At 45.3% G+C, this 142847-nt stretch overlaps 4 protein-coding genes across 11 annotated transcripts; 3 read left to right on the top strand and 1 right to left on the bottom strand.

The window, feature by feature from the left end:
* Positions 1-17060: 17060 nt before the first annotated feature.
* Positions 17061-22671, top strand: CITED1 (Cbp/p300 interacting transactivator with Glu/Asp rich carboxy-terminal domain 1). Of its 5 annotated transcripts, none has more exons than XM_034950038.3 (4): positions 17334-17841; positions 18890-19010; positions 21377-21501; positions 22067-22671. In XM_034950038.3, the coding sequence occupies exons 2-4, from the start codon at positions 18998-19000 to the stop codon at positions 22586-22588; spliced, it is 660 nt and encodes a 219-aa protein (XP_034805929.1). In that variant the 5' UTR covers positions 17334-17841; positions 18890-18997; the 3' UTR covers positions 22589-22671. The 5 variants fall into 5 exon arrangements, with proteins under 5 accessions (XP_008967440.1, XP_034805929.1, XP_034805932.1 ...); XM_063601905.1 differs by lacking the exon at positions 17334-17841 and adding an exon at positions 18400-18487; XM_008969192.4 differs by lacking the exons at positions 17334-17841; positions 18890-19010 and adding an exon at positions 17061-17293.
* Positions 22672-46909: 24238 nt separating this feature from the next.
* RPS4X (ribosomal protein S4 X-linked) lies at positions 46910-51671 on the top strand. The gene is made up of 7 exons (XM_008969202.3): positions 46910-47075; positions 48034-48111; positions 48543-48723; positions 49120-49217; positions 50298-50469; positions 50884-51041; positions 51502-51671. The coding sequence occupies exons 1-7, from the start codon at positions 47073-47075 to the stop codon at positions 51601-51603; spliced, it is 792 nt and encodes a 263-aa protein (XP_008967450.1). The 5' UTR covers positions 46910-47072; the 3' UTR covers positions 51604-51671.
* An 8306-nt stretch (positions 51672-59977) lies between these two features.
* Positions 59978-142408, bottom strand: PIN4 (peptidylprolyl cis/trans isomerase, NIMA-interacting 4). 3 transcript variants are annotated; one of them, XM_057301076.2, is made up of 4 exons: positions 142230-142408; positions 137412-137485; positions 127033-127152; positions 59978-61236 (listed from the first exon to the last, which is right to left on the bottom strand). In XM_057301076.2, the coding sequence occupies exons 1-4, from the start codon at positions 142345-142347 to the stop codon at positions 61147-61149; spliced, it is 402 nt and encodes a 133-aa protein (XP_057157059.1). In that variant the 5' UTR covers positions 142348-142408; the 3' UTR covers positions 59978-61146. The 3 variants fall into 3 exon arrangements, with proteins under 3 accessions (XP_057157059.1, XP_003805308.1, XP_063457941.1); XM_003805260.5 differs by lacking the exon at positions 59978-61236 and adding an exon at positions 126389-126569; XM_063601871.1 differs by lacking the exon at positions 59978-61236 and adding an exon at positions 126389-126569 and having other exon boundaries at positions 142133-142287.
* On the top strand, positions 83458-119277 carry ERCC6L (ERCC excision repair 6 like, spindle assembly checkpoint helicase). Of its 2 annotated transcripts, none has more exons than XM_003805256.5 (2): positions 83458-85123; positions 115235-119277. In XM_003805256.5, the coding sequence occupies exons 1-2, from the start codon at positions 85056-85058 to the stop codon at positions 118917-118919; spliced, it is 3753 nt and encodes a 1250-aa protein (XP_003805304.2). In that variant the 5' UTR covers positions 83458-85055; the 3' UTR covers positions 118920-119277. The 2 variants fall into 2 exon arrangements, with proteins under 2 accessions (XP_003805304.2, XP_054962280.2); XM_055106305.2 differs by lacking the exon at positions 83458-85123 and adding an exon at positions 85918-86133.
* Positions 142409-142847: the final 439 nt, after the last annotated feature.

The raw sequence follows: 142847 nt of genomic DNA, 5'->3' as shown, positions 1-142847 counted from the left end.
GCCTGGTAAGGCCCAGCTCCAAAGTGACTGCCTGTGAGAAGCCTCTATTTACCTCAGATGGAGTCCTGGCACCTTCCTCCTTTGGCCCACTATGCCTTTCTCCTAACCACTTACTTGGTAAGAGAATGTGTGTGTGTGTTTGTGTGTGTGTGTGTGTGTGTGTGTGTAATGAAATATTTCCCCTCAATATATGCTTCAGGTAAAAACTTTCAGATAATACAGATAATGGTTCCCTCATATCCCTATACTTCAGTAATAACCACTATTGGCAATTTAGTGTTTTTCTTTCCAGACTTTTTTTCATTTGCTCCATAAATATTATTGAGCACCTACTATGTGCCATGCAGTGTGCCAGGCACTAGGGTTACATCTGTGTACAAACAGACAACGATCTCTGTCTCAATGGAGCTGGCATTATGCATATATGACCATTTGACTTTTATGTAAATGAAATGAAACTGTTCTGCAACCTGATTTTTCTTTCACTTAATTATACACCGTGGACAGCTTTCCATATCAATCTAGAAACAGCTACTTTATTCATCTTCCATTATAACATATGCCAGACATACCAAAAAGGAAGGCACACCTGATGCTTGAAATGATCCTATTATATGGATGCTTCAAAATTTGTTTAACCTGTCCCCTATTGCTCAACATACAGAATTTTCTCAATTTTCCTTACAAATAAAAACACTGCACAACAACAACCACTAGAGCTAATAAATGAATTCAGCAAAGTAGCAGGGTACAAGGTTAACAAAAAAAATCCATTGTGTTTCTATACATCAACAATGAATAATCCGAAAAGGAAATTTAAAAAACGGTTCTGGCCAGGCGCGGTGGCTCACGCCTATAATCCCAGCACTTTGGGAGGCTGAGGTGGGCAGATCACGAGGTCAGGAGATCAAGACCATCCTGGCTAACACGGTGAAACCCCGTCTCTACTAAAAATACAAAAAATTAGCCAGGCGTGGTGGCATGCACCTGTAGTCCCAGCTACTCGGGAGGCTGACGCAGGAGAATCACTTGAACTCAGGAGGCAGAGGTTGCAGTGAGCCAAGATCACACCACTGCACTCCAGCCTGGGCAACAGAGTGAGACTCCATCTCAAAAAAAAAAAAAAAAAGAAAGAAAGAAAAAGAAAACAGTTATATTTACAATAACATCCAAAAGAATAAAATATTTAGGAATAAACTTAGCCAAGGAGGCAAAAAACTTGCACACTGAAACTATAAAATGTTGTTGAGAGAAATTAAACAAAGCACAGATAAATGGAAAAACGTGTTCATAGATTGAAAGACTTAATGTTGTATGGTGTCAATACTACTCAAAACGATCTACAGGTTGAAAGCAATTCCTATGAAAATCCCAAAGACTTTTTTGCAGACATAGAAAAATCCATCCTGAAATTCATATGGAGTTTCCAGAGACCCCAAATAGTAAAAACATCTCGAAAAAGAAGAACAAAGTTGGAGGACTCATGATTCCCTATTTCAAAACTTACCACAAAGCTATAGTAATCAAAACATTGTGTTACTGGCATAAGTACAGACATATAGGTACAATGGAACAGAATTGAAAGTACAGAAATACACCTATGGTCAATTGATTTTGGACAGAGATGCCAAGTCCATTCAATGGGGAAAAAGAAGTCTCTTTAACAAATTTTGCTGAGACAACTGGATTTCAACATGCAAAAGAATGAAGTTACCCGGGCTTGGTGGCATGCACCTGTAATCCCAGCTACTCGTGAGGCTGAGGCAGGAGAATCACTTGAATCTGGGAGGGGGAGGTTGCAGTGAGCCAAGATCGTGCCACTGCATTCCAGCCTGGGCGACAGAGCGAGACTCCATCTAGGAAAAATAAAAAAAAAGAATGAAGTTGAAACTCTATCTCATACTATACACAAAAATGAGTTCAAAATGGATCAAAGACCTAAATGTATGAGATAAACTATGAAATGCTTAGAAGAAAACATGGGGGTAGATCACGACCTTGGATTTGGTAATGGATTCTTAGCTATGACATCAACAGCACGAGCAACAAAAGGAGAAATAGATAAATTAGCCTTCCAGGTGTGGTGGCTCACGCCTGTAATCCCAGCATTTTTGGTGGCTGAGGTAGGCAGATCACCAGAGGTCAGGAGTTCAAGACCAGCCTGTCCAACCTGGTGAGACCCCCCCCATCTCTACTAAAAATACAAAAAATTAGCCAGGCGTGGTAGTGCACGCCTGTAATCCCAGCTACTCAGGAGGCTGAGTCAGGAGAATCGCTTGAACCTGGGAAGCAGAGGTTGTAGTGAGCCGAGATTGTGTCACTGCACTCCAGCCTGGGCAACAGAATGAGACTCTGTCTCAAAAGAAAAAAATAGATAAATTAGACTTCATCAAAGTTAAAAACTTTTTTGCTGCAGCGAACATTATCAAGAAAGTGAAAGAGGCCAGCACTTCTGGAGTCCAAGGCAGGAGGATCTCTTGAGTCCAGGATTTCAAGATCAGCCTGGTCAACATAGCAAGACCCTGTCTCTACAAAAAAATTAAAAAATAAAATTAGCCAGGCTTGGTGGCCTGCGTCTGTAGTCCCAGCCGCTCAGGAGGCTGAGGCAGGAGGATCGCTTGAGCCCAGGAGGTCGAGGCTGTACTGAGCCATGATCACGCCACTGCACTCCAGAGCCCGGGCAACAGAGTAAGACACTGTCTTAAAAAAAAAAAAAAGGCAAAGAACTTGATTAGACATTTCTGCAAAGAAGATATTCAAATGGGCAAGAAGCACACGAAAAGATGCTCAACATCATTAGTCATTTGGGAACTGCAAATCAAAACCGCAATCACTTGTCAGTTTATACCTATTTGGATCACTATAATCAAAGATAGAAAATAACAAGTGTTGATGAGCATGTACAAAAACTGGAATCCTTGTACCTTGGTGTGGGAATGTAAAATGGTGCAGCCGCAGTGGGAAACAGTTTGGTGGCTACTCAACAAGTGAAACATGGAATTACCATATGACCCAGCAATTACACTCCTAGCTATATATCCAAAAGAATTGAAAACAGGTATTCAAAGAAATATTTGTATATGAATGTTTATCACAGCACTATTCACAATAGCCAAAAGGTAGTGAAATAAATGCCACAATATTCTAATAAATGCCCATCAGTGGATGAATGGATAAACCAATTGTGACATGTGCATACAAGGGATATTATTCAGCCTTAAAAGGGAATGAAGCACTGATACTTGATACAATACTTAGAAACATTACGCTAAGTGAAAGAAACCAGACATAAAAGGTCACGTATTGTATGGTTCTATTTACTTGAAACCCCCGGAATAAGCAAATTCATAAAGACAGCAGATTGGTTGTTACCAGGGCCTGGGCAGAGGGGAAAATTGGGAGTAACTGCTTAAAGGGTACAGGTTTTGTTTTGGAGTAATGAAAATGTTTTGGAACCAGATAGCAATGGTGATTACACAACATTGTGAATGTACCAAATGCCACTGAATTTTCACTTCAAAATGGTTAATTTACTTTTTTATGTTTTAATTGATATATAAAAGTTGTACATATTTTGGAGGTACGTGTGATATTTTGATAGCTGTATACAATGTGTAATGATCAAATTAGGGGAACTGGAACATCCATCACCTCAAACATTTATTTTTTGTCTATATTGGGTAAAACTGTTAAATTTCCATTGTGCGCAATTCACCTCAAAAAAATTGCAACGAAGATCCTCTTACCTATACCCTTGCACATTTGTTGCATTATTTCCTCATGATAAATTTGTAGAAGTGAAACTGCTGGATCAAAGGGCATGTAACATAAAACAAACAAAAGAGATTATAGGTTTTGATTCCCAGAGGTGTTGTCCCAATTCACAGTCCCACTAAAGCTGTGTGAATGTGGCTGCCCCCACACCCTCCCTACAACTTCATCTTTTCCCACCTAAAAAGTAAAACTATCTCATTGTTTGAATTTTCATTTTTTTTGTTTTATTAGTGAGATTGGGCATGTTTCAGATGCTTAATAGTAAGTTATTATTTAGTTACCTGTCTCTTTGACAACACTCATTGACTTTTCCCATCTCTTCAGGTCCAGCACTCATGACAGGCATGTAGTAGGACCTCAGTAAATGCTGGGAGGAATTAAAGGGAATAGCAGTGACTATGAGCCCATCTTAATTTTCCCAGAGGCTCAGGCTAGCGCTAGACATACAGTGCAATCCTAACGTATCTTCCCCCAAAAGCTACCTAAATACCTTTTGAAATTCCCTGTGGGGGCTGGGTGTGGTGGCTCAGGCCTGTAATCCCAGTACTTTGGGAGGCCGAGGCGGGCGGATCATGAGGTCAAGAGTTCGAGACCAGCCTGGCCTACACAGTGAAACCCCATCTCTACTAAAAATACAAAAAATTAGCCAGGCATGGTGGCAGGTACCTGTAATCCCAGCTACTCAGGAGGCTGAGGCAGGAGAGTGGTGTGAACCTGGGAGGCGGAGGCTACAGTGAGCCGAGATCACACCATTGCACTCCAGCTCGGGCGACAGTGCAAGACTCCATCTCAAAAACAAAACAACAACAAAAAAAAATTCCCTGTTGGGAGTCACACTGTGGGCAGCATGGAGGGCATGGGTTTGCACAACCTGAAAGTGAAGATAAAGGTAGAATAAGGGTGGGAATGAGGGGTGAGGTGGGGATTGGTACTAATGTGCACATATGTATGTGAAAGGAGACAGGCTGAAGAGAAACCACAAAATCACAGCTGTAGACTGGTGGGGACAGTGGATGGGTACTGCCATTTCTTAGGCCTACTAATGCCCTGTATTCAGCACTTTTCATCTGCCCTTCCTCCCCTCCACACTGTGGCCATCCTTTCTGGGCCACTCCACTCCCAGGCTGGTAGGCACCGCTCACTACTCTGCAGCTTTCCTGCCAGACTGGAATGCTTCCTCCAAAGGCGCCCACCAGTTAGCCCCATAGCACGGTCCTGGGGTTACCAGAGACTTAAAAGGATAGGGGGTATAGTAGCTCATTCCTATAATCCCAGCACTTTGGGAGACCGACACGGGAGAATTGTTTGAGCCCAGGAATTCAAGACCAGCCTGGGCAACATAGCAAGACCCATCTCTACAAAAAAAAAATTAAAATATATTAGCCAGGTATGGTGGCACATGCTTGTAGTCCCAGCTACTCGAGAGGCTGAGGTGGGAGAATCCTTTTGCCCAGGAGGTCAGGCTGTGGTGAGCCATGATCACAACACTACACTCCAGCCTGGGCGATGGAGCGAGACCGTGTCTCAAAAAACAAAATGCCTGCTCTCATGGAGTGTTTACTCTAGTTGGAGAGACAGAGAATAAATACAATATGGCAAGCAGTGGTAAGTACTATGGAGAAAATCAAACAAGATAAAAGTTGAGTGGGACAGGGCTATTTTAGAAAGGGTGCCCAGGGAAGGCCCATTTGAGGAGGTGACAGTGAGCAAAAACCTGAACAGCTAGCCAGGTGGCCATCAGGGAAAGAGTGTCCCAGCCAGAGGGAACAGCAAATGCAAAGAGCCTGAGACAGGAACTGTCTTGTCATATCCAAGAAATGGCAAGGCCAATGTGCATGAAGCTGAGGGAATGAGGGTAGAGTAGGAGAAAATGAGTGTAGAGAAGCAGGAAGGATCAAGTGACATGGGCCACTGTAAGAACTTTGGCTTTTACCCTGTATGGGATGGAGAGCCATTCGAGGCTCCTGAGCAGAGGGGACAGGACCCCTCTGGCTGCTGTGTGAGGAATAGGGGCCTGAGGCTAGAGAGCTGGTCAGAGGGTGACTGCAGGGAAGAGATGAGAGTGACTCAGCCCAGGGTTGTGGCTATAGAAGTGGTGAGGAGTGGTTTGGATTTTGGCTGCATTTAAAAAAATTTTTTAGAGACAGGGTCTCGCTCTGTCACCCAGGCTGGGGTGCAGTGGTGTGATCATAGCTCACTGTAACCTTGAACTCTTGGGCTCAAGTGTTTCTTTTTCCTCAGCCCCTTGAGTAGCTAGGACTACAGGCAAGAGCCACTGTGCCTTGCTGATTCTTTTATTTTTATTTTTTACAACCCAGGTCTTGCTACATTGCCCAGGCTGGTCTCCAACTCCTGGCCTTGAGCAATCCTCCTGCCTCAGCCTCCCTAAGTATTAGGATTACAGAAGTAAGCCACTGCACCTGGCCTCTGGCTGTATTTCAGAAACAGCCGACAGAATTTGTTCATCAGTTGGATCTAGGGGGAGAGAGAAAGAAAAAGATGAAAGCAAGGTTTTGGGCCTGAGAAACTGGGTGAACAGAGGTGCCGTTTACTGAGTTTGGGAAAATGTGCAGGGAAACAGGGGGCTCAAGAGCCCTTATGGGGCCATGTTCAGGGCAGAGACCTGGGAGCCCTCCAGGAAGCCTAGGGCTGGCTCGCTTGCTCACTGGTGGAGATGGAAGATGGAGAGAGAAAGTCAAGGCAATGAGCATGCTTTACTGAGTAACTGTCTGTACCAGACTCCACGCTTATCTGCCCACATCATCTTTAGTGACCACAATATAAAGGCTGAATTTCTTAACGTGGCATCCAAGTCTGGCTCCTGCAACCTCACAGATCCCATCCTGTGCTGTTTCCCAGCTCCCATCAGCACCTTTGCCCATGCTGTCCCCAATACCTGGAGAATGCTGATCCTCAGCTCAGATGTCACCTATCTCCCACTTCATTTTAAGGTCTGCTTTTCTATCTCCCCCACTATATTGGGAACTCCTTGAGGGTTGAGGTGGTGCCTTGGTCCCTCTGAGGCCTCGGTGACTGAAGAAGGGCCATGTAGGGGCTCAGCTTACATTTGTGGCCTGAATGAAAAACTGTGTGGGAAGAAGAGCCAGCCCTGATCCCACCCCAGTGGGTCAGAGAGGCCTGACTTCCCACACAGTTATATGTGACAATGAGGAAAACAGGGCCAAAGAGGTGAAGTCAGGCTTGGAACTGGACTCAGATTGAAAAGCTGACTCCATCCCCCAAGCAGCAGGGAAGAGGGGTCAGGGAAGAGTAATTACTTACATGTGTACAGCACTTGAGAGTTTATAGCCATAGACGTTATGTCATTCAACCCTGGCACAGCCTCATGACGTAGGCATTCTTATTTTCCCCTACCTGACACGTAAGGAAACTGAGGCCCAAAGAGCCAAAGTCACTTGCCCAAAGACAAAGCTAGGAAGTGGTAGCCTCAGGACTTGAACCAGGGACAGTTTGATGGTGGAGCCCTGTGCTCTCACTATCAGACTAGGCCACAGCTGGAGCTGAGAGGGAGAGTGGCCAGTTGGGTCTGGCAGCCCTTTTCCCCTCCTTACCTATTCCTGTTGGGTTTCAGCTGTTGGTAGCACGAATTGGCATTTACTAATCCCCTCGGACCATTCAAGGCCAGGACAAGGCAGCCTGAGATACAAACATAGCAGAGCATTATCCATATTCCAGACTCCAAAGGTCACACTTGGGAGAGGCTTGAAAAAAAATGCAAGAGAAGTGCAAAGATAGGCCATGGGAACCTTCCTCCCCTGGAACCCCAGGAGCTCTTCAGAGGCAAGCCTCCCCACCTTGGACCTGCTGAGGGTCTACTCTGCCTCTAGAAGAAGGCAGTTTCCTCCCCATATTCCTGCAGCCAAAATCACCCTTGAGAAGTCTCTTGCGGGGGCCATGCCTTCTTTCCGGTTGGGCGCTGGGCCTGGAGAGTTCCTGGCTGGCTGCAGCTGGGCCCTCGCACCTGTCGGTCCAGCTCCCCTGCTTCACAAACACACGCCCCCGCCGAGCTCAGTGCTGCTTCCAGATGGCTGGTCACTTATGCCTTCACCCCACTTTGGGCCTTTTTCTTTCTCATTTGATTTCTTTTCCTTACCTTGTTTTCTTCCCAGGCATCTGCGTATTCTTTCCCTCCACCCCACCCCATCCCCCCACCCATTGTTATCTTTCTCTTCCTCTCATTGGTTCTCCTTTCTCTCTGCATTGAATACATTTCTTTCTGCTCAGGTCTGTCTTTTTTACCCTGACTCCAGTCCAACCAGGTATCAATAGAGCGCTAACTTTCTATTCTGTAACACTGAGTGACAAGTCGGATAAGGTCATCTCTCCAGTCCTTACCAGCTCGGACATTCAGTTTTGAGGAAAGGTGAGAACCTGAGGGCAGGGAGATGGGGTACACAGTCAGAGAGTGGGGAAAGAAAGATTGAACCTGGAAGAACAGATTCAAATGGTAGCATCCTCACTTGCTGGCTGTCTGACCTCAGCAAGGCCATCTCACCTCTCCAAGCCTCCTCCCTTCATCTGTAAGATGTGATCAGTAGCTGGGCGCGGTGGCTCATGCCTGTCATCCCAGCACTTTGGGAGGCCGAGGTGGGCGGATCACTTGAGGTCAGGAGTTCAAGACCAGTCAGGCTAACATGGTGAAACTCCATCTCTACTAAAAATATAAAAAATTAGCTGGGTATTGGTGGTGCGCACCTGTGATCCCAGCTACTCGGGAGGCGGAGCAGGAGAATTGCTTGAACCCAGGAGGCGGAGTTGCAGTGAGCCGAGATGGTGCCACTGCACTCCAGCCTGGGCGACAGAGCGAGACTCTGTCTCCACAAAAAAAAAAAAAAAAAAAAAGTCATCAGGGAAGACCTGATAGTAACAGTGACAACATTCCAAGGAGTGAGGAAGCTGTGTGAGAATTGACTTTACTCATGGATGGGAAAGGCCTTTATGAACTACAAGGGGCAGGTCCCTACTGGCAACGGGCGTTACTTAGGGGACAGTGAGGCCCAGTGGTCACCAGCAGAGGCTCTGGGGCCAGTCAGCCTGGTTAAGATTCTCGGCCCAAAACATACAAAGTGTATAACCTTGTCAAGCTGCCTAATATCTCTGTGCCTCAATTTCCCTATCAGTAAAATACGGATGAGGTAATAATAGTACTGACCTAACACCTAAGGTTATTGGGGGATTTAATGAGAGAATAAGCACAGAGCACTAGGAACAGAGAGGATCTGTCTCCTAATGAGTGTTCAGTGACCATTCCCACTGATGTTATTATTTAGAGCTAGTAGGAAGAATTCTCCCTTGAGGTGGTATATTCAGGGGTGCCAGGCCACTGCAGGAACCTAAGCAAGCCATGTGGTGACCCAGACTCATCTCTTTGCAAGGCCTCAAAGTCTGTGCAGGTTGTGCCCTGAAATTCAGCTTGTGTTCCTCTTGCAAAGCCGTGGGCCCAGGGGTGAGGGTTGTGCAAAGCCCAGAGGAAGCAGCACCTGGTTCTAATTGCTCCTCCCAGAGGAGGTGCCTTTTGGTAATTAGTACAAGCAGACTGTATGTGCTAGCTGAGGCACTCTCCCTGCATCTAGGCAGGAAAGTTTTACCTTGTATAACCAGGCCTGTGGTCCTCTCTGCTTGCCTGGCGGCAGTCTGCACCTTGACCCCCTGAGATACCCCAGATCCTCAATCCATCTCCAGCACTGATCTTGTCCTCAAGCATGCCAGGCCTTCCTGGTTTCACTTTAGCTTCTAGAGCACAGGCCTTTCCGGGGAACACAGGGGGACAAGTCTCTGTGGCTGTGGGGATCCGTGGAAATCTTTCCAGTCTCCCAGTTTGTGCATGTGAAATGACTCCTAACCATGTTCACTCAGCCATGTTTGTCCAGGCCAGCCTCCCAGCCCCAAAGTTAAGGGCCAAGAGAGGCAATAGGGGCCAGTGGTCCAAGCTGGGAGACTTCTCCATGCCAGTGGAGACTCTTACTAAGGGCAAAGTGGGATCCATGGATGAATGGAAGTGTGAGGCCTCAGCTGAGATGGGATTGGGAGACTAGGAGGGCTGGGCCCCAAGAAAGGGGAGTCCAGGGAAATCCCCATAGCGTGGAGATGAGACTCAGGGCAAAGGGTTGCAAAATCTCTCAGGTCTTAGGCCAAGGGAGCAGTTTCAGCCTGCTGTTGCAGGGAGCAGGGCCAGACTGAAGTGGCCTCACCTTTTTAAGGACAAAGTAAGCTGGGAGACACTGTGCTGACCTGACAATGGCATGTGGCCAAAAAAGGAGAGCAAACAAGACCCCAAAGGCCTGTGTTCTAGAAGCTAAAGTGAAACCAGGGAAGGCCTGGCATGCTTGAGGCCTAGCCAAATGTATTTAGCAACGTGAGATGAGGCCCCTATCACTCCCTGGCATGGGGAAATTTATGGACTGAGATCCTCTCACACTGCCCTTTAGAGATTTGAAGCACGTGTCCATGATTGTGCTGAGCTGGAGGGGCTGGAGAGGGGAGAGGGATGGCTGCAGTGAAAAGCCAGTGTCCCCCAGGCCCCTCGAGGAGAAAGCCCCTCTCTGTGCCATGGAGAGAAGCAGGGGAAAGTTCCCCACAGTTTGGCCGAAAGTCATCCTGCCGATTGCTCTTTTTGACACAACCTCACTTTCTTTCCAGTCCTATATTCCTGGCTGTGTGTGAGCTATTTCCACTTGGATGTTCTGCCAACAGCTTAAACTAAACATGCTTAAAGCAGAGTTTCTCTTCCCCCACAAAGCCTCACACCTTCCCAAGGCCTCCAGCCTCACTGCTGACACCCGAACAGCCCAGGGCCAGGCCTGCTTGCTGCTTCTCTTTGTCCTCTACACCAGCACCTCTCTCCCTCCCTGCCTTTGAACCCTGGGCTTCTCCCTGGGTAAAGTTTTCAGAGTCATCTTTGCTGCTGCCCTCTCCCACCTGCACCTCATCCCTGGAGATTGCTGCCCCAGCCCCTAACTGGACTCCTCCCTCAAGAGTTCTCCCTAGATCTGGGCCACACATCCATTCTGGCCATACGTGTTGACTATTTACTGCAATGAGTGTGGTGAACCATCCATTCTAGAAGAAAGAAAAGCATAGACACCAATAACAGGGGAGCACCGATAACAAGGTAGCCTAGCGGGGGGTGTTTGGCCTCAGGAGTGAGCCGGACCCGGCTGTGAATCCCAGCTCTGCCACTTAACCCTTTGTGTCATCTTAGGCTTGTTTCCCCTCTCTGTGCCTCGATGCCCTTCTTCCTAAAATGGGGATGATAGCGTTGACTGGCTAGGGTTCTTATGAAGTTGAATGCCAGAAGGGGGCACAGAGAAGGGACATACACTGGAATGACATCCCTGAAGGCTGGAGTGGACAGAGCTGTGAAGATGGCCCCTAAGGATTCAAGAGGCCGGGTGGCCTGAGCTGTTTGTATATTTGCGGTTTTCCCATTATGCATAAATAACAGGAAATCAAGTAGGGAATCAATTCAACTAGACCCAATTCTTGGCCCTTTCCAAACTTCCCCCACCCCATGTGTAAACAGGAAACCAGGGCTAGAATCTACGAAGCTGATTGGGGTGCCCAAGGATGCCCTGTGATCGCTCTGCTCTCTTCTCAATTTTCTATTTCTCCAGGCCCATTCCCCTAGTAACTGATCTTGTTTCCCTTCTTCTTCAATTCATCTTCTCTTCTCTTCTTTTCTTCTTCTTCCCTTTTTTTTAAACACAGAAGCAAAAGTGAGTGCCTGTCCAAGCCTGTTGGCCTGGGTCAGAGGAATGCGGCCACTCCCTCCACGCAGAGCGGCCAGGCCCAGGCGCTCACTCAGGCTGGCAGGGGCAGGCGCAGAGCCGCCCAGGCGCTCACTCAGGCTGGCAGGGGCAGGCGCAGAGCCGGGAAGGATCCAGCACCTTGCTCCGAGGGGCTGGAAAGCACTACAGACGTTAGCTCATCACTCCCTGGCAGAGGCTGACCCATCTGCTATTCTCACTAGCATCTTCCAGATGGGTAAATGGAGGCACAGGCATATTCACAGTGGTTGCAAACTCACAGGATCCTAAGGGGGCTTCTGGGCAGAGTCTCCACATGGAGCAAGAGGAAAAGGGCCACCAGGACTTCCCCTAAAACCGTGGTCCTGGCTGAAGTATCTAAAGGGGACAGTGGGAAATAACGGGGGTCGGGGGGGCAGTTAGGACCCACCATCTCCCGGGAACCCACACGTGACAGGGGCCCCAAAGAGTTGCAGCTTCACTCGGTGGCCCATCAGGAAAGACTAGCCACTCTTACTGAGAAGAATTTGCAGCACACAATACCTCTGGAGTAAGAGGCAACTGAGATGAAGTTTGCACCGCCAGACACCAGAGGGTTAACTAGGATGCAGTTGGGTTGATTATTATGTTTTCCTCCTAGTGCTTTTCTGTTACCTGCAAATTCTGTGCAGTGAACAATTACATTTATGGTCAGACAAAGTGTTAATTATTTTTAATTATTTTAAAGAGCAGCAGCAACTGGGATATGTAGAAGAGCCCTGGGCTCTTGGAATTGGAACTGGAGTATGGAGACCCAGTCTCGCCTCCCAGTTGTGTTACAGGTCCAGTGACTTCACCTCTTTGAATCTCAATTTTCTATAAAATGGAGATAACTGACCCCACAGGGGTAGCATAAGATTAAAAGAGATAATGTATATGAAAAATAGTTGTAAAAAATTTATTATGGAAATTAAAAAACATATACATGAGTAAAGAACACATTATAGGCCAGCGCGGTGGCTCACACTTGTAATCGCAGCACTTTGGGCAGCCGAGGCAGACTGATCACTGGAGCTCAGGAGTTCAAGAACTGCGCAACAGTTCTCTACCAAAAAAAATACAAAAAATGCAAAAACACAAACAATTAGCTGGGCATGGTGGCACGCGCATGTAGTCCCAGCTAATCTGGAGGCTAAGGTGGGAGAATTGTTTGAGCCCAGGAGGTGGAGGTGGCAGTGAGCCAAGATCGCGCCTCTACACTCCAGCCTGGGTGCCAGAGTGAGACCCTGTCTCAAAACAAACAAACAAATAAACAAAAACACATTATAATGAAGCCATCTTCAACAGTTATCATCTTATTTAATCTATATCCCCTGTCCACTTTCTCCCCACCCTCAACTGGAATATTTTAAAGCAAATCCCAGACATGCTCTTTTTTCCATAAAAACTTCATTACCGAAGTACTTTACACTTTTTTAAAAAATTAATACATGATGACTGTAGAAAATTTGGCATATGAAGAAATCATGTATGAAAGAGAAAACAAAAATCACTAATAAACTCACCACCCAGAGACTACTACATTTTGGAGTAGTTTATTATTTTTTTCTATATACATATTCGTTTTTAACAAAAGTGGGATCATATTGTATATGTTATTTTTAGGTACATTTTATTTTAATTGTAAAAATAATAAAAGCAGATTACAGAAAATAGAGAGGAAATGAACCATAATTCCTTACCACCTAATATAAAACTCTTAATATTTTAGTATTCTTCCTTCTCATTTTTTTCAATTTACATTCATACTCTTAACCCAAGTGGGATCCCTCTGATTATGTACTTTTCAAATTATGAATCTGTTTTAATTGTAAGAAAGTAATATAATCATATTGCAGAAAAATAAAGAAAAGCAAAATAAAAATATTATCCATAATCCCACTACTCAATTATAATCACTGTTAACAATTTTTGGTGTTAACAGTGATTATAATTGAGTAGTGAGATTATGGATATTTTTTCTATGCACATATATTTTTTAAAAAGTGGGAACATAATATTTATGGAGTTTATTAACTATAAACTCATATTTACTTATAAGAATAATATTGCATAATATGGGGAAAAGAGAAGAAAATCACTCATAATCCTACCACTCTACTGGCACTGTTATCGTTTTGGTATTTTCCAGACTGTCGCTTTCTGTACATATTCATACATGATTGGAAACATAGTGAGTATTTAATTTTGTTCCCTTTGTGCCCTTTGCAGCTTGGCATCATATTTATGCAACTTTGTACCCAGCATTTTTTATTTCATATTTTGTTATGAATATTTTCCTATGAATAAGAGTTTTCAAAATCAGGATTGTGTGTGTGTGTGTGTGTGTGTGTGTGTCAAGGTACCAAAGGACACACCCTTACCATAGACATTTAGGTTCCTTTTCATTTTTCACTATTATCAACAATTCTGCTGTAAATATTCTTGAATAAAAACTTGTGCTTTTAAAGTTTTTTCTACACACGTATTGAGTATATGTTTCTGGAGACCACTCTGTAAGTTTATAGGCTGACCTGTAAAAAGTGGTCACCTTTTTTTGGTCCCAAATTTACTCCTGTCATATGGCTCAGGCAGTCCTTGGTTCTGGAGGGTGGGATTTTAAGAAGAAATCTGCATTTTTCTCTCTCTCTCTCCTCCCTGAGTTTATAGACCTCCTTCATCCCCTCTCAGTCTGGTTTTAAAATTAATCATTCAGCAAGTATTACTGAATCTGAAGTGTGTGAGCTGAGGCAGGGACGGGAGGCAAAAGGAAAATAATCAGAAGGTCCAGTACGATAACAGCATTTATTGGCCATTTACTACACTGCGGGCACCAATCAGGCTAAGCAACCCCCACAGATTAGGTACCATTGTTATCCCCATTTAACAGATGGGAAGATTGAAGACCAAAGCATGAAGCCATTGGCCTAAGACTTCACCGCTAACAAATGGCAAAGTAGGAATTTAAACCCAGGCCTACTGACCCCTGAACCTGCACTCTAGACAGCCTCCTTACCCTCCTAGGCAGCGGGGATTAGGGCTGAGGGTAAAAACTTTGCAGCCAGCCTGACCCAGATTCAAACACTCAGCCACGTGGCTATGTGAACTTGGGCAATTCCCCGAGGCTCTGTTTCACCTTTGGTAAACCCTACCTCAAAGGGCTGTCCTGGGAATTAAATGAGATGATGGATGGGGAACATGCCAGGCCCAGCGCTGGCGCACAGAGGTTCTCGGTAGGTGACCATCCCTGTCCTCTCCTTGCTTCGCAAGCTCGCGGTCTAGTTGCCAAGTTGGAGATAAGAGTTCAGCGGAGAGCTCTGAGCTCTGCTGGAGCCAACGGGGAAGTCAGTGATCAGAGCATTTTTGCCGAGAAATGCAAATGTCTCCTTTGCTCCCTCTCAGCCTCTGCAACTAACCTCCTCTCCCATGTCCCCAAAAAGGAAAGGGGTGGCTTTTGTGCTTCAAAGCTGAGTGCTTGAAGCCCCTCTCGTTCCTGCTCCCCAGGAGGTAAGCAGTGGAGATGACAGGAAGTCACCAGGGGGGAGACCCTTTCTGGCATGTGGGCACAGAGAAATGTGGTGGAGGGCGCTCCTTTTTCTGCCCTTCAATGGTCCGGATGGGGGAGGGGGCTGGCTGTTGAGCAACTGCTCCGGAGACACTCCAGAAGCCGAGATGAACATATGCCTCTTTCTAACAATTGGCCTGGGAGCCATCCAATAGATGGAGGGCGGATCCACACCTCCCGGATCCGGAGCCTGCAGCGGAGAAGCTGCCGCTGTTGCCAGACCTGCTCCCGAGCCAAGCCGGGGCTGACGGGGAGGGTGGGTCAGGGGTTCAAATTAGTAACATGCAATTCGAAAGCCTAGAGTCGCTCATTCTCCACCACTTAGTTTTCGCAGAAACATTTTTTTTCATCCCAGGCAAACACCAAGAGAACTTGAGGGTGTATTTCACACGCGGTTTGCAGTAAGGCTTTAGGGTGCCGACAGATCCCGCCTTTTATCAGAGGGAGACTAGGCAGGGCCCACAATCTGGCAAGCAAAGTGAGAAAGTGCAGCGAAGATGTGTGGGGTGTGGATGCTACCGGGGTTTGTGTTGGGACAGGGTAGGTGAAAAGACTGGAGCTGTGCAAGGCAGCCTTGAGGGCTGGAGAATGGGTTTACCTGGCGACCAAGGCACTCGCCCAAGCTTCCTCCAGATGCCGAGGAAGGGCCTTGATCCGTCTCTCCATTTGCTTCCCATCTTTGTGTCAGTAAGCCGGTCAGTCCGTCAACAAACAGAACTTTGTTAGAAGAGCAAATGCAGGGCACTTGGGGCTACTAAAAAAAGAAAAAGAAAAGAAAAAGAGAACTTCAGGTCTTCAAATCCAATTAAGAAGACAGAACACATACATAGTGAAAATGACTTCGTGACATTCCCTCCCCCCTTTTTTAACATCAGGACCTTTTCTTAAAGAGTATGTTTTATAAACAGTGTAAACTGAGTAGCTGTTGCTGAAAGGCAGCAAAAAAAGAGCGGCGGGGCCGGGGCGGGGGGTGGGGGTGACAGAGGGGTAATCCCGATGGCCTCCCTGTAAGTGGTAAGGTGGGAATTTCTTGGCCACAAAGAATCCGAATTGAGGTGAAGGAGAAGACCCAGACCTCTTTCCAGTAAGGATTTGTAAGACAACATCTCTACCTAAGAAAGACGAACTCCAAATGCAAAACGTTATTCTTGCTAGACGGGAATGATTATGTAGTTACAATAAAACAACCTGACATCGTGGGAAGGCAGGAGGAATCTCCGCGAACCCTGGGGCAAGCTCTTCGTACCCCGTTGCCTACTGTTGGCTTTTCGGCGAGCCTAGTGAGCTGTACCTGGCCCCACGGTCCGGGAGAGTAGCATTTCTCCGGGTCGCATCCTGCCAGCCTCCTGCCCTGGATGACCACAGAACAGAAACCCTCGAACCCAACCCCAGCTCAGAACTTCTAGAAGAGCCACCGCTGCCATATAGGCCCTCCATGCGACTCTGCCCAGAATCTGGCGACTTTAAGAGGAAAGGGAGCCCCCAGCCTCAGCTCTTCAACGAATGAAATAGTACAGCCCCCCAAAAGGCAGACAGGCTCCAAGACAGCCCTGCAGAAAACTAATGACCATTCCCCCGTCTCGTGTGCGCCCCTCTCTTCCAGGTCACTCCTTGAGCCCACAGCTCTCTCCCAAAACCCCTGAAGCCCGTTTTGGCCCCCGACTAGATTTAGGTCAGAAAACAGACACTAACGGCTCTCCTTTGCCTCAGTGAAATTACTAAGTGGAATTTATTGGGCAAGCCCACGCAGGGCGGTGGGGAGAGCCGGTGTCCCGGGCCCTGGCCCCCGACAGCTTTAGAAGCCGGGCACTGGCCAGGGCTCCGGGCGAGGGCTGCCCATAGCCCGGACTCGCCAGCCCCACCCCGGGAGCCTTGGCCGGTCCACAGGGCTGCCGGACTCGCGTGGCCGCGTGGACTCCGTTCCCCAGCCGGCCCTTTGCTTTCACACGATCCGCGGTGACTGCACCAGCTCGAGCGCCTTTAAAGGGCCACAGACGCCAGCCGCTGCTATAAAAATGTGCCCGGCGGCACAGCTGCAGAAGGGGCACCGCTGAGCTGCCGAGAGGAAGCTCGCTCTGCCCGGCTGCCCTCTTGTAGTCCGCCGGCGAGGGGCAGTTCTCGGTGAGGAGGAAGAGAGCAGCGGACGGCACAGCACCCGCGCGGGCCCTCCGTGAGTATCCAGTTCAGATTTTGCCACCAACTCGCCCACGAGCCAGGACATGTGCTAATAATGCCCTAAGCCGGTTATAAAGACGTGGAAATTGAGGGGAGAAAAAAAAAGGGAAAAAAAGGGTCTGTCCTTCCTGGGATTCCTAGCCGAGGCCAGTCTGCTGCCGTGTGCGTGTGCGTCAGGGCTCTCCGGGCGGCAATGGGGGCTTGAGAGCCGGGTCCCCAGCGCCGGGAAGGGAGCGCGGTGGCCGCCACCGCCACCGCCCCGGAGTCCGGCGCCGAAGCTGCGGGCGGGCGGGAGGGCACCAGCTGGGTCAGGGGCTGCTTGGCGCGGCACTGTGCGGTGCAGCGGCGGCGCGGCGTGGTGCGGGCTTTTCCCAGGCGCCCCGGGGTCGGGTGGCCAACGGCGCGGCCGCGGGCGCTGAGCGCGACCGGTTCGCGGTAGCGGTGGCGGCGGCGTGCGTGCCAGGGGCTGGGGGCTCCGCCGCCTCTCTTGCGGCTCACCGAGCTCCGCGCTTCCCTCTCTCCAGGGCAGGCGGCTTCTCAGAGGTAAGCCGGGCCGCCGGGCTGGGCGCCGGGCTGGGCGGCGGGGCCGAGGACTCCCGTGGAGCGGGTAGGGGAGTGGGCGGCCGCCAGGCGGGCCGGAGGGTTCTGGGGAGACTTGCTTTCTGTTGGAAAGCGCTCTGCTGGGGGCGAGGGGCCGCCCGCCCGCCCGCCAGCGCTCGGGTTCGCTCGCCAGCGCGCCCCCCTGCCGGCCAGCGGGGCCGGGTGCCCGCTTCTCCCGGGGAGACGGCAGCACCTTTTCTCCCTGCGCCCGCGCTTTCTCCAGCTTGGCTTCCACCGACTTTGCTAATCTCCCGGACCGCATCTGGACGCTCTGGCTCCGGAGCTGCACAAAGCTCAGATTTACTTCGGGGAATTGAGGCAAGAGGGGGCTTTTCGGGCCGAGTTCAGCGGAATTGCGGGATGGAAGTTAGCGAATTTGGGCAACTTGCCTCTACTGCCCAGTCGACCTCAGCCCTCCCCTCCCCCGACACACGCCCACACACACACACCCACGCGCACACCCCTCTCCCTATAAACGCGGGCTGGCGAGCCGCGCGCCGAGTCCCTGCTTCGCAGAGCACCGGACTTGGAGTCAGAGAGACCTGGCTGCGAATCCCGGCTCCGCCACTTTCTAGCGCTGTGACCTTGGGCAAGTTACCGCACCTCTCCGAGCCTCTCTCACTCTTCTCCTAGCGAGGTTTTAGCACTGACCGCAGGCGGCTTGGCTAGGGGGTAGGCTCAGCCTGCTGCCGCGTCGGATGCTCAGCGGGCGCTCAGTAAGTGTTGATCAGGCGCGGGAGTGGCAGCAGCCGGCGCCGGAGTGCGGACTCGCCGCGGAGGCCGACACCCCGTGCCCCTTCCTGCCTGTCCATCCTGTCTCTAAGATCAGTTCCTGATACAGCACTTGCGGGAACGGACGCTCAGGGCCTCGGTGGCCTGGGTGCACGCGCCCGCCGTGCAAGGGATGCTCCCGGCCGCCCCCGGTTCCGCGGCTCCATCTGGGATGCGGCGAGGAGGGCAGCCGAGCTGTCCGCAAACAACGGGCCTTTAGTTTTCAGGTGGCGAAACTGACTGGTCTGGTTAGAGCGCGTCCAAGCCAAGCCGCAGTGCTGTTTGGATTTTTAAATTTCTCCTTCTGAGTGAGAAAATAGCAATCGAGATGGAACCATCCGGTTGGTGCCATTTTAACTTTTGGTCCCCCAACAGGTTAAAGATGAGGCCCCCACCTGCCTCTCCCTTCTCTTTTCCCTCTCCCCTTCCCACCCCTGTCTAGGCGGGAGGGGGCTGCTCGCCCAAGGGAAGGCCTGAAGCGAAGAGCGGGCAGCGGGACTGGGAACTGGTGGCCGGGGGGCCGCCAGGCATCAGCCGGCGAGGAGGCACTTGTTGCTCTAGGTTTCCCAGCCGCCTGTCGCAGCCGTTTCGCAGTGGTCAGCTCGCGGCTTGGAGAGCGGGCTGGGACGTTTCCGCATTGCCAAGTTTTGCCCACGAACGGGCTAGAGGGTGGTGGAGGAGGGCAGAAAGCCGGGGAAGCAGAGCCAGGGATGCCGATGGAAATACGATTGCTTCTTCAGACGCATTCAACAACACTTACTGAGCGCCTATTGAGCGCAGACCCAGGCTGGGGTCAGGGTGGGTGGTGGGTCAGTAATGGAAGGCAGAAGATCTGAATGGACATAGGGCCTCTTCTGGGGGAGCTCCCAGATTGAAGAGGGAGGCGCGGTAAAATGGTCTTCCCCCACGAACTGGTATCAGAATAGAGAGAGTTTTTTTGCTCGTTCTCTCTTTTGATTTTTCTAATGTTTCTCTTTTGGTTTTGCTGTTGTTGCTGCTGCTCCTGTTGTTTTTTCTTCGTTTTGTACATTCGGGTACCAAGCGGCAAAAAGGAGAGGGAAGGCTGGATAGGAACAGGAAAAGGTGGACAGGGCCCCCAGACATTTTTCTTAGGACAGGAAAATTGTCTGATACTGATTGTGCTAGGGCTCTTGAAGACGACATGTGTTAGACTTCTTGTCTGGTGATCACTTGCTTTTGAAATATTTTTCTACGGTTGCCTCAGAGAAGGAGCAGGGCTTCAATCAAGCAATGATGCGGGACCCAACAGCTGATATTTTTTCCTCATGTTTTTAAAAAAATGTTTACCCCTTTCTCTATTTTTTCCCTCCCCTACCCCCATCCACCCAAGTAAGCAATGCAAAGATGATACAGAGAGGTAGTAAGTGGCCACTTTCTAGAAGTGTCTGAGCAGATTCTTAATGACCGCTGCGGAGTGGAGAGTGTCATGGAGAATTCTAGCCTCCTTGGAAAGATTAGAGACTCTTTTTAAGGTCCTCAAGATTCTTTGGACCAAGAGGTATTTATAAATATGAAATTCTACATCTCTAATTGATCATGAAAGCTAGAATATATGGGGCTTTTTTTTTTAAAGAGATAGGGTCCCGCTATGTTGCCCAGCCTGGTATCAAACTCCAGGGCTCAGGTGATCCTCCCACCTCAGCTTCCTGAGTAGCTGAGACTACAGGAGGGTGCTACTGTGCCTAGCTATGGGACATTTTTTTCTTCTTTGTAAACAGGCCTCCAGGAAAATAAGTTGAGATTTTCAGAGGTTTGTTTATTTTCTGGTTTGGAGGTATTCTTTTGCCTTCATTCCCTTATCCTTTGGCACTTGAGCCAGGGAATCACTTCTTTGGAAGCCTTTTGAATCCAGCTAGGTATGATGACTTAGCCAGTGGTCAGGTGAGGCATGTGGCCATAGGGGTGCTAGATTCTGCTCCCAGAACCGCTGCTACCTGACTAAAAAGGCATTGAATCTCTGTGCCTCACTTGTCACTATAGATGGGAATGGCTGGACTCAGGTTTCTGGGGTAGGCATCCTAGGAAAGCCCAATGCTGGGGCTGTCTTGGAGGGGGCTTGAGACATGGAGGAAAGTGACACATTCCTAGCTTCTCTGGCTCCAGCTGCCTCAGAACCCCCAGACCACCCTAATCAGCCTGGCTTCTCACAGGCATGCCCAAGGTCATGCTTTGGAGCTCCATGACATTTGCGCTAGAGACTTGTTATTTCCCTGTGCTGCAGCCTCTAGCTTTCTAGGTCTTCCTTGCCCTGACTTCTTCTCACATTCTCCCAGTCCCAGTGGAGGCCCCAACTCTCCAGCCTGGATGCTAGTAGCCCATTGAGACAATATGTTGCTTACTCAGGGACATTCCTGTCCTCTGAACCAGGAACAGTGCCACCCTCACCCCCACACATACACCTTGGGACTGTGAAGTCACTTGCATGAGGAAGCAGTATGTCCCATCTTGGTGATATGGGTAGGTGGCTGCCTGGGCAGTACCTGGCCAAATCAAGCACCTTTCCTGCCTCAGGCAAAAGTTCCAGCTTGATCTCCTCCCTGTGCTCGGGTGATCTCTGGTCTTGATTCTAACTCAGTCACCATCCTTGCCTCATAGCTGCGTGGCATTGCCCTGCTTCGGGCTTTGCTAGTGCTTTGTTGGTCAGTGAAGCCTTTTGCCCTTACCACTGCTTCTTCCTCACTTGCAGCACAACAGCTCCAGCTGGCAGCATCACTTCCCGCCAATTTATCCAACTTCTGCCAAGGCTCTGAAATGCCAACAACGTCGAGGCCTGCACTTGATGTCAAGGGTGGCACCTCACCTGCGAAGGAGGTAATTTTTGCCATTTTACAGATGAGGCAGGGAAAGACAAATTTTCCGGGGTCATGGGCCAGGCCCTCCTAGGTGCATTACCCAGTGTCCTTGAGCAGAGAGGAGACAACAGGACTATCTCTGGGGAGAATGAGAACAGCTTCTGCCTAAATTGTGGTCAGATTGAACCCACTAGGGGTGTTGAAAGATGGCAGGGAAGGGAGCAGAGAAATTGAGTAGGAGCAAAACCACTCTGTTGAAGAGACTAAAGTGAGGCTGAGAAGAGGGACAGGAGGTGCCCTTTTTAGGATGGTGAGGTGGAGGCTATGGGGAAGGAGCTGAAAGCAGTGAACCCACTTAGGATGGCAGGTGCTCCAGCACTGTAACTGGGCTCTGGCCTCAGTGCTCAGAGCCATGGCAGCAAAAGGATGCTTGAGGTGGGAGCCTAATTTTCAAGGGGGTCGTCTTGCTACCTCTCCACCTCTAGTCCCAAATGAAGTGCAGGTAGGAACCTTCTAAATCTGCTGAATGGTGAAGGACAAGCCAGGAGCAGGGTTACTATGGTGTGCTTTTCTCTGTCTTCTAGGATGCCAACCAAGAGATGAGCTCCGTGGCCTACTCCAACCTTGCGGTGAAAGATCGCAAAGCAGTGGCCATTCTGCACTACCCTGGGGTAGCCTCAAATGGAACCAAGGCCAGTGGGGCTCCCACTAGTTCCTCGGGATCTCCAATAGGTTCTCCTACCACCACCCCTCCCACTAAACCCCCATCCTTCAACCTGCACCCCGCCCCTCACTTGCTGGCTAGTATGCAGCTGCAGAAACTTAATAGCCAGTATCAGGGGATGGCTGCTGCCACTCCAGGCCAACCCGGGGAGGCAGGGCCCCTGCAAAACTGGGACTTTGGGGCCCAGGCGGGAGGGGCAGAATCACTCTCTCCTTCTGCTGGTGCCCAGAGCCCTGCTATCATCGATTCGGACCCAGTGGATGAGGAAGTGCTGATGTCGCTGGTGGTGGAACTGGGGTTGGACCGAGCCAATGAGCTTCCGGAGCTGTGGCTGGGGCAGAATGAGTTTGACTTCACTGCGGACTTTCCATCTAGCTGCTAATGCCAAGTGTCCCTAAAGATGGAGGAATAAAGCCACCAATTCTGTTGTAAATAAAAATAAAGTTACTTACAAAGAGACGGGCCAACTAGAGGTGTTCTTCATTGAGATCTAATGATGTGTAGTATGGTCTGATGTCCCTTTAGCAATTCTGAGGCCCATGGCGGGGTTGTGAGTGGCTAGCTGGGAAGGAGCTGGATGGGATGGAAGGAGAAGGGAGGGTGAAGGGGGCTGTTCACTGAATTCCTGCTGCCAGCACCACTGTGGCTATCTCCTCAGGAGTACCTGGTCTCATTGCCCTAAGACTCCAGGAACACCATGGCATACAGGGGCTGGTTGGGGGCTTTCTTGGAAGAGAGACTGATCAGACCTTTGTGCAGCCTCCTTGCTACATGCACATCCAAGTCTAAAGGCACATCCCTGGCCACGTGGCACACACTTCACCAACTGTAAAAGCCACCCCCACCCACTCTCTAGCCCCAATCCAACTGACCCATTAAGGCCTTTCCTTTGCCCTCTTGCCCATGTGCAATAGATAGATAGGGCTGAAGAAGGATCCTGTGACCTGGGAGCTCAGATTTCTCTGGAAAATTGCAAAAGCAACAGACTCCCATCATTAAACTGGGGTTTGAGGTGCCTTCTCCAGGTTCCTCACATAGCTGCTCAGTCCTCCCAGCCTGGGACACTCTGAGCTGGTCTTGAGTGTCCCTAACTCCTACCTTCCTGGCCCACCCTGTTTGAGCTGGCCTCTCCATCTTAGAGATACAGATCAGAACTAGGCTTGACAAGTTCAACATTTGGCGATCTATCCCTTGCCTTTCAATTAACTGCTGAGGAAGCAGTGGCTTCAGAAGCATGCCAAGTGGCAAGGCAGTGGCACTGCACTGGATCCTGGCCTTGTGATACACTGATAAAGCCTTGTCCTCATGTTGATACAACCCAATGTCCTGGACACTCTGTCCATGTTTCGGACTCCCAGACAGCCTTCTTCCTTGAATGCTGAAAACGACTCTAATCAGCCTCTCAGGACTAGCATCAGGCCTGCCCCCTAGCAAGCACTTTCAAAAGAGTGTGCTAGCAGGGGCGTTGATTGGATTCAGCACTCCCTGAGCACCTGCTCTGGGCCAGGCACTTTGCTAGACATTGGGAGCATGAATTAGATGAAGTTTACCTTTGAGGGAGTTCCTCATCTCAGAAGGAGAAAGACAGGCACAAACAAATTATAATAAAACAGCATTTCCTAGAACAGAGGGGGAAGGTGCTATTCAATCCCAGAAAAGGAAACAGCTCCATCTGCCTGGGAAGTCTGGGGAAGGCTCCTTGTATTGAACTGCTTTATTTGTTTTCATATTTCACAAGCAATAAATCCATTATCCAATCTCCTTGTAAAAAGTAGAAGCTTTGCAGATAAGGCTAAAGTACCCTTTGACCAAATCTCCCCCTCAATCCTGATCGCCTCCGGTTCTCCACGGAGGTAGCAACTGTTTATCTGTTTGTGGTGCATCCTTGCTGGCCTTGCTCTCTGTCCTTACATAAAGGTAGATCCACCCGAAGAAAGTTTTGGCTTTCGAAATAAGACTTGAATCAGCCAAGGGAAGAATGAGTGAGGGGAACAGCTGTTAAACAGGCACAGGTGCATGAGAGGGGTGACAGTGGCTGAAAACCAGGAGTTCAGCATGCAGGCTATGTCACAGGGCTGGGAGAGGGGACGGGAGGAGATGAGGTTGGAGAAGTTCACAAAAGGCAGAGTCCATAGGGCCTTCTGGAAACAAGCCTTCGCCTTAGTGCCACCAGTCCTGTGGCTCTGGAAGAATCTCTGGAGGTTTGTAGGGAAGCAAATAATTAACCAACTTTTAACATCTTGTTTTTAAGATGATTTCAATAAAGGTAGATGGTTAGATTCATCTAACGCTGGGAACAGGGAGACATGGGGTTTTGAGGGGGCTGATGAGGCAAGGGTAGGAAAACGGAAAAGGAAGAAACGAAGGCTGGAAGAAGGTGGGGAGAGCAGAGCAGGCTTGAGGGCCTTGGGTCTCTGAGGAGAACACAGGAACTGGATTGGGGGAGCTAGGAAGGGAGAGGAAGGAGGGACCTGACTTCCCAGGTCATAGGATCCTTCTTCGGCCCTATCTATCTATTGCACATGGGCAAGATTGGGGGAGCTAGGAAGGGAGGTGAAGGAGGGTCTCAGAATCTGCACAGCTCCTAGCAACACAAGGGCAGTGTGGACACAGGCATGGCAGCTAAAGCAGAATGACAGGATGTGGATGCAGCCAAACTCTGAAAGGCTAGAGGATCCCAGGGTCCCTCCCCTGCTGGGGCCTTCAAAAAACGCACTTCTGGCCAAACTAAACAGGTCAGCAGGCTGCATTCAACGCCTGATCCCCAGCTTGCCACCCCTAATCTCTATGAGTATAAGCTCTGGGACCCCCAGGATGGCAGTAGCCCTTGGGGTGGAGAGAAGCTTGAGCCAGGGGCCAGTGCCTTCAGGAGGGGGATGGGCTGCTTTGGAATCATGGGAGTGACAGGAGTGTGGCTGGGAGGCAGGTGATGGTGGGGAATGGCCTGAGCATCTCTAGTATATTAACCAGAGTCTACAGAGAAACAGAACAAATAGGATAGAGATATACAGATATACATATGTTGGCTCACAAGATTATAGAGGCTGAGAAGTCCCACAGTCTTCTGTCTGCAAGCTGGAGAACCAGGCAAGCCAGTGGTGTAATTCATCGGAGTCTGAAGGCCTGAAAAGGTGGAGGATAGTAATGGTGTAAGCCTTGGTCTGAGTCTGAAGCTTGAGAAACAGGAGCACAGAGGTCCAACGACAGGAGAAAATGATGTCCCAGCTTAGACAGAAACAAATTCACCCTTATTCTGTCTTTTTGTTCTACTTGGGCCCTCAACAGATCAGATGATGCCTACCCACATTGCTGAGGGTGATCTTCTGTCCTCAGTCTACCCATTCACATGCTCATCTCTTCTAGAAACACCCTCTCAGACACACACAGAAATGTTTGATCAGCAATCAATGTCCTTAGCCCAGTCAAATTGACATACAAAATTACCCATCAAACCTAGAGAAGGTGCTTCTGAATGGGGAGGGAGAGCAGGAACTTTGGCATGGCAACCCTGCCTCCTGGTGCCAGTGGCCAGAAATGTGGCCAACGGAGCAGCCTCCTCTCCAGAGAGCTTGGAGGGAAAAGGCATGGGACATCCTGAAGGGAGAGTCAAGGCCCTGCACAGGGGCAGATGAGGAGGGCTTGGGTCAGTAACTTTATTGCTAGAGAAGGAGAGGGAGTAAGGGAACCCACAAGGCACAGTGGAGGAAAGGCAGGCAAGTCTCAGTCCTTGCCATAGAGGTCATATTCACACCAGACGCAGTCATTCATTAGGTTACTAGAAGATTCCTGAAGCCAACTCCAAATCCCGGCCTGGAATAGGCCCTGGGGGCTAGGAGGCAAGGTACCCAGATGTACACAAGTAAAGAACACTACCTACCCGCAAGGAGCTTGCTGCTCAGAACAAATGTGTAGCCAAGAGCACCTCCTAGAGCCCAGGAGCAGTGCTCCTCCCTAGGGACAAACCAGAGAGAACCCCGTTCCTGCATTCCAGGAACTCATAGCTCAGTGGTGGAGATAGCCATAGCCTTGAAAGATGAACTGTATTTCCATCAAGCAGCAATGCTGGTGGGGGCTTGAGTGGATGGCATGGCCTCCAGGATGAGGGGGCAATTGGAGCACAAATACAAAGATAAAATCAGGGCATGATGTAAACCAGAACAAAATGTTAGAAAACCCAAGCCTCTCTCAAGGAAGTCCCACAGCTTGACTTCCTCAAAGAGCAGAGGACCGAGAGGAGGTAGGGTAAAATCAGATCCTGCAGTTGTTAATACTTTATTCCACAGGTAAGGGACAATCTCTCCACAAATAAGGACTGAGCACCTACTTTGTGCCAGGAACAATGCTAAGCACTGGGAATATGTGGTAAGCACATTGTCCTTGCTCTCGTGAAACTTCAAGTTTAGCAAGGAGATAGCCAGTAGTCAAGTGATCATGCAGATAATTAAAATTACAAATCATGAGAAGTGATAGGAAGAAAAGGTACAGGGCACAATGAAAGGGTATAATGGGGGTTTAATCTCAATTGCAGTGTCAGAGAGGGCCTCTGAAGGTTTTAAATGAAGAAGAGTTGTGGTCAGAGCTTGCATGAGGAAAATTAATCAGGCAATGGTGTGCATGACAAATTGGAATTATGGTGATTCTAGAAAGCTGTGACAGTGGTCCAGGAAGAATAAAGAAGATGGGAAATTAGTTTATGATAAAATGGTAACATTTCAATGGAGAGTTGTTGTTTAATGGGTATAGAGTTTCAGTTCTGCAAGATGAAAGAGTTCTAGAAATCTGTTGCACAGCAATGTGAATATACTTAACACTACTAAATTGTACACAAAAATGGTTAAGATGGTAAATTTTATGTTGTGGTTTTAACCACAATTAAAAATAAAAAAAAACAAGAATTAGCATTCCAAAGCAGTGAGGAAATAATGGATTACTCAATAAACGCTTTGGGACAACTGGATACACTAACCCAAACTTACACCAAAATGAATTCCAGATAAGCCAAAGATTTAAAAATAAAAATTAAAATCATGAAAGTAGTAGAAGACAAAAATGGAGATTTTTAAAAATAAAATTTTGAAATAGGGAGGCCATTCTAAGAATGACACAAAACCCAGAAGCTATGGAAGAGGCTGATATATTTAACTGCATTTAAAAAAATAGGCCAGGCATGGTGGCTTACAACTGTAATCCCAACACTTTGGGAGGCCAAGGTGAAAGGATTGCTTGAGCCTGGGAGTTCAAGGCCAACCTAAGCAACATAGGGAGATCCTGTCTCTACAAAAAATTTAAAATTTGCTGGGCATGGTGGCGCACACCTGTGGTACCAACTACTTGGGAGGCTGAGGCAAGAGGATCACTTGGACCTAGGAAGTTGAGGCTGCAGTGAGTCATGACCATGCCACTGCACTCCAGCCTGGGCAACAGAGTGAGACTTTGTCTCAAAAAAAAAATAAACAAACAAACAAAAAAACCTGCAAAGCAAAAATCATACCATAAACAAAGTCAAAGTCAAAGTCAAAAGATAAACTGAGATAAAAAGAGAAAATATCTGCAATTCCTAGTGAATACGAAAACAACTCTTACAAATCAATACATCAAAGACCCCCAGCCCAATGTGAAAATAGGCAAATGATATTAACAGTTCACAGAAAATGAAATAGAGAAAAAGAAATTAAAATGATTTAAAAACTTATCAAAAGATGCTCAACCTCACTCACACTACAAGAAATGTAATTTAAAACTACACTAGGGGCTTCTGATTCTGGAACAAAATGACTGCTCCTCTCCTTCAAATGCAACTCTATACCCTAGAAATTATTCAATAAGCAATGATAAAAGGACACTGAAAGCAGGAAAGAAGACAGACTGGCCAGGAACTTCAGGACATGGTGAGCTTCCTCAGTTTTCTTTTTATCTCCTGTATACTCCTAGACTGGGTGCCAAAGAGGCATGCAACCTAAAACCAACAGTCATACACACACACACACACATGCATGCACGCACACACACGTGCAAGCATGCACGCATGCACACACAAAGGACTGGGAAAGATGAAGCCAGACACACACCTAGTGGGGAGATCTAAGCCCTGCTCCACAACTAAAGCTCCCAGAAAGTGGTCCAATCTACTTGTAGCAGCAAGCAAAGTCCTGGGCTGTCTCAGTGCTCCCTCCAGAACTGGGGTACCAGCAGGCAACCCAATTTGCCTGCATAGGTAGCAGGAACAAAGCCCTGTGTCTCCTTTCCCTCCACCCAATGGCATAAGGAGACTCACACACAGTGGCTTCAGCAACTCTCTCCCCTGGAAGATCACCCACCAAAAATATGCAGCTCAAAGAAGGAAGGACCTTCTGCCCCTGTAGACAGAACCAGCAAGGATTGAGCAGAAACCCCAGGAATAGCAGAAAAATCAAGCCGACCAAAGTAACATTGCATGGGCTCAGAAAACTAAACTGTCATTGGCCAATGACTAAACTGTCACTGGCCCACTAAAGTAGACCAGAACCTACATGCTAAGTAGGGTAACTACCTGCTAATACCAAAATGTTCAGGATACTAATCGAAAATCACTCATCATAACAAGAGCCAGGAAAACCACAGTTTGAATGAGAAAAGACAGTCAACTGATACCAACATCAAGATGAATCAAATGCTGGAATTATCTGACAAGGGCCTTTAAGCTTCTCAACAATCAATTACAAATTCATTTGAAATAAATGAAAAATTGAAAATCTCAGCAAAGAAATAGATACTTTAAAATAGAACTCAGCCTGGACAACATGGTGAAGCCCTGTCTCTACAAAAAAATACAAAATGCAACTCTACAACATTTATATACAAAATTAATTAAATTTATATACAAAATTAATACAAAATGCAGCTACAAAAATTAATACAAAATGCAACTACAAAGAAATACAAAATGCAACTCTATAAAATTTATATACAAAATTAATACAAAAATTAGCCAAACATAGTGGTGCATGCCTGTGGTCCCAGCTACTCAGGAGGCTGAGGTGGGAGGAGTCCAGGAGGTGGAGGTTGCAATGAACCGATATCACCCCACTGCACTCCAGCCTGGGCGACAGAGACCCTCTCTCTCTCAAAAAAAAAAAAAAAAAAAAAAAAAAACTAAAAGGAATAATGGAATGAAAAAAATAACTGAAATTTTAAAACTCACTGGATGGACTCAATAATAGAGTGGAGATGACAGAGGACAGATTCTGTAAACTTGAAGACAGATCAGTAGAATTTACTCAATCTGAACTCATTTGAACACCACTTGGCTATGATAAATTATGTGTGTGTGTGTGTGTACATATATATATACACACGCATATATATATATGGTAATACCTATAGCAACCACTAGGAAAACTATACGAAGTAATATATTCAGAATCAGTATAAATAAATCCAAATGAAATTCTAAAATATATTACAGGAAGGCAAGCAAAAATAAGCAGAATGAAAAAAAGAACAAACAAAAAACAAATAATAAAATGGCAGACTGAATCCCTGACATAATAAAAATTACCTTCAATGTTAATGGACTAAATATACCAATTAAAAGAAAGAGATAAGCAGAGTGCATTTTTTTTTTTTTTTTTTTGAGTTGGAATCACATTCTGTCGCCCAGGCTGGAGTGCAGTGGCATGATATCGGCTCACTGCAACCTCTGCCTCCCGGGTTCAAGCAATTCTCCTGTCTCAGCCTCCCTAGTAGCTGGGACTACAGGTACATGCCATCATGCCCGGCTAATTTTTGTTCTTTGTTTTTTGTTTTGAGACGGAGTCTCGCTCTGTCACCCAGGCTGGAGTGCAGTGGCGCGATCTCGGCTCACTGCAAGCTCCGCCTCCCGGGTTCATGCCATTCTCCTGCCTCAGCCTCCGGAGTAGCTGGGACTACAGGCGCCCGCCACCACGACCGGCTAATTTTTTGTATTTTTAGTAGAGACGGGGTTTCCCCATATTGGTCAGGCTTGTCTTGAACCCCTGACCTCAGGTGATCCACCCACCTCAGCCTCCCAAAGTGCTGGGATTATAGGCATGAGCCACCGCACCTGGTGCAGAGTGAATTTAAAAAGAGCACAACCCTGGCCGGGCATGGTGGCTCACACCTGTAATCTCAGCACTTTGGGAGGTCGACGGGGGTGGATCACATGAGGCCAGGAGTTTGAGACCAGCCTGCCCAACATGGCAAAACCCCATCTCTACTAAAAATACAAAAATTATCTGGGCATGGTTGCACACACCTGTAATCCCAGCTACTCGGGTGGCTGAGGCAGGAGAATCACTTGAACCCAGAAGGCTGAGGTTGCAGTGAGCCAAGACCGCACCACTGCACTCCAGCCTGGGTGGCAAAGTGAGAGTGTCTCCCAAAAAAAAAAAAGCCCGACCCAGCTGGGTGTGGTCGTGCGCATCTGTAATTCCAGCTGAGGAAGGAGGAGTTCAAGCCTAGCCTAGGCAACATAGCGAGACACCATCTCTGAAAAAAAAAAAGAAAAAAGTCTAAAAAGCACAACTCAACTATACGCTGTCTACAGAAAACTCACTTCAAACATGCCAACATAGGTAGGTTGAAAGCACAAGGATGGAAAAATGATATATCATACAAACATTAATTTTAAAAAGCAAAAATGATTATATTAATATCAGATAAAATAGACTTCAGAGCAAAGAAAGTTACTAAGGACAAAAGAGACGTGTTTAAAGGATCAATCCACCAAAAAGACGTAGCAATCCTAAGTGTGTTTGCATCAAACAACAGAGCTTCAAAATACATGAAGCAAAAACCAAGAGAGCTGAACAACAAAATAGATAGATCCCCAGTTAGAGTTGGAGGGCTCAACTCCCTCTCTCAGCAATTGGTAAAATGACTAGACAAATTCAGCAAGGATATAGAAGAACTCAACAAAACCATCAACCAAGAGGATCTAATTGACATTTATAGAATACTTTATCCAGCAACAGAAAATACACGTTCTTTCCAAGTATTCATGGAGCACTGACCAAGATGGATCATATGCGGGTTCAGAAACAAACCTTAATACATTTAAAAGAAGTGAAATCATACAGAATGTATTCTCTGGCTATAATGGAATCAAGCTAGAAATCAATAACAAAGATAACAAAAAAGTCTTTTAAAACTTGAAAACTGAACAGCATATTTCTAAATAATCCATGGGTCAAAAAGGAAGTCTCAAAGGAAATTTCTAAAAAATATATTGAACTGAATGACAATGAAAATATGACATATCAAAACTTGTGGAATGCAGGTAAAGCAGAGAAGTTTATAGCACCAAATGCTTACATTTCGAAAACAGAAAAGGGACCAGGAGCAATGGCTCACCCCTGTAATCCCAGCACTTTGGGACTCAAAGACAGGAGGATCACTTGAGCCCAGGAGTTTGACACAAGCCTAGGCAACATAAAGAGACCCCATCTCTACAAAAAACAAAAAGAAAACAAAACCCAGAAAAGTCCAGTCAATAATCTAAATTCTTATGTCAAAAAACAAGAAAAAAAGTGCAAAATAAACCAAAACCAACTAGAAAAGGGGGAAACAATAAAGATAAGAGCAGAAATAAATGAAATTGAAAGTAGGAAAACAGTAAAGAAAATCAATGAAGCAAAAAGCTGGTTCTTCAGAAAAAAAGTCAATAAAACTGACAAACTTCTAGCAAGACTGACAGAAATAAAAAGAGAAAACACAAATTACCAACATCAGAAATGAAAGAGAGGCTATCACTACAGATCCTACAGCTATTAAAGGAATCATAAGGAAATACCACAAACACTCCTGTGCTAATAAATTCAACAACTTAAAAGAAATGAATCAATTCTTCAAAACCCAAAACTCTACCGAGATGAAATAGATAATCTGAATAATTCTACAACCATTAAATAAATTGGATTTGTATAATTAAAGAGCTTTCAGAAAAGAAATCTCTAGGCCAAAATTTTTTCACTGGGGAATTTTATGAAATATTCTAAGAAGGATTAGGACCAATTTTACACAAAAGAAGAGGGAATGCTTCCCAAGTATTATCCTGATATCAAAACCAGACAAAAACAACATACAAAACAATATAACTACAGACCACTCTCTCTCCTGAATTTAGATGCAAAAATTCTAAACAAAATTTGATCAAATCCAATCCAACAATATATAAAAAGAATAATGTACCATGACCAAGTGGGGTTTATTCTAGATATGCAGGGTTGGTTCAACATTCAAAACGAGGCCAGGCATGGTAGCTCATGCCTGTAATCCCAGCATTTTAGGAGGCTAAGGCCAGAAGATCACTTGAGGCCAGGAGTTCAAGACCAGCCTGGGCAACATGGTGAGACCTCGTCTCTATAACAAATCAGAAAAATTAGCCAGGCGTGATGGTCTGGTGCCTGTAGTCCCAGCTACTTGGGAGGCTGAGACGGGAGGATCACTTGAGCCCAAGATTTTGAGGCTGCAGTAAGCTGTGGTTGCATCATTGCACTCCAGCCTGGGTACCAGAGGTCTCAAAAAACAAAAAACACCCGTGTCTCAAAATACAAAAAAAATTCAAAACTTAATGGAAATAATTTACTATATCAACAGGCTAAAGAAGAAAAACCACATGATTATATCAATTAATGCAGAAAAAGCATTTGACAAAATTCAACACCAGATCATGATTAAAAGTCTCAATAGGCGGGGTGTGGTGGCTCACACCTGTAATCCCAGCACTTTGGAAGGCTGAGGTGGGCGGATAACTTGAGGTCAGGAGTTTGAGACCAGTCTGGCCAACATGGTGAAACCCCATCTCTACTAAAAATACAAAAATTAGCTGGGAGTGGTGGCATGCACACCTATAATCCCAGCTACTCGGGAGGCAGAGGCAGGAGAATCACTTGAACCCAGGAGGTGGAGGTTGCGGTGAGCTGAGATCGAGCCACACACTGCACTCCAGATGGAGCAAGACTCCACCTCAAAAAAAAAAAAAAAAAAAAAAAAGCTCTCAATACAGGCCAGTCACAGTGGCTCTTGCCTATAATCCCAGCACTTTGGGAGGCCAAGGTGGGCGGATCTCTTGAGGTTCAGAGTTTGAGACCAGCCTGGCCAACATAGTGAAACCCCGTCTCTACTAAAAATATAAAAATTAGCCAGGCATGGTGGCGGGTGCCTGTAATCCCTGCTACTCAGGTGGCTGAGGCAGGAGAATCACTTGAACCTGGGAGGCGGAGGTTGCAATGAACTGAAATTGCACCACTGCACTCTAGCCTGGGCGACAACATGAGACTCTGTCTCAAAAAAAAAAAAAAAAAAAAACCAAAACACCTAACAATACACCAGCAATAGAGGGGAATTTCTTCAGTCTCATAAAAACCATCTCCAAAAACTAACAAACAAACAAACAAAAAAACCCCACAGGCAGCATCATACTCAATGAAGAAAAACAAAATGTTTTTCCTCCAAGATTGGGAACAAGATAAGAACATACACTCTCATCATTCTTATTCAGCCTAGTACTAGAAGTCCCAGCTGCTGCGGTAAGGTAAAAAAAGGAAATAAAAGTTAAACAGATCAGAAAGAAAACTTTCTCTATTTGCAGATAGACATGATGCTCTATGTAGAAAATCCCAAGGAATCTACAAAAACACTGTTAGAACTAATAAGTGAGTTCAGCAAGGTCAAAAGATACAAGATCAACACACAAAAAGCAATCACATTTCTATATTCCTGTACTATCAATGAACACATAAAAAACAAAATAAAAATATGATACCATTCACCATCACTAAAAATGTATGTATACTTATGTATAAAACCTGGTCAGGGTCTGTTTGCTGAAAATTATAAAATGCCGAAGAAAAAAAATCAAAGAACACCTGAAATGATCCATAGGTTTAATGCAATTTCTATCAAACTCTCAGCAAGGTTCTTTGTAGACATACACAAGCTTATTCTAAAATTTCTATGGAAAGGCAAAGGAACTAGAGTGGCTAAGACAATTTTGTTAGAGAAGAATAAAGTGGGAGGAATCACTCTAGTCGATGCTCAGGCTTACTATGTAGCTACAATAAATGTGATACTGGTGGAAGGAGAGACATAGTTCAATGGAACAGAATAGAGATCCCAGAAATAGACTCGCATAAGTATAACTAAATGATTTTTTACGAAGATGCGAAATAAATTTAAAGGAGGAGGGGGCCGGAAATGCCTGTAATCCTAGCACTTTGGGAGGTCAAGGTAGGAGGATTGCTTGAGGCCAGGAGCTCAAGACCAGCCTGCGCAACATAGCAAGACTCTGTCTCTACAAATTTTTTTTTAAATAAAAATAATTAGCCAGGCATGGTGGTGCACACCTGTAGTTCTAGCTGAGATGGGAGGACTGATTGAGTCCAGGAGTTTGAGACTGCAGTGAGCCATAATTGTGCCACTGCACTCCAGCCTGGGGAACAGAGCAAGACCCTGTCTCAAAAAAAAAAAAAATCCATTTAGAAAATGGGCAAAACACATGCACAGACATTTCACTGAAGAGGATATATAGATAGCAAATAAGTATATGAAAAGGTGTTCAACACCACGTAGCTATTAGGGAGATAAAACCACAAAAATATATCACTACACACTTATCAGAATGGCTAAAATAAAAAGTACTGACAACACCAGATGCTGGCAAGGATGCAGAGAAATTGGATGACCTGTACATTACCAGTAGGAATGTGAAATGGTACAGCCACTGTGGCATAGAATTTGGCAGTTATTTATAAAACTAAACATGCACTTACCATACAATCCAGAAATTACACTCTTGGACACTGACCTCAGTGAAATAAAAACTTATGTCTACACAAAAACCTGTACACAAATGTTCCTAGCATCTTTATTCCTAAGAGTCCCAAACTGGAGACCACCCAGATATGCTTCCATGGGTCACACAAATGGTGGTACAGCCATACCATAGAATACTATTCAGCGATAAAAAAGAATTAACATAAAGGAAATTATCCTGAGTAAAAACCAGCCAAAATCTAAAGGAGACATATTTTATGACTTTGTTTATATAACATTCATGAAATAGCGTAATTATAGGAGTGGAAAACAGATCACAGGTGTATTAGTTCAGTTCCTTTTTTTTTTTTTTTTTTTTTTTTTTTTGAGACAGAGACTTACTGTGTTGCCCAGGCTGGTGTGCAGTGGCGTGATCTCGGGTCACTGCAAGCTCTGCCTCCTGGGTTCACGCCATTCTCCTGCCTCTGCCTCCTGAGTAGCTGGGACTACAGGCACCCGCCACCACGCCCGGCTAATTCTTTGTATTTTTAGTAGAGACAGGGTTTCACCGTGTTAGCCAGGATGGTCTCGATCTCCTGACCTCGTGATCCGCCCGTCTCGGCCTCCCAAAGTGCTGGGATTACAGGCGTGAGCCACCGCGCCCGGCCTATTAGATCGTTTTCACGCTGCTAATAAAGGCATACCCAAGACTGGGAAGAAAAAGAGGTTTAATTGGACTTACAGTTACACATGGCTTGGGAGGCCTCAGATTCATGGCAGAAGGCAAAAGGCACTTCTTAGATGGCAGCAGCAAGAGAAAATGAGGAAGAAGCAAAAGCAGAAACCCCTGATAAACCCATTGGATCTCCTGAAACTTACCCACTATCACGAGAATAGCACGGGAAAGACTGGCCCCCATGATTCAGTTACCTCCCCCGGGTCCCTCCCACAACATGTGAGAATTCTGGAAGATACAATTAAAGTTGAGATTTGGGTGGTGACACAGCCAAACCATATCAACGGGAGACTAAATGGTTAAGAGCACAAATAATCCCTGGAACTACATTGGCTTCTAAACTCAGCTCCACCATGTGCTAGTGTGACTTTGGGTGAGTTGCTTAATCTCTGAGCCTTGATTTCCTCATGTGTAAAATGGTTTTCAAATTCATTTATTCAGTTAGTCAATAAACATTTAGTTCCAGGTGCCGAGGATAGCAGTGAACAAGACAAACAAAATCTTTTTTTTTTTTTTTTTTTTTTTTTGAGATAGGGTCTTGCTCTGTCACCCAGGCTGGAGCAATCATGGCTCACTGCAGCCTCAACCTCACAGGCTCAAGGGATCCTCTCACTTCAGCCTCCAATGTAGCGGGGACTACAGGCACACACTGCCATGCCTGGTTAATTTTTTGTATTTTTAGTGTAGATGAGGTTTCACCATGTTGCCAAGGCTGGTCTTGAACTCCTGAACTCAAACAATCCTCCTGCCTCAGCCTCCCAAAGTGCTGGATTACAGATGTGAGCCCTCGTGCCTGGCCCAAAATCTTTGCTCTTATAGAGCTGACATTCTAATGGGTAAGAGAGGCAATAAACAAAGATAGAAATTAATATATATCAGCAGATTGTAGTATGAGGAAAAGTAAAGCAAAGTGAGATGAAAGAGAAAGCATAGAAACTTTAGCTAGGATGTAGTAAGAGTTCAAAAATATTAGTGTATCACTTCTCAGCCTTTTGGTTAAGATCAAGTGCAAAAATATTAGTGTCATTACACATTGTTATTAATAACCACAAAAAATGCTATTTTAAAAGATTAAATTGTTGGAGAGGGTGAAGGGAAATTAATACTCTCATACACTGCTCGTGAGAGTGCAACTTATTACAGCCTCTTTAGAGGTCAATTTGGCAGGTCCTTTAAAATTAAAAATGCTAGCCGGGCGCGGTGGCTCACGCCTGTAATCCCAGCACTTTGGGAAGAGAGACAGGTGGATCACTTGCAGTCAGGAGTTCGAGATCAGTCTGGCCAACATGGCAAAACCCGGTCTATACTAAAAATACAAAAATTAGCCAGGCATGGGGTGCATGCCTGTAATCCTAACTACTCAGGAGACTGAGGCACGAGAATTGCTTGAACCTGGGAGGTGGAGGTTGCAGTGATCTGAGATCACGCCACTGCACTCCAGCCTGGGCAACAGAGCAATATGCTGTCTCAAAAAAAAAAAAAAATTAAAATGCCTATGCCCTATAACCCAGCAGACTTCACTCTAGAGCCTGTCTATCTGGGTTCAAATCCTGACCTTGCTATTGACTAGCTGTGTGACCTCTGACAAGTTGCTTCTCTGCGCCTTAGTTTCCTCATCTGTCCTCAAGGACAAAACCATGAGGTTGCTGTGAAGATTAAATGAATGAACATACGTAAAACATTTAAAAACAGCACTTAGCATTAAAATGTTATAAATGTGTTTGCTGCATAAATCTCACTTTTCAGTATCTACCTAGAGAAACACTTGCACATGTGCACCAAAAGTAGACTCAGAGATGTTCAGCATTGTTTATAATAGTAGGAAAAAAAGGGCCGGGCGCGGTGGCTCACGCCTGTAATCCCAGCACTTTGGGAGGCCGAGACGGGCGGATCACGAGGTCAGGAGATCGAGACCATCCTGGCTAACACAGTGAAACCCCGTCTCTACTAAAAATACAAAAAATTAGCCGGGCGAGGTAGCGGGCGCCTGTAGTCCCAGCTACTCGGGAGGCTGAGGCAGGAGAATGGCGTGAACCCCGGGGGGCGGAGCCTGCAGTGAGCCGAGATCGCGCCACTGCACTCCAGGTTGGGCGACAGGGAGACTCCGTCTCAAAAAAAAAAAAAAAAAAAAGGAAATAACCTAGATATCCATCAATAAGGAGATGGGGCCAGGTGCGGTGGCTCACGCCTGTAATCCTAACACTGGGAGTCCAAGGCAGGTGGGTTGCCTGAATTCAGGAGTTCGAGACCAGCCTGGGCAACATGGTGAAACCCTGTCTCTACTAAAACACAAAAATTAGCCAGGAGCTACTGGGGAGGCTGAGGCAGGAGAATCGCTTGAACCCAGGAGGCAGAGGTTGCTGTGAGCCAAGATCCCGCCACTGCACTCCAGCCTAGGTGACAGAACAAGACTCCATCTCAAAAAAAATAAAAATGTTTTTAAAAAGGAGACGGTAAAACAAAGTAAGATATAGTGGTACTATGGAATACAGTACTACGAAACAGCTAAACAGAATTAAGTAGATCTCTATGTTTTGACAAGGAAAGATCTCTGAGAGGTGTTATTATGTAACAAAAACATAGTTGCAGAATAATACATATGGGGTGATCCTATCTAAACAAAATAAAATGTACAATATTATATATATGGATACATATATCCGTGCATAGAAAAAAATCCGGAAAGATTCACTTCATAGGGATGTTGTTAGAGTTGTTACCTGATAGGACGTGCAGGAGAAAGCACGATCGGCTGTGAAAGTGGTCAAAAATGATTTTATATTTTACAAGAACATATTCATCTCCAACTTATGTGATTAAAATGAATTTTTCCTATAATAAGGAAGTATCATTAAATGGTCAGAAGTGAACTGTCTTTTCAACAATGATTCTAAAACAATTATCCATAAATAATAAAATGAACCTCTATCCACACCTATCATTATATACAAAAGTTAACACAAAAATGGATTGTAGACCTAAATGTACAATCTAGAATTATTAAATTTCCAGAAGAAATTATAGGAGATCTCTGTGACTTTAGATTAGACAAAGATTTCTTACATACCATGCCAAAAGCAAAATCAATATGAGAAAAAAATGGATAAATTGGACTTCATCATAATTAAGTACTTCTGCTCTTTGAAAGACACTTCAGGCTGGGTGCGGTGGCTCATGCCTGTAATCCCAGCACTTTGGGAGGCTGAGGCAGGCAGATCACCTGAGGTCAGGAGTTCAAGACCAGCCTGGCCAACATGGTGAAACCCCATCTCTACGAAAAATACAAAAATTAGCCAGGTATGGTGGTGCACGCCTGTAATCCCAGCTACTTCGGAGGCTGAAGCAAAAGAATCACTTGAACCTGGGAAGTGGAGGTTGCAGTGAGCTGACATGGTGCCATTGCACTCCAGCCTGGGTGACAGAGTGAGACTCTGTCTCAAAAAAAAAAAAAAGACACTTTAAAAAATGAAAACAAACCACCACAGACTTGAAGAAAATACTTGCAAATCACATGATACAGGATTTGCTTCCATGGTAGTCCGAGTGCAGTGATATTCACAACTAATTGATCATAACCAGTTACAGATTCCTTTGTTCCTTCTCCACTCTTACTGCTTCACTTGACTAGCCTTTTAAAAAAAGGATTTGCATCCAGAATATATAAACAACTCTCAAATGCAATAAGAAGAAGATAAACAGCCCAGTTTTGAAAACTGGGCAAATCATTTAAACAGATATTTCACCAAAGAAGATACATGGGTGAAAAAAAAAAAAAGCACATGAAAATATTTTAAGCATTATTAGCCGTGAAGGAAATGCAAAGTATAACCACAATAAGATAGTACTACGTATGTGTTCAAATTGCCAAAGACTGACCTTCACAGACAACAAAAGAAAAAGATAAATGGGGCGTTATCAAAATGTAAAACTTTTGTGCATCAAAGGACTTGAGAGTGGAAGAAAAAAACCCACAGAATGGAAGAAAATATTTGCAAATCAAATATCTTGTATTAGTCCATTTTCACATTGCTGATAAAGACATACCTGAGACTGGGAAGAAAAAGAGGTTTAATTGGACTTAGAGTTCCACATGGCTGGGGAGGCCTCAGAATCATGGCGGGTGGCAAGGGAAAAATGAGAAAGATGCAAAAGCGGAAACCCCTGATAAAACCATCAGATCTCGTGAGACATATTCACTACCACGAGAACAGTATGGGGGAATCTGCCCCCATGATTCAAATTATCTCCCACTGAGTCCCTCCCACAACACATGGGAATGACGGGAGTATAATTCAAGATGAGATTTGGGTGGGGACGCAGAGCTAAACCATATCATATCTGATAAGGGATTAATGTCCAGAATATATAAAGAACTCCTAAAACTCAACAACACCAATTAAAAAAAAACAGTTTAAAGATGGGCAAAGCACTTTAATAGATATTTCTCCAAAGAAAGTATAATATAAATGGCCAATAAACACAAGAAAAGATGTTCAACATCATTCATTAGGGAAATACAAACCAAAACCACAATGCAATACCATTTCATACCCGTTAGTATGGCAATTATGAAAAACAAAAATGGAAAATAACAAGTGTTGGTGAGCACATGGAGAAATTCGGAACCCTGTGCATTGCTGGGGGAAATGTGAAATAATGCAGCCACTGAGTCTGGCAGTTCCTCAAAAACTTAAGCATACAATTACCATATGATCCAGCAATTCCACTTCTGGGTTTATATCCAAAAGAATTGAAAGCAGAAACTCAAATGGATACTTGTATACCAACATTCATAGCAGCATTATACACAGTAGCCAAAACATGGAAACAACCCAAGTGTACATCAACAGATCATGGATACACAAAATGTGGCATATGCATACAATGGAATATTAACAGGCATAAAAATGAAATTCTGATACATGCTACAATGTAGATGAACCTTGAAGATATTCTGATAAGTGAAACAACCCAGATACAAAAGGACAAATATTTATTATTCCTCCTATATGAGATACTTAGAATGAGAAGATTCATGGAGACAGAAAGTTGAATAGAGGTTACCAGGGGTTAAGGGTATGGGAAATGGGGAGTTATTTTTTAATGGGTACTGAGTTTCTGCTTGGGAAAATAAAAAAAATTCTGGAACTGGCTAGTGGTGATGATTGCACAGCATTGTGAATGTGCTTAATGCCAAGGAATTGTATATGTAAGAATGGCCAAAATGGTAAATAAATTTATTTATTTATTTATTTATTTATTTATTTGAGATGGGGTCTTGCTCTGTCGCCCAGGCTGGAGTGCGGTGGCATGATCTTGGCTCACTGCAACCTCCACCTCCTGGGTTCAAGTTATTCTCCTGCCTCAGCCTCCTGAGTAACTGGGATTACAGGCACACACCACCATGCCTGGCTAACGTTTGTATTTTTAGTAGAGACGGGGTTTCACCATGTTGGTCAAGTTGGTCTCGAACTCCTGACCTCATGATCTGCCTGCCTCGGCCTCCCAAAGTGCTGGAATTATAGGCATGAGCCACTGCACCAGGCCTCAAAAAAATGTTATGTATATTTCATCACAATAAAAATGTTTTCTAAAGATGGGCCTTAATATGCGTTGACAAGGATGTGGAGCGACTGAAATTCTCATACACTGCTGATGGGAGTGTAACATGACACAAGCCACTTTGAAAAACATTTTGGCAATTTTTATAAAAGTTAAATATGCACCTACCATATGACCTAGCCATTCCACTCTTAGTTATTTGCCCGAGAGAAATGAAAACATTGTCCATAAAAATACTCGTATGTGAACATTCATAGCAGCATTGTGGTAATTGCCCCAAACTGGAAACAACCCACATGTCTATCATGGGTAAATAATTAATGTTTATCCATACAATGGAGTACTAGTCAGCAATAAAAAGAAGAAGCTAAACTATTGATACATGCAACAACATAGATAAGCCTCAAAATAATTATGCCGAGTGAAAGACACTAGACCAAAATGAGTACATACTGTTTGATTTCTATTTATTTCTATTATTTAAAAATCTAAAAAATGCAAACTCATCAATAGTCAGAGAAAGCAGATCAGCAGTTGCCTGGGAATAGGAGTGGGGATGGGAGGGGCTGGAGTGAGGGATTACAAAGGCACATGAGGAAACTTTTGTTGGTGATAGATATGTTCACTATCATAGTTGTGATGGTTTCTTTGGGTGTATACATGCATCAGAATTGTCAAATTGTGTACTTTAAACACTTACTATTTATTGTATGTCAAGTATTTTTCAGTAAAGCTTGTGTTTTGGTTTGTTTGTTTTGTTTTTTGATCCTCTCACCTCAGCCTCCAGAGTAGCTGGGACTGCTGGTGCGGGCCACCATGCCTGGCTAATTTTGTTTATTTTTATTTGTAGACATGGGGTCTTGCTATGTTGCCCAGGCTGGTTTCAAACTCCTGGGCTCAAGCGATCTGCCCATCTCAGCCTCCCAAAGTTCTGAGATTACCGGCATGAGCCACCGCACCTGGCTGGTAAAGCTGTTTTAAAAATAAGTTTAAGGCTAGATGTAGTGGCATAGGCCTGTAATTCCAACACTACTACCATGAACTGCTCATACACGTCTATCCTCCTTAGTAATCTGGGACAGGATGCTGGGGACGTGTGTCTCAGTTCTCTCTTCAAAGACTCATCTCCCATTCCCACACTTACAGAACTAGAACCATGTACTCTGTGATTTCATTTATTATATGCTAAAGCGGTTTTTACAAAACAACAGAGGAAAGATCATTCAATATATTATAGTAAGAACGTCGGTTAGCTAACATTTAGGAGGAAATATAATTTTTTTCTATTTATTCTATTTATCTTTATCAACCCCAAGTTAATAAAAAATTAAATATATGTTATTAAATAGAATTGAGTATCTAATAGATCTTTGAACTGATAGCAGCTTTCTAAGCTTTGAAGGAACAAGAAGAGATTACAAGAGAAAAGATCAACAGATTTGGCTATATAAAATCCTGAAAGTTTGTACACTGAAAAGTACAACCAAAAAGAAAATAACCAATTGGTATGACAAAGGATTAATGTCTATATTTTATAAAGCATTCATGGAAATCTACCCAAAAAACATGTCCCCAAAGATAAATGGCCAGAGATACTTCACACAAGAGGAAATGGAATGAGTAAACAAGCATGTGGCAAAATATTCAACCTCACTAGTGGCTTTTTTTTTTTTTTTTTTGAGATGGAGTTTCATTCTGTCACCCAGGTTGGAGTGCAGTGGCACGATCTCAGCTCACTGCAACCTCTGCCTCCAGGGTTCAAGCAATTCTCCTGCCTCAGCCTCCCGAGTAGCTGGGATTACAGGTGCATGCCACCACGCCTTGCTAATGTTTTGTATTTTTAGTAGAGATGGGGTTTCACCATGTTGGCCAGGCTGGTCTCGAACTTTTGACCTCAAGTGATCCGCCTGCCTCGGCCTCCCAAAGTGCTGGGATTACAGTCATGAGCCACTGCACCCGGCCTAGTTGAGATTTTTTAGTGTAAATTAAAATAATTACATTAGCAAAAGTTAAAAATAGGTGATTACCAGGCTGGCACGAGTATAGTAAAATTGCAAGAATCCTCCGAGAAAGGCTTTTTGGCAATACACATATGCTACTACAAAAGGATTCAGACTCTTTGACACAGTGCTCTCTTTCTAAGGGTTACTGCCAACCACTCCCCTGAATTAATCACAGATGCACCACTTCTCCCACATCTGAGTCTCCAGCCCAGATCATGCGCCTGAGCTCAGGACTGGGTCTATAAGATATCTCCAGGCTGATGTTCCCCCGCACCCTCAGCCCTGTGTCTCAGACTCATCTCCTCATCTTCTCCTCAAGCACACTCCTCTGCCTCCTCCTTGTTCCGGTGAATGCGTCACTGAGTCACCAAGCCAGAAACCTGGGAGTCATCCTAATTACCTCGTTGTCCCTCACCCCTGCACATTCATCATTTCCCAGTCAGATCCTGCCAATACTCCATCTGCAATGTCTTTTGAGTCTTTGAGCCCCCTCCTCCTCAGCCCCAGAGTCACAAATCTAGGTCTCAGCAGCCTTCAGTTTCTTGCTTGTATTGTTGACAGAGACCTGACCCATGTCCTCCAAGCCACTCACATTTCCTTCAAACCATTCTACATGGAGGAGTTTGAGTTATCTTTTTAAAGCACAACACTGATTCTGTCCTCCTTAAAATCTTTCAACAGCTCTCCATTGTCTACCCACAGGCTAAAGTCCAAGATCCTAAAGATTTAGCTGCCCTCTGTATTACAACCTGCTTCACCACCATTTTTTTCTCCGATAAGCTTCTCCTAGCTTTCCCTCCCCACCCCCGCAGCCTGCTTCTCATATTATTATTTGTTCCTTGAGAGCAAGAACTAGATCTTAATCATCTCTGCATCCTCAGTTCATAATACAGAGCTTGACACAGAGTAAGCACTCAATAAGTGTTGGTTGAAGGAATAGATTTATTCTAAGGAAAATATTCAACTGAAGGAAAAAGCTGTTCACTGTAGCAACACGCATAATAGAGAAAAAGTACAGAAAACTAAATGTCCAACAACAGAGAACTTGTATTAATTGTGGGACATCCACTTAATGGAATATGATACAGCTGTTAAAGTAGTAATTATGAGGATTATGTAGCAACTTGGAAAGTGTTTCTAATATAATAAAAACAGAATACAAAATGGTCTGTATGCTAGGACTAAAATTATGTAAAAGTATGCATGCACACAAGCCGATCAGAAAGAGAACAGGAAGAGGAACAAATGAATACAGATGATGTGTTTAGGGTGTTTGGGGAGGTACTGTTTGCGATTTACTTAGCTCTTTCCAAATTTCCTTTATTGTTGTTAGAATGTCATTTGTGCATAAATACAAATTGAGAGAGAGAAATATACTGAAAAAGATGCTTTGATTTCCTCAAGTCCTTTGATAACCTACGGCATAAAAACAAACCACTCACCTGGGAGGCAAGAGACAAGCCCCCTCATCCCCAAACCGGCTGTGTGATCTTGATTAAGTGAGATCTGCAGCTCTAACTAGCCATTTCTCCTATCCTCTCTAGCTGGAAAGCACATGGTTATCCCCCCACTCCCACAGCAACTTCTCCACCATTTCTGTTAATTGTACCACCATCTTCCCAGTGCTCTCAGATTAAAAACCTCAGAACCAACTTCCATTATCTCATCACCTTCACCTTCTCTCTACTCCTCACCTCCAATTAATCGATCCTTTCCAATAATCACTTATAACATGCTTTATTGTGGATTGTATCCCAGTTTTAGACAAGGAGGAGTTCCTGCCCTCTTAGTTAATACTGTCTGCTTGGTTAATACTGTCTGCTTGAGAAGAGCCAACAATGTTTCCCTCTCTTGCTCCTCTGCAGACTGCTGAGGGGTAAAGTGGATGGTACAGATAGAGACTTGTGAAATGGAACCTCATGAGTTAGGAGCTTGATCTCATGGTGGGAAGAATTCAGGCACAGGCTGGATGCTCTCAGGGATAGTACAGTAGGACTTGGCACAATAAGTGGGATGCTGACTCCGTTTATTCATTCAACAAGTATTTACCAAGTGCTGGACACAGTGCCGAGCTCTCTGTTCAGTGGCAAGGGGCCTGCCCAGATGAATTAGGGCAGGCTCCATCCTGGAGGTGCTCAGTTTGGTGGAGGCCAGGTAACTAAATTTGTCCTTGCTACCTAATGTGCTGTGTGCCCTCACCAAGTTTGAACACAAGCCTCTGGGGCAAGAATGAGGGATTTACCCTGACTGAGGGGACCACGAGCCCACAGAACCAGAGGGACTTGAACTGTGCATTTCCAAGGCTGAGGTGTGGGATTAGGTGGTACCCAGGAAGGGGGTTTGGCTGTTTGTGGCAGTTCCAAGCTAAGGAATCGAGTCCACAAGCAGTCTTGAAAGAGCTGACTCTAGCCAGGCGCAGTGGCTCAGGCCTGTAATCCCAGCACTTTGGGAGGTCGAGGCGGGCGGATCGCTTGAGTCCAGGAGTTTGAGACCAGCCTAGGTAACATGGCGAAACCCCGTCTCTACAAAAAAATAAAACTACAAAAAATTAGTTGGGTGCGGTGGCGTGCGCCTGTTGTCCCAGCTACTCGTGGGGGCTGAAGTGAGAGGATCGCTTGAGCCCGGGCTGTCTGTCGAGGCTGCAGTGAGCCATGCACTACAGCCTGGGTGACAGAGTGAGACCCTGTCTCCCAAACAAACAAACAAAAAGAGCTGACTCCCTCGGAACAAACTAGCTTGGTGGGGCTTGAGCTTTGAAGTTTGGGATTGGGGAGAGAGAGCAATGGAGCCAGATAAAGTTCAGACCTGCTCCCTTAGGGCAGGAAACAGAGGGCCAAGGGCAGTTTCGAAGCAGGATCAGACCTACATTTTAGTTAGATATAACCAGACGATTTCTAATATCCTCTCTCCTCCCTGAGTCTCTGTAAGTGCCAAATGCGTTGTACAGGAAGCAAGGGGGAGGATGTCAGAGTTCAAGCAGAGAAGCAAGAGGGGGTTAAAAACGTTGTTGGGTCTTCCCAACTCAGTATGGGCTGCCTGGCTGGCTCAAGGGAACACAAAAAAGGGACAGACAAAATACGTTTAAGAAATAACATTAAATATTTATTAAAATGTATTCTATTGATTATATACAAGTTCTTTGTTTTGTTTTGTTTTGTTTTGTTTTTGAGACAGAGTCTCGCTCTGTCGCCCAGGCTGGAGTGCAGTGGCGCGATCTCGGCTCACTGCAAGCTCCACCTCCGGGGTTCACGCCATTCTCCTGCCTCAGCCTCCCGAGTAGCTGGGACTATAGGCGCCCGCCACTATGCCCGGCTAATTTTTTTGTATTTTTTTTTAGTATAGACGGGGTTTCACCGTGTTAGCCAGGATGGTCTCGATCTCCTGACCTCATGATCCGCCCGCCTCAGCCTCCCAAAGTGCTGGGATTACAGGCGTAGAATCATCTGTACGTGAGACTGGAAGTAAGCTCACTTTGAACTCTCCTTGAAGCCAGGGATGTTGTGTAGCTCATCTTTGTATTCCCAGCACCTAGCACAGAATAAGGCACACAAGAGGCGCTCAGCAAATATGGGAGGAGGAAGGGCGGAAAAGGGGGAGGGAGGAAATCGCCCTTAGGAGACACCCTCTTTCCGCGGCGGTTCCTCAACTCGGGACTTCTGACCTCCCACCAGCAGATGGCAAGAAAGAGTCCCGGCGCGCCAGCAAAGGGCTGAGCTGGGCGGAGCAGCTGAAAATCCGGCGCGCGCAGTCTCCAGCCCCAATTTCTACGCGCACCGGAAGACGGAGGTCCTCTTTCCTTGCCTAACGCAGCCATGGTAAGCCGTTTAGTTAGCGAGCTCTTAGGACGTATCCGCCTCCATCCTCCCCCGGCCGGGGCTGCCCGAGGTTTCGGGATTCCTACTGGGGATGGCCGGGCAGAGGCGAAGGGATCACGGCCTCCGTGGTAGGCCGGGACGGGCTCCAGGGCGAAGGGCGAACGCTGGCCTAGGGTTGGGGAGGCGCAGATCTGGTGCTGCTGTTGGGAAGGCCTCGGTCTCTGACCCGGCCATACGTCCTGATCCCGGGAGAAGCTGCTTTTCCTCCCGGGCCGGAGCCGCGGCTGGGCCAGGAGCTCAGACTGCGAGCCCGAGGTTGGTGGGCGCTGGGGGTGCCCGGCGGAGAAAGGCTTTCTTTGTCATTGCCTTTTTGGCACGGCCTGATTTTACCATACGTGGCCGGTAAGCATCTGGACACAGCATTAAAAAGTCTTCCTTACTCTTTTTAAAGTAAAATTGGTGTCAGCTTTTGGCTTTAGTGTACGAAGGAGCAGCACATGTGTTTGTGCGGATGTCAGAATCTTGTTCCATAAGTGTCAAAAACAGACGGTAACAAATTGTGAAAACTTTAGAAACACAGGTAGACTCCTGGCTCATTTCTGTTGCTGTGCGTTTCACTAGTATGGTGTTCTTGAAAGACCCTAACCTCTAAGCAGATACAGTTTCAAACAGTAACATGGAAACACTTTAGCAAGGTTCTGAAAGATAGTAATCAGTAAACGTTCTGAAACATAGTGACCAAGAATATTCTCTGTTACAATAAGAAGGCTTGTTGCAGCTTATGGATCTCACGGTGTTTGTTAAATAACTGTGTTTGTTTCTGTTTTATCGGAACACTATACTTTAATATTGTCCACATTTTGCTGAAGATGAAACTAAACTAAGAGTTTAGTTTCACACTAGGTTTTGTAAGCTGTTCTGAAACCTGATTAACAGCATTGCAATCTAAAACTTTCAGGCTCGTGGTCCCAAGAAGCATCTGAAGCGGGTGGCAGCTCCAAAGCATTGGATGCTGGATAAATTGACCGGTGTGTTTGTAAGTATCTTATATAAATATTTCCGTGGCCACTGTTTTTAAGTGCCTCCCAGGACTCATTTGGGGACCAGGCTAGGGGAGGAATATCTATTCTTGGCTTCCTCTGCTCTTGAAGGAGCTATACTATCTAGCTGTCCCCCACTTCCAATCGATTTAATATTTTTGTGCCTCATTTATTCCACATACCACATAGTACATTTACATGGACTCAGGATTCATGTTCTTAATGATCCTGGTCCTCTGACAGGGAAGATGCTATAAAACTTTAAGGTATGAAATAGTTTTGGAAGCTTTTTACACCTCCTGTGTAAAAGTCCAAGTTGGGTGTAATATGGACGGTCTTGGTGTTCAGTTAGTGGATCTGGTGGACTAGGAGGTAGGTTTGAGTGCTTTAGTGATCCCAACAGTGATTATCATTTTTAACGTTACAGGCTCCTCGTCCATCCACCGGTCCCCACAAGTTGAGAGAGTGTCTACCCCTCATCATTTTCCTAAGGAACAGACTTAAGTATGCCCTGACAGGAGATGAAGTAAAGAAGATTTGCATGCAGCGGTTCATTAAAATCGATGGCAAGGTCCGAACTGATATAACCTACCCTGCTGGATTCATGGGTAAGTGGAAGTTTTAAATACTCTGGAGACGCATATTGATGGCAGCCCTATGGTATCCAAATACTGTCTTGATCATTTTTCTAACCTTTGTAATCTGTCAAGTCTCAGAAACAAAGCCTGACCTTCCCTCTGTTTTTTACTTAAATAAAAAACATGCAAATAATCATGAAACGCTTTTCAAAACTAAATTTCGATTCACTTTTAAATTTTACATGCAGTCATGGGGTTTTGAAATATTGAAGATCCGGCCGTGATCTTTAATCTTCAGAATCCTTGTTGGATTAGAACTGGGAGGCACATGGGGGTTCTTTTTGTTTCGTAGAGAGCTATGGTTGTTGCTCGGCATGAGGTAGTGGGGATCACTGTATGTAGTAACCGGTTACTGCTTGATTTCAGATGTCATCAGCATTGACAAGACGGGAGAGAATTTCCGTCTGATCTATGACACCAAGGGTCGCTTTGCTGTACATCGTATTACACCTGAGGAGGCCAAGGTGAGTGTGGCAAGGAAGCTGGGTCTTTACTCAGTATAGTTACTTTGTTCTAAGGGCCTGCATTGAGTACGAGTGCTGCTCGCAATGAGGTGGGTATTGATTACTTAAAATCTCATACCTGGAAATATCTAGCTAACAATTTGATGAGATTCTGTCTTACATGTAACTTTTTGTCGTGTTATTAAAAGTCTGGCTGATAGCTGTAGGGCATTGATGGATACCTAAAATTGACCCCCATTTGAAGTTAACTTCCTCAGCAGATTTTCTTTTTTTGTGGTAGAAATGAATTCCAGTTGAACCGCGACTTCCTGGTGTCTCTTAAGAGTCGAGGAGAATGATTTCTGGGAACTTGTATATTGGGTACCTGACGTAGGAGCCCTTTGCCATGTCTCCATTTGTGGGAGTAGCTTTACTTTGGGGAGGGGAAGGTGTCGATGGAGGAAACAGACAGTCTTTGAGGCACTAGTTTGAGGTTTAAAAAAAGATTACAGTCTTTGATTATTTAATCCAGTTTGTTTTGATGGTTTTACACAAAAGTGTAGGGCTGTTTGGATTATTGGCTGTAAATGAAGGTTAATTTAATTGACTGATGTGGCTCCTAATTTCCTTTTGCACAGCCTTGTTAACAGCAGGCTGGAGGGCACGTCCAGTGGGATCTGTGATTATTTGATTTACTTCAAGGATATCAGGGAGTAGAAATCCAAAATTGAAATGCTATGTGAAGTATTTGTTGATTGGATGAACTGGTAATGTAATTGCTGTTAGTGAGACAAAACTCAGTCGTGATGTACAGGGAGCCATTAAGATAAAGTTGAGTTGAAGGGAAGAATTCCCAGGGCCCCATAAGGCTTAAAGAGCCTGGGAAACTGGAGTGGCATTTACATTGGAGGAGTGGAGGGCAATGGTGGATGTTAGGAGGACGAGCCTAGAGAAGGGCTTTATGCAACATACACTTGAGGGTGGAAAGAACGATCAGCGTCACAATTAATCTGCAGCAGTTAGGGAACCCATGGTTCCTGTATAGGGTTAAAAAGTACATGTGAGATGGATTCAATGTGGCTAACCCTTGTATTTTTCTAGTACAAGTTGTGCAAAGTGAGAAAGATCTTTGTGGGCACAAAAGGAATCCCTCATCTGGTGACTCATGATGCCCGCACCATCCGCTACCCCGATCCCCTCATCAAGGTGAATGATACCATTCAGATTGATTTGGAGACTGGCAAGATTACTGATTTCATCAAGTTCGACACTGGTAAGCATCCTCTGTGCTACCTGGGCACCGTCTTTAAGGCCTAGATCATTATGAATTGCACAGGGTCTGGGTATCTTTTTATTGAAAACCATCTGCTCCAATCGCCCAGGTTTGTTTATAGCCAGAGGCACAAATGCTCAGAATATTCATTTCTTTTCTTTAAATTGTTTGTTTTTTATAGAGGAGGGTCTTACTGTGTTGCCCAGACTGTTCTCGAACTGATTATAGGTGTGAGCCACCAAGCCTGGCCACAAAATTTCTTACGAGAGTCCCAGGAGTCCTAGCATAGGTAGCAGTTCCATATGAGGAAATTCAAATGGGGGGAAAGGAGGAATAAAATTTGTTTTGGACCTATCTCTGAGCTGCTTGTCATTTGTTATATTGAGTTGAAGCAGATTATTTCTTCCTGCCTAGGTAACCTGTGTATGGTGACTGGAGGTGCTAATCTAGGAAGAATTGGTGTGATCACCAACAGAGAGAGGCACCCTGGATCTTTTGACGTGGTTCACGTGAAAGATGCCAATGGCAACAGCTTTGCCACTCGACTTTCCAACATTTTTGTTATTGGCAAGGTAAGTCTGGGTTTTCCTTCTCTCTAGTCTGAGGAAATATGTAAATGCAGGTGGCTACTGGGATTGTAGCATCCAGGCTCCTGGCTGGCTCTGCTGAACCTAGTGCAAAGCCTCTTCTGGATAGGACTCAACGCAGAGCTGGGCTGAGTCATAATGATTAGCCTTAGGTACTACTAAACTTTGACTCACTTGAATAAATGGTAGGTGCCTGCTATGCACAATAAACTTCTAAGACATTAATTCTGAAGGGCATACGGTGAGTTTCATAGGACAGCCCCAGAAACCCAAGCAGTGGGTGCTTTTGGTAACCAGCATCTGTGTCTTGCAACTGCCTAGCTGATGCCAAGCACTCTCACAAACAGGCTTCAGTTCTGTTAAGTGAGGTGACAAATGTAGCATGTGCCAAGCCACTATGAGTTGGTGTGTGGTGGGTTTTGATTCTGCTTGTTTTCTCTTCCAGGGCAACAAACCATGGATTTCTCTTCCCCGAGGAAAGGGTATCCGCCTCACCATTGCTGAAGAGAGAGACAAAAGACTGGCGGCCAAACAGAGCAGTGGGTGAAATGGGTCCCTGGGTGACATGTCAGATCTTTGTACGTAATTAAAAATACTGTGGCAGGATTAATAGCATTTTGGTTTTGTGGGTTGTTTTTTTTTTAAATTCAGTTTCCTGCTATTTTACTGTATAACATGAACAGTGATTAAGTTCTCAGGCAGGCTTAGGCAGTCTGTTATTGGCTGGGCTTAGTTAGTGGTGGGAAGTAGAAGATACCAGACTTGGGAAAGGAACAGCAACTAACCAAGGAGTAGAAAGAGCCAAGAAATCCCAGAGTATTGATCTCCCCCGCCTTGACTTGGCCAAGAACTTCTCTACACAGTGGACCCCTCTGCCCTGTTAAGTTCCCTTGGCTTTTTAAAAATCTGCCCTCATTTTCTTCTCCAGTCTGTATTGCACTAGCCCATCCACAAGCCTGGCTCATCTGTTTTTCCCACTCCTGTGCCCATCTTGCCAAACACAGGATGAAAATCTCCAGTTGCCATTAAAGGTGGTCATAAATGGGCTGTTGATGTTGCAAAGCAGTGCACTTCCTTGGACTTAGTGCCCTTATTCTCCAGCTGCCGCTGCAGTCCTCAACTCTGTTTTTCAGAGGACAGAGATGTAGAACATAAACTTGTTCTTGCTTGTCCAAATGTGTCGGGTCATGTCAGGCTTGCTTACCAGTCTCAGGAAGATGTGCCCCTGCTTCATGGGGCCTGCTGTTACACACCTGTTCCTCAATCCAGTCCCTCCAGTCTCAGTGTCAATTATCCTACCTTGTGATTTCAACCTTCTCTCAACCAACTCTCTTGTTCCTGTTACCCTATAAAGCATGTCTTCCTGTTAAAAGTGAAAACCTCCCTTGCCACCTATAGCAGGGCTTTTCAACTTTGATACTATTAACGTTTGGGGCTACATAATTTGTGGGCAGCTGTCCTGTTTATTGTGGAATGTTTAACAACATTCCTAGCCTCTATCCACTAGATATTCACCCCCCACCCCCTGAGTTGTAATACAAAAATTACTTCAGACACTGCCAAATGCCCTCTGAGAAGCAAAGTTGCCCTGTGTTGAGAGGTACTGCCTTGTAGATGCTGTATCTCAGGTCACCTTCATTTAGCACCTTGCATTTAACTTGCTGTAGACCACTCAGGCTTAATCATCCCACCATCACAGGTTTAGGGGAGAAAATCAGTTGCGTTTTGGACATCTTTAAGATAAACATGTGAAGTCACTTGGCATATTTAGCTGGGAATGTTAAATGGTCCCTGTTTCCCAGGCGTGTGGTTTAGCAGTGGATAAGAGGCCTGTAGAGGCACTGTGGCTTAGGGCAGTATCTCTACCCCTGGCAGCATCCTGGACTTTGAGTCAGCAGACTACTTGGTCTTGCCAGAGAAAATCAGCTAAAGGAGGCATGCCCAGGGGTCCCTGAAGCCCAGATTTGGTCCCATAGGGCTTCTCTGCCATTCATATTGCAGACGCCAAAGCATGACTGGCTGGGGTCCCATTCACTTTTTTTTTTTTTTTTTTAAAGACAGCGTCTTGCTCTGTCACCCAGGCTGGAGTGCAATGGTTCAGTCATAGCTCATTGCAGCTTCAAACTCCTGGGCTCAAGCGATCCTCCAGCCGCAGCCTCCTGAGTAACTGGGACTATGGGCACGCACTGTGATGCCAAATTAATTTAATTAATTTGTTTCTGTAGAGAAGGTCTTGCTACATTGCCCACGCCAGTCTTGAATTCCTGGGCTCAAGTGGTCCTCCCACTTTGGCCTCCCAAAGTGCTGGGATTACACATGTGAGCCACTGTACCTGGGCCAGAAAAGGAATTTCTGCAGGGACTGGGCCCCCCTGAATCAGGGATGGGAAAGTTGTGTAAGTGGGCTTGCCAGGTATCTTGCTTTAAGAATGGTTCTCTTGTCAAGAGAATGGAGCTCATCCTTGTTCTGTTGAGGCCAGGTCAGAAGTAACCTTATGGTGCCCTTCAGAAACAGGCAGGTGAGCCGGGCGTGGTGACTCACACCTATAATCCCAGCACTGAGAGAGGCCAAAGCAGGTGGATCGACTGAGCCCAGGAGTTTGAAACTAGCCTGCGTAACATGGCAAAACCCTGTCTACCAAAAATTAGCCGGGCATGGTGTCATGCATCTTTGGTCCCAGCTATTTGGGAGGCTGAGGTGGGAAGATCACTGGAGCCTGGGGAATGGAGGTTGCAGTGAGCCATTATCGTGCTACTGTACTCCAGCCTGGGTGAGAGTGAAACCCTGTCTTAAGACAGGCGAGACTATGAAAGGCCAGAGGGCAGGACTCCAGCCAGTCACCTGGATGCAGGATCCTGAATGCTGGTAGGCTGTTGGTGCTACACTACTCAACACATCCTTGGCTACACTTTGCTTCTTTCTAGGTACTAAAATCTCTGCTCAGCAGATGATAGAAATGTGAATTTTAGCTAAGGGACCAAAGCAAATATGGAAGAAAATGAGAAGCCTCAGAGTTCCTTTCACATATATGATGGTTTCCTAGATGTTAATTGGTGAGCCAGTCCGCACAACTGGAGAATTGGTGTGTTCAGCTGTGGTCTCGTATCATAGGGAGATGTGGGGTTTTGTTTATTTTATTTTATTTTTTATTTTATTTTATTTTATTTTATTTTTTGGAGACAGGATCTCACTTTGTCACCCAGGCTGGAGTGCAGTGGCAGGATATGACTCACTGCAGCCTTGACGTCCCAGGCTCAAGTGATCCTCCCACCTCAGCTCCCTGAGTAGATGGGACTACAGGAGCACACCACCATGCCTGGCTAATTTTTTGTTTTTTTGTAGAGATTGGGGTCTTGCTATATTGCCCAGCCTGGTCTCAAACTCCTGGGCTCAAGTAGTCCTCTCAAAGTGCTGGGATTACAAGCAAGAACCACTGAGCCTAGCCTGGGAGATTTCTTTTCAACATTTTAAACTTGGGATTTTTTAATTTATTTGTTAAACTAGCACAGGGATTTTTTTGTTTTGTTTATTTTGAGACAGAGTTTCGCTCTTGTTGCCCAGGCTGGAGTGCAATGGCGTGATCTCGGCCCAGGGTAGCCTCCGCCTCCCAGGTTTAAGCGTTTCTCCTGCCTCAGCCTCCTGAGTAGCTGGGATTACAGGCATGTGCCACCACGCCTGGCTAATTTTGTGTTTTTAGTAGAGACGGGGTTTCTCCATGTTGGTCCGGCTGGTCTTGAATACCCAACCTCAGGTGATCTGCCCACCTTGGCCTTCCAAAGTGCTGGGATTACAGGCATGAGCACGGCACTCGGCCGGGAATTTTTTTTTTTTTTTTACTAGCAACTTCCCATAGTGGGGAAGATTTCCATTCTAATACCAGGCAAGTGGACTTAGCGCAAGGGCCCTGAATCATCTAAATGAGCTGCAAATTTCCAAATAAAATGGCTTGTGTCTTTGTAAGGCTTTTTAAGCCTTCCAATTTGCTTCATATTCTTAGAGCTGAAGGAAACCTTTGAGATCATCTCAGCAGGGAGCCAAACAGAAGTCCTGAGATGAAACAGACTGAAGCTAGCAGAAATTCACCGGGTTTAGTTTACATCCCTGTGCCTCCAGCAGGCTAGGCCTCACATCTGAGTCAGAGCAGCACAATGCAGCACAGCTTTGAATAAGAAGAACAACAAATAGCTAGGACATATATAGTATTTGATAGTTTACAAAGCCATTTTGATTTTTTGATACCCAAATCCTGTATTCTTTTCCCTAAACCAGATAGAGAAGAGTGATACCTCCCTCTGGCCTGTCAGTCTGTTTATAGTGTCCCCATCAAGCTCCAGCCAAAAGCTTTGGACACATCCTTGATTCCTGTTCCTTTTATCAGAAAATCCTGGTGACTCCACCTTCAAAATATGTCCAGAATCCATATTTAGTGATACTTAGAAATAATTGCTCAATTTTGCACAATCATACAGCTTTTTACAGAGTCCTTATCTTTGAGGATACATACTGAAGGATTTGCAGAAGAAATGACAAGCAATCTGAAATTTGCTTCAAGTCTGGGTGCAATGGTTCATGCCTGTAATCCCAGCTCTTTGGGAGGCCAAGATGGGAGTTGAGGCCAGGAGTTCAAGACCAGTCTGGGCAATGTAGAGAGATACACCACCATCTCTACAAAAGTTTTGAAAATTAGCTGAACGTGTTGGTTCTCACCTGTAGTTGAAGCTACTTGGGAGGCTGAGGTGGGAGGATAGCTTGAGCCCAGGAATTTGAGACTACAGTGAACTATGGTTGCCACTGCACTCCAGCCTGGGTAACAGAGCAAGACCCTGACTCAAAAATAAATAAAAATGGCCATGTACTGATAACGTTGAAGGTGAACGATGGGTAGAGGGGATTCATTACGCTCTCTACTCCTATATATCTTTGAGATTTTTCATAATAAACATATAAAGGAACAAATAAATAGCACAGTGTATGCCCTCCTCCCAGATAATATCAGACCACTTATCACCTGCATCACTACCACCCTGGTCTGAGCCACCAACAACTCTTACCTGCACTCTAGATTATAGATAGCACCAACCCATAACGGGTCTCTTGGCTTCCATTCTTGACCCCTACAGTCTCAACCCAGCTGCCGAATGGGATCCTGTTTAAGACAGGTCAGGTCACTCCTCACTCATGCTCCTAAATGAGCTCCCATCTATCCCAACTCAGACTAAGAGCCACAGCCATAAGAACCTGCGAGGCCCTCACAGTCTGGCCTCACCTCATCTACCTGTTCCCTCTGAGTCAATCTGTTCCAGCCACACTGGCCTCCTTGATGTTTCTTGAACACAAGAGGCATTCTCTTGCCTCAGTACTTTGCACTGATTCTTACTGTAGTTTATATTATGAACATTCTCAAGTATACAGGAAAGTTGAAACAGCAGTACAGTGATTACCTATATAGACACCAGCTGGATTCAATAATGGTTAACATTTTGCCATATTTGCTTTATTTTCATTCCTGTATATGTACACAAACATCTTATTTTTCTGAACACTTTGAAAGTAAATTGCAGCCGGGCATGGATGGCTCACGCCTGAAATCCCAGCACTTTGGGAAGCCAAGGTGGGAGGATGTCTTGAGCCTAGGAGTTCAAGACGAGCCTGGGCAACATAGGGAGACCCCTCCAACTCTACAAGAAATACAAAAAATTAGCTGGGTGTGATGGCACTGGCCTCTAGTCACAGCTACACAGGAGGCTGAGGTGGGAGGATCACTTGAGCCAAGAAGGTGAAGGTTGTACTAAGCTAAGATTATGCCACTGCATTCCAGCCTGGGTGATAGAGTGAGACCGTCTCAGAATTTTTTGAGATGGACTTTCGCTCCCGTTTCCCAGGCTGGAGTGCAATGGCGCAATCTCTGCTCACTGCAACCTCCACCTCCCAGATTGAAGCAATTCTCCCGCCTCAGCCTCCCGAGTAGCTGGGATTACAGGCGTGAGCCACATGCCCGGCTAATTTTTGTAATTTTGTAGAGACGGTTTCACCATGTTGGCCAGGCTGTCTCGAACTCCTGACCTCAGGTGATCCGCCCTTCTCATCCTCCTGAAGTGCTCTGATTACAGGCATGAGCCACCACTCCTGGCCTCAAAAGTTTTTTAAAAAAAGAAAGGGGTGGCTGGGTGCGGTGTCTCACGCCTGTAATCCCAGCACTTTGGGAGGCCAAGGCGGGCAGATCGCGAGGTCAGCAGTTCGAGACCAGCCTGGCCAACGTGGTGAAACCTCGTCTCCACTAAAAATGCAAAACTTAGCCAGGTGTGGTGGCAGGCGCCTGTAATCCCAGCTACTCAGAAGGCTGAGGCAAGAGAATCGCTTGAAACCAGGAGGCGGAGGTTGCAGTGAACCGAGATCATGCCACCGTACTCCAGCCTGGGTGACAGAGCAAGACTCCATCTTGGGAGAAAAAAGGGAGGGTGGGGGGCCACATGTTCTCAGGACCTCCTGAGGGCTGTGTCATGGGAAAAAAAAAGTTTTTAAAGTACATTGCAGACATGACCTCGGGTTCCTGGTACCAAAAGTTGGCAAGTGCTGGGTCTGAGGGACTCCACCCAAGGAGTTAATTTCCATGTTCCCTTGAACATAAACTGGCTATCCAAGAGTGATGCTATCTTTTCAGGTAGGACTTTCCTCTCCCAAATTCGAAATCCACTCATCTGCTCCAGGTTGTTTAGCCTGGAAAATTGCCCAAACACAAAGATCAATTTTAAAGCCCAAAGGGGTCAGGCACAGTGGCTCACACCTGTAATTCCAGCACTTTGGGAGGTGGGCGGATCACCTGAGGTCGGGAGTTCGAGACCAGCCTGGCCAACAAGGCCATACCCCATCTCTACTAAAAATACAAAAATTAGCCGGGCATGGTGGCTGGCACCTGTGGTCCCAGCTACTTGGGAGGCTGAGGCACAAGAATCGCTTGAACCCAGGAAGCAAAGGTTGCAGTGAGCCAAGATCGTGCCACTGTACTCCAGCCTGGGTGACAAAGCAAGACTCTGTCTCAAAAATAAATAAAATATTATTAAATTTAAAAAAACTCTTTATTGTGAAGTCCATGTAGCCAGTTGATTCTCATAGAATGCTTTTATTGACTTTTGCCAAACTCATATCCATAGCCAACCTATGGTTATGGTTGCAATCGACAAAAGAATGTTAGCTCCCATGAGAGTATTGGTTGATATTTTTGTTTGCATTAACAAATAAGACAAAAGTGAAACAACAAAGACATATATGTTGGAACTTCAACTTATCTGTCAATGATGTGAGCAGCTTCTTTGCTGACTTGGAGAATAGTTCTTGAATACTGAAAGAATATTTCCTTAATTTTTAACTTTTTTTTTAATTTTTAGAGACAAGGTCTCACTCTGTTGCCCAGGTGGGAGTGCACCCTGCTACTCACAGGCACAATCACAACACCCTGCAGCCTTGAACTCCTGGGCTCAAGTGATACCCCTGGGACTACAGGCACATGCCATCACCCTTGGCAATTTTTTTGTACAATTCACAATGTAATGGCTACAGTGACAGCACACTTCTAAGTTTAACCTGCATTTTTAAACATTTTCTCCATCACTTCCTTAACACTAGACAATCACCAAAACAATTAGCCAAGTTCTGATTTGTAGTGTTTGCCCATTTCCATGGCTGATTTGAGGCTACCAACATGTCACTGAACAAGGAGTTGGGAGGAGATGAACGTAGCACACCATTACATAGCATTTCCACCATGCAGATACAGCAGGTGTGAATAACTTCAAGGGCATCATAGAGAGTAGTAAAATGTAGTAAAATAATGAGGAAGTGATGAGATTTTAGTATTTATTACCTTTTTTTTTTTTGAGACAGTCTCGCTCTGTCAAAACTTACATATATATGTTTTTTGTGGGTTTTTTTTTTTAATTTTTTGGCTGGGCATGGTGGCTTATCCCTGTAATTCCAGCACTTTGGAAAGGCCATGGCAGGAGGACCGCTTGAGCCCAGGAGTTCAAAACCAGCCTGGGTAAGATGGCAAGACCCCACCTGTACAAAAAAAAAAATTTTTTTTTCTTGAGACAGGGTCTCACTGCAGTGATTTCGGCTCACTGCAGCCTTGACCTCCTGGGCTCAAGCAATCCTCCCACCTCAGCCTCTTGAGTAGCTGGGACTACAGGCGCACGCCACCATGCCCAGCTAATTTTTTTTATTTTTATTTTTTGTAGAGACGGTGTTTTGCCATGTTGTGCAGGCTGGTCACAAACTCCTGAGTTTAAGCAATCTGCCCACCTCGGGCTCCCAAAATGTTGGGATTACAAGCATGCAACACCGCACCCAGCCAAAATGTTTTTTAAAAATTAGCCAGGCTGCTGGGCGTGGTGGCTCACGCCTGTAATCCCAGCACTTTGGGAGGCCGAGGTGGGCGGATCACAAGCTCAGGAGATCGAGACCATCCTGGCTAACACAGTGAAACCCTGTCTCTACTAAAAATACAAAAAATTAGCCGGGCGCAGTGGCAGGCGCCTGTAGTCCCAACTACTCGGGAGGCTGAGGCAGGAGAATGGCATGAACCCGGGAGGCGGAGTTTGCAGCGAGCTGAGATCGCGCCACTGCACTCCAGCCTGGGCGACAGAGCAAGACTCTGTCTCAAAAAAAAAAAAAAAATTAGCCAGGCAAGGTGGTATGTGCCTGTATTCCCAGCTATTTGGGAGGCTGAGGAAGGAGGATCCCTTGAGCTCAGGAGTTCAGGGTGGCAGTGAGCTATGATTGCACCACTGCACTCCAACCTGGGTGACAAAGCAAGACCCTGTCTCTAAAAACAAAACAAACAAAAAAGACAGGATTGTGCTATGTTGCCCAGGCTGGTCTTGAACTCCTAGCCTCAAGTGTTTCTCTTGCATCAACCTTCTGAGTAGCTGGGATTACAGGCCTGAGACACCATGTCCAGCAAAAATATTTTTAATATTGATACTTTTTTTCATTTTTAATGAATGCTGAGAAAATTCCTGAAAGTTTAACAATTGGCCCTTGGGAGCTGGTAGGAACTGGTTCCAGCTGGTATGAGACCAAGCAGGCTGCCCTGATTCTGGCAAGTGTGCCACCTCAGTACCCCTGACATGGGCACTCCTCCATTCCTTCTGCTACCTCTGCCGTGGGCTACTTTCTGTGCTCCTAGCCTAGTCCCTCTTCTGCAGGCTGCTGCCCACTCCCTAGAGCTCAGCTTGACGTGTGTCACGTTCTCTTCAAAACCTCTTGTTCAAAATCACTGCCTGTAGAATCAAGTTCAAATTCTTTGGGCTGTCCTTGCAAGGCCTCCCTAGTGTGGTGCTCAGCTATTTTTTCAATAGAAAGACAACAGTAGCTTGCAATCCCAAGTCTCTGTTTACCACCACGACTTCTTTCTTGGACATCAGGCCCACAAAGCCACCTGCTCCCTGGGCGTCTCCTGTTGAATGGTCTCCTGTTTTTCTTGTAGGGCCTCAAATTCACCCTGTTCCCTTTTCTCTTCAGACTCTTTGGACAGTTTCTTCTCACGGGAACATTTTTCTTCCACTCTGCAACCCTGCTTGTCCCCGCTCCACTAACTTTTTTCTGGTGGACTGTCATCCATCCTTCAGGTCTCAGCTGAAACGTTGCTTCCCCTGGGAAACCTCTGGGAAGGTGAGGGACTCACACACACCATTTCTCTCTTCTTCCCATCATAGAATTTGCCACATTGTATTAAAATTGTCTATTTGTCTGTCTCCCCCAGGAGACTGTGAGGTGCATAAGGCTCATCTTGTTCACCACTCTATCCCCAGCACCTAGCCCGTTCACTGGCACCCTGTGGGTGCTGAACAAATGAACAAATTAATGAGGTACATCCAGCAGTTCCCCTACAAACCCGCCCCCACATCTGTCTGGTTTCCTTGCTGTTCCCCAAGCACACCTTGTACTTTCTCTTTTCTGAAAACAAAAACAAAAATCCATAGTTTTTGTTTGTGCTTAAGGGGACAAAGTCAGAAAATGTCACCTTCTGAAATTGGAACTAATAGAATCAACATTGAATAGATGAGATCAGCCATCTGCAAAATAATCCACTTTAAGGGGTGGTTTGTAAATATGATACCAATGAGATGAGGGTGCTTCTCAGGTCTCTATGGTGACCAGCATGTTGCTGCAGGCTGGGAATCTGCCAAACATAAAGAAAGTGATAATGTCAATCAATTGTAACCTGATTGCTAGAGATAATGCTGTATAAACAGGAGGGCCCTTGTCTGCATGGGGTCTTGACAAGATTTGAGCCAAAGAGCAACACATTTATTGTGTCTGATCATCATTAAGTGCTACATGCAGCCCTTTGCAGTTTACAGAGCTCCTCCTTGCAGTGAATTTCCACGACCCTGAAAAATTGGGCTTATTTGCCATTTTACTGGTGAAGAAAAATGCCCACACCTTCACTAAGCCCACAGGAAGTGAGAAGGTTATGAACTGAAGGACAGAAATACTTCTAGGGCAGACACAGCAGCTTTTGGCTTTGAAGAGGTTTGGCTTGGGGCCTCAGACCCCCTTGAAGGGGGCAGATTGTCATGGGGTGGGGCGCTGAATGCTGCCAGGTTGATCTCTTGTTCATTCAGCAAACATTTATCGAACCACAACCACGTGCCCAGCAGAGCGCTAAGAACTTGGAATACAGTGGTAAGAGCTCTTTGTCAAACTGACGACCTAAGTCCAGGACTGTGACAAGTAAATAATCACAAATATGTTGTGATAGGTGGTCTGAGAAGGGAAGCACGAGGTGCTCTTGGAGGCCCATAGAAGAGACACCTATACAGATCTTGGGGGGAGGGTCTGGGAAGGCTTCACAGAGGAATTGGTGCCTTGAGCTGACTTAAGCATCTGAAGGGACTTAGAGAGATAAAAGGGGGCTGGAGGACTCAGAGGATGGGGAGAGAAGGACTTTCCAGGGAGAGATGGCAGAAAACAAGAACGCCTGGGAGTGAGGGTGTATGACAAGTAAAGGCAAGGGAAGAGGGGTGGGAGGAAGTTGTGAGAGGCGAGGCTGGAGAGATCATCACAAAATCCAAATTAATATCATCATAACCTCACAATAATAACTTATAATACAATATAACAAATCCATCATATTAATCACAATTAGTAATCGTTAGTTGATTAAATCAATAAATCATATTACTGGTACTGACAACTTTATAATAACCAGGTCTAATTGGCAGCAAGTGATTAAAGTGCTCTGGTGCAGGGCACCAAGTTGAGCAGGTTACATGCCCTCTCTCCTCTCTCACCCTCACAACAACGCTACCAGGGAGGTACTGTTCTCCCACTTTGCAAATGAGAAAGTTGAAGATTCAAGATGTTAAAAAGCATACCGAAAGTCGCATTCGCTATGAAATGGCTGGCCTGGCATTAGAATCGAGGCTTATAGGGACTCCAGAACCCATCCTGTAAAATGATTTGCCTAATAGCACTAGGTCTCATTACACATGTACAAAAATTTGGACTTAATCCAAACAGAAATAAAGTCATCCATGAGTTCTGGACAGGGGGGTCGACACCCAGATTTTGGTTTTGTTTTTTTTTTTTTTTCTGAGACGGAGTCTCCCTCTGTCACCCAAGCTGGAGTGCAATGGCACGTCTCGGCTCACTGCAACCTCCGCCTCCCGGGTTCAAGAAATTCTCCCTGCCTCAGCCTCCCGAGTAGCTGGGATTGCAGGTGCCTGCCACCATGCCCGGCTAATTTTTTTATTTTTAGTAGAGACAGGGTTTCACCATGTCCAGGCTAGTCTCGAACTCCTGACCTCAGGTGATCCACCCACCTCGGCCTCCCAAAGTGTTAGGATTACAGGCATGAGCCACCGCGCCCAGCTAAATTTTGCTTAATTTAAAAAGCTCTCTCTGGCTGCCCGGTGAAAGCAGCTCGTGGAAGCAGAGAATAGAGGCAGAGAGGGCTGCGGAAGGCTTTTGCCTTTTACTTCAGCTCTCAGGTAGTGTGGCTTGGCCTAGGGAGACAGCCATGGGGACGGAAAGAAGGGATTGGCTTCATGCAATTTGTAGGGGGTAAAATTGACAGGCCTTGGTGACTGATGGGATGTGGAGAGTGAGAGCAAGGAAAACTTGAGAATGACTGCCTGAATTCTGGCTTAAGCAAATGGATGAGTAGGTGGCAGAGCCAGTTGTAGAAAAGAACATGAAAAGAGGAAGAGGTCCGGGGAGAGACACCCACTGAGTTCACACTGCAGGTAGAGGGCGAGGTACATACGTGGGAGACACTAAGGAGGAGGGCCTTGGGAGGCAGTTGGAGAGATGGTTCTCAACCTCAGAGGAGAGGTCTGGACTAGGCATCAGGATAAAGAAGGTAACTGGAGCCCTGGAGGGATGAGGTCTCTCAGGCGTGCCATGCCTCCAAGTGAGAAAGGCAAGGGCCAAGGATACCCTGATGCACACCACTATTTGAGGGAGGACAGAGTGAAAGGGTCTGCAAAGGGCCTGCTTGCTCCCATAGGAGAAGATAGCTGGCAGGCCCAAGGGAAAGTTGGGCCTTCAGCTCCTTGAACTGAAAGGACCTTTGGAAAACATTTGATTCAAACGTCTCATTTATAGATGCCTCCCCTCGGAAGGACACCAGGCAGCACCACTGCCAATTTGAGCACTCTCATATCTTTGCAGCTAGGATGAAGACTTGGGGCTGGGTCTCCAGCTGTGGGGAGAGCTACCCAAACAACCAATCCCACTCTCTTAACCCAGCCCAGCCCCTTTGGAATACAAGGCTCTTATATGTGTGGCAGTAGTTTGATCTAACTGTTGAAGAGACACTACAGCATAGCGGTTAAGGATATGGCCTCTGGGCCAGGCGCGGTGGCTTCTGCCTGTAATCCCAGCACTTTGGGAGGCTGAGGCAAGCAGATCACTTCAGGTCGGGAGTTCAAGACCAGCCTGGCCAATATGGTGAAACCCCGTTTATACTAAAAAAAAAAGAAAAAAAATTAGCCAGGTGTGGTGGCAAGCACCTGTAATCCCAGCTACTCAGGAGGCTGAGGCAGGAGAATGGCTTGAACCCAGGAAGCGGAGGTTGCGGTGAGCCAAGATTGTACCACTGCACTCCAGCCTGGGCAATAGAGTGAGACTCTGTCTCAAAAAAAAAAAAAAAAAAAAAAAAGGATATGGCCTCTGTGCCAGAGTACCAGTGTTCAAAACCCCCACCAACATTCACTAGCTGTGATAGTGGGCAAGTCAATTCACACCCCTGATTCTCAGCTTTCCCATCTGTAAAAGGGGATAATAATTGTACCAACTTCATAGGGTTTGTTGTGAGGATAAACCGTATTAGAACACTCCCTGGCGACTATTAATAGTAAACTCTGGGCCAGGCATGGTGGCTCATGCCTGAAATCCCAGCACTTTGGGAGGCCGAGGCGGGTGGATCACCTGAGATGAGGAGTTCGAGACCAGTCTGACCAACATGGTGAAACCCTTTCTCTACTAAAAATATAAAAAATTAGCTGGGCATGGTGGTGGGCGCCTGTAATCCCAGCTACTTGGGAGGCTGAGGCAGGAGAATCACTTGAACCTGGGAGGCAGAGGTTGCAGTGAGCAAAGATCATGCCATTGCACTCTAGCCTGGGCAACAAGAGCGAAACTCCGTCTCAAAAAAAAAAAAAAAGTAGTAAACTCTATTGAGTGTTAGCTGATCCTGGCCAACAAGAATGTGTTGTTTCCAGTTACAGTTTCCAAGTCCATATTCTCTGGGGCCTAACTGCTCACTAAAAATGCTTAGGGCATTCATAAAGCAGGGATGACAACAAAAGTGTTTTGGAAAATAATATGATAATTGAGATTTCAAATAACTCCATCAAAGTAGTCATCACAGGAAAAAGCAGACCTTGGTTAGACTTTCTTACCCTTTTGTAAAAAATTTTTTTTTATTTTCTGGCGGGAACTTATAGAGCATTTCTTACCCTCTTTACAGTTTGGTATAATTTTTATTTTGAATCACGTAATGGTAGTGGGAGTATTGAGTAGGGGGTGCAGGGGACAAGGTAAAACCCAAATTTTTTAGAGCCCCTGAGTCTTAGTCTCAGATAATCCCATTTGAGCCTTGCATCAAGCCTGTGATGGAGGTATCATTTACATCCTTCTTCGCAGAGGTGGAAAATGAGGCTCAGAGAGGTCAAGAACCTGGTCCAAGTTCACACAATTAATAGGGATGGGCTGGATGGGAACCCAGGCAGTCTGATGTCAGAGCCCCTCATGAGGTGAGGGGTTAGTGTTTGTGGTTCTGGAGGTGGGGGTAGGGTTTCCTCAGTGTGGGTCTAACAGTCCCATATAAAGGGGATTCATGCTTTTGTACAAGGAGTAAGGGAGTAAGGGCTGGGGCGATTCAGGCCAGAATGCAAAGATGGTTCACGAGGCCTTTTGGAGAGTCTCTTCCTTGGGGGCCATATGTTTGCAATCAGTGTGCGTGTGGCTGTGGGGGGAGCCCTGTTCTGGCCAGTGGCCAAGACAGATGTTTGCTGTGTCAGTCACACAAACACAAACCTCAGTAACTCCTCGGCATGCTGGGAATTTTGTGTGCCATAGTTATGACCTGCTTCATCCGGTAACTCAGAAGGTTTCAAAGGTCCTCTGGGCCAGGGCCGATCCAAGGCAGAGCTGGGGAGGCAGGAGGTGGACCTCTCATCTCCTCACGCCTCTCTGTTGGGGTCCCTTTCCTTGCACAGGACTTCCTTTCCATCACACAGTCCACAGTCTCCACACCCTGTCCTCCTGCAGCCTTCCCCAACCCGAGACTTCCACTAAGGCCTGCCTGGCCATTGGCTTCATTTCCTCCTGCCTGTTGTGAAGGATGAGCCCCATGCACCTCTTTTCTGCCTAACAGAGCCCCACTCATCCTTCCCAGCTGCCTCCAACCTCAGCTCCGCTACGAGGCTTTTCCAGCTTCCTCAGAAAAGGAAGGTCAAGGGAGCAGCAAGTGCTCAGGAAGCACCTAGTCTGTGCCAGCCGTGGAACTGGGGTTTTACATAATCACCTCATTAAATCTTCACAACAGCCCTGTGTACTCCTACAGAAGAGGAATCTCAGGTTCAGAAATGGAAAGCAACTTGCCCAAGGTCACGCAGCTAAGAAGGGCAGGGGTATAGCCCAACTTAACTCCCGAGTCCCTATGAACTTGAACTCTCTGTTTCACACCACACTGCCTGCCCCAAGACACCTTCCTCCTTGATCATCTTCAACTCCTTTTGTTTTTCTTCCCACCCCATGTCCAATCCATCAGCAAATACTCTTGGCTCCACCTTCAAAATATATCCAGAATCCACCACTTCTCATCATCTCCCTAGCTGCCACCCTGGTCTAAGTTCCAATCAGCTTTCATCTGGGTTACAGCAATGGTACTCTACTGCTCCTTTGCTCCTAGCAGTGCTCCTAATGACTTTGCCCCTGCCCATCACGCCCTCCCCCCGGCCCCACACAGTCTATTCACCACACAGAAGCCAGAGGGATTCTGTTACAACACAAGTCAAATCATGTCACTTTTCTTTTCTTTTTTTTTTTTTTTTCGAGACAGAATCTCGCTCTGTCACTCAGGCTGGAGTACAGTGGCACGATCTCGGCTCACTGCAACCTCCGCTTCCTGGATTCAAACCATTCTCCTGCCTCAGCCTCCAGAGTAGCTGGGATTACAGGCACATGCCACCACGCCCGGCTAATTTTTTTGTATTTTTAGTAGAGACGGGGTTTCACCGTGTTAGCCAGGATGGTCTCGATCTCCTGACCTCGTGATCCACCCACCTCGGCCTCCCAAAGTGCTGGGATTACAGGTGTGAGCCACAACGCCCAGCTATCATGTCACTTTTCTACCTCAAAGTCCTTCAGTGACTCTTGTTTCATTTGTAGTCTAAGTCCTTAATGTCAGCCTATATAGCCTAGATGATCTGTTCCCAGCTCTTTCCTATTCTCTCCCTTGCTCTGTTCCAGCTACCCTGGACTAGTTGCTATTCCTCCAACATGCCAGAGCCTGAGGGCCTTTGTACCTACTGTTTCTTTTGCCTGGAACATTCTTGGAAGTCTGCATGGCTTGCTGCCCCACTTGTTTCAGGTCTTCATTCAAAACATACCTTCTCAGTGAAACTCTCCCCATCATCCTGTTTCAATCTGCAACACCTACTCCACCAACACTTGCTATTCCTGCTCTCCTGTTTTGTTTTTTTTCTCCCTTTTGACTGTGATGGTTAATTTTATGTGTCAACTTGACTAGACTGTGGGGTATTCAGATATTTGATTCAACATGATTTCTGGGTGGGTCGTGAGAGTGTCTCTGGTTGAGATTCACATTTGAATTGGTAAACTGAATAAAGCAGGGTGCCCTCGGGCTTCGTCCAATTCATTGAAGGCCTGAATACAATAAAAGGCTGAGTAAGGAAGAATTCTTTTTCTCTGCCGACTTTGAGCTGGGACATCCATCTTCAAATTGGAGCTATACCTTGGCTCTCCTGGGTCTCCAGCTTGCCAACTGCAGAACTTGTTCTCAGCCTGCATAATCATGTGAGCCAATTCCTTATAGTAAATATATACATGTATGTCACATATGTGTATAAATCTAGAGATCCTGTTGGTTTGATTTCTCTGGAACACACCAACTAACAGTACTTTGGCTATTTTTTAAAAATGTGTTGTCTGCCCCTACTCTAAGTTAAACTTCATGAGGGCAAGGATTTTTTGTGTGTTTTGCTCTCCGGTTTTTCCTCAACACAATACCTGACATATAGTAGGTGCTTAGTAAGTATTGGTTGAATGAATCATGGCCCTTTATGTTTCACTCTCCCAGGAGTCTGTGAGCCACTTCACTACAAGAACTTGGAGTCCTCGCCTTTGCATTCCCGGTGCCCGGCAAAGTGCCCACCTCCAAAGGTGCCCAGTAAATATCGAATGAAATGCCTTCATATGATCCGTCCAGAAGAACGTTGGAGTTTCCAGAACCAAATTAGGAGGACTGAGCCTTCTTCAGTCCCTAATTCAGGAGCACCACCTCTCTGCTTTCCCCCACCTCTCCCTGAAACCCCAGCCTTGCCGTGGCTGTTTGTTGTGCCCGGCCTCCTTCCCTGCCTCTCAGAGTCCTCTCTCCCTTCCCCCATCCGCCCCCTGCTCGCCCGCCTGAGTACAGGCTATTATCTGGGGGTGGTAATTATTGCGAGTAAATTGGAAGTTGTTTTGCACAGAGCTGTCTCACGCAGGTCGATTTGTATGCTTCCTGGGCACTTCTGACACTCCAGAAATGCCATAGCAACGGCCGGGCGCCGCCGGGCTCACTGATGGCAGGAGATCAGGCGGGGGAGCGGTGCGCCGTGGGCGGGAAGAGGGGCGGGAAGGCGGCAGGAAAGGCCGAGGGCACCACGCGGCAGGGAGGCCGCAGCCTTCTCAGCCGCCACCTGTCTGAGCCTTGATTTCCCTGTCGGTGACACGGGGATGAGAACCTGCAAGCAAGCTGTTGACAGGCATAACGAGATAATGGCTTGAAGAGTTTGTAAACTAAAACGGCGGCCAGCTGGCATTACAATGATTATTATTATTACTATTATTATTATTATTTTTTTTAGAGATGGGGTCTTGCTCTGTCGCCCAGGCTGGAGTTCAGTGGCGTGATCATGGCTCACTGCAGCCTCGACCTCCTGGGCTCAAGAGATCCGCCAATGAACTATTATTACCACGACTATTGTTTTTCCCGGTATTGTCTTCTTTTCCCCTTCTCCCTGCCTTTCTGCGGCTCTGCCCCCACCCGCCTCGCCGCCACCCCGACTCCTCCCACCTCCCCGGACCCCCGCCCTGAGCCGGTGCCTGCCTGAATCCCCCGCCAGAGCGGGGTTCCTGCTGGCCCTCCTTTATTCCGTGCAAAATCACAGCCCCTGGGACACCTTTTGGAGATGAGGCCCACAGAGACACCTCAAGCTCATCCTGCAGGGGCAGAGCCGCTGATTAAATTATATTCACTCTGCCTTTCAGTCATTCAGATTGGCTGGGATGAGGCCAGCTGGAATTAGTGAGAAATTTGAAGCAGAGAATATTGACAAAGAAAGGCTGTTTTATTGCCTGCAATGACACAGGATATTTCAAAGGCAGCTCAGCAGGTCAAGGAGAGCTTAGTTCATGAATAGATCAGACTTTTTGCTAATTATTTGGATAGACACAGATCTCAAGTTTTTAAAATCAGCTTTGTTTCCTTCAGGGACTTGAAAAACAACCCTTCCTCTCCCCAAATCTGAGATCCTTACCAGGTGAAGGCTTTGAAAACAAGAAAGTACTGTTAAACTATTCATTAATTCCAAATATTTTTTCAGCACCTACTACGTGCTAGGACGATTGCGGCTTTTGAAAATACAGACATGGAGCTGATATCTACAGGAGAAACAAACAACATGGAAGTAAACAGGGAAACAGATACTTTTAAATCGTGGTATGGGCTCTGAAATATATAAATAGGATTAGAGTGGTGGGGGTAGCTACTTTAAAGAAGGTGGGTCAGGGAAGGTCTCAGGAGAGATGGCTGATTTCTGAATGATAAGAAGGAGCCAGCCATGCTCAGATTTTAGGGGAAAGTGTTACTGGCCAAGGGGACAGCAAAAGCAAAGACCTGGTGGTGGAAATGGGCATGGTTGTTCAAAGAACAGAAAGAAGGCCAATGTGCCTGAAGAAACAGGGTGAGATTTGGAAATCACATAGGGACCTGTAGGCTTCAGTGGGGAGTTTCGATAGTATTTCCAGTGTGTTGTGAACTCAATGAAAGGTCTTAAGCAAAGGAGTGAACTGATCTGCTTTATGTGTTTCTTGAAAGGATTATTGGGTACTGTTTGAGGAATGGATTTTCTTTTCTTTTCTTTTCTTTTCTTTTTCTTTTCTTTTTTTTCTTTTTTTAAGACAGGGTTTCACTCTGTTGCTCAGGCTGGAGTGCAGTGGCATGATCATGACTCATTGAAGTCTCAACCTTCCAAGCTCAAGTGATCTTCCCACCTCAGCCTCCCATCTACCTAGGACTACAGGCATGCAGCACCATGCCCAGCTAGTTGTTTTTTGTTTTGTTTTGTTTTGTTTTGTTTTGTTTTGTTTTGTAGAGATGGTGTCTCACTATGTCACCCAGGCTGGTCTTGAACTCCAGGGCTCAAGTGATCCTCCCACTTCAGCTTGCCAAAGTGCTGGGATTACAGTATAAGCCACCACGCCCCGCGTGATTTTCTTTTTTCTTTTTCTTTTTTTGAGATGGAGTGTTGCTCTGTCGCCCAGGCTGGAGTGCAGTGGTGTGATCTCGGCTCACTGCAATCTCCGCCTCCCGGGTTCAAGCAGTTCTCCTGCCTCAGCCTCCCAGTAGCTGGGACTACAGGCGCACACCACCACGCCTGGCTAATTTTTGTATTTTTAGTAGAAATGGGGTTTCACCATATTGGTCAGGCTGGTCTCGAACTCCTGACCTCAGGCAATCCAGCTGCCTCAGCCTCCCAAAGTGCTGGGATTACAGGCGTGAGCCACCGTGCCCGGCCTGATTTTCTAATAAGAAAGATTGACTGGGGAACAGGAATGGGAATAGGGAGACTAGTTAGGAAACCATTGGTAAATTCCAGGTGGCTTAGGCTTGGGTAGTTGCAGTGGAGTGGGGATAGGTGGAGAGATTCAGGATGTATTTTGGAGACAGCCAACAGGGCTTGGTGATGAACTGGATGAGGGAAAGAGATGATGTTTCTAATTTCAAGGTTTTTGGTTTGAGCAACTGAGTGGTGCCATTTGTAGAGCTGGGGAAAACCAGGGCAGGTCAAGTTTGAGGGTGGGTTGGGAACCAATAATTCTCTTTTGGACGTTTTCAGAGTGAAATGTCAGATGTCGTGGGGGACTTGATATAGGAGTCTGGGACTCCAGTGAGAGGTTTGGACCTAAGAAAGACATTTGGGTGTCCTTAATATTCAGTTAAGAGCCCTTGGATTCTTGGTGACTTGCTCAAAGCTAACACAATTATAACAGAAACATGGTAAGATACCTGCTGTTATGAACCATGCGTTGTGTCCCCGCTAAAGGCGTATGTTGAAATTCTAACCCAAAACGGGATGGTATTAGGAGGTGGGGCCTTTGATAGGTGATTAGGTCATGAAGGTGAAGCCCTCATGAATAGGATTAATGTCTTATAAGAAAAGACCTGGAGGGACTGGGCGCGGTGGCTCACGCCTGTAATCCCAGCACTTTGGGAGGCCAAGGCGGGCAGATCACTTGAGGCCAGGAGTTCGAGACCAGCCTGGCCAACATGGTGAAACCCTGTCTCTACTAAAAATACAAAAATTAACTGAGTGTGGTGGCGCGCGCCTGTAATCCCAGTTACTTGGGAGGCTGAGGCTGAGGCAGGAGAATTGCTTAAACCCAGGAGGCAGGGGTTGCAGTGAGCTGAGATTGCGCAACTGCACTTCAGCCTGGGTGACAGAGCGAGACTCTGTCTCAAAAAAAAAAGAAAAGAAAAGACCTGGAGGCCAGGCACTAAGTGGCTCATGCCTATGAGAGGATCATTTGAGGCCAGGAGTTCAAGACCAGCCTGAGCAAGATGGCAAGAACCCACCTCTACGAAAAAATAAAAAATACAAATAGCTAGGCTTGGAGACCAGGAGGTTGAGGCTACAGTGAACCGTGATTGTGCCACTGTATTCCAGCCTGGGTGACAGAGCAAGACCCTGTCTCTCAAAAAAAATTTTTTTTTATTAAAAAGAAAAGACTCCAAGAGCTTGTTTCCTTTTTCTCTCTGTTCTCCCTCAAGTGAGAGTACAACAAGAAGGTGAATGTCTGCAAACCAGGAAGAGGGCCTCACCAGACACTGAATTTGCCTGCACCTTGATCCTGGATTTCCCAGCCTCCAGAACTGAGAAATAAATGTTCGTTTGTTTTTTTTATTTTATTTTTAATTTTTTGGGTTTTTTTAGAGACAGGGTCTCACACTGTCACCCAGGCTGGAATACATTGGTGCAATCATAGCTCATTGCAGCCCCGAACTCCCGGACTCAAGTGAGTCCACTTCAGCCTCCCACTTCAGCCTCCCAAAGTGCTGAGATTACAGGCATGAGCTTCCTGCACCCAGCCATGTTTGTTGTTTAAACCACTCAGTCTATGGTATTCTGTTATAGCAGCCAGAACTAAAACAGCTGCCTTCTTCCCTACCTCGAAAACAACACCCCTCTCCTCCACTTGAACGTCTTTATCTGAGTCAGTTAAGACTTACTCTCAGGGAAAATGCAAAATAAAACTACAAGGTACCACTTTTTAATAATCAGAGGGGTGAAGATTAAAAGGTTGGAAAACACTGTTAGCAAAGGTGGGGAAAACATGCACTTTCATATAGTTTATGGGAATGTAAATTCATTTATCCCTTATGTAGGGCAATTTGGCAGTTTCTAGCAAAATAAGAAAGACGTATACACTTTGACCCAACAATTCCAATTTTAGGAAATTATCCTACAGATACACTCACACATTTTTTTTTTTTTTTTTTTGAGACAGAGTCTTGCTGTGTCGCCCAGGCTGGAGTGCAGTGGCACAATCTTGGCTCACTGCAAGCTCCACCTCCCGAGTTCAGGCCATTCTCCTGCCTCAGCCTCCCGAGTAGCTGGGACTACAGGCGCCCGCCACCACGCCTGGGTAATTTTTTTTTTTTTTGTATTTTTAGTAGAGACGGGGTTTCACTGTGTTAGCCAGGATGGTCTCGATCTCCTGACCTCGTGATCCACCCGCCTCTGCCTCCCAAAGTGCTGGGATTACAGGCGTGAGCCACCGCACCTGGCCCACTCACACATATTTTTTTAAAAAATTCATGTACCAGGCCGGGCGTGGTGGCTCATGCCTGTAATCCCAGCACTTTGGGAGATGGAGGTGGGAGGATCACCTGTGGTCAGGAGTTCAAGACCAGCCTGGCAACATGACAAAACCCCCATATCTACTAAAAATACAAAAATTAGCCAGGCGTGGTGGTGGGCACCTGTAATTCCAGCTACTTGGGAGGCTGAGGCAGGAGAATTGCTTGAACCCTGGAGGTGGAGGTTGCAGTGAGCCGAGATTGCGGCACTGCACTCCAGCCTGGGTGACAGAGTGAGACTCCATCTCAAAACAAACAAACAAAAAAAACCATATACCAGAATATTTATTGTCACTATGTTTTTATTTATTTTTATTTTTCGTAGAGACGGGTCTCATTATGTTGCCCAGCGTGGTCTCAAACTCTAGAGCTCAAGCAATCCTCCCACCTCTGCCTCCCAAAGTGCTAGGGTTACAGGTGTGAGCTACCATGCCTAGCTCTCACTATGTTTTTAACAGCAAAAGATTGGGAAAAATATCCTTCAATAGAGGACTGATTAAATAAAGTACACCTTTACAATAGAATATGTGCAGCCATCAAATCTAAGGAAGTTCTTGGTCATTTTTTTGTTTTTTGAGATAGGGTCTCACTGTGTTGCCCAGGCTGGTCTTGAACTCCTGGGCTCAAGTGATTCTCTCACCTTAGCCACCTGAGTAGCTGGGACTATAGGCACGTACCACCATGCCCGGCTGATTTTTTTTTTAACTTGAAAAATTGAGATGAAATTTACATAACATAAAATTGACCATTTTAACTATTTTAAAGTGTAAAATTCAGTGCCTTTATGTTTTGATATGAAACAACCTTTGAGATATATTGGTATGCACTTACCCTCACTCGCCTTCTATCCCCACTTGCCTACCTCTGCTTGTGATAGTGGGAGAGACTTTTTCTGATGGGCATCTCTGAAAAGTCTCCAGAACACAGGAGGCTGAGAGGGACTGTTGCCAGGGAAAGGTGGTGGTAATGTTATCAGCGGTTCTCACCCCCGGCTGCACATTAGCATCACCTGAGGAGATTTTGAAAATGCCCTTGCCCAGGCCCCACCTTTAGATACTTTGATTTAATTAGGGGTGAGGCCTGGGCATGAGTCTTAAAATTTAGGCATAATTTACCCACAGTAAAATGCATAGGCCTTAAATGTATAGTTCAGTGAATTGTGATATTGTGGGTGCTTGTGTAACCACTGCCCCATTAAAACATAGAACATTTCCATTTCTCCAGTCACTGCCCTTCACCCCTGCCAGAGGCAGACACTGTTCTGATTTCTATCATAGATTCATTTTGATTGTTCTTGAACTTCATAGAAATGGAATCAAGCAGTATGTAACATTCTGAGATTGCCTTATTTCTCTTAGTATAATGCCCTTGAGGTTCAGCCAAATAATTGCACTGATCAGTAGTTCATTTCTTTTTGTGGCTGAGTGGTATTCCCTTGTATGGATACACCAAAGTTTATCCATTCAGGCATCCAGGGACATTTGCATTGGTCCCAGTTTTTGGCTATTAGAAACAAAGCTGCTATCAACATTCTTGTACAAGTCTCTCTGTGAGCACATATACTCATTTCTCTTGGAGTGGAATTCCTGGGTTTAACTTTATTTGAAACTGCTGGTTTCCAAAGTGGTTGTACCAATTTACACCCCCACCAGCAAAAGATGAGACTTACAGTTGTTCCATATCTTTGCTAACACTTGGTATTGTCTGTCTTTTAAATTATAGCCATTCTCATGGGTATGTAGAGGCATGTCCTTTTAGTTTTAAATTGCATTTCCCTAATGGAAAATTATGTTGATCATCTTTTCATGTGCTTACTGACCATTCATATATCCTGTCTCATGAGGTGTCTGTTCCACTCTTTTGCTCATATTTTTGGGTGGTCATTTTATTATTGATTTGTAGGAGCTCTTTATATATTCTGGATATCAGTCTTTTGTCAGATAAATATATCGCAAACATAATTATTATTTAAGATATCCCCAGTGAGTCTCACATGAATGCAGACTTGAGAACCCCTGGTGAACTAAAGATTGGCCCCAAAAGCCCCCTACTTTTGCAAGTCCTCAAACTTACCCCCTAGCAATTTTGCCTGAGGGTTGGTTTTTTTTTTCTTTTTCTTTTCTTTTTTTGAGATGGAGTCTTGCTCTGTCACCCAGGCTGGAGTGCAGTGGCGCAATCTCGGTTCACTGCAACCTCTGCCTCCTGGGTTCAAGAGATTCTCCTGACTCAGCCTCTGGAGTAGCTGGAATCACAGGTGTGCACCACCACGCCTGGCTAATTTTTGTATTTTTAGTAGAGACAGGGTTTCACTATGTTGGCCTGGCTGGTCTTGAACTCCTGACCTCAGGTGATCCACCGCCTTGGCCTCCCAAAGTGATGGGATTACAGGCATGAGCCACTGCACCTGGCTGAGGATTGGTTTTTCAATTCATGTGAATGTTCATGGCTGTGGGGGATTTTAGGAGAGAGGGTTTCCTTGTCAGTCTTTCTCCTGCATATCTGCCTGGCTTCTTGGACAGCTCCATTCATCTGAACTGTTCTCTTACACTCTGACTGTGAGAAAGTCTTTTCCTGTCTTCACCCTAAGATTTTCCACATGTAAAACCTGACCTTAGTGCCTGACCCATTTCTACAACCCAGAGACAGTGTGTGTCAAAGGAATAAGGACATGGTTTTTTTTTGTTTGTTTTTGTTTTTTTTTTTTTCTGGATGGAGCAAGCTATGTCCTAGGCGCAAAAGGAGTGTGACTTTCTGTATCCCCTCCTGGCTATTATCCTCAGGCTGCCTATCTGCTCACTGAAGGGAAGAATCATTTTCTAGCAGCCTTGGCAACCAATCACCAGAGGACACTCATTGAATCTGCTGTGTACTTGCTGCATGACCTCGTGCAAGGCAATTAACCTCTCTAATCCTTGGTTCCTTCAACTGGTACAAGAGAACATCTTGTTTGTTGTGGGGAAAGTTCCTGGCATAAATTAGCTGCTCACAAAGGATGGAAGACATGGTTCTAAGATCAGTGGAACTGGGCTGTGAGAGGAGCTCTCTGTTCTGGGACTTACCATACCCTCAATGTGCCCTAGTGTCATATACCTGCCCCTTCCTTCCACACCTTCAGAGGCCCAGACTGGTCAAGGCCCCTCCTGCTGTGTTGTCTTCACCCTGCCTTTTTTGGCTAATTTGAACAGAACATCCCATGAGGGCCCCTAGGCTCTTTAAGCTCTGAGCAGATGGCTGGGAAGTCAGTTCTCTGAAACATACAGTTCTTGACTCGGATCTGGGCAAGGGGCCAAGACCTTCGAAGGGCTGTAGAAAAACTTCAACTTTGCCCCCACTTCCCTCCTGTTGCCCTTAAGAGCTTGTAGTTTTTACTACCTGTCTCTTTTAGTGCCAAAGAGGAAGGGAAAAAGGCCACGCCTATTTGGATTAGATGCCCACTTGGAGTCCCTTCTTGGGCTGGCACCAGGGAGAAGCCTTGACCCCAGGTTTTGTGAGAGGCACCCATGCTATGTAGGGAGGGTTTCTCTGCTGCTGCAGAAGGAGGATAAGGAAGCTACAGGAGAGCTCATGGGGAGCTCCCAGAAATGTCCTTGACTTGGGGAACAAGTGGGTACAGGGCATCTGGAGAGTCCAGCGACACTGGGCTCTGGCTGGAGCCTGTTCATCTCACAGCCAAGCATGGGTGGCTTTGTCCTAGCACAAGATCTGGGAAGGGACTAGAAGAGGGCTGTCTAGTTCCTGAGTGTAACTCAGAATCCTCTGTGTTACTTCCAGGTCCATCTGGAGGCAGGTATAAAAGGGAGACAGGGGTAGTATTGGCAAGAGAAGTGGCTGGGATGGGTATGCTTGGCCCTCCCCACTTCCCTGATTTCTGGTCCCCATTATGTCTTTGGATATATCATTCCCACCCAAGGCCTCATTCTAGTTCTCTAACAGAGCACCCAGTGCTCTCCTTTAGGATTACTAATTGAGAGATCATCCATCCATCCATCCATCCATCCATCCATCCATCCAACCATCCAACAACTATTTACTGGTCAGCCATTATGTGTAGGGACCATTCTGAGCTCTGCGAGGGTATAACTGTGAAAAAGACAGAAATGTTCTTCACAGAGCTCACATGATCACGGGGGAGTCAGACAGGTAACCAGGCAGCTACATTCCATGGAATAAACCCAATGATAAAGGCAGGATGTGGGATCACAGAGGATGACTTGTTGAGAAGGATCAGGGAAGGTTCCTGGAAGCAGGGAGACCTGCACTGAGACAAGAGGAGTGAATAGACAATAGTGAGGTGAAAAGGGTGAGTCCAGGCAGAGGAAACTGCATGTGGGGAGGCCTGGAGGCAAGATCTGAATAGCTGGAAGTTGTTCAGTTTGAGAAGAGATCGTGTGCATGTATGTGTAGGGGTTGTGAAGAAGTAAGACGTGGCCAGAGAGGTAGTCAGAGGCCAGATCAGGAAGGCCTTGTAAGCCATGGTAAGGAGGCAGGACTTGATCTTGAGGGAAACGAGGGGGCTTTGAAGGATTTAGACAGGGCCATGGCATGATCAGTTTGGTATTTTTGAAAGATGATTCTGGTTTTTGGGTAGAGATCAGATAGTGGGGGAAAGGCACAAATAGAAGCAGGAAGACAAGCCAGGAGGCTAGTGCAGTCGTCCAAGTGAGACAGAATGGTGGCATAGACTACCGTGGTGGCAGTGGAGATGGAGAGAAGTGATTGGATTTGGGATGTATTTTACAGGTAGAGCCAACATGACTCACTGATGAATTGAACGTGAGGGGCAAATATGAGGCAGGCCTCAAAGACACTTCCCGGTTTCTGACTTGGACCACTTTGGGGGTTGGTAGTGCCATTCATGGAGATGGGAAATATTGAGAGAGCAGGTCTAGGGGAGAGAGGGTGAGTTCGGTGCCATGTTGAGTTTGAGCTTCCGGGGTGACATGTCCTATAGCCATTTTGCCATCTAGGTCCAAATCTCAGGAGAGACGATGAGGCTAGAGACAGAATTGTGAGGTCTTGAGAGCCACTGAGGTAACCCAAAGGGAGTGGAGGATGCCATGTTTTGTGCAGTGGGACTGCCTTGTCAAAGGTTTCTCTATCCTTTGGTGCCCACTTCACCCAAACCCCGAAAGGCAGGTTTAGAAGGCTTTCATCAAAGACTGTGAAACTTAGGGCAAAGACCCTGCAGGTAATCCTAACTCTTGGCTCCCTCCCTTCCTCCCAGTCCCTGTCATTTCCACAGCATCCTGGGCTGAATTGATTAGTTTCCAAGAAGTGTTTATCCATCCCAGGGGCCAGGCCAGCTGCCATTCTTAGGAAATTCAGTTTCTGGCTCCCTCTGCTGGCAGAGCTGGAGATGACTGTTGGCTGGGGCAGCCTCCATCCCACAGCTTTCCTCCTCCTTCCTGCTTCCCCTGGGAGATTAAACCCTCAGTCTCAATCCTCTATCCCCTACCCCCAAATCCCACCTACTTTATAAGAACCCTAGCTAGAAATGGGGGGGGAGAAGCCTAATTAGGTATCTGGGAAACACAAATTCTTACTGTTGGCAGAGCTTGGTGGCTCACACCTGTAATCCTAGGACTTTGAGAGGCTGAGGCGGGAGGATCGCTTGAGCCCAGGAGCTGGAGAACAGCCTGGGCAACATAGCAAGACTCTCTCTCTACAAAGTATTAAAAAAATTAGGTGGATGTGGTGGCACATGTCTGTAGTCCTAGCTGCTAAAGAGGCTGAGGTTGGAGAATCGCTGGAGCCTGGAGGATCACTTGAGCTCAGGAGTCTGAGGTTACGGTGAGCCGAGATCACACCACTGCACTCCAGCCTGGGCAACAGAGTGAGACCCTGTCTCATAAATAAATTATTACTGTTTCTAATCAATTTCATCTTTTTTTCTGCCCTAAACCCACTCTCGGCTCCTTTTTTTTTTTTTTTTTTTGACAGGATCTCACTCTGTCACTCAGGCCGGAGTACAGTGGTGTGACTCTGCTTACTGCAGCCTCGAACTCCTGGGCTCAAAAGATTCTCCCATCTCAGCCTCCCAAGTAGCTAGGACTACAGCACACACCACCACACACAGCTAATTTTTGTGTTGTCTGATGAATCATGTTGCCCAGGCTGGTCTCAAACTCCTGGGCTCAAGTGATCCTCCCACCTCGGCCTCCCAAAGTGCTGGCATTACAGGTGTGAGCCACCACGCTTGGCCCCAAACCCACTCTTGATCTCCTTGTGCATGAATACTTCATTTGGTTATCAAAAACACTCTTCCATTCTCAGTCCCCAAGAGCAACATTTTGCTGGCACTCCCTCCTCATATGCAGGGAAGCCATGATGTGTGCTGGAAAAAACGCTGGGTTGGGATTGAAGGTACCTAGGTTTGAGTCCTGTTTCTGTCACAGGTTCAGGGTCTGACCTTGGACTGGTCACTTCCTTCTTTCCCATTGGCAGTTCCCTTACCTGTGGCATTAGACTGGAGTCCAAAAAACCGTTTCAACTCAGCATTCTAGGCTTGCTCCAACCATCTTAGCCTGTTTAGTTTTCATACACATCAAGCCCTCTCCTGCCTCAGGGCCTTTGGTCATGCTATTCCCTCTGCCTGAAATGCCCTTCCCTTCCCTTTTTGTTTGGTTAACTCCTCCCTACCCTTCAGCTCTTAGATCAAATGCTACTTCCTCAGAGAAACCTTTTCCAGCCCTCCAGATTGGGTCAGATACCTCATGGTATGCTGTCATAATTGCCTGTAGTTTTCCTTCTGAGACCTCTTCATGTCTGTAATTTTCCAAGTGTTTGCGTGATTATTGTTTCAAGTCCATCTTCACCATGGAACTTTAAGCTCTTTGATAGCAAGGACTTGTCTGTTTTTCTAACCACTCTACCCCCAGCACCTGGATCCTTACGTGACCATCTTGTAAAGGCTCAACACATATTTACTAAATAAATGAATAAGTAAATGGATGAATTAATCCTTTTCTTCACCTGTCAGCTGCTTTCTATATCTAACTAGCATCATGTTAAAGAGCAAAAAGTCGAAAGCCAGACTGCCTGGGTTTGGAATTCTGCTTCACCATTCACAAGCTGTGTAAACTTGTGTAAGTTATTCAATCTTTCTGTGCCTCAGTTTCCTCATCTGTAAAAGGAGGATGATAATAGTATACACCATCTAACAAGGTTGTTGTTAAGGATTAAAAGACAGTGTATGTAAAGTCCTTAGAACAAGGCCTGGCACTTCAGTGCTATCTAAGTAATAGCTATTGTTCTTATTCGGCCTCATCCATCTCTCCATTTATGCATTCTGAACCCTCCCACAAAGCCTCATTATCATATTTCCGGCCTGTGAGTGCGGATGACTCAGTGTAATTTGCAGATTAGGTTGAAAAGTTTTGTTTTTTAAAATTCTTATTATGGAAATGTTCAATCATACACAGAAGCAGAGAAGAGGATAATGAACCTCTGTAACAAGCTTCAACAATTATCAACATTTTGCCAATCTTTGTTCATCTGTACTCTCCTTTTTTTTCCCTCTGTACTGGAGTATTTTAATGTAAGTCCCAGATGTCATATCATTTTGTCTGAAAATACTCCAACTTGTATTTCTAACAGATGAGGACCTTAAAAAAAACAGCAATACCATTATCACCCTTTTAAAATTAACAATAATTAGGGAGAGCTTTTTTTGTTTGTTTGTTTGTTTTTGAGACAGAATTTTGCTCTTGTAGAGGCTGAAGTGCAATGGCATGATCTTGGCTCACTGCAACCTCCGCCTCCTGGCTTCAAGCCATTCTCCTGCCTCAGCCTCTCGAGTAGCTGAGATTACAGGCACCTACCATCATGGCCGGCTAATTTTTGTATTTTAGTAGAGATGGGGTTTCACCATGTTGGCCAGGCTGGTCTTGAACTCCACCCACCTCGACCTCCCAAAGTGCTGGCATTACAGATGTAAGCCACCTCACCCAGCCTAGGAAGAGCTTTTTCCTTTTCTTTTCTTTTTGAGATGGAGTCACCCTCTGTCGCCCAGACTGGAGTGCAGTAGTGAGATCTTGGCTCACTGCAACCTCCGCCTCCTGGGTTCAAGCAATTCTCCTGCCTCAGCCTCCCAAGTAGCTGGGATTACAGGTACGTGCCATCACACCCGCTAATTTTTGTATTTTTAGTAGAAACGAGGTTTCACCATGTTGGTCAGGCTGGTCTCGAACTCCTGACCTTGTGATCCGCCCGCCTCGGCCTCCCCAAGTGCTGGGATTACAGGCGTGAGCCACTGAGCCCAGCTGGGAGAGCTTTATAAACCCCATTCCCTTGAGAGACGCTGGGGGAATGGGAGCCCTTGATTGGGGTAGATGCATAATGAGGAACAGCAGATAATTAATCGATGTAAAGTGTTTTGAATGGGGCCTGTCACATAAGAGGGATATAGTAGTAACTATTATTTTGACTCTCTTTGATTCTCTCCATTTACCCACTCAAAATCCTCCCAATCTCTCTCTTATTTTCAGGCTGTGAGCCTGGGTGACCATTTATAAAGGAGGACTAGGAGCCTGGGCTGGGGAGTTTCCTGGGTCATCAGAGCCCTGGGTTGAGACCTGGGACTCCAGAAGGCACCAAGAAGGGCCCAAAGGAAGCGGACTACAGGACCGAAGGGGAGGGGAGGAGCAGCCAGAGCTGGGGAGTTTAAAGGAGGAGCCCTACAGCTGTGTGAAAATGGGGCTTAGAAAATCCAATAGCCAAAGGGCAGGCAAGCCGAGTGTTGGTCCTTCCTTCCCGGTGATCAGGGCCTTTAGGCATCACTGCCAGCTGGGAAGCAGAGAGGAGGTAGCCGGGGTTCCTGAGGGAGTTCTCTTTAGCTTTTCTTCATAGCCCACAATGGGGCATGCCTACAACAACCACCAGGGGCCTGCTTTGCTTCATCTTCAGTTCTCAACAATTCCCAGGATATGAGTGATGATGGTGGACCCTGAGCCAAAGCACAACCAGACATGGCCTTCCCCAGACTCAAGATGAAGATTTTTGTGCTCTTATCTCTCTTTTCCTTTCTGCAGAATTCTCTCCTACATCTTCTCCCCTATTCTGCTCTTCTCATCCTACTCATCCTTTGGGTATCCAGGGCGCCTGGACACTCAACTCATCCTTAGCTCCTTTGTGCTGCTATAATAAAATGCCATAGACTCAAACTCATATTTTTTTTTTTTTTGAGACAGAGTTTCGCTCTTGTTGCCCAGGCTGGAGTGCCAATGGCGTGATCTTGGCTCACCACAACTTCCGCCTCCCAGGTTCAAGTGATTCTCCTGCCTCAGCCTCCCAAGTAGCTGGGATTACAGGCATGTGCCACCATGCCTGGCTAATTTTGTATTTTTAGTAGAGACAGGGTTTCTCCGTCAGGCTGGTCTCGAACTCCCGACCTCAGATGATCCGCCCGCCTCAGCCTCCCAAAGGGCGGGATTACAGGCGTGAGCCTCCTCACCTGGCCATCAAACTCATAATTTATAAACAATAGGAATGTATTTTTTATGGTTCTGGAGGCTGAAGAGTCCAAGATGAAGGTGCCAGCAGGATTGGTATCTGGTGAGGGCTGCTCTCTGCTTCCAAGATGGTGCCTTGTTGCTGCATCCTCTGGAGGGGAAGGAATAGTGTGTCCTTACATGGTAGGAAAGCAGAAGAGCAAAAAGGGCCTAAACTAGCTCCCTCCAGCCCTTTCATAAGGCACTAATTTATTCATGAAGTAGGATCCCTCATGACATTACTTGCTGAAAGGCCCCGCCTCTCAATGCCACCATAGTGGGGATTAAGTTTCAACACATGAATTTTGAAGGACATTCAGACCATAGCACAGCCCAATCCAAGCTTGCCTCCAGGAAAAGATGTGATTCAAACACTTTAGCAGAGTAAACAAGTTCCTTCATAACCTGGCCTTCAACTGCCTCATCAACCTCATTTCCCGCCACTGCCCTCTTCTTTCCAGTGTGACACAGCGAAACAGCACAGATTTGTGTCCATATGGACCTAGTATTGAATTCTGGCTCTGCTGCTTCCTAGCTCAGGAAGCTTAGATGAAGTCACTTTATCTCTCTGAGCCTGTTTCCACATCTGAAAAATGTGGATAATAGTATACTAAAAGGCCTCTTAACAAAGGCCTTAAAGTCATACAAACCAGGAAAATAGCCCATGTTCTCCAAGATCCCCCACCTCCCCCCCACCCTTTTCTTTTTTTTGAGATGGAGTCTTGCTCTGTCGCCCAGGCTGGAGTGCAATGGCACGATCTCAGCTCACTGCAACGTCTGCCTCCTGGGTTCAAGCGATTCTTCCGCCCCAGCCTCCCGAGAAGCTGGGATTACAGGCACCCGCCACCATGCCCAGCTAATTTTTGTAGAGACAGGGGTTTCACCATTTGGCCAGGCTGGTCTTGAACTCCTGACCTCAGGTGATCCGCCCACCTCGGCCTCCCAAAGTGCTGGGATTACAGGTTCAGTGAGCCACTGAACCCGGCCTCCAACATTCCTTTTAACTCATAACGGTCTATAAATTTTATGAAAAGCTTAAAATTCTCTGGACATATGATGTATGACTGGGCCAATAGGTGAGTTTTCCAATACTGATGCTAAATTAGTGTCTTGAGGAGTCATGTCTGTGTTCTTAACAGTATATGAACAAGGACAATTTTTGTTGGCCCACAACCTCCTATTTAGTGTCACCCAAGCAAGCCACTTAAACTCAATCACATTTCCTTAAGCTCTAGGCTCTGCCTTCTTTTTAGGCTCTGCATTTGAAAATGACTGTGTCTTAGTTGGTGCTTCTGAAGAAATGATGACCACAGCACTACTTCTTTTTTTTTAAATTATTTTTGTCTTCCTTTTATTATACCAAGTATGTGAACCTAGTTACTTATTTCTTAAATAAGAACTTTAATTTTTTTTTTTTTTTTTGAGATGGAGTCTTTCTCTGTCACCCAGGCTGGAGTGCAGTGGCATGATCTTGGCTCACTGCAGCCTCCACCTCCAGGGTTTGAGATTCTTGAAGACCCTTCTCTCTTTCTCTCTCTCTTTTTAAGAAAATAAATACAGCATAACGCCCTGTGGAGAAGAAAAAAAAATTTTTTTAAAGAGACGGGAGTCTCACCATGTTGCCCAGGCTGGTCTCGAACTCCTAAGTGCAAGTGATCCTCCCACCTTAGCCTCCCAAAAGGCTAGGATAACAGGTGTGAGGCACTGCACCCAGCCTTTTTTTTTTTTTTTTTTTTTTTTTGAGATGGAGTCTCGCTTTGCCACCCAGGCTGGAGTGCAGTGGTGCAATCCCGGCTCACTGCAACCTCCACCTCCTGGGTCCAAGCGATTCTCGTGCCTCAGCCACCCGAGTAGCTGGGACTGCGGGCGCCCGCCACCACGCCCGGCTAATTTTTTGTATTTTTAGTAGAGACGGGGTGTCACCATTTTAGCCAGGTTGGTCTCGAACTCCTGACCTCACGTGATCCGCCCGCCCCGGTCTCCCAAAGTGCTGGGATTACAGGCGTGAACCACCGCGTCTGGTCGCTTCTTCAATGTTAGTTTAAATCACAGGGACTATGCCTCCCAGGGTGTTTGAATTCAAAGCACGGTCAGTGCCAGGTACTGGCGATCAAGGAAGGGAAGATATCTGTGGATGCGGGGCAGGGTATGGTTGGGGGACGCAGGCGTTGGAGATCTCCAGGGGTCGCCGCAATGACTGGGATCATATCGGGCAGTCTCCTCCACTCACAATGATGGCACACGCACGCGCGAACGAATTGGCTGCAGCATGGTTTGAATTGGATTGAAACGCGAGGGATCACAGACTGAGGCAGCACACTCCTCGTCTCGAAGGCAGAGATCACCTCCTGCTTCCTGGCGCGCGTAGGCGCAGGCGCCCACCGTCATGGGCGGGGCTCAGGCGGAGGCGTCGCAGCGCGTGGTCGCGGATTGGCCGGCCGCGAGGCCGTCGGTTGGCTGTGTCCCTCTCCACAGGCGCACAGAGCATGCGCGGGGCGGGAGTGAGCGAAATTCAAGCTCCAAACTCCAAGCTCCAAGCTCCAAGCTCCAAGCTCCAAGCTCCAAGCTCCAAGCTCCAAACTCCAAGCTCCAAGCTCCAAACTCCCGCCGGGGTAACTGGAACCCAATCCGAGGGTCATGGAGGCATCCCGAAGGTTTCCGGAAGCCGAGGCCTTGAGCCCAGAGCAGGCTGCTCATTACCTAAGGTATGTCTGGACCGCTGGGCGGGCCTAGCTAACCGACCTGGCCCAGGGTGGAGGTGGGGTGGCCCCCGGATCCTCCTGGGGACCCGAACTGTTGAGGCGGAGCCTTTTGAGACGCGCGCTCGTGCTCTTCTCGCAGTAGGGTGTGGGAGTCAGCTCTGGATGTTTGACCAGATTTCTAAAACCTGAGGAGACCCCGATGCCTCTTCTTTTGGGCAAATGACCCTCCAGTATGGGCTCCTTAAAAGCCAGAGCCTTAATTAATCAAGCCCTTCTTGATTCTTTTCAGCTTATCAAGCCCTAAGTCTAGGGGATACAGAGATGAGTAAAACAAGGTCCCCGCCCCCAAATTGTTTGTAATCTAGTAGTGGAAACGGATCTGTAAAGCAATAATTACTAGGTTTGATAAGTGCTGTAAGAGGTATAATGTACGTGCAGGGCACAGTGTTAGCATAAAAGAGGGAATGGCCAACTACAAGGGTGGTCAGCTAAGGGATGGCGTGGCAAGAGGAGACATTTGAGCTAGGCGTTGAAAAATGAGTAAACATTCACCAGTTGGCTAAGGGTGGGGGGCGTGGTAATGTTGGGATGAGAATTTAAATTTTTTCTTAAATCGTGGTAAAGTACCCATAACATAAATTTTCTCTTTTTGTGCAGAAACTGGGTTTTATGAAAAATAAAGTTTATCATCCTAACCATTTTTAAATGTACAGTTCAGTAGTGTTGACTACATTCATATTGTTGTGCAACCGTCCGTCATCTCCAGAACTTTTCTCATGTGGCAAAACTGAAACTACTCCCATTAAACAAACTCCCCATTTCCCCCTCCCTTCAGCCCCTAGCAACCATTATTCTGTCTCTGTGAATTTTACTGCTTTAATTTTTTTTGAGACAGGGTCTTGCTGTGTCGCCCAGACTGGAATTCAGTGGCCTGATCATAGTTCACTGCAGCCTCAAACTCCTGGGCTCAAGCAGTCCTCCTGCCCCAGCCTCCCTAGTAGCTGGGACTTAAGGTGGGTGCCACCATGTCCAGCCAATTTATTATTTTACTATTGTTGTTTTATATATATTTTTAGAGACAGGGTCTGGCTCTGTCACCCAGGCTGGAGTGCAGTGGCGCGATCTCTAACTCAGCTCACTGCAACTTCCATCCCCCGGGGCTCATGCGATCCTCCCACCTCAGTTTCCGGAGTAGCTGGGACCACAGGCGCACACCACCACACCCAGCTATTTTTTTTTTCTTTCTTTTTTTGATACAGTCTCGCTCTGTCACCCAGGCTGGAGTGCAGTGGCGCGGTCTGGGCTCACAGCAAGCTCCGCCTTCCGGGTTCACGCCATTCTCCTGCCTCAGCCTCCCGAGTAGCTGGGACTACAGGCGCCCGCTAACACACCCAGCTAATTTTTTGTATTTTTGGTAGAGACGGGGTTTCACCGTGTTAGCCGGGATGGTCTTAATCTCCTGACCTCGTGATCCGCCCGCCTCGGCCTCCCAAAGTATTTTTTTGTGTTTTTAGTAGAGACAGGGTCTCGCCATGTTGCCCAGGCTGGTCTCAAACTCCTGAGTTCAAGCAATCCTCCTGCCTCGGCCTCCCAAAGTGTTGAGATTACAGACGTGGGCTACCATGCCAGGCCTTTCATTTAGATTTTTCCAATTGTTTGCCATTATACTTTTGTTGTAATAGGCAGCCTTTGTGTGAATTTTTGTGCACTTTGTAACTGAGTGTACACTTTGGAATTCGGATTGCTGGGTCTTAGGGAATGTGTATTTAAAATTGCCATTCAAGAAAACCATGCCAGATTTTAATAAAGTCAATAGTGTGAGTAAGCATTTATTTATATTCTCCCAGGCTGGTGTGTGATGAGCTATATGAGTCAATTCAAAAGTTAAGATACATAATTTTACTTTTGAAGCTAAGACTTGTATTTTCTTCTACAGATGCACTTACATGAGTGAGCAAAGATGTGTGTGCATGTGTATACAGTAAGTCCTCACTTAACATTGTCCATAGGTTCTTGGAAACTGACTTTAAGTGAAATGACGTAGCAAAACCAATTTTTTTCTCATCAGTGTTGCAGCAAAATGATATTGAATGAACCAGTGTCATTCAAGGGCCTGCTGTGTGTCATTTTGCTTAAAGTTGCAGTTGCCAAGAACCTACTGACCACATTAACTGAGGACTTACTGTACATATAAACATATACCAGAGGTGTGTGCCACGAAGCCCGGCTAATTTTTAAAAGATTTTTGTAGGCTGGGTGCAGTGGCTCATGCCTGTAATCCCAGCACTTTGGGAGGGCGAGGCAGGTGCATCACGAGGTCAGGAGTTCAAGACCAGTCTGGACAACATGGTGAAGCCCCGTCTCTACTAAAAATACAAAAATTAGTCAGATATGGTGGCGGGCACCTGTAATCCCAGCTACTTGGGAGGCTGAGGCAGAATTGCTTCAACCCAGGAGGCGGAGGTTGCAGCGAGCTGAGATGGCGCCACTGCACTCCAGCCTGGGCAACAGAGCAAGACTCCGTCTCAGAAAAAAAAAAAAAAAAAAGATTTTTGTAGAGATGAAGTCTCACTGTGTTGCCCAGGCTGGTCTTGAACTCCTAGACTCAAGTGATCCTCCCAACTCAGGCTGCCAAAGCACTGGGATTACAGGTGTGAGCCACCATGCCCAGCAGAATCAGACTTTTTATTACACTTGCATTATTACACCACCGTTCAAGCATTCTACTCTCCATCTTCTGCCTTACTCCCTCTAGAATACCAATTCCAACAAATGTTTGATATTGTTGGGACCTATAGTTCATTGATTCCATCTTTTCACTGTTGCACACCCCTCAGGTTCTCACTTCTCTCCTTACATAGTTTGAAGTTCAGAGTCAATAATTGTGGAGGCTTCCTTGTATACAACTTTATTTTTTTTCTCTTTCACACTTAATTATACTGGCTTGGCAAGACCATAGCCTTCGTATGGTAAGCAGAGTAATGGCCTCCCGAGGATATCCACATACTAATTTCTGAACCCTGTGAATATGTTACCCTCATATGGTAGAGAGGAATTAAGGTCACTAACCAGCTGACCCTAAAATAGGGAAATTGGAATATCTGGGTGAGCCCAGTGTAATCACAGGGTGCTTAAAAGTGGAAGAGGGGCTGGGTGTGGTGGCTCACGCCTGTAATCCCAGCACTTGGGGAGGCCAAGGTGGGTGGATCACCTGAGGTCAGGAGTTCGAGACCAGCCTGGCCAACGTGATGAAACCGTTTCTACAAAAATAGAAAAATAAGCCGGACGTGGTGGTACACGCCTGTAATCCCAGCTACCCAGGAGGCTGAGGCAGGAGAATTGCTTGAACCCAGGAGGTGGAGGTTGCAGTGAGCTGAGATCGCACCGTTGCACTCCAGCCTAGGCTACAAAAGTGAAACTCCATCTCCAAAAAAAAAAAAAAAAAAAAAAAAAGTGGAAGAGGGAGGCAGAAGAGGAGGTCATAGTGACTCAGTGTGAGAAGGATTCAACCTGTCCTACCTGGCTCGGTAGATGGGGGAAGGGGCTATGAGCCAAGGAATGTGTATGGCCTCTGGAAGCTGGAAAAGCAAGAAGCACATTCTCCCCCTAGAGCCTCCAGAAAGGAACACAGCCTTGCTGCAACCTTAATTTTAGCCCAGTGAGACCTGTGTCAGACTTCTAACCTATATAACCTGCAAGATATAACCTGTAAGATAAAAGATAATACTTTGTGTTGTTTTAACATTTGTGATGATTTGTAACGGCAGCAATAGGAAACTAATACATTTTGCTAAATCCAACTCTGGCCCTCGCAGATGAACATGGTTGAAGAAACAATCATGTGACTGGTCTTACTTGAAATCCATCAATATCGATGTCAAGCAGGCCCTTCATGCTGCCTGGCAATCGTAGTACATTTCTCTAATGTATTCACTCATCCATTGTATTAGATGCCTGTTTCATACCTTCTTGCTTTTCAGACCCTTAACATCTCACCCTCATCTCTCTTGCTTCCAATTTCACTGGGTTGATAGAAGCAATCAGAAGACAGTTTCCAGAAGCTTCTTCCATATCAACCTACTTCCCAGCATTATTCCCTCTGTGTTCTTTGCCTTCTGTCCTGTTAGTATGGATGAACTCTCCATGCTTCTAGCTAAGGCACAACCCCTCCATTTGTGCAAAAGATCTCATCCCTTGTCACTCACTGGTATAAGGACTTCAGCCCACCAATTCTTTCATTGTTAAAAAAAAAATCCTCTCTTGATCCTATTTTCCTTTCCAGTTATTGCTCCATTTCTTCTCTTTCCTTTACAGCAAAATTCCAGGTGTCATATCATTGTCTACACTTGTCATTTCCTATTTCTTTCCTCCTAACTTCTGTTGAACTCGTCCCAATCAGGTTTTCACCCCATCACTTTACACAAACTGCTTTTATCAAAGTCACCAATGACATTCATATAACTAAATTCAACAGTCAATTCTCAATCTTCATCTACCTCGACGAGTAGTACTTGACGAAGTTAATCACTTCTCCATGAAACACATGATTCATTAGTCTTCCAAGGAGCCCTTGCTCTCCGGATTTTCTTCTTACTTCACTGACTGCTGCTTCAGATTCTGTTGATATTCCTCCTCATATCTTCTAAGATAATTTAAATCCCCAGATATGACATTTCACGCTGAAATACTTAAGTATATATTCCTTAAAAAGAACATATTCTTTTTTTTTTTTTGAGACGGAGTCTTGCTCTGTTGCCCAGGCTGGAGTGCAGTGGCGCAATCTCAGCTCACTGCAACCTCCGCCTCCCAGGTTCAAGTGATTCTCTGCCTCAGCCTCCCAAGTAGCTGGGATTACAGGCACCTGCTACCACGCCCGGCTAATTTTTGTATTTTTAGTATGGGGTTTCACCATGTTGGCCAGGCTGGCCTCAAACTCCTGGCCTCAGGTGACTCACCTGCCTCAGCCTCCCAAAGTGCTGGGATTACAGGCATGAGCCCCCTTGCCCGGTCAAAAAAAAAAACCATATTCTTACAAAACCACCATGCCATATCACACCTAACAAAATAAATGAATTCATTGATATTATCTAATACATAGTCCATATTCAATTTTTTTTTTTTTTTTTTGAGACGGAGTCTTGCAGTGTCATCCGGGCTGGAGTGTGGTGGTGCAATCTCGGCTCACTGTAAACTTCGCCTCCTGGGTTCAAGTGATTCTCCTGCCTCAGCCTCCCGAGTAGCTGGGATTACAGGCACCCGCCACCATGCCCAGCTAATTTTTTGTATTTTTAGTAGAGACAGTGTTTCACCATGTTGGCCAGGCTGGTCCTGAACTCCTGACCAGTGATTCGCCTGCCTCGGCCTCCCAAAGTGCTGTGATTACAGGCGTGAGCCACCACGCCCAGCCTCAAATTTTTGAATGGTTTATCAGGATCCAAAGAAGGTCTACAACTTCATTTGGGTTTTATGTTTCTTGAACTTCTAATCTAGAACAGTTCTCCCCTCCCCTCCACTTTTATTTCTATGACAATGATTTGAATTAGTGTGATGTCTTCCTTGTAGTGTCATTAGTTTGTTCTGTCTCCTATAATTTAAACTAAAGGCTTGATAAGATTAAGCTTCAATATTTTTGGCATGAATACTTTATAGGGAAGGCTGTGTAGCTATATTGTGTCATATCAGGAAGTATATAACGTCTGACTTTCCTACTTTCAATAATGCTATTGAAAGGTTGATCAATGGGTTCAGTGGTTACAATCTGATTCCTCCTTTGCAAAGTTGCATTTCCCCCTTATGATGAGGAAGTAATATGTTCAGGATAGCTTAGTATTCTGTGAATATCCAGTTCCCCACCAACCCATCAGCCTGTCATCCATTGATAATTATTGCTCAAATCAGTTTTTTTTTTTAAAGAGATGGGGTCTCCCTATGTTGCCCAGGCTGGTCTTGAACTCCTAGTCTCAAGCGATCCACCTGCCTCAGCCTCCCAAAGTGTCAAATCAGTTATTAGAGATTACAAAGTGGTGATTTTCTTTTCTGAGACGGAGTTTCGCTCTTGTTGCCCAAGCTGGAGTACAATGATGCGATCTCAGCTCACTGCAACCTCCACCTCCCGGGTTCAAGTGATTCTCCTGCCTCAGCCTCCCGAGTAGCTGGGATTACAGGTGGATGCCACCACACCTGGCTAATTTTTTGTGTTTTTAGTAGAAACGGGGTTTTGTCATGTTAGCCAGGCTGGTCTCCAACTCTTGACTTCAGGTGATCTGCCTGCCTTGGCCTCCCCAAGTGCTGGGATTACAGGCGTGAGCCACCAAGCCTGGCTGCAAAGTCGTGATTTTCTAGTTTCACCGTTCTTTGTGTATTCATTAGCTGGAATTCTATAGATGATCTTAATGTTGGAATGCCATGTCTTTTTTTTTTTTTTTTTTTTTTTGAGGCAGGGTCTGGCTATGTTGCCCAGGCTGGTCTCGAACGCCTGAGCCCAAGTGATCCACCTGCCTTGGCCTCCCAAAGTGCTGGGATTACAGGCATGAGCCACCATGCCCAGCTGTCTTTTTTTTTTTTTTTTTTTAATACTCCTTCCTTGGGTGATCTTATTCAGGTTCTTGGCTTTAAATCTCATCTCTGTGCTGAGAACTTTCACATTTTTTTAGTAAACCTTTTACTTTGGCATTATTTTATTTTATTTTTAAAGTTTTTGGGTTTATTTATAATTGACACATAATTATACATGTTTATGGAGTACAGTTTTATTTCTATTTTTTTAGAGACAGGGTCTCGCTCTGTCATCTAGGCTGGAGTGCGGTGGCGCCATCATAGTTCACCGTAATCTTGAACTCCTGGACTCAAACGATCTTTCTGCCTTGGCTTCCAAATGTGCTGGGATTACAGGCATGAGCCATTGCACTTGACCAGTTTTATTTTTGACCAACAATAATTGTATATATTTGTGGGGTACAATGTGATGTTTCAATGCACGTATACATTGTGGAATGATCAAATCAGGCTAATTAACATATCCATCACCTCAAATACTTATCATTTCTTTGTGGTGAAAAAATTTAAAATCCATTCTTCAGCCTGGCCAACATGGCGAAACTCTGTCTCTACTAAAAATACAAAAATTAGTTGGGTGTGGTGGTACGCATCTGTAGTCCCAGCTACTCGGGAGGCGGAGGCAGGAGAATCCTATGAACCCGGGAGGCGGAGGCTGCAGTAACCTGAGATCATGGCACACTGCACTCCAGGCTGGGTGACAGAGGGAGACCCTGTCTCAAAAAAAAAAAAGTTCATTCTTTTAGCTATTTTGAAATATATGATTCATTATTATTAATAATAGTCACCATGATGTGCAGTAGATCACTAGAACCTATTCCTCCTATTTAACTGAAACTTTGTACCATTGACTAACATTTCTCCTTTCCCCATCTACCCCTATCCCCCCAGCCTCTGGTAACTACTGTTCTACTCTCTACTTCTTTTCTAGATTCCATGTATAAGCAAGATCATGGAGTATTTGTCTCTCCGTGCCTGGTTTATTTCACCTAGCAAAATGTCTTTTAGGTTCATTCATGTTGCAAATCAGAATTTCCTGCCTTTTAACGGCTGAATAATTTTTCATTGTGTGTATATACCACATTTTAAAAATCCATTCATCCTGTTGATGGCGACTTTGGTTGTTTCCTTTTCTTGGCTACTATGAATAATGCTGCAGTGAACACAGGAGTGCAGGTATCTCTTCAATATACTGATTTCAGGTCCTTTGGAAGTACCCAGAAGTGAGATTGCTGGATCATATGGTAACTTTATTTTTAGTTTTTGGAGGAACCTCTGCACTGTTTTCCAGAATGGCCATACTTATATATGTATTTATTTATTTAGAGACAGGGTCTCCCTCTGTCACCCAGGCTGGAGTGCAGTGGCACGATCTCAGCTCACTGAAGCTTGGGGCTCCTGAGCTCAAGCAGTCCTCCCACCTCAGCCCCCCAAGTAGCTGGGATCACAGGTGCACACCACCACGCCTGGCTAATTTTTTGTATTTTTGGTAGAGATGGGGTTTTGCCATGTTGCCCAGGCTGGTTTTAAACTCCTGAGCTCAAGCGATCTGCCCACCCTAGGCCTCCCAAAGTGCTGGGATTACAGGCGTGAAGCACCATGCCCAGCCCAGAATGTCCATGCTAATTTATAATAGTACCAACAGTATACAAGCGTTCCCTTTTCTCCACATCCTTGCCAACACTTGTAAGAGTTAAAGAAAGAGGAAAGAAACAAAATGCAGCTCAACAGTTAAAGGCAGGTTTACTTCAGATAAAACCTGAGAGGGGCTTCTGGCCGATTTTTGGTCAGGAGTGCTTTCTCTTACAGACTAAGAGTATATATTGGTTTTAGGGTGAGGGGGCTTATCACAAGCTTGGAATGTTTCTGTGTGAGGGAGAGGTTTTATGGCAGGGTTGGAATGTCTCTGGGAGGAGAGGAGGTTATCTTGGGGCAGACATCTTTCCAGCCAAGGCGGGTTATCTCAAGGCTGCCATCTTCCTGGCCAGAGGGGGGTTATCTTGGGGCTAGCATGTCTCTGGTTGGGGAGGAGTTTGGAATTGTGGGATATGATGAGGTTGCTCTTCAAATAGCCTGATCAATCCTTTATTCTTAATTTTTTTATTTTTTATTTTTTTTGAGTCGGAGTCTTGCTCTGTCTCCCAGAGCGGAGTGCAGTGGCGCAATCTCGGCTCACTGCAAGCTCCTCCTCCCGGGTTCATGCCATTCTCCTGCCTCAGCCTCCCAAGTAGCTGGGACTACAGGCGCCCACCACCACACCCAGCCAATTTTTTGTATTTTTAGTAGAGATGGGATTTCACCGTGTTAGCCAGGATGGTCTCTATCTCCTGCCTCGGCCTCCCAAAGTGCTGGGATTACAGGCGTGAGCCACCGTGCCTGGCCAAGGTCTTGGACTTTTATAAGGCTTGGGGCTGTGTCTTCTAACGAGTTCTGTAGTTCTGTTGAAACAGCCTTAAAGTATGTTATGGAAGTGGCTAATCTGCTTGCTCTCAATCCAAGTCCAGAGGTTATACCCAAGGTGGCTATTAAGGGAATGACGTGGATGGCCCTTCCTTTTCTAACATATTGGATGGGTGGGATGGGCAAAGGTCGATCAGGAGGAACAAGTCCAATGGAGGGAGATAGATAAACTAGGGTACAGGTTCCAGTCCAGTTGGTAGGGAGACAAAGGTATGTGTTGGTGCCACACAAAAAGAACAGGCTTTTGTCGTGTATACAGGCAGAGATATGGAAAGACAGTAGGTGAACTAAACATGGGGTGTTTTTTCTTTCCTGTGGTTCATTACTCCAAATGGACAAGGAGGAGGCCAGGGAGACACCTACTATAGTAGAAATATAGGAAGAGTTACTTTTTACACATTTAATGCAATAGGATGTTGCACCATTGATATTGAGCCATGGAAAAAGGTGGGCACCAGGCACAGCACAAGTTAGGCCATAGGCATTGGCTGAGAGAGAGGCTGTCAAACGAGCCAGTTGCGGAAATGCTCCATTTGCTTCAGGTGATACTGGGTAGTTAACTCGGTTAGTTTGATGGTCAGAGGGGTGTTTAATAATGATAGTACGGTTGCGTTGGTTAGGTGTTAAGGATCCTATAGGGAGATTTCCTTCAGAGGCTGAAAAGCAAAGTGAAGCTTGTTGTAAAAGGGGGGTGTGTTTAGTTATAGGCCCTTTAATGGGAGAGTCTTGGGGCTTGAGGCGTTGCAGGGAGTTGTAATAGGTTTGAAATAATTTGTTAGCCTGATTGGCCCTGGAAGTAGGATAATTGCCGACCAGGGTGTCAGCTCTTTCAAGAAAGGAAGCTCCCTTTTGGAGTGTATAAATTAGGGTTATGCTCCCTGCTAAAAGGTCATGAAGGGATGCAGGAAGGGCTGTGTAGGCTGAGGAAGACAGCGATAAGCACATCCAGCATTCAGGAGCAAAGGAAGAGTTAGTTCGCAGCAAGAGGGATTGTGTAAGGTTTATAGTTCGAGCTTGAGAGCAGTGAGAAGTGGTTGTATTGGTGAGGTTGATGTACTTAGGGTATTTGTATTGAAAAAAAAACAAGCAAAAAGCGAAAAAGGTTATTTGGGTAAGAGTAAAGTCCTGGAAAGTTCCTTGAAGCCATAGGTCCCATAGAACAGTAAAGAGCTGATCAGGATATATAATGGGAGTTTCGTAAGGGTACCGCTAAAGGACTGTAACAAGGTTGATTAGGAAGCAATGAAAGTTTGGGAGAGAAAGACATAAGTGGTTTAGGTGAATTTCTCTTCCTTTTCTTCCAAGATTCGGGTGAGGCAAAGGGAAGTGGGTCCTGTGGAGACACAAGAGAAGGCTGAAGGGGTTTTGGATTTGGTTGTTTGGGTATGTGGCAAAGGGAAGTCTGTTTTCTTGAGAGAAGTATAATGAAACCAGCTGGGGAGTCCCTGGAGTTTTGCTGCTGTGGGTGTGGTAAGAATGATTTGGTAAGGTCCCTTTGTTAGAAATGCTTGTTCCCTGGTGCCATAAAGAAATAGCACTTGAACATAAAATTAATTTCCTCAGCAAGGCCATTTTTACTTTCTGCAGAAAGAGCACCCTCGCCAGCAGTTTTGCCATGAGAGTACACCGAACAAAGGAGACAGGGTCATTTATAAACTGACGCTTCCACCCTACTGCTGTGTCCAGTTTCCATTGGCTGGAACGGGACCTCACATTCTGTATTTGTCCCGATTGGCTAGCAACTTAGAACTTTTTAAAAGAGGCAAAGACAGAGGAGAACAAAGGAAGGAGGAAGTAACTTGTGGAATGCTGAGAAAGGTAAAAACACCTTCAAATAAGGAAGAGGAACAGGCTATGACCTAATGCTTGCTTGGACTAGTATAAGCATGCCAGGGCAAATATTTAGGCTAAATTGTAGGAGCTAAGAACATAAAGTACATTGATTTCTTTATTACGGCTGGCCGATATTTAAGGATGTTAGCACAGGTCTTTGAATAAATTTTGCTTCTAAGAGAAGTTACTATTTATTCCTAATTAGGTGGGGAGGAAAGTCTTTGAAGAGGAACCTCTACTTTACTTTTTACACCTTCCATTTAGGTGTGAGGGGGGAATTGGGGGTAGGACTGGGATCTTTTATGAGAACCCAGACTTCTGGCTATAGGAAGGGATTAGAGGAGTCAGTGATGGGTTGTGGCAGGTATTTGTCAGCATATTCCCGAATGAAATGGCGGATAATATACAGAAGAGGGGAAACAAGGGGAGTTGGTAGAGGTGGTGTTTGACCCTGAGGTGGAACAAAAGGGGCCAGTGGTTTCCCATACATGAGTTCAAAGGGGCTGAGCATTAAGGGTTTATGTGGGAATGCCCAAATTTTTAGAAGGACCAAAGGCAAAAGTGTAACCCAGTCTTTAAGAGTTTGGAGTGAGTACCTGGTGAGGGTGGTTTTTAGAATGCCATTCATTTTTCCAACCTTTCCTGAAGATTGAGGTTGATAGAGGATATATAGCTTCCAGGTGATATGTAGAGCTGGTGCAAGTGTTGAGTAATTTGAGAGATGAATTCAGGACCATTGTCGGATTGAAAAGAAAGAGGCACCCTGAACCTGGGTATGATTTCCATTATTAATTTGGAGGTGACAGTAGAAGCCCATTTGTTGGTTGTGGGAAAAGCCTCGACCCATCCTGAAAAGGTATTGACGAGAACTGGAAGAAACCGAACCTTTTTAACTGGGGGCATATGGGTAAAATCAATTTGCCAGTCCTGTCCTGGAAGGTGTCCCCTGGCTTGATGGGTTGGGAAAGAAAGGGATTTAGTGTTGGAGTAGGGTGAAGCCTTTTGGCAAGTAGAACATTGATGGGAAATGGCCTTTAGCTGTTCCTTTATATCTGGGGTTATGTGTATATGGGAGCTTAAGAAATGTTGTCAAGGGGAATGGCTAGTATGGAAGAGGTTGTGAATGTCCCATAAAAGAGCAGTTTCTTCAGGGTCAGGTGGGACTAATTTGTTTTGTACAAACCAGTATGGGGGTTTGACTTGTGCCCCCGCTGTGATTAGTTGCTGTATTTGGTGTTCTGGATAAAAGGAGGGGATATGTTGTATGAGGCTTAATAGGTATTGGGGGATTGGATGGTTGGTTGAGGCTTGTTTTGCCCAGTACTCAGCCTCACGGTTTCCTATTGAAATGTGGTTTTTATCTGATTGATGTCCTTTGCAATGGATAACTGCAACCTTTTCTGGAAGTAAAGCTGCCTTTAGTAAGTGATGAGTTTTTCATTAATGATAGGAAATCCCTTAGCCGTGACATAGCCCCGCTTGCTCCAAATTTGGGCATTGGAATGGATGGTGTTATAGGCATATTTAGAATCGGTGTATATGTTAACTTGTGTACTTTTTGCTAGGGTTGGTGCTCTTATTAGGGCAAATAAATCTGCTTGTTGGGAGGATATGCCCAAAGGCAAGGGGGCAGCCTCTACGACTCTTCTAGGTGGGTATCATCATGATATCCCTCAATGATAGCATACCCTGCTTGGAGGGAAGGGTTTTCTGATGCACTGCCATCTATAAACCAATCTGGGGCTTGCTTTATGTGAGTGGAAGTAAGGGGGTGGAACATACTGAGAGAACTTTCAATTAAATTCAAGCATGAGTGTTGGTCAGTGTCTAAAATTGGTCCTGAAGGCAAAAGAGTGGCAGGATTAAGGGGGGAGCATCTATGAAGAGAGATAGAGTGTTGAAGGAGAGGTGAATGTAAGGCCTGCATGCAGGAGGATGAGATGGAGCTTAGCGCCTTATGGCTGAGTATATTTTGCAGACTGTGAAAAGAAAATACCTGAAGGGGTTTGTAGAATGTGAGTTTTTGTGCCTCAGGGATAATTAGAGGGGCTGTGACCAAAATTTTTAAGCAAAGGGGCCAGCCTTTGTAAATGGGGTCTAGTTGTTTTGAAAAATATGTTACCAGTTGGAGGGAGTCTCCCATGGGTTGGGCTAATAGTCCAAGGGCCTGATTATGAGAACTGTGTAAATATAGATGAAAGGATCTCAGGGGGTTTGGAAGGCCTAGAGCAGGGGCCTGTAATAAGGCACGTTTTTGGTGAGAGAAAGCATGATAAAGGGCTGGAGTGGGAGTGAGTGGTTGGTCAAGATTGCCTTTTGTGTGTTCATAAAGGGGTTTAGTGATAATGGCAAAATTTGCTATCCATAATCAGAAATATCCCACTAATCCGAGGAAAGAAAGTAAGTCCCTTTTTGTTTTAGGAAAAGGGATTTGTTGAATGCTTTGCTTTCATGCTGGCAGAATTTCTCAAGTATTTGGAGTTATGATTAATCCTAGGTATAAGACTTTTGGAGAGGTTAATTGGGCCTTCTTTTTGGACACCTGGTACCTGCATTCAGACAAAAAATGTAAAAGCCTGGTGGTGTGTTGAATACAATGTTCTAGAGAGGGGCTGCAAAGAAGTAAATCATCCATGTACTGAAGCAAGATGCTAGGTTGTAGATGTAGCTGGGAGAGGTCTAATTGAAGTGCCTGACCGAAATAGTGAGGGCTGTCCCTAAACCCCTGGGGGAGGACAATCCAGGTAAGTTGTTGGGAGTAGCCTATGTCAGGGTCGGTCTAAGTGAAAGCAAAAAGGTTTTGAGAGGAGGGATGTAGAGGAATAGTAAAAAAAGCATCTTTGAGGTCCAATACTGAGAAATGGCTAGTGTTGGGAGGAATTTGCAATAGGAGGGTGTAGGGGTTTGGGAACAATAGGATAAACAGGAACAACAGTGGAGCTGATTTATCACAAATCCTGAACGAGTCTATAGGAGCCATCTGGTTTTTTGATTGGGAGAATAGGAGTATTATGGGGAGAATGGGTGGGGATTAAAATATTGGCAGCCAAAAGTCAGTAGATGATGGGCTTGAGTCCCTGTAATCCATTAGGGTTGAGGTGATATTGTGGGACCACTGTGTAGCGCTTAGGATCCTTTAGTGAGATTTGAATTAGAGAATGGTGGGTAGCTATTATGGGGGAGTCAGTGTTCCATACTATAGGATTTACCTGGCTGAGGAATTTGGGTGTTTTTTGTTTGTTTGTTTGTTTTGAGACAGAGTTTTGCTCTTGTTGCCCAGGCTGGAGTACAATGGCGTGATCTTGGCTTGCTGTAACCTCCACCTCCCGGATTCAAGCGATTCTCTTGCCTCAGCCTCCGAGTAGCTGGGATTATAGGCATGCACCACCACGCCCAGTTAATTTTGCATTTTTAGTAGAGACAGGGTTTCTCCATGTTGGTCAGGCTGGTCTCAAGCTCCCAAACTCAGGTGATCCGCCTGCCTCGGCCTCCCAAAGTGCTGGGATTACAGGCGTGAGCCAGGAATTTGGGTTTTAAGTCTATTTGATGTGGAGTGTCTGAGGAGGGGTTTTTTTCTTGACATAATAATAAGTAAGGGTGGCTTTGATGTAGGGCCGATGAATGAATGATTCCCCCTAGTTTGTGTAGGATGTCCCTTCCTAGTAAAGGAGTGGGACAATGAGGAATGACCAAGAAAGAGTGAGTGAGGGTGACTCCCTGAAATGAGCAGTATAGAGGCAGTGTTTTGTATGGAAGTTCTTGTATGTCCTTCATGCCAACAACAGAAAATTATGAACATTCTAGTGGGCCTTGATATTCAGTTAATACTGATAGGCTCGCCCCGGTATCCAGGAGAAAGGAAATAATCTTACTGGATACCATCCCAATTACCCTGGGTTCCATGGACTCACTGGATGTGGGGGTGAAGGATTCCAGGCACCCTCAGTCTTCCGTTGTCAGTACCAGCAGTGAAGATATTTCCTCCTGTGATGGTCGGGGGGCCTCACAGGGCCACACTTGAACAGGGAGGGTGTATCCATTGGGCACAGTCCATTTTCCAGTGTCCCCAAAGACCACAAGTTGGGCACGGTTTGGTAGGGGGCCAGGGGCTAGGACAAGCCTTTGCCCAGTGTCCAGGGTTGCCACATTGGAACCCTGATGTGGCACTTCAGGGTGACACTTCCAGAGAGGTGACGGAGTTTCCCTTGGGGTTGTCTGGAGGCTTTTGTGTAACTGACCTTTGGACAGCAGAGGTGAGCATCTGGTATTTTAACCAGAGATGTTTGTCTTTTTGAATTTTTTGTTCCTTGTCTCTGTTGTTAAAGACACGGAAGGCCTTCCAGCACTTTGGGAGGCCAAGGCGGGTGGATCACCTGAGGTCAGGAGTTTGAGACCAGCCTGACCAACATGGCGAAACCCCGTCTCTACTAAAAATACAAAATTAGCTGGGTGGGGTGGCGCATGCCTGTAATCCCAGCTACTCGGGAGGCTGAGGCAGGAGAATCGCTTGAACCTGGGAGGCAGAAGTTGCAGTGAGCCAAGATCACGCCATTGCACTCCAGCCTGGGCAACAAGAGCAAAACTGTCTCCAAAGGCCGCATTTAGGAGGTCCCGCTGAGATGTTTGGGGACCTTCCTCTAATTTTTTTTTTTTTTTTTTTTTGAGACAGAGTTTCACTCTTTTTGCCCAGGCTGGAGTGCAATGGCATGATCTCAGCTCACCGCAACCTCCGCCTCCCAGGTTCAAGTGATTCTCCTGCTTCAGCCTCCCAAGTAGCTGGGATTACAGGCGCCTGCCACCATGCCCGGCTAATTTTTTTTTGTATTTTTAGTAGAGACGGGATTTTACCATGTTGGCCAGGGTGGTCTCGATCTCTTGACCTCGTGATCCGCCTGCCTCGGCCTCCAAAAGTGCTGGGATTACAGGCGTGAGCCACTGCGCCCGGCTGACCTTCCTCTAATTTTTGTAATATTTTCTGGATATCTGGGGCAGATTGGGAAATAAATTGGAAGTGGAGAAAAGTTTGCCCTTCTCTAGATTCTGGATCCAGATTGGTATATTTTAGCATGGCTTCAGTGAGGTGTGATAAGAAAAGGGCAGGATTCAGGCCGGGCGCAGTGGCTCATGCCTGTAATCCCAGCACTTTGGGAGGCCGAGGCGGGCGGATCACAAGGTCAGGAGTTCGAGATCAGCCTGACCAACATGATGAAACCCTGTCTCTACTAAAAATACAAAAATTAGCCGGGCGTGGTGACACGCGCCTGTAATCCCAGCTACTCAGGAGGCTGAGGCAGGAGAATCGCTTGAACCTGGGAGGCAGAGGTTGCAGTGAGCCAAGATCGCGCTACTGCATTCCAACCTGGGCAACAGAGTGAGACTCCATCTAAAAAAAAAAAAAAAAAAAAAAGGCTGGATTCTCCTGGGGCTCCTTTGTAATTTCTCTGAGTTTTTCATAATTAACTGCCTTATGGGCATTTTTGTTCATGCCCGTGAGGAGACAGGTAATCATGTGGTTCTGTCGCCTGATGCCATTGTTTCCCTGTTGGTAAGTCCAGTCTGTGTCTCTATGGGGGACTGCATCATTGGCCACTGGATTTTATATAGGGGCTTGGTTATGGAGTTCATCTGCGTGGGCTTCAGCTGAACACCAGATGCTCTCCTTTTCATCAGGAGTGAGGGTGGAGGTTAAAATTATATAAATATCATGCCAAGTTAAATTAAAGGATTGGGTTACGTGCAGGAATTCCCTGCGATAGTGATAGGGATTTTCAGAGAAGGATCCTAGCTGCCGTTTGATTTGTGACAAATCAGACTTGGAGAAAGGGATGTGAATACGAGCAATGCCTTCAACCCCAGCCACTTCCTGGAGAGGGAGAATGGCTGGGGTGGTTTGACTGGTGGCTTTTGAACGGGTAACAGGTGGAGAAGGAGGAGGAGTGGGGTTTGGGGCTGGAGGCTTGAGGGCAGGAGGGCCCCCTGGGGTGGAGGGTTTGGAGGGATGAGGAGCAGAACCAGGGGGATGGGAATACGAAGGGGGTTCATCTGCAGGGTCAAAAGGAGTTTCAGAGGAAGGGGTTTCGAGGGAAGGGGTTTTGGAGGAAGGGTTTTCGCGGGAAGGGATCTCAGAGGAAAGGTTTTTGGAGGAGGGAGAGACCCAGACAGCATTTTCATTGAGAAGAAGGACTTCATGAGGGGTGCAAGCTTGACATAGGGAGGGTTGGGATCTAAGGTAGAAGAAAGCCTGAATGTACAGAACCTCTTGCCATTTGCCATTCCTGGTTATAAAGTTGTCGAGGTCCCTAAGAATTTGCAAGTAAAAGGTGACATTTTCCAACCATCGGCTGTCATTATCTAATGTGTATTGCAGCCAGACCATGTTGCAATAAAAGACTAAATGCTTTGGCTTTATGCTTCCCGGTAAGCCAAGTTTGGTGAGGTTGTGAAGGAGGCAGCCCAGTGGGGAGGATGTAGGAATGTGGGATTGTTTGGCACCCATGTGGACTGGTGAGAAGAAGCCGAGGGTGTCTGTTTTTGTTCTAGGCATCCCCAGATGAAAGACAGAGACCCGGCGTCCTCTTTCTAAAGAGGACGGTCAAGCTGAGATGAAAACTGGGCATCCCCAAGATTTCTTCTAGCTTTTTAGTCCTGCTGGTCCTCTGAGGACCGGGATGGCAGACCTGACTTTTCCTGGTACCATGAGAAAGCCAGAGGAGGGCAGATCTTAGCAGTTGGCTGGATTTAGTGTCCAATGTTGGATGTTCCAGTTGGAATTGGCAAAGGGCCCCTTAAACCAGAGCCACATGAGGAAGAGAGAAAGAGAGAAGGGAGGAGGAGGGGAGAGGGCAAAATACCCACTGTGGGAAGTTGGAGGTGGATTCCCAAGATCTGAAGGTTTAAAGACTTGTTGGGGAGTAGCCCCGGCCAGAGCCTTGCAGTCCCCTTCAGGTTAGTTGTCCTCATGCAAATCGCTCCAAAAATGAAGTGAGAGAAAAGACGGGGCAGGTGACCAGAGACCCTCAGGATCCAGGAATTAACTTATGATGAGCTGCCGTTGCCCACTCCTTCCTGGGTTGCAAGAGAGCCTCTGCCCCCAGCACCTGTTCCAGATTTCGGCACCAAATATAAGAGTTAAAGAAAGAGAAAAGAAACACAAATGCTTGACAGTTAGAGGCAGGTTTACTTTAGATAAAACCTGAGAGGAGTTTCTGGCCAATTTTGGTCAGGAGTGCTTTCTCTTACAGACTAACAGTATATATTGGTTTTAGGGTGAGGGGGCTTATCACAAGCTTAGAATGTTTCTGTGTGAGGGAGAAGTTTTATGGCGGGGTTGGAATCTCTCTGGGAGGAGGGGAGGTTATCTTGGGGCAGACATCTTTCCGGCCAGAGGGGTGTTATCTCAAGGCTGGCATCCTCCTGGCCAGAGGGGGGTTATCTTGGGGCTAGCATGTCTCTGGTCAGGGAGGAGTTTGGAATGTTTCTGGTTGGAGATGTTAATTGTGGTTTATGGTCATGCTGACCTTAGCCATTAGGCTGATGCCCTTTAGATTTAGGTGGTTTTTTATTAAGGTGAACTTTAGAATGTGGGGCTTGTCCAAGATGCCGATGCTCCCGCTGAATGAGGGGCCTGTCCAAGATGCCAATGCTCCCGCTCTGTCAACACTTATCTTTCATCTTTTTGATAATAGAAAGTCTAACAGGAATGAGGTGATATTTCAATGTGGTTTTAATTTGCATTTCTTTGATGATTATTACATTTTTTATCTTTAGTCCTGACCTCTTGAACTCCATACTCCTATATGTGATTGCTTGGTTGACATCTCTGCTTGATAATAGACATATCAGATTTAACATGCCTAAAAACTAAAGGACAAAAAACACATTTCTTACCTCAATAGGTGCAGAAAAAAACATTTGACAAAATCTAGCACCTTTTCGTGATACAAACACTCAACAAACTAGGAATAAAAGGTAACTTCCTTAACCTGATCAAGGGTATCTACAAAAATCCCATAGCTAACATTGTACTTAATGGTGAAAGACTAAAGGCTTTTCCCGCTCATATCAGGAACAAGGCAAGGATGTTTGTCTGCTCTTGCGACTTCTCTTCACATTATAATTCAACATTATAGTGGAGGTTCTTTTTTTTGAGACGGAGTCTCACTGTGTCGCCAGGCTGGAGTGCAGTGGCACAACCTTGACTCGCTGCAATCTCTGCCTCCCGGGTTCAAGTGATTCTCCTGCCTCAGCCTCCTGAGTAGCTGGGATGACAGGTGTGCACCACCACGCCCGCTAATTTTTTTGTATTTTTAGTAGAGGCGGGGCTTCTTCATGTTGGTCAGGCTGGTTTCGAACTCCTGACCTCAGGTGATCTGCCCGCCTTGGCCTCCCAAAGTGCTGGGATTACAGGCATGAGCTATCACGCCTAGTCTATTTATTTATATTTTTTGAGGCAGAGTCTGTTGTCCAGGCTGGAGTGCAGTGGCGCAATCTCGGCTTACTGCAACCTCCATCTCCCAGGTTCAAGCGATTCTCCTGCCTCTGCCTCCTGAGTAGCTGGGATTTCAGGTGCAGGCCACCACGCCCGGCTAATTTTTGTATTTTTAGTAGAGATGGGGTTTCACCATGTTGGCCAGGCTGGTCTCAAACTCCTGACCTCAGGTGATCCTCCCGCCTTGGCCTCACAAAGTACTGGGATTACAGGCACGAGCCACCGCACCTGGCCTTATTTATTTATTTTTGGGACAGGGTCTCATTCTGTTTCCCAGGCTGGAGTGCAATGGCGCGATCTCTGCTCTCTGCAACCTCCACCTCCTGGGTTCAAGCGATTCTCCTGCCTCAGTCTCCCAAGTAGCTGGGATTACAGGTGCCCACCACCACACCCAGCTAATTTTTGTATTTTTAGTAGGGACGGGGTTTCACTGCGTTGGCCAGGCAGGTCTCGAACTCCTGACCTCAGGTGATCCGCCCACCTCAGCCTCCTAAAGTGCTGGGATCACAGGCGTGGGCCACTGTGCCCAGCCAAAACAATTCCATTTACAACAGCAACAAAAATAAATGCTTAGGAGTAAATTTATACGAGGAGGTGCAACACTTAGATACTGAAAACTATAAAACATTGTTGAAAGAAATTTAAGAAGGCCTAAATAAAAGAAAGATATCCTGTGTTTATGGATTGAAAGATGTAATATCTTTAAAATGGCAATACTTCCCAAAGTGTTCTACAGATTCTAATGCCACATCTAAGAAAATCTCAGCTGGCTTTTTTGTAGAAATTGATGAGCTACCAGCCCGGCCAACATGGTGAAACCCCGTCTCTAGTAAAAATACAGAAATTAGCCAGGTGAGGGTGGTGCACGCCTATAATCCCAGCTGCTCGGGAGGTTGAGGCAGGACAGTCGCTTGAACCTGGGAGGCAGAGGTTGCAGTGAACCAAGACCGTGCCACTGCACTCCAGCCTGGGTGACAGAGCGAGACTCTTGTTTCCAAAAAAAAAAAAAAGAGAAAGAAATTGACAAACTATTATAAAAGCCATATAGAAATACAGGGGACCCAGAATAGCCAAAACAATCTTGAAAAAGAGTAGTTTAGCCGACCGTGGTGCCTCACATCTGTAATCCCAGCTACTCAGGTGACTGAGACAGGAGGATCACTTAAGGCCAGTTTGAGACCAGCCTGGGCAACATGGCGATACCCCATCTCTATTATTAATTTTTTTTTTTTTTTTTTTTTTTTTGAGACAGAGTCTCGCTCTGTCGCCCAGGCTGGAGTGCAGTGGTGCGATCTTGACTCACTGCAAGCTCCGCCTCCCAGGTTCCCGCCATTCTCCTGCCTCAGCCTCCTGAGTAGCTGGGACTACAGGCGCCCACCACCATGCCCAGCTAATTTTTTGTATTTTTAGTAGAGACAGGGTTTCACCGTGTTAGTCAGGATGGTCTCGATCTCCTGACCTCCTGATCCGCCTGCCTTGGCCTTCCAAAGTGCTGGGATTACAGGCATGAGCCACCGCACCCGGCCCCCATCTCTATTATTTAAAGAAAATTTTTAAAGGAACAAAGTTAGAGGACTCATAGTTCCCAAATTCAAAACTTACAACAAAGCTACAGTAGTCAAGACAGTGTGGTACTTGCATAAGTATAGATATAGATCAATGGAATAGAAGCAAGAGTTCTACACTGTTCTTTCCTGGAACAGCATGGAGTGCCCATATTTCAGGCACTTGCTTATGTGTAGGGAATAATGGTTGCTGTTATATTTTGTTCTTTTTGTGTTTTTTTTATTTTTTTTTCTGCTCAGTAAGCTTTCATGTCCACCTTCTGGTAATGGTCTTATCCCCTGGCCACTAGGGTGGGCAAGTAACATTCTTTAAAACTTTTATTGTGAAATATAAGATATGTATATTTCACAATATATGCATAAATAAAATGTAAAAAACATGAATATTCAATTTAATGGTGGCCTGGGCCTCTTAGGATAGGAGCCTACACAAGTTTTGGTTTGGGGCTTGACACTGTCGGCTCCATACTCTATTTCACCTACAAGAGCAATCACTGAAAAAAGCGTAAGGCTTTCCGTAATATTTATTATCTGGTTATTGGCTTTGGATTCCTCAGACAAGAACTATTTGGACCAAACTATATGGCTCAAAAGAGACCCAAGGTTCTTCTTGCTCTTTTAGGTCCTTTATACCCTGTCATAAAGAGAATACAAGCAGGCAGGAAGAGCAAAGCTGATTTCAAAGTGAGTAAAAGCAGGCAGGGTTGTTGAACTCCTCCTTTGTAATCAGACCTGAACATTTTAGTGCTGCTTTTGGTTGAACTGGGCAAATACCCTTCTGCCAGAATAAACAGGAAGGAAGCATCCTCCTACATGCTAACAACATGCCCTCAGAAAGCAGCTGAACCTGCTGGCTAATCACTCCGGAAAAAAACAGCATAACAGTAATTATGCCAAAACCAAAATTATCCTTTTTTCTGGCATAGCAGATGTGCTTTGGCATCTAGAGGGTATCCTACCAGCCAATGTTCCTCAGCAGAAAGAAGTTTTATTATTTTTGGGGAGCATTTGGTGGCTAACATCCTGACTGACCCTTTGGAATAAAGTCTAACTAAAAATGAAAAATTCTCCAGGGACAGTTAATTTCTTTTACAATGGGTATAGACCTTTAGTACCTCCAGCTCCTTAATCTTCTAGCCCAAGGTTATCTGGTTAACCTTGCCAAACACAAAAGGACAAATACTTTGGGGTTTTTACAATGGGTATAGACCTTTAGTACCTCCAGCTCCTTAATCTTCTAGCCCAAGGTTATCTGGTTAACCTGCCAAACACAAAAGGACAAATACTATATGATTCCACCTATATGAAATATCTAGAATAGGCACATACACAGAGACAAACAGTAGATTAGATGTCACTGAGGGGTGGGAGAAATGGGGAGTTATAGCTTAATGGGTACAGAGTTTCTGTTTGGTATCATGAGAAAGATAGTGGTGATGATTACACGTTGTGAATGTAATCAATGCCATTGTACCCTTAAAATGGTTAAAATGGCAATTTTATGTTATATGTATTTTACCACATTTTTTAAAAAAACCTAGACATTCTGTCACAGTTATGGAAACTAGAAGTCTGAAATCAAGGTGTCAGCAGGGTTGGTTTCTTTTTGGAGACTGAGAAATAATCTGTTCCAAGCCTCTCTCCTAGTTTATGGTGGTACTGGCAATCCTAGGAGCTTTTTGGCTTGTAGATGCGTCACTCCATTCTCTGCCTCCATCTTCATGTGGCATTCTCCTCTCTATGTCTCGGTGTCTCAGTTTACCTCTTATAAGTAAACTAGTCATATGAGGTTAGGGCCTACCCTAATCCAGTATGATCTCATCTTAAATCAATAACATCTGCAATGTCCTGGTCACATTCACGGGCTCCAGGTTGACATGAAATTTTGGAGGACTCTATTTAACCTAGTACAGGGCACTCCCATGGATAAAATCTTCTGGGAAATGTACATAGAATCAGAAGGACATTGACAACAAAAAGATCCCCAGAAATGCCAACATTTTATAGGGGATATGTGGATGGAGAGGAATTCAAGATGCAGACTGAGCATCTTGAATGGTTAGTGAGGTAGAAGAAATCTAGGAGAAGGGTTGTATGCCCCTGAACCCAAGGGGGAGGGAAAACTTCAGGAGGGATGTAGTTATCAGTGGTTTTAAGCACAGCAGAAAGGTCCAGAAAGATAAAGACTAAGAACTGTCCATGGAGTTTGGCAGTATGGAGGTTGGTGTCCTTGGTGAGAACAGTTACATTAGAGTGCTAGGTAAGAAGCCAAATCGCAGCGTGTTATGAATCTTGCTTTTTGTATGCCTTCAAATTGAGAGGCAGCAGTCTATTGGCAAAGCAGTCTTTTTAGTCTCTTTCACCTACCACCTAGATTCTGTTATTAACATTTTACTATACTTGCTTTATCACATACCTATTCTTGCATCTATTCCATCAATCCATCTTCTTTTTTTAGGATACATTTCAAAGTAAATTGCAGACATCAGGATACTTCCCCCTAAACACTTCAGCATATAAACTATTAAGTGGATTTCAATATTTGTGTAGTTTTTTTCTTTTAAAGTAAAATTTTCATACAAAGAAATGCACAAATCTTAAGTGTACATTTGGTGAATTTTGACAAGTGCATACACGTGTGTAACCCAAACCCCTATCAGGATATAGAATACTATTATCACCCCAGAAAGTGCCCTCACGCCCTTTCCCAGGCATTTTCCACCTCCAGAGGCAACCACTGTCTTGATGTTTTCCACCATATGTTAGTTTTGCCTATTTTGGAACTTGATATAAGTGAAATCGCACTGTTTCTACTCTTTTATGCCTGGCTTTTCCTCAGCATGTTTTTGAGATTCATACATGTATAAATTCATACATGTAGTAGTTTGTTCTTTTCTATTATTGAGTCCTTTGTATGAATATATCACAGATTGGTGGGTTTTTTTGTTTGTTTGTTTTGAGTCAGAGTCTTGCTTTTTCATCCAGGCTGGAGTGCAGTGGCTTGATCTTGGCTCACTGCAACCTCCATCTCCTAAGTTCAAGCGATTTTCCTGCCTCAGCCTCCTGAGTAGCTAGGATTACAGGAACCCATCACCACACCTGGCTAATTTTTGTATTTTTAGTAGAGATGGTGTTCCACCATGATGGCGGGGCTAATCTCGAACTCCTGACCTCAAGTGATCTGCTCACCTCGGCCTCCCAAAGTGCTAGGATTACAGGTGTGAGCCACCGTGCCTGGCCTAAACTTTTGTTTTTTTTTTTTTTTTGAGATGGAGTCTCACTCTGTCATCCAGGCTGGAGTGCTGTGGCATGATCTCGGCTCACTGCAACTTCCGCCTCCCGGGTTCACATGATTCTCCTGCCTTTGCCTCCAGAGTAGATGGGATTACAGGTGCCTGCCACCATGCCTGGCTAATTTTTGTATTTTTAGTAGAGATGGGTTTCGTCATGTTGGCCAGGCTGGTCTCAAACTCCTGACTTCAGGTGATCCAACCGCCTCGGCCTCCCAAAGTGCTGGGGTTGTTTCCAGTTTTTGGCTATTAAGAGTAAAGCAACATTGTTTGTTTTTTTGACTCTTAAATGCCTGTCTTATAAATGGCGCTAAGCAGGGAAAAGCTAATTATTAAATATTGTTTGACTGAAATGTGAACCACATTTTTCCCTAATTTATCTCAGAAATCACTATTTAATAATATTGTTTGTGTTTATATGTGATTTTAAAATGATCCCCACCTTAATTAAAATGACCATCCCTGAAAGTGAAGCCAAAAGGAAGGAATCCTCCTAGCCTACTCTGCCATGACTTGGGCTTTAAATGGACCTGTTTTCAATACTGGCATTCAGGTCACCTGCAATTTTTATGTTATCCAAATGTTTTATGTTTTATTGATTTTGATGGAGAATCAAAAGACATCTGTTGTGTCTAATGCATCTACATGCATCTTGACAAGGGGACTGGACATAGAGACATGTCAGGGAGCAGATACTCCAGGAGCTGGATCAGTATAGGGAAACTGTTAACGGACAGGTCTTTGTTCTCAGAGCTCCCAAGATAGTGGTGGGCCGCTCCCAAGATGGCAGCAAGCCTTTTGTTCTCTGACCTGGGGTTCTTGGCCTCACGGATTCCAAGGAATGGAACCTTGGGCCACATGGTGAGTGTTATAGCTCTATTAGAAGCCATGGGTCATGGAAGAGAACCGTGGAACCCAGCAACTAGTGTTCAGCTGGATTAGGACGAACCCGGGCACTTAGCCATGCAGGAACAATGGCGAGCCTTTAGCCCGATTGGGAGCGGCAATGGGCGCCTTGCTATATCAGAAACGCAGCGGACACCCTGCCATATCTGGAGGGGTGGAAGTCAGCGATGGGTCTGCAATGGTGGCAAACAGCAGTGGTGGACGGTGAGCGAAAGCTCAGCTCGAGCCGTAACAAACACAGACCACAAGAGTGTGCAGTTCCAAGATTTAATAGAGTGAAAACAGAGCTCCCATACAATGGGAGGGGACCCAGACGAGGTTGCCCCTCCCGGCTCGAATGCCTGGATTTATATCCCGATCATTTTCCCTCCCCCTGTGCTCTCGGGCGATATATGATTTGACTATTTCTTTACCTCCTGCTTTTAGCCTAATTTGTATTTCAGTGAGCCCTCTTTACTACCTGATTGGTTGGGTGTGAGCTGAGTTATAAGCCCTGTGTTTAAAGGTAGGTGTAGTCACCTTCCCCAGCTAGGCTTAGGAATTCTTAGTCAGCCTAGGAAATCCAGCAAGTCCTGTCTCTCAAAACTGGGTTCTTGTTGAGAGGACAGCAATAACCCCACTCACATGCGCCGAGATTAGCAGGTCTAGGCTCCTCCACCCCTATATGGGCCTAGTGGCTGGTGGCCAGATTACAAAACAAAGAGCATTTCTGATTGTTTTGCATGTGAAGAAAACAAAGTTTTATTGAGTTAGGGTCTTTGCATTCAGTTCTCTGTCTCTTCACATTCTTTTTTTTTTTGAGACAGGGTCTGGCTCTGTAGCCCAGGCTGGAGTGCAGTGGCGACACGATCATAGCTCAATGCAACCCCTGCCTCCCAGGCTCAAGCCATCCCTCCCACCTTAGCCTCCCAGTAGCTGGGTCTAGGCGCATGCCACCAAACCCGGCTAATTTTTTTTCTATTTTTTGTAGAGACCAGGGCTTCACTATGTTGCCCAGGCTAGTCTCAAACTCCTGGGCTCAAGCAATCTGCCCGCCTTGGCCTCCCAAAGTACTGGGATTAGTGGCTCAAGCCACCGCTCCCAGCTGTCTCTTCACATTCTAAAATAACTTTGTAGGGAATGTTCTAAAGGGCCCTCCATAGCAAGGAAAATCAAGTGTGTGTCTTCTGCAACTTAAGCTTGTGTGCCTTTTCAGCTGCTCATTTGTAAACACTGTGTGTTTAACTTAGCTTAGCTCTTTGGGGCATAGGTCTAATAGTATGGCTTATGGGTTTCTCCAGATAGAAAAACTTTTCAGCATCTGAACTGGCAGACCCTCTGTGGAGAAGAAAGGTTTCTCAAGGTATCAGCCAGTTCCAAAGGGAGGTGGATTAGATGTTGAGAGGTTAATTGGCTATGGTCAAGGAAAATGTTTGCATCTGAGGAAATAGCTTTGGGGCAGAGATGATTTTATTATTATTATTATTTTTTTTTTTGAGATGGGGTCTCGCTGTGGTGCACAGTTGGAGTGCAGTGGTGCGATCTTGGCTCACTGCAACCCCCGCCTTTCACGTGATTCTCATGCCTCAGCCTCCCGAGTAGCTGGGATTACAGGCACCCACCACCATGCCCAGCTAATTTTTTTGTATTTTTAGTAGAGACGGGGTTTCACCATGTTGGCCAGGCTGGTCCTGAACTCCTGACTTCAGGTGATTCAACCGCCTCAGCCTCCCAAAGTGCTGGGATTACAGGCATGAGCCACCATGCCCAGCCACAGAGATGATTTTATATGGCCACTTGGGCAGGGCTTCTTATAGAGAAGACCTTTAGGTGGGGTTATGACCCAGGGGGTTAGCAACTGGGCAGTTTTGCCAGCGAAAGGGTAGCTTTCCAGGTAACAGGACTTTGTAGCCCAAGTTTAATTGTTGTATCACCTTCCTCCAGGAGTTGTTTGTATATAATATTTCTTTTTTTTTAATTTTTGAAACGGGTCTTGCTCTGTCACCCAGGCTGGAGTGCAGTGGTGCGATCATGGCTCACTGCAGCCTAGACCTCCCATGCTGAAGCGAACTTCTTGCCTCAGCCTCCTGAATAGCTGGGACTGACTACAGGTGTGTGCCACTGATATGGTTTGGCTGTGACCCCACCCATAATCTCATCTTGAATTGTAATCCAGATTGTAATCCTCAATCTCATCTTGAATTGTAATCCAGATTGTAATCCTCACGTGTTTGGGGAGACACCTTGTGGGAGGTGATTAGATGTCCTTTAAAATAATCCTTAAAGAGAAACATGCTCTAGTCATATAATTTCAGGTAAAACCATTTAAACATAAAATTTGTTTTTATTGTCCATTCCTATGGAATTAAAAACTGACATTTCACCCTATACTCTAGCACTATTCTTCTCCTTGTTCTCTTGCTTGAGGGTTATGGTTCTTTGTCCTGAACTGGTTACTCCTCCCTGTCCTCTTGGCTCCCAAGCAGGCCTAGCTTCTCCCTGCCTATGTTCAAGGAAAATAGGGGAGCAATTCTGGAAAAATACTTGAGCCCATGAAGTGTTAGCTAAGTTATCCAGATCATTAGGGATCCTGTGTGCTATAGATGGATAAATCATTACATTAGCAATAAAAAGGACATGTTTTCCCTCCAAGCCCTGAAAAATGGAAGTGATTAGAAGTGGCTAAATCAAACTGCATTGTAAAAAGCATTCTAGTCTTGCAAATAATCAGATATCCAGGGCAGTGCTATTAAAAGCCTTTATTTTTCCTCCTGATTCCATTGTAGGGAAAGAATACCATCCTAGGTCCAACTTAATTGGTGGAATAGACTGAGGGGAAAGGAAGAGCTGAGATGCAGTTGTTAGACAGACCTGCTAACTAGGGTGGACCAGGGACTGGGGAAGGCAGCTTGGCTCACAGCAGCGGTTTAACCCAGCCAGAAAGCAGTGATATCCAAGGAATACTGTAAACTCTCGTTGTGGTTCAGGCAGAGGTTGACAAATGGGGGTTCCAGAGGGTGGGTAGAGCACAGCAATAAGTATTTTAGGCTGGTGCTAAGAAGTCTAGGCACACAGTTGCCATTTAAAAGGCTGGCGTGTGTGATTAGTGGGGACTCTGGCCCAGAGCTAAGGATCAGGGACAGCACTTTAGTCTCTGGGAAAGACACCTGGCTAGAGTTACACAGAACCCCAGGTTTCATAGGGGTTTCAGGATACTGGGTAGGTTACCAGTTCAGGAACTTGGAAATAATCTAATAATTTAAGAATGTTATTTTTTCCTTCAAGCTCTAGAACATAGATCAAGACCGCTTTCCAAAGGAGCTCTGAACCCTTAATAATTCCCATCAATAGTGGGAGTTTTTCACACCTTGCCAACACTTGGTATTTTCCCACTTGTTGGTTATAGCCATCCTAATGGGAAGTGGTATCTCCTTGTGGTTTTGGTTTGCATTTCCCTGACAACTAATGATGTTGAGAGTCTTTTCATGTGCCCATCTGTATATCTTTTTTCCATTTATTTATTTATTTATTTTTTAAGAGACAGAGTCTCGCTATGTTATTCAGGCTAGTCTTAAACTCCTGACCTCAAGCGATCCTCCTGCCTTGGCCTCCCAAAAGTGCTGGGATCACAGTCATGAGCCACCGCACCCGGCCCTGTATATCTTTTCCCCACCTCTGGTCGCTTGTGTGTTCGGCATCATATTTAAGATATTGCCAAATCCAAGTCATGAAGATTTTTACACCTATATTTTTTCCTAAGTTTTGTAGGTTTAGCCCTTAGATTTAGATCTATGATCCATTTTGAGTTAATTTTTGTGTATGGTATGAGTAGGGGTCCAATTTCATTCTTTTGCACATGGATATCCAGTTGAAAAGACTTCTTCCCCAGTGAATTATTTTGGCGCCCTTACTGAAAGTAATTGACCATAAACCACTGAAGAATTTTAAGCAGAGGAGTGACATGATTTCTTTTATGCTTTAAGACAGTATTGCTGGCTGCTATATAGAGTGTGTATTGGAGGGGCAAGAGTTTATGTAGGGAGAGCAGTTTATGTAGGAAGCTGCAGTTATCCAGGCCAGAGATGATGGTGACTTGGGCCACAGTAATGGTAGTAGAGATGGAAAGAAGGTGGTTATAACTTGGGAAATAAAGTTAGTAGGACTTGGGACTGCCTGGCCTGGGGGTGGGGCATAAAAAGAAAGGACAAGGATGACTCCTATTTAGGTTGGGGTCAAGGATTCTCTTCAGATTTGAAGTTTGGGTGGCTAAATAGATGGTAGTGTTATTTAGTACCATACAAATGGAGAAGCACGTTTTTAGAGGGGAAATAATGAGTCTAGTTTGGGATGAATTGAATTTGATTTCAAGTGGAGATGTCCAGAAGGCAGCTGGAATATGGGTCTAGAGTAGAGCTTGAGGGACAGCTCTAGGTTGGAGAGAGTGATTTGAGAGTCATGAGCACATAGGTGGGAGCGGAAGCTCTGGGAAAACTTGAGGAGAGATTAAAAAGAGTGAGAAGAGGTCCTAGGACTGAGTCCTCTGGGAGGAAGAACACAGAAGAAATGGTCAGTGAAGAGGAGGAAAACCAGAAGGAATCTATAGGAATCTCGTGAAAGGAGGGAATTTTAAGAGGGGAGGGGAGTGATCAATACTGTTAAATGGAGGTCCAGTAAAATAAGGCCAGAGAGGTTCCCATGTTTCCATGCCCCTACACATAGAGGTTTGTTTTACAAAAAATATCACTTCATACTTCTTATGGGTGCCAATTTAAAAAAAAATACTGTGGAACCAATAACCTTTGCACATTCATTTTCCACAACTAGTGCCTGAAGGTGTTGCTGGCAGCATCTGGTGGATATTTGTTTGTGTCTCAAGTGACGCCAGCTTTCATTGGCATCTTGTGTGCTAATCTTTCCCATCCTGAATTGAGGATATTAAAAGTCCAGCTGCAGTTTGGATTCTAAAATGAACTCTAAAGCATTCTTAGACTGAATGTTCAATGTTTCCTTTCTCCTCTTCTTCTTTTTTTTTCTATAGATATGTGAAAGAGGCCAAAGAAGCAACTAAGAATGGAGACCTGGAAGAAGCATTTAAACTTTTCAATTTGGCAAAGGACATTTTTCCCAATGAAAAAGTGCTGAGCAGAATCCAAAAAATACAGGAAGCCTTGGAGGAGTTGGCAGAACAGGGAGATGATGAATTTACAGATGTGTGCAACTCTGGCTTGCTACTTTATCGAGAACTGCACAACCAACTCTTTGAGCACCAGAAGGAAGGCATAGCTTTCCTCTATAGCCTGTATAGGGATGGAAGAAAAGGTGGTATATTGGCTGATGATATGGGATTAGGGAAGACTGTTCAAATCATTGCTTTCCTTTCTGGTATGTTTGATGCGTCACTTGTGAATCATGTGCTGCTGATCATGCCAACCAATCTTATTAACACATGGGTAAAAGAATTCATCAAGTGGACTCCAGGAATGAGAGTCAAAACCTTTCATGGTCCTAGCAAGGATGAACGGACCAGAAACCTCAATCGGATTCAGCAAAGGAATGGTGTCATTATCACTACATACCAAATGTTAATCAATAACTGGCAGCAACTTTCAAGCTTTAGGGGCCAAGAGTTTGTGTGGGACTATGTCATCCTCGATGAAGCACATAAAATAAAAACCTCATCTACTAAGTCAGCAATATGTGCTCGTGCTATTCCTGCAAGTAATCGCCTCCTCCTCACAGGAACCCCAATCCAGAATAATTTACAAGAACTATGGTCCCTATTTGATTTTGCTTGTCAAGGGTCCCTGCTGGGAACATTAAAAACTTTTAAGATGGAGTATGAAAATCCTATTACTAGAGCAAGAGAGAAGGATGCTACCCCAGGAGAAAAAGCCTTGGGATTTAAAATATCTGAAAACTTAATGGCAATCATAAAACCCTATTTTCTCAGGAGGACTAAAGAAGACGTACAGAAGAAAAAGTCAAGCAACCCAGAGGACAGACTTAATGAAAAGAATCCAGATGTTGATGCCATTTGTGAAATGCCTTCCCTTTCCAGGAAAAATGATTTAATTATTTGGATACGACTTGTGCCTTTACAAGAAGAAATATACAGGAAATTTGTGTCTTTAGATCATATCAAGGAGTTGCTAATGGAGACGCGCTCACCTTTGGCTGAGCTAGGTGTCTTAAAGAAGCTGTGTGATCATCCTAGGCTGCTGTCTGCACGGGCTTGTTGTTTGCTAAATCTTGGGACATTCTCTGCTCAAGATGGAAATGAGGGGGAAGATTCCCCAGATGTGGACCATATTGATCAAGTAACTGATGACACATTGATGGAAGAATCTGGAAAAATGATATTCCTAATGGACCTACTTAAGAGGCTGCGAGATGAGGGACATCAAACTCTGGTGTTTTCTCAATCGAGGCAAATTCTAAACATCATTGAACGCCTCTTAAAGAATAGGCACTTTAAGACATTGCGAATCGATGGGACAGTTACTCATCTTTTGGAACGAGAAAAAAGAATTAACTTATTCCAGCAAAATAAAGATTACTCTGTTTTTCTGCTTACCACTCAAGTAGGTGGTGTCGGTTTAACATTAACTGCAGCAACTAGAGTGGTCATTTTTGACCCTAGCTGGAATCCTGCAACTGATGCTCAAGCTGTGGATAGAGTTTACCGAATTGGACAAAAAGAGAATGTTGTGGTTTATAGGCTAATCACTTGTGGGACTGTAGAGGAAAAAATATACAGAAGACAGGTTTTCAAGGACTCATTAATAAGACAAACTACTGGTGAAAAAAAGAACCCTTTCCGATATTTTAGTAAACAAGAATTAAGAGAGCTCTTTACAATCGAGGATCTTCAGAACTCTGTAACCCAGCTGCAGCTTCAGTCTTTGCATGCTGCTCAGAGGAAATCTGATATAAAACTAGATGAACATATTGCCTACCTGCAGTCTTTGGGGATAGCTGGAATCTCAGACCATGATTTGATGTACACATGTGATCTGTCTGTTAAAGAAGAGCTTGATGTGGTAGAAGAATCTCACTATATTCAACAAAGGGTTCAGAAAGCTCAATTCCTCGTTGAATTCGAGTCTCAAAATAAAGAGTTCCTGATGGAACAACAAAGAACTAGAAATGAGGGGGCCTGGCTAAGAGAACCTGTATTTCCTTCTTCAACAAAGAAGAAATGCCCTAAATTGAATAAACCACAGCCTCAGCCTTCACCTCTTCTAAGTACTCATCATACTCAGGAAGAAGATATCAGTTCCAAAATGGCAAGTGTAGTCATTGATGATCTGCCCGAAGAGGGTGAGAAACAAGATCTCTCCAGTATAAAGGTGAATGTTACCACCTTGCAAGATGGTAAAGGTACAGGTAGTGCTGACTGTATAGCTACTTTACCAAAGGGGTTTGGAAGTGTAGAAGAACTTTGTACTAACTCTTCATTGGGAATGGAAAAAAGCTTTGCAACTAAAAATGAAGCTGTACAAAAAGAGACATTACAAGAGGGGCCTAAGCAAGAGGCACTGCAAGAGGATCCTCTGGAAAGTTTTAATTATGTACTTAGCAAATCAACCAAAGCTGATATTGGGCCAAATTTAGATCAACTAAAGGATGATGAGATTTTACGTCATTGCAAGCCTTGGCCCATTATTTCCATAACAAATGAAAGTCAAAATGCAGAATCAAATGTATCCATTATTGAAATAGCTGATGACCTTTCAGCATCCCATAGTGCACTGCAGGATGCTCAAGCAAGTGAGGCCAAGTTGGAAGAGGAACCTTCAGCATCTTCACCACAGTATGCATGTGATTTCAATCTTTTCTTGGAAGACTCAGCAGACAACAGACAAAATTTTTCCAGTCAGTCTTTAGAGCATGTTGAGAAAGAAAATAGCTTGTGTGGCTCTGCACCTAATTCCAGAGCAGGGTTTGTGCATAGCAAAACATGTCTCAGTTGGGAGTTTTCTGAGAAAGACGATGAACCAGAAGAAGTAGTAGTTAAAGCAAAAATCAGAAGTAAAGCTAGAAGGATTGTTTCAGATGGCGAAGATGAAGATGATTCTTTTAAAGATACCTCAAGCATAAATCCATTCAACACATCTCTCTTTCAATTCTCATCTGTGAAACAATTTGATGCTTCAACTCCCAAAAATGACATCAGTCCACCAGGAAGGTTCTTTTCATCTCAAATACCCAGTAGTGTAAATAAGTCTATGAACTCTAGAAGATCTCTGGCTTCTAGGAGGTCTCTTATTAATATGGTTTTAGACCACGTGGAGGACATGGAGGAAAGACTTGACGACAGCAGTGAAGCAAAGGGTCCTGAAGATTATCCAGAAGAAGGGGTGGAGGAAAGCAGTGGCGAAGCCTCCAAGTATACAGAAGAGGATCCTTCCGGAGAAACACTGTCTTCAGAAAACAAGTCCAGCTGGTTAATGACGTCTAAGCCTAGTGCTCTAGCTCAAGAGACCTCTCTTGGTGCCCCTGAGCCTTTGTCTGGTGAACAGTTGATTGGTTCTCCCCAGGATAAGGCGGCAGAGGCTACAAGTGACTATGAGACTCTTGTAAAGCGTGGAAAAGAACTAAAAGAGTGTGGAAAAATCCAGGAGGCCCTAAACTGCTTAGTTAAAGCGCTTGACATAAAAAGTGCAGATCCTGAAGTTATGCTCTTGACTTTAAGTTTGTATAAGCAACTTAATAACAATTGAGAATGTAACCTGTTTATTGTATTTTAAAGTGAAACTGAATATGAGGGAATTTTTGTTTCCATAATTGGATTCTTTGGGAACATGAAGCATTCAGGCTTAAGGCAAGAAAGATCTCAAAAAGCAACTTCTGCCCTGCAACGCCCCCCACTCCATAGTCTGGTATTCTGAGCACTAGCTTAATATTTCTTCACTTGAATATTCTTATATTTTAGGCATATTCTATAAATTTAACTGTGTTGTTTCTTGGAAAGTTTTGTAAAATTATTCTGGTCATTCTTAATTTTACTCTGAAAGTGATCATCTTTGTATATAACAGTTCAGATAAGAAAATTAAAGTTACTTTTCTCAAGTGTTTTCCATCCACTTTGTTTCACTGAGATGATACTGGCAGATCTTAAGATATGCTTGTGAACATGCTGTTTCATGCTTTCAGCTTAATACAGGTTGAGCATCCCTAATCCAATCCAAAATGGGGAAAATTTCTGAGTGCTGACATGATGCCACAAGTGAGGAAAGTTCCATACCTGATGATGTCATGTGACATGTCACAGTCAAAATGAAGGTGTATAACACACTGTTTACTCAGCATCCCCAAGAGAAAAGAGATTCTGTTAGACCCCTTCAGCTACTATATATCCTTTCCACACAGGCCCAGATTCTCCCATGCAAGCCTGCCTACAAAGGGTAATAAAATGGTTCAACATCCACAAACTTTGTTTCATGCACAAAATCGTTAAAAGTAATTATAAAATTACCTTCAGACTATGTATATAATGTGTGTATGAAACATAAATGGATTTCATGTTTAGACTTGGATCCCATCTCCAAAATATCTCATGTGTATGGAAATTCTCCACAATCAAGAACACTTCTGGTCCCCAGCATTTTGGATAGAGTACTAAACTGGAACAGCAGAAAGCTGAGCTAGGTACCTGGTGCTAGGATTCTTTATCACTGGTAGCTTGCCCTGGAGTCACTGCTGACCATTTAGCCATTCTTAATGCACCATTAACTGTGTTCTCCCTTTCACCAAACCAGGTATCTCGTCTATTCTGACACATATTATCACAGTCTATCTTTGGATTGTAGACTGAAAAGGAGTTTGGTTCCCTTGCAGAAAGATAAACTGCAGTATAGCACGCTGCACTCTGTCACCAGAGAAGTGGACTATCCTTGATGACGTACTATGTGTTGGGCACTCCACACAGGTTTCTCATTTCAGCCTTACCATAATCTTTTGAGGTGAAGGGAGAATAGCATTTCCATTTTTCATGTGAGGAAACAGGCTCAGTGATCAGTGAGGCCGTGACTTCCCTGTGGTGACATGGTTGGGGTGAAACCGATTTTTAACCTTGTGTAAATGAATACACTATAATACACTGAGCTGTTTTTACTCAAAACACTTCTGACACCAAATGTGGGGGTTTTCCACATCAAGCAGTTCTCCAGTTCTCCAATTCAAAATTGAACTGGTGTCCTACGATTCTGTTTCGACACTACCCAGGGTTAGCATCAGACTCCACAAGTTTAAGGGCTCAGTCCCACCAGACTGCCCTCACTTCAGACGTCAGTGGCAAGTGTTCGGTCCCCATGTTAACCACACTTCTGTCTGACTTGGCTACAAATTAGGGGTTCCCATGACCGTCCCATCCCACCCCCTGGTTTAATAGTTTGCTAGAATAGCTTATAAAACTCAGGAAACGTTTACTTACTATTACCAGCTTATTATAAAGACTACAACTCAGGAACATCCAAATGGAAGAGATGTGTAGGGCAAGGTATGGGGGTGGTGCATTAAGCGTCCATGCCCTCCAGGCACACCACCCTCCCAACATTTTGATGTTAATCCAGGGCTCTCCAAACTCCATTGTTAAGGTTTTTGAGGTTTCCTTAGGGAGGCATGATTGATAAAATAATTGGCCATGGGTGATTAACTCATCTTCAGCCCCTCTCCCCTCTGCAGAGGTTGCAGTTAGGGCTGAACGTTCCCTCTAATCATGCCTTGCTGTTTCTGGTGACCAGCCCCCATCCTGAAGCTACTAGGGGCCTCCAGCCACAAGCTATGTCATTAGCATACAAAAGACACCAGTTGAGATTTCAAGGCTTTCAGGAACTATATGCCAGGAACCAGGGACAAAGACCAAATACTTATTTTTATTATATCCCATACATATAAAAGTTACTTGTAAATTATATGTATATACACATTAATAATCTCATGTATATTACAAGAGATTACAGAAGTTCAAAAGAAGCTGAATTTCAGGTTATTGATGGAACAAAATTTTGCTCTTACTAAAAGCAATTATTACTATTTTAGGGTAATACGATTGAATATATATCATTATTTTTGAAATACTGGTGTAACTGTGAAGCAATTCACAGTCTGCATCTGAGTTCAGCTTACGATTTCCCTGTGCTTCCCACCATGATGTGAAGGGAGTAGCTGTGCCCTACATCTTTGTTTTTCTGTCCCTTCTACCACACACAAAAATGTTTGTGAAAATTCAGCTAATAAACTTCTTTCTTCCCTGATGTAGAAAACAAAAAATCCACACAATGTATTTGCCTTCAAGGAAGCTTTAGCGGCCTATATCCATTTGATCTGAACAGTGAAGCGTCTAAGTCCTAGGAATATTTCTCACTGAAAATAGCAATGCTCTTTCTGTTCAAGTGTGTGTGTACTACGACAAATTCTGTTGTTTGGGGAAAAAAATACATGCTCATATTCAAACAGTATCCATGGCAGGGATTTTTAACCTGGGGTTCATGGGTAGAAGAAGTCAGGTGTCTGAATTTGGATAGGAAAAAAAGTTTTATCTTTTCTCTGTCTGGTAGCTGAAATATAGCATTTCCTTTCATCATGAATGTGAAGCAGGAAAACAGGGTCTGGAGGCAGGGAACATAAGGCTGATTCACACTAAAGCTATGACAGGAAATATCCTCTCCACAGGGCGTAGGCCAAGTAAATGACTTGTAACTTCACTTCATCCTTTCTATTTACATAGGGTATACCCCAAGTAACCAATGGAATCCTCTAGGGGATATTTAAACTCCCAAAGATTCTCTAACAGGGTGTTTTGAGCTCCTATGCTGTGGAGTGTAGTTTCGTTTTCAATAAATCCCTTTGTCCCTTCCTTGCTTTGTTTGTGCGTTTCGTTCTTTGTTCAAGATGCCAAGAACCTGGACATCCTCCACTGTTAACAAATGTACGCATAAACTGCAGAAGTATTAGCAGTACATGTTATGTCACCAGTAGAAATCACATAGACTTTGGGGTTATTGCAGACATCTCAAAATGCCATTGATATTCATTACTGCAAAGTCACAGTGCTTTTTAGACCTACTACCAGGTATTTAATAAAGAGGCACACACACATATTACAAACTTTTTTTTCTGAGACGAGGTCTTACTCTGTCACCCAGGTGGGAGTGCAGTGGCACAATCTTGATTCACTGCAACCTCCGCCTCCTGGGCTCAAGCAATCCTCCCACCTCAGCCCTACCTGCCCCTGCCAGGAGTAGCTGGGACTACAGGTGTGCGCCACCATCACGCCTGGCTAATTTTTTGTATTTTTGGTAGAGACAGGGTTTCACCATGTTCCTCAGGCTGGTCTCGAACTCCTGAGCTCAGGCAATCCACCTGTCTCGGCCCCCGAAAGAACTGGGATGGATTACAGGCGTGAGCCACTGTGCCCAGCCACAATTTAAAAACTTTGGACTACTGTATTTCAACATAGTTGCTGTCTTTTGTAATCCTATGTATTTTACTTTAAGCACTTAAAGTCAACATTTTTTCTTTTTTGAGACAGAGTCTCGCTCTTGTCACCCAGGCTGGAGTGCAGTGGTGAGATCACGGCTCACTGCAGCCTTAACTCTAGGGCTCAAGCAACCCTCCTGCCTCAGCCTCCCTCCTGAAGAGCAGACACTACAGGCACACACCACAATGCCCAGCTAATTTTTAAAATTTTTTGTAGACAGGGTCTCACTATGTTGCCCAGGCTGGTCTTGAATTCCTGGCCTCAACTGATTTGCCCTACTCAGCCTCCCAAAGTGCTGGGATTACAGGTGTGAGCCACCGCATCCAGCCTAAAATAAACATTTTGAAGAGGGATCCATAGGCTGGGCAAACTGCCAAAGGCTGCAAGGCACAAATGAAAGCTTAAGACCCCTGATCTAAGGGTGTGAGGTGAAAAATCTCTTACCCTCCTGTCCTGGAGTTCTGGATTCCCATTCCCAGAGACAGTCTATGATGTACAAGCACAAGTACATATGTGTATATATTTATGTTGCTACCCAAGTGATAGTGTATTGTGTACACTATTCTGTACCTCATTTTAAACTTTAAAATAACTGCATGATATTCTATTGAGGGATATACCATAATTTATCATAATCTATTGTTGGTGTTCAGTTTGTTTCCAAATAATGCTGTAATGAATATCCTTGTATCTTTTATACATATGATTATAGTATACCTCCCTAGAAATGGAGTTGCTGGGTCAAAGGGTATATTTATAAATTTGACAGGTATTGCCAAACTATTTTCCAGAGGATATAATTGCATTTCCACCATTAATGAATGGATGAATGTCTGTTTCCCCACACCCTTACCAAACAATGTTAAACATTCTGAACTTTACCAATCTGACACATAAAAAGAGGGAACTTGTATCTTATTTTGATTTTAATTTGCAATTATTTTACAATGAATAAGGTTTGTTCTGTAAACACTGAACTTAATCAGAGATGTCTTAAAGCAGAATTAAATGCATATGCTATAATGTATATAAATCTGTATAAATCCTTAATTTTTTTCATTTGTCAACTCTTTTTTTTTTTTTTTTGAGACAGAGTTTTGCCGTTGCCCAGACTGGAGTGCAGTGGCGCAATCTCGGCTCACTGCAACCTCCACCTCCCAGGTTGAAGCAATTCTCCTGCCTCAGCCTCCCGAGTAGTTGGGACTACAAGCACGCACCACCACACTCAGCTAATTTTTGTATTTTTAGTAGAGACGGGATTCCACCACGATGGCCAGGCTGGTCTTGAACTCCTGGCTTCAAGTGATCCACCCACCTCGGCCTCCCAAAGTGTTGGGATTACAGGCGTCAGCCGCGCTGCCTGGCCCGTTTACCAACTCTTTCAGAATCTTAGTTGTCAATCAAAAGCTAACTTCCCAAAGGTTCGCTTGGTGTCAGAGGTCCATTCCTGCCTTACTTTCTCACAGGCTAGCTATAACTGCTCTCTCTCCATACCACAGAATTTAGTTTGCTTTTTCTAGTCCACCTTTCAGCACTCTCGCTTCTTTCCTTTGTGGTGACATCTGTGCAATAGGTATTCACTTAGTATCCTGGGCAAGTCAATGTCCCAAGCAAAGGACTCCAGCTTGGTAGTGTCTCATGCCTATACAGCTCTTCAGAATTTACTGCCCTTATTTAGACACATTGTTTTATTTCATTTATTTATTTTATTTCATTGAGATGGAGTCTCGCTCTGTCGCCCAGGCTGGAGTGTAGTAGCATAATCTCGGCTCATTGCAGCATCCACCTCCTGGGTTCAAGCATTTCTTGTGGCTCAGCCTCCCAAGTAGCTGAGACTACAGGTGTGCGCCACCACACCCAGCTAATTTTTGTATTTTTAGTAGAAACGGGGTTTTACCATGTTGGCCAGGCTGGTCTTCTTAAACTCCTGACCTCAAGTGATCCACCTGCATCAGCCTCCCAAAGTGCTGGGATTACAGGCATGAGCCACCATGCCCAGCCTAGAGACATTGTTTTTAATGTAGTTTTCAAAGTACATGTAGGCAGGGTGCAGTGGCACTTGCCTGTAGTCCCAGCTACTAGGGAGGTTGAGGCAGAAGGGTCATTTGAGCCCAGCCTCAGCAACGTAACAAGACCCCATGTCAATAAATCATTAAAAAAAAAAAATCAATCAATAACATGTAGTTTCAGCTTTAAATTTTTTTTTAGACACGGGGTCTCACTGTGTTGGCCAGGCTGCAGTGCAGTGGATATTCAAAGGTGCAATCCCACTACTAATCAGCACCGGAGTTTTGACCTGCTGAGTTTCCAACCTGGGCCAGTTCACCCCTTTTTAGGCAACCTGCTGGTCTTTCACTCCCAGGAGGTCACCATGTTTTTCTTTCTTTTTTTTTAAGAGGCAGGGCCTCTGTTGCCCAGGCTGAAGTCTGGAGTGCAGTGGGCATGGTCATAGCTTACTGCAGCCTCGAACTCCAAGGCTCAAGTGATCCTCCCACCTTGGCCTCCTAAAATGCTGGGATGATAGGCATGAGCCACTGTGCCCAGATGAGGTCACTGTATTGATGCTGAACTTAGTGCTGATACCCGATTGGCATAGGACACTACAGCCCAGAACTCCTGGGCTCAAGTGATCCTCCTGCCTCAGCCTCCCAAGTAGCTAAGACTACAGGTGCACACCACTGGGCCCAGCCATAGTTTCCTCTTATATCTATTTGAACTTCTCCGTATACACTGGCATATCTGCTCCGTGGGGAAAATCTCATGGAGGCATAACCTACTGAGGTGCTCAGAAACTCTTCTCAAGTGGGAAAGTCAGATATCTAGGTAAAGTTGCCGTTATATAAGTGGGTATAATATCAAATGCAGCTGAGGGAGAGAAGGCAGTGTGTTAAAATAATCTGTTAAGAATCACATAGCTGTGTTGGCAAAGTTTTATTTTTGAAGCAGTATAGTATTTATATTAGTAATCTTTATACTTTTTTATATGTCATAAATATGGCATTTTAAATTTTAAAAATTTAGATGCACAGAACATTGGCCCTGGAAAGGACAGTCTTAATGTAACCCATACACTGAAGATGAGGGAATGACATTTTTATGCTGACATCCCTCCCTTTAACCAGCACTCGGTTAGTCTAGTACAAAACAACTCATGGAACAACTGAGTGCTTTTTTCCTCCAATAAACATTTATTTAAAAAGAAAGGAGTTAACACTGAAAGGCATAACGTGCCGCATACTATGTTAAGACAGTGGAGCTAATACCACCTGTCCTGGAAGATCAGAGTTGACTAACATGTAAAACAAATGTTGTCTAGGAACTTATTTTATGATTCTCACACACTAATCTATTTGATGCCCAATATTTTCAGTTGTGTGAATAGTGTGAGTTGGTATCTGCTTCCCCTGAAGATGGTTTCTGAATTAATTTATGGGACAGACTGAGAGTCAGATATAGTTCTGGGAGGAAAGAGAATACAGGTTAAAGGGAGTCTGCTTGACTTCTCTTTGAGAAAGACTGACTGAATACCTACTACAGTTGACATTCACTTAGCCCCACCCTCTCTTACACCTACAAACCCATACTTAGAGCTTTCACAGAACACAAGGAGCATCCAATATCTTTTCTTTTTAAAAATTTTTGTATTTCCTTGCAGCTCCAGCTCAAAAGAATATGTAATACCTTTTAAAGAAACAAAATGTATAAAACTTATTCAGTCTTTCATATGATTTTATTTTCTTCCTTCGACCATAATAATATGATATCCAAATTTTGTCTTAACCGGTGGGTCTGTAAACACAGGCTTATCCATCCCACTTACAGGCAAGGCAAATGCTGCTTCTTGAAATGGTCCCACCATGGACCCTCTGGTCATCCAACCCAAGTCGCCCTGAAAAACCCAAAAGATAAGTGATATCAAGTGGCCCAGAAGAGGGAACAGTTCTACTGTAACTTGAGAGAACTTCCCAACATTTTGCTAAGGTTACGAGGTATATTCCTAAGAGCAATACAGGAATAGGCTCAATAAGGACAAATAGGTAGAAGAAGTCTAACTAGACTGAACACATAAGTACTCTCAACACTGCTGGACTTTGAAGTTAGCTGTGCAAGTTTGGTCATGCCTAGGTTTTGACATAGATGACCCTTATTCTACTATTTACAAGTTGGACATTTCTGCTTTTGAGATCTTTAAACCAAAATATGGCTACAACCAATGGTTGAACAAAGGAATGATCCCTACTTCTGTGTTTCTTCTGTGGAGGATGGAGAATTTTTATCTTATTTTATTATTTGTCATCTTTACTTTGCTTTCTTACCTTGAGAGAAAATTATAAATAATAAGAGCAACATACCCCTTGCCTGGCTTTATCTTCACTATACTGTGCGGCCACTTCATTGAATCTCATCCCAGACTTTAACTTTTCCATGGCTTCCATGATTTTGCCATGTTTTTCACATAGAATGTGTCTGACCTGCAAGGAAAAAGTACATTCATGTAATACTTGGAGACCCAAATGACTCCTTAAAGTACAGTGGTTACATTTGGATTACCCCCACCAGTTAAAAAAAAAACACATTAGTTCATAGCAAGTAAAAATCCTGGAAGTTTGCCCAGGACAACAACCACAATCCCATTCCCCATATTAAGACAATGTCTCAGAGTCCTGATTTAGATGGAAAATAGGCACCTGGCTGTGGGAAGCTCCGCCTTTTTTTTTTTGAGGAGTCTTGCTCTGTCACCTAGGCTGAAGTGCAGTGGCGTGATCTCGGCTCACTGCAACGTCCGCCTCCCGGGTTCAAGCAATTCTCCTGTCTCAGCCTCCTGAACAGCTGGGTTTACAGCTATGTGCCATCACACCTGGCTAATTTTTGTATTTTTAGTAGAGATGGGGTTTCTCCATGTTGGCCAGGCTGGTCTTGAACTCCTGACCTCGTGATCCACCCGCCTCGGCCTCCCAAAGTGCTGGGATTACAGGCGTGAGCCGCCGCTCACGGCCGGGAAGCTCCCATCTTTTACCATATACCTTCATGCTAACAGGAGGAGGAAACACGATACGGGTTGAGAGCTGTGGTCCTAGAATCAAATCCCAACTCTGCTGTATGAACTTAGGCTTTATTTATTTATTTATTTAGAGACGGAGTCTCACTCTGTCTCCCAGGCTGGAGTGCAGTGGTGTGCTCTCAGCTCACTGCAACCTCTGCCTCCCGGGTTCAAGCAATTCTCTTGCCTTAGCCTCCCGAGTAGCTGGGATTACAGGCACCCATCACCACGCCCAGCTAATTTTTGTATTTTTAGTAGAGATGGTGTTTCACCACGTTGGCCAGGCCGGTCTTGAACCCCTGACCTCAAGTGATCTGCCCACCTCGGCCTCCCAAAGTGCTAGGATTACAGGCGTCAGCCACCATGTCTGGCTGAACTTACGCATGTTTTTAAACCTCCAAGTGTTTCTCCATTTGTACATCAAGATGCAATGATAACGGGACCTATGTGTTCTCATAGGATTGTGAAGATTGAGATAATGCAGCTACCATTGACCAACGGCTAGCTATTATTTCATCAGAGTGAGGATAAGAAAAAACCTGCTAGAAAGTATTTCTATCTTTTTTTTCTGAGACAGAGTCTCCGTCTGTTGCCCAGGCTGGAGTGCAGTGGCCCGATCTTGGCTCACTGCAACCTCCACCCACGGGTTCAAGCAATTCTCCTGCCTCAGCCTCCCAAGTAGCTGGGACTATAGGTGCGCACCACCACGCCCAGCTAACTTTTTGTATTTTTAGTAGAGATGGGTTTCACTATGTTGGCCAGGCTGGTCTCAAACTCCTGGCCTAAAGTGATCTGCCCACCTCAGCCTCCCAAAGTGCTGGGATTACAGGTGTCAGCACACCGTGCCTGGCCAGGAAGTATTTCTTACTAAAAGAGACCCAATGTATAAGCCTCCCCACAATTCCACACTTTGAAAAGGTATCATAGGTTGAATATTAAGAACGCCCAACCCTACTGAAGTATTCAAATTTGACCTATGTTTACATAAAGCCATGGATTTAAAAAAACACTATTATCCTTGAAAATGATTTTGTCAAGATAGCTGTTTCGCAGGATTTCTCATTTCACATTCAAATACAATCACTTATAGTCATGCGTCACTTAACTACAGGGAAACATGAGAAATGAGTTATTAGGCAATTTTGTTTTTGTGCAAACATAACACTGTACTTACACAAACCTAGATGGTATGGCCAGCTACACATCTAGGCTATATGGCATAGCCTATTGCTCCTAGGCTACAAACCTGTACAGTATGTGACTGTACTGAATACCATAAGCAACTGTAACACAATGGTAAGTATTTGGGTATCTAAACATAGAAAAGGTACAGTAAAAATATAGTATAAAAGATAAAAAATGGTACACTTATATAGGACACTTTACATGAATGGAACTTGCAGGACTGGAAGTTGCTCTGGGTGAGTCAGTGAGTGGTGAGTGAATATGAAGGCCTAGGACATTACTGTACACTACTGTAGACTTTTTTTTTTTTTTTTTTTTTGAGATGGAGTTTCGCTCTTTTGCCCAGGCTGGAGTGCAATGATGCGATCTTGGCTCACCGAAACCTCCCCCTCCTTAGTTCAAGTGAGTCTCCTGCCTCAGCCTCCTGAGTAGCTGGGATTACAGGCATGCACCACCACGCCTGGCTAGCGGCTAATTTTTTTTTTTCTGAGACGGAGTCTTGCTCTGTTGCCCAGGCTGGAGTGCAGCAGTGCGATCTCAGCTCACTGCAACCTCCCTCTCCTGGGTTCAAGTGATTCTCCTGCCTCAGCCTCCCTAATAGCTAGGATTACAGGCACGCGCCACCACACCTGGATAAGTTTTGTATTTTTAGTAGAGATGGTTTCGCCATGTTGGTCGGGCTGGCCTCGAACTCCTGACCTCAGGTGATCCGCTTGTCTTGGCCTCCCAAAGTGCTGGGATTACAGACATGAGCCACCATACCCGGCCTAATTTTGTATTTTTTGTAGAGACGGGGTTTCACCATGTTGATCAGGCTGGTCTCGAACTCCTGACCTCAGGTGATCCACCCGCCTTGACCTCCCAAAGTGCTGGCATTACAGGCATGAGCCACCGCACCCATCCCCTACTGTAGACTTTATACACACTATACATGTAAGCTACAATTTATAAAACACTTTTCTTTATTCAATATTAAATTAGCCTTAGCTTATTATATCTTTTTAACTTTATACATTTAAAAAATTTTAAACTTTTGGACTCTATTTAATAACACTTGGCTTAAAAAACAAACACATTGTGCAACTGTACAAAACTATTTTCTTTCTTCATATCCTTATTCTATAAGCTTTTTTCTTTTTTTTTTTTTTTTGAGATGAAGTCTCATTCTGTCATCCAAGTCGGAGTGCAGTAGCACAATCTCAGCTCACTGCAACCTCCGCCTCCCAGGTTCAAGCGATTCTTGTGTCTCTCAGCCTCCTGAGTAGCTGGGATTACAGGCGCGTGTCACCACGCCAAGCTAATTTTTGTATTTTTTGTAGAGACAGGGTTTCACAATGTTAGCCAGGCTGGTCTTGAACTCCTGACCTCAAGTGATCTGCCTGCCTCGGCCTCCCAAAAATGTTGGGATTATAGGTGTGAGCCACCACGCCCAGCCACTATACGCTTTTTTCTATTTAAAAATTTTTTTTTAATTTTTAAACTTTTTTATTAAAGACTAAGACACAAATACACACACTAGCTTAGGCCCACACAGGGTCAGGATCATCAATATCACTGTTTTCTACCTCCATGTCCTGTCCCATGGAAAGGTCTTCAGGGACAATAACATGCATGGGACTGTCATCTCCTATGATAATGCCTTCTTCTGGAATACCTCCTGAAGGACCTGCCTGAGGCTGTTTTACAGTTAATTTTTTTTTTTTTTTAAGAGACAGCTTCTAGATTGCCTCCTTGTTTCTGCTTCCATACTCACAAAGTGATTGTCTGATACAATTCCTGGGAAAATGTACACTGCATTCGTGGTCACAGATAGGGGATACCGTCCACCATTTTATAAATGAATAAACGAGTATTCTAGTTTAGACAGTGCGACAAAGAGTTTTTCATTCCTGTGGGGTCTGCAAGTGTGACCAACGAACTGGCAACAGTGCAGCTGTGTCTTGGAGAGCCAAGCTACTCCCAAAGAGTTTGGGAGTGATGACTATGGAGGTGGCAGCTGAAGTGTGGAATTCATGAGGTTACCAGGAAGGAGATGAAAATGAGAAGAGGAGGAAAGAAAGCTAAAGTAACCTTGGAGACTATCAATGTTCAAGCAACAAGTAAAGAACTCAAAAAGTGTAATAAAACGGGGCCGGGCACAGTGGCTTACACCTATAACCCCAGCACTTTGGGAGGCCAAGGTGGGAGGATCCCTTGAGGATGGGAGTTTGAGACCAGTCTGGGCAACATAGTAAGACTCCCATCTCTACAAAAACTTTAAAAAAAATTAGCCGGGCATGGTGGTGCACATCTGTAGTCTTAGCTACTCAGGAGGCTGAGGCAGGAGGATCACTTGAGCCCAGGAATTGAAGGCTGCAGTGAGCTATGATCATGCCACTGCATGTCATGCAACCCGGCCTGTGTGACAGAGCAAGAACCTGTCTCTTAAAAAGAAAAAAGAAAAAAGCATAATAAAAAGGAAAGGCCATATAGGTAGGAGAGAAGCGTGTGCTAACAAACCAAGGCAGGAGAGAGTTTCAAGGAGGAAATGGTCAACAAGGGTTAAGGGTTGCAGAGACATCAGGTAAGAAGTATAATAAATTGTGCAATGATGGAGCAATGATCTCAGAAAAAGGAGTTTCAGAAGAGTTTAAGTGCAGAAGCCAGAATACAGCAGGCTGACTGAGGAAACAATGTCAAGTGGGAGGGTAATTCAAACAAACTAACTTTGTTTGAAAAGGAGAAAGGGCTCTGGCTAGAGGCAAAAAGTGGAAGACATGTAAATACGAAATTTACACTGGGCGAGGTGGCTCAGGCCTGTAATCCCAGCACTTTGGGAGGCAGAGGTGGGCGGATCACCTGAGGTGAGGAATTGGAGACCAGCCTGGCCAACATGGAGAAATCCCATCTCTACTAAAACTACAAACAATTAGCCGGGAGTGGTGGTGGATGCTTGTAATCCCAGCTACTCAGGAGGCTGAAGCAGGAGAATCGCTTGAAACTGGGAGATGGAGGTTGCGGTGAGCCAAGATCGCGCCACTGCACTCCAGCCTGGGCAACAAGAGTGAGACTCCATCTCAAAAACAAAAACAAAAACAAAAACACCCACGAATTTTAAAGGTCCCTGGGCATATTTTCGGAATGAAGGGAAAGACCCAGGAAAAAAAAAAACCGGTTGAAGACAGAACAAAAAAGAGGGTAGAGATAAATGAAGGAGCAAGGTTTGGTATTCAGAACACAGTTTGAAAAATTAGCCTTAAAGGAAAAAAGGTGAGGAGGTAACTTTGTTGCTAGGGGGCTGAAAGCCAATGAGTTCCTGACAATGGGTCTGGTTTCCACTTTCTTGTTAAAATAATAAAAACATTTAAAAGTTGATGAGTACTTATCTCATTAAATCCTCACACTAACGCTGTGAGACTAGATGAGTGTTTCTTAACCCTGGCAGCATATTAGAATCACCTCCAGAAATTCTAGAAAAGTTTTTCGTTTTTGTTTTTTGAGATGGAGTCTCACTCTGTCGCCCAGGCTGGAGTGCAGTGGCGCAATCTCAGCTCACTGCAACCTCCGCCTCTCGGGTCCAAGCGATTCTCCTGCCTCAGCCTCCTGAGTAGCTGAGATTCCAGGAGCATGCCACCATGCCCAACTAATTTTTGTATTTTCAGTAGAGACAAGGTGTCACCATGTTGGCCAGGCTGGTCTCGAACTCCTGACCTCAAGTGATACACCCACCTCGGGCTCCCAAAGTGCTAGGATTACAAGCATGAGCCACAGAGCCCAGCCCTTCTAAAAAAGTTATCAAAGTCCAGGCCCCCCTCCAAGAGATTCTGATGCAGTTGGTCTGGGATGAGACCCTAGGCACTCGTATTTTTTTAGGCGAATCTGATGTACGTCTAGGGTTGAGAACCATGGAATGAAGTTCTCTGTTGACTGATAGGAGTGGGGTGGTGGATGGCTACAGGTGGGCGGTAAAGGATTGCTGAGCAGCACTGAGGGCGTAGGTAAAGTCAGAGACCAAGTATTAGTAGTCCCAATCCCCAAGGCTGTGTGACTTTCCAGTAGGGCCCAGCAGTTCTGGGGAGTTTTTTTTTGTTTGTTTGTTTGTTTTTTGAGATGGAGTCTCGCTCTGTCGCCCAGGCTAGAGTGCAGTGGTGTGATCACGGCTCACTGCTACCTCTGTCTCCCAGGTTCAAGTGATTCTCCTGCCTCAGCCTCCCGAGTAGCTGGGATTATAGGCACCCGCCACCACACCCAGCTAATTTTTGTATTTTTAGTAGAGACGGGGTTTTACCATGTTGGCCAGGCTGATCTTGGACTCCTGACCTCAGGTGATCCGCAAGCCTTGGCCTCCCAAAGTGCCAGGAGTACAGGCATGAGCCACCGGCGCCCGGCTGAATTTTTCTTTCTTAAGTAACTGTTTCAAATTTGAGCCAAGCTACTGAAATAAGTTCATCTATGAGCAAATATAATACTCATATTGGAATTATTAGTAAATACTTTATTTACATACTTATTAAAAATCAAGTATTAATATTTAAGTTGCCTCCAGCTAGACGTTTTCAAGGAAATCTTTTCTTTTCTTTTCCTTCCTTTCTTTTTTATTGATGCATAGTAGATGTAGTTTCAAGGTAATGCAATAATCTAATACATTCATATAATTGGTAAAGATTAAATCAGTATACTTGGAATATCCATCACCTTAAATATTTGTCTTTTCTTTATACTAGAACCACTCGAATTCTTCTCTTCTAACTATAGTTCTGATTTTAAGTGCATAGAAAGTAGACCATTGGATTGATCCTGAGTAGCAGGGAGGTGGACACAGGGAGGTGGCCAAAAGAAAAATTGGACCTCCTCAATCCAATGATCAAGCCCTTAGGCCTAATTTTGAGTGTGCAGGGGATAGGAAAACAAACATGAAGCCTAGGAGAAAGTGGGGAGATCAGGGTGGGCTTGAGGGCTTGGGGGTCTGTGAGGAGAAGAACAGAGGAACAGGATTGGCGGAGGCAGGAAGGGAAGGGGAAGGAGGGAAGCTGTGGTCAGTGGATGGGTCTCAGAATCTGCAGAGCTTATAGCGACAAAAGGGCAGGGTGTGGGCACAGGGGTGGGGTCTGAAGCAGAATGACAGAATGTGAAAGGAGCTGAACCCTAAAAGGCCGGAGGGTCCCAGGGTCCCTCACCGACTGGTGCCTTCAAAAAACACTTGAAACAACCCAGCTGTCCTTCAACAGGTGAATGGTTCGACATACTACAGCACTTCCACATCATGGGATACAGGTTGAATATCATTTATCCAAAATGCTTGGGACCAGAGTGTTTCGGATTTGGGAATATTTGCATTAAACTTACCAGTTGAGCATCCCTAATCTGAAAATTCAAAATCTGAAATGCTATAATGAGCATTTACTTTGAGTGTCATGTCAGCGCTCAAAAAGTTTCAGATCTTACAGCATTTTGTATTTTGGATTTTTGGATTAGGGATACTCAACTGGTACTATTTAGCAATACAGAGGAATAAACTATTGATAAACAAAACCACCTGAATGAAATCTCCAGCGAATTATACTGGGTGAATAAAACCAATCCCAAAAGGTTACATACTGTATTATTCCATTCATATAACATTCTTGACATTATAAAGTTACACAAATGGAGAACAGATAAGTTGCTGCCATGGGTTAAGGGGGTAGAGGTGGGGCAGGAGGGAAGCGGGTATAGTTATAAAAGGCCAAGAGGAGGGATCCTTGTAGTGGTAGGATTGTCTGTATCTTGACTACATCAATGTCAATATCCTGTTTGTGCTATTGTACTATAGTTTTGTTAGGTGTTACCATTGGGAGAAACAAAGTTATACGTATTATTTCTTTTCCTTTTTCTTTTTTTCTTTTTTAGAGACAAGGCCTCATTCTGTTGCCCAGGTTGGAGTGCAGTGGCGTGATCCTGACTCACTGCCGCCTCAAACTCCTGGGCTCAAACAATCCTCCTACCTCAGCCTCCCAAGTAGCTGAGACTACAGGCACACGCGACCATGCCCAGCTAGATGTATTATTTCTTACAACTGCATGTGAATCTATAATTATCTCAAAATAAAAGGCTTTATAAAAACAAATTTAACCCTAATCTACTTTCCTAGTGAATAACGTGCCACTCCTTTCCATATATCTCATGAGTGGCCACATTGAACTTATTTTTTTTCCAGAGAGGGTAAGGTGCCTCTTTAAAGCCACATGCACCAGGTGTGGTGGCTCATGCCCCTATAATCTTAACACTTTTGGAGGCTGAGGCGGGAGGATCGCTTGAGGCCAGGAGTTCAAGACCAGCCTGGGCAACATAGCGAGACTCCATCTCTACAAAGATAAAAACAACAAAACAAAGTTTTTAAAAAATTAGCTAAAGCCGCCAGGCACGGTGGCTCATGCCTGTAATCCCAGCACTTTGGGAGGCCGAGGCAGATGGATCACCTGAGGTCAGGAGTTCAAGACCAGCCTGGCCAACATGGTGAAACCTCATCTCTACTAAAAATACAAAAAACTAGCTGGGCGCGGTGGCGGGCACCTGTGATCCCAGATACTTGGGAGGCTGAGGCAGGACAATCGCTTGAACCTGGGAGGCGGAGGTCGCAGTGAGCCGAGATCGTGCCATTGCACTCCAGCCTGGACAACAAGAGTGAAACTCCGTCTCAAAAAAAAAAATTAAAAAAAAAATTAAAAAAAGTAGCTAAAGCCATATGCAGTGCAACAGTCTCTTAGGTTAGATGCTTGTGAAAACATATTAGGTGAAAACTGCATATAGCCAAAATTACCCTAGAATATCCCTTTATGAAGATGTCATATGGGAGACCAGCATGTCAGCTCTCATTTAAGCCCAGACATAGCCAGGCACGCTGTACTCCGTTTGTAACATGAAGTAACTGGGTTGTATTTAGGGGCTATGTTTTATGAAAACTTATCTTTGGATACCAGAACCCCACTTCACATGATTGGATGCTCACACAAGAATTCAGGGCAACTATAGAAAAGCAGGTGCATGTCTCTCATCTCTCTCTCTCTGTGGGGCATAGGTTCATTGAATAGAAGAGTGGGCAGAACAGTCCACACCATTTACATGATCTCTCTTTTTTAGGCTACACATGTATGGCTGAATATATGATGCAGTTCCACTGCTATGCTTATCATACAGCAATGAAATATATATCTTTACCTAACTGCTCCCAAGTAGCCTGTGATAACAAGGACCATCTCTTACTTTTTATTTATTTTTTTGAGACAGGGTCTCGCTCTGTTGCATAGGATGAGTGTAGTGGCACAATCATGGCTCACTGTAGCCTCAAATTCTCGGGCTCAAGCGATCCTCCCACCTCAGCCTCCTGAGTAGCTAGGGCCACAGTTGTGCACCACCACGTCTGGCTGATTTTTTATTTTTATTTTTTTAGTGACAGGGTCTTGCTATATTGCCCAGGCTGGTCTCAAACTCCTGGGCTCAAGTGATCCTCGTGCCTTGGCCTCCCAAAGTGCTGGGATTACAGGAATGAACCATTGTGCCTGGCCCATCTCTTACTTTTTTATTAAATAAATACATGATAAAAAATCCCCAGAGCCTAATACATTGCTTGGCACAGGGCAGATGTCACTAAGTCCTTACTGAATGAATGAATCAAAGTACAGGCTCCCATATCCTGACTAAAACATGGAAATTGCCTTGTTACATAGCACTTACTAGTTTGCAGATTAAATTTTCTCCCAGCAGATACTCCTCTGGGGCTAGGTTAAGTATTTCAAGTAATTATTTGCTGATTTTCTCCTGCCCCCATTTTCATGGTCAAGACCCTGGTTTGTGGCTCACCAGTGGGGAAGCTTTCTAAAGAGAACTGCACCCTTGCCTGTTTATTCAGCAGAGGACTTTTAACACTTATCTAATCTCTTGGTTTTATAAAATGTTATTTTGTCCTAAGAAATAACTCAATTACTGGGAAGATCTAACTTAATGCATTTTAAGGAACAATACTAAAAAACTATAAAGAAATTCTGGGTATCTGAGAAAGTACATGACAAAATATTTAAAGGGAATTACTTTTCATAAGCAAGACTGGTCTATATTTTCCATTTTTTTTAAATTTAATTTTATTTATTTATTTTTTTGAGATAGAATCTTACTCTGTTGCCCAGGCTGGAGTGCAGTGGTGCAATCTCAGCTCATTGCAACCTCAGCCTCCTGGTTCAAGCGATTCTTGATTCTCGTGCCTCAGCCTCCCAAGTAGCTAGGATTACAAGTGTACACCACCACACCAGGCAAATTTTTGTATTTTTAGTAGAGACAGGGTTTCACCATTTTGGCCAGGCTGATCTGCCTGCCTTGGCCTCCCAAAGTGCTGGGATTACAGGTGCTCCCAGCTACAATTTTGTGTTATTTTGATTTTATACCAGTGTTAGGCTAGCCTGTTAGAATGAGTTAAGCATTCTGTCTTTTATGTGTACTAACACACAAACAGAATTTATATTTAACATGGAAAAAAAGGAACCAGTAACTCACCTTTACTGCATTGCCACCACCTTTGGGACCTTGAGCCTTCTTGTCAGCACTGTCACTCCCAGAGGCTGCTCCCCCTTTAGAGAAGAGATGACAGGTACTCATTTAAACTGCACCTCCATGTTTACAGAAAGGTCCAACACACAATCGGAGTGGATATTTCCATCATAACGACACACTTCAAAAGGGAACTCGGCCAGACACTTTACAACAAGGGTATCCAACCTTTCAGCTTCCCTGGGCCACAATGGAAGAATTATCTTGGACCACACAAAATACGCTAACACTAATGATAGTTGACAAGCTAAAAAAAAAAAATCACAAATAAAAATCTCATAATGTTTTAAGAAAGTTTGCAAATTTGTGTTGGGCTGCATTCAAAGCCATCCTGGGCCGTATGCAGCCCGTGGGCCGTGGGTTGGACAAGCTTGCTTTACAACATCAAGCTAAATTAATCTGACCCATCTTTCTTCAAACAGGAAATCTGTGCCCTATATAAACCCTTCACAGAAAATGGATACACAAATGAGTGTGCTAATAGGTGAATGAAAGCTCCGGAAGCCTGGCCCAGATTCTTTGCATCCAATTTAACACCCTGCCTTCTGAGGGCAGACTCCTAAGTTCTTGTAAGAGTTCTATCATGTACCACAACTATGTGTTCAAGCATCACAATTCCAGTAAGTAAAATCTCCAAGAATACATTTTTTAAAAAGATCAAATTTCCCACTACCCATTTTTGGCTAAAGAATACATTCATGTCCAAATTTCTAGAGTCTACTACATTGCCTATTGATGTCTTCCTAGAACCATTAGCAGCATCTTACATTTTACTAGTATGTCATTTTACTATTATGGTAACTTCTGTGTCAATGGCAGCCTACATACTGCTAGAGGCTGATGTTCCTAAGAATTACACTTGAATTAAGGGCTCAGTTCAATAAACATTTCCTATACAACTACTGAGTTCCAGGCACTGGGAGTACAAAGATGAACAAGCCATGTACCTTCCTTCAGAAAACTCATATTCTAGTGAGGAAGACAGATCATTTCAGGAGAATGCAGGAGATGCAGAGATGGTTATGGACAGGGGGCTGTGGAAGCACAGAGGGACACTGGAGCCAGCCAGGGAAGGTTTCCTGGATGAGTAGGAGCTGGTTAGCCAAAGAAAGGATGAGGAGACACTCCAGAATGGGGGAAACGACATGGTATGTGTAAGAAATTGTATGGATGAAGCCAAATCTGAGGTGGGAGTGCACTCAGATGAGCCTGCCTGAGGGAGGTAGCTGAGGGTCAGGGCATTGAGGCCTTTTGGCCCCATTAAGGAGCTTGGGACTTATCCTAGACTTAATAGGGAGCCATTGAAAAGTTGTTTTTTTTTTTTTTTTTTTTGAGACGGAGTCTCGCTCTGTCTGTCGCCCAGGCTGGAGTGCAGTGGCGCGATTTCGGCTCACTGCAAGCTCCGCCTCCCGGGTTCATGCCATTCTCCTGCCTCAGCCTCCCGAGTAGCTGGGACTACAGGCGCCTGCCACCACGCCCCGCTAATTTTTTTTGTATTTTTAGTAGAGACAGGGTTTCACCCTGTTAGCCAGGATGGTCTCGATCTCCTGACCTCGTGATCTGCGAGCCTCGGCCTCCCAAAGTGCTGGGATTACAGGCGTGAGCCACCGCGCCTGGCCGCCATTGAAAAGTTTTAAGCAAGAGTCTCCATCTTGCTTGTCTTAGTATCTCCAAGCCTAGCACAATGCCTGGCACACAAAAGGTGTTTTAATAAATGTTTGATTAAACTGAAAACCCCAAATACTGACTACCAAAACCCTAAAAAAATGTTACTGCCAAAGGAGTGTTATTAAATCAAACTCCTAACTGGGTTTGCTATAGATCCATTCTTGAATGATGATGCCTTCCAGTTATCCCATCCTCTTCCCTGCTGGATGCTGTCATCTTCTGACTGCCACCTCACTGCCTTTGATTTCCTGACGACTCTGGCATCAGCTTTGGGCTTCCTCTCCACCCTCACTCCTGCCATTACCTTGAGTGACCTCACCATCTATCTTGGGGAATCTCACAGTTCTAGGTCTCTTTCCCGAATGTCATGCTCTCTACTCCAAGCTACCTGCCCCGGGGGCACACGATGGAACTGTGCCACTCAGAACTAGTTCAGTCTCTGGCTATAACCTCCTGTCCTTCCAGCTTCCTCATGTCTCATTCCCACAATACTGGCTCTTTAACTTCACAGAACCTCTCCCTTGACCCCAGTCCCTTCGTCCTGCTACATTCACCTAGACCACCAGACCTCTTTTTCCCTTCCCACTCTGGACCCCATGTTCCTTCATCTGAACTGCATTCCCACTGGCCCTTGTAATTCCCTGGTGTTGCTATCCTCCTATCATAACTGCCTAACAAAACCTCAACCATGGCTTAAGGCTGCACCTAGCTCTTTTCAATCCTATATTGTGCCAATTGCATAGTACTAGGTAAATCAGACTGTGAAGATTATGTAGTCTACAAATTCATGGCCTTTGATCTTAGTCAGGCTCCTAGCCCTGAAGGCACTTCTTTTGTGTTTCATTCCCTCTCCCATTACGATATTCCAGACCTTTACCACTCTCCTCAAGATGCCTACTGAGTCCCTGCCCCTCCATCTCCTTTCCTGTGACCTCAAGCATAAGGTGTCCCTGCTCCCCCTAGGTCCTGGATTCCATTTTCTCCTAAATCTCACTCTTCTGTACCTTTACCTCTTTTACTTTACTGGATCCTTCAGCTTCACTCCCAAGTTTTCCCCATTCCAAAGAAGCAAAGAAAATAAAACTTTCTCTTAATCCTCTGTCCTTCTCTATCTACCATCCCATTTCCATGCTTTTCAATTAAAACTTTCCAAGAAGTCCAAATTACCACTTCCCAGTCAGTTCTCTAGTCACTGTAATCTGGCTTCTGTTTCACTGAAACCACTTTTACCCAAGGCCATCTCTAATTTCCAAATCTGCTGTTCTTGATAGACTATACCCTCTCTCTTTAAAACATTCTGGTCTCTCCAGCCTCTGGCCACCATTCTGCACTCCCTCTATCTGTCTGCCTCTTTCTCTGCCTGTCCTAGGATCACATCCTCTGCTCTCTGCTCTTTTCATTCTATAAACTCTCCATGGATAATTGCATACACTCTAATGGGCTCAACTACCATCTATAAGTTAGTGACTCCTAAAACTTACATGTACAGTCTAGACCTCTCCCTCAAACTTGAGACTCAAATATCCAACCACTTCCCGACTACATCTCCACTGAGATGTCCCACAGACACCTCAAAGCCAATCTATCTGAAAGTGAATTCATCAATCTCATCCCCGCTCCTCATGTATCCTTGATGTTACCCTGCAGGACCAGCAACAGGTTAGAAATCCAATCCAGAAAACAGAATGATCGTTGATCCTCCCTCACCACCCCTCCCCAACCCAATAAATCACCAAGTCTTGACTATTTCACATCCTAATATTTACAGAATCTTTTCTCTTTTCTCAGTTCCCACAGCCACTCCCTTAGGTCAGTCCACCATCATCTCTCACCAAGACTACCACAACAATCTCCTTACAGGTCTTTCTGATCCTTAACTGTCCTTCTTAGCAGAATATATAGCACTCTCCATGATCTCGTCTTTGTTTCTGTTTTCATTCTCACCACTTGCCATTCTGCCTTGAGTTTTTGCTCCAGCAACACTACGCTGCACACATCATGCTGTTTCTCACCTCAGTGCTTTTGCTGCTGGACCCCAAGTAAGGGATGCTTTAACCTACCCTCAATGCACATCTTGACCTGCCTAATTCATCTCCAGGAAGTCTTCCGTTCCCTGTTCCCCACCTCAGTGCTTTTGCTGCTGGACCCCAAGTAAGGGATGCTTTAACCTACCCTCAATGCACATCTTGACCTGCCTAATTCATCTCCAGGAAGTCTTCCGTTCCCTGTTCCCCAGCTAAATGAAGGACTTCCCTCAATTTCTATTATATCCCATACACATCCCTCAACACTACATTTAGTACAGTGCTTTATGATCACTAAGCCTTTATCTTCCTCACTACTTCGGGAGCTCCTTAAGGCCAAAATCTCTCTTTTTTTTTGAGACAGAGGCTCGCTCTGTCGCCCAGGCTGGAGTGCAGTGGCGCGATCTCGGTTCATAGCAACCTCTGCCTCCCGGGTTCAAGCGATTCTCCTGCCTCAGTCTCCCGAGTAGCTGGGATTACAGGCGCGCACCACCACCACGCCTGGCGAATTTTTGTATTTTTAGTAGAGACGGGGTTTCGCCATGTTGGCCAGGCTGGTCTCGAACTCCTGACCTCGTGATCCATCCTCCCTCGGCCTCCCAAAGTGCTGGGGTTATAGGCGTGAGCCACCGCGCCCAGCCCTCTGTCTTATTTTTGTATCCTCAGCGCTTAGCACTGTGCCTGACACATTTCTGTTCAATGGATGAATGATTCCTTCCCCGATGGTGGGCATGTCATTCTGTAAGCATTAAAGTGAACTTTAAGGACCATAATCAATGTGTACTTCCTATTGCTGGCTTTTGATAAGACCCAATTTTAGAGCTCTAATAACCCCTTGAAATAGCAGCCCTAAGTCATCGCCTCCGAGGAACTATCCCCATCAGATTCCATTACCCACTAGGACGGTCCCTGAACCGTAGCCCAATGTATTCCTACAGATGTAATCGATGGCAGCACTGTGGGGCCACTGGCTACCTGCTGCGTCCGTCCCGGACTCCGGAGATGGACTGTCTGTTCCCTCCCTTCGCTCCTCACCCGCCCCCATTCTCCTTGATCGCTCTGGCCGCTCTACCTTTCCCCGCTTTTCCAGAACCACTTTTTCCTTTGGGCGGCATCTTGGAAGCTTGTTGCTGAACTCTGAACTGCTCCAGTTGCCGTACAAGCCCCTTTAGAAGCCCCGCCATGGGCATGTCCTAAACAAATGCCTGAAAGCCGCATCTCAATTGACCGTTCTTATTGCGGCTCCGGAAGCAGGCACAGCTTGGGGCAGACCCCGTCCTTTGGCTCTTGGACCAATGGGGCTGAAGATGTCTGACCAATAAGACGCTTGGGCCGAAACAAAGGCAGAGGGGCGGAGACAAAGGCCGGATTAGGGCGGGAAGCCTGGCCTCTGCGCTTTTTGTGACTTCTTTCACGCACCCTAATTTGCACCAGATCCCCCACTCCCCACACTCTACCCCCGAAGCTCCCCCGTTCCCCTCAACCTGGCTTTTTTCACGCGTGCGCAGTAGGAGCCACGGGGGGGCTCTGCAGTCCCTGGGCGCCAGCTCTGGCCAATCCCGCTGGGCCGCCAGACAAAGGGAAGCAGGAGTACTGTGGTGGCGGCCAACTTCCGCTGTCTCCTCCTACACACAGGGCTGCCCTCCCTGGCAGTTTTTCGTTTGTTAATTTTCTTCTGCAGTTGTAGCTA

This window comes from Pan paniscus, chromosome X, assembly GCF_029289425.2.
Source record: "Pan paniscus chromosome X, NHGRI_mPanPan1-v2.0_pri, whole genome shotgun sequence".
NCBI lineage: Eukaryota > Metazoa > Chordata > Mammalia > Primates > Hominidae > Pan > Pan paniscus.
Note: the sequence above shows the minus strand (reverse complement) of the source record. Positions and strands in the feature narration are given on the sequence as shown.

Excerpts from the sequence above, each read along its gene's own strand:
- PIN4 (XM_003805260.5), bottom strand. The coding sequence starts at position 142,347 with ATGCCCATGGCGGGGCTTCTAAAGGGGCTTGTACGGCAACTGGAGCAG. Across the intron at positions 137,486-142,229 it reads TTCTGGAAAAGCGGGGAAAG|GGGGAGCAGCCTCTGGGAGT; the intron begins GTAGAGCGGCCA and ends TCTTCTCTAAAG. Across the intron at positions 127,153-137,411 it reads GTGGTGGCAATGCAGTAAAG|GTCAGACACATTCTATGTGA; the intron begins GTGAGTTACTGG and ends TTTTCCTTGCAG.
- CITED1 (XM_034950038.3), top strand. Across the intron at positions 21,502-22,066 it reads GCACCTCACCTGCGAAGGAG|GATGCCAACCAAGAGATGAG; the intron begins GTAATTTTTGCC and ends TCTGTCTTCTAG.
- RPS4X (XM_008969202.3), top strand. Across the intron at positions 48,724-49,119 it reads CTACCCTGCTGGATTCATGG|ATGTCATCAGCATTGACAAG; the intron begins GTAAGTGGAAGT and ends GCTTGATTTCAG. Across the intron at positions 51,042-51,501 it reads ACATTTTTGTTATTGGCAAG|GGCAACAAACCATGGATTTC; the intron begins GTAAGTCTGGGT and ends TTTCTCTTCCAG.
- ERCC6L (XM_003805256.5), top strand. The coding sequence starts at position 85,056 with ATGGAGGCATCCCGAAGGTTTCCGGAAGCCGAGGCCTTGAGCCCAGAG. Across the intron at positions 85,124-115,234 it reads CAGGCTGCTCATTACCTAAG|ATATGTGAAAGAGGCCAAAG; the intron begins GTATGTCTGGAC and ends TTTTTTCTATAG.